General features: G+C 44.9%; 1 protein-coding gene and 1 long non-coding RNA gene across 2 annotated transcripts; one reads left to right on the top strand and one right to left on the bottom strand.

Annotated features, from left to right (window-relative positions):
- Positions 1–48,812: 48,812 nt before the first annotated feature.
- Positions 48,813–106,897, bottom strand: LOC138480961 (uncharacterized). Its single transcript, XR_011274171.1, has 2 exons — positions 106,258–106,897; positions 48,813–49,854 (listed from the first exon to the last, which is right to left on the bottom strand). It is a non-coding gene; the product is annotated as an uncharacterized lncRNA (long non-coding RNA).
- Positions 106,898–107,774: 877 nt separating this feature from the next.
- On the top strand, positions 107,775–112,138 carry ZIC3 (Zic family member 3). The gene is made up of 3 exons (XM_069612782.1): positions 107,775–108,991; positions 110,563–110,726; positions 111,206–112,138. Exons 1-3 carry the CDS (start codon positions 107,977–107,979, stop codon positions 111,404–111,406), a joined length of 1,380 nt encoding a protein of 459 aa, XP_069468883.1. The 5' UTR covers positions 107,775–107,976; the 3' UTR covers positions 111,407–112,138.
- The last annotated feature ends 32,041 nt before the right edge of the window (positions 112,139–144,179 follow it).

The raw sequence follows: 144,179 nt of genomic DNA, 5'->3' as shown, positions 1-144,179 counted from the left end.
AATGGGAGAAGAAGAGAAAGGAGAGAGCACAGAGACCATATGAAGAGTCCGTAGGTCTGGTGAGGGAATGACAAAGAGGCTGTTGGTGAGGGTCTGTCTGGAGGAAGCACTGGTATAGGTGTCAGCGATAGGAAGGCCTTGGCTGGATACCAGGATATCCTTTTTGAACTTCTTCCTAGGAGACTTAGTGAGGAGAGCAGGATAGTCGATAGAGAAGCAGTTTGAAAAGATAGGAGAAACAGAGAGCGCCATAGAGTAGGTGGGGGAAGAGGAGAGAGGAAGAGGGGTGGAGCGGAAATGTAGGGGGGCAGACACTAGGGGAGGACTCAAGGAAGGGTGCACACAAACGAGACAAAAATGGACAAGACAATAGTGGACAATTTAACAAGTAGAGATAGCTCAGATGGAAGAGCAGGCAGAAAGCAAGGCAGTCCGGTAAGCAAATCAGTTTACCAGGGCCTCAGGAACAGAGCAGTCGCTAATAAGAAAACCTAGAGGAGGGTGGAGCACAGCAGAACACAGAACAATATACAAAAGAACAAATCAGTCAACAAATGTAAACCTAGAAGAAGGATGAATGGAGCAGAACACCAACACCAAGAAATGCAATGCAAAACAGAGCAGTCAATGAGGAAAAAACACAAAAACAATATACAAATAGCAGGGCAGTCGACAAATGATAACATGGAGGGAAGAATATAACCGAACACAGAGCAGTACAATGCAAAGCATGGCAGTCAATGAGGAACAGTAGAGCGAAGAGCACAGTAGAAAAACAGGCATACACAAGGGACAGGGAAGCGACTGGGAGGATGAATGGGGTAGGAGAAGACAAGGGTAAGGACCCGCAGGGAGGGGGCAAGGAATCAGGGGATGTATGGGTGCAGCAGCTGCGACAAACCAAGGATGGAAGTGTGAGGAACAAGCGATACAGAGTTGCAAGGAACACGCGCTCAGGGAGATGCAAGGGACCACACAGTCAGGGACACAACGCTGTGAGCCAAACCATGGTGGAAGTGTGAGGGACCACGTGATCAAGTATTGCGAGGGACAACGTGGGCTAAAGGCGCAGGCACTAGTGTGGCAGTGCATAGAGAGGGCGCTAAAGCACACAGAATCATGGGATTGTGGGGGACTAAGCAAGTCGGGGCGCGCAGGAAGGCAGGGAAGGAGAGGGGGTGGAGGCGCATATGATCAAAGATTGCGATGGACCCCCCAAGTCAGGGGATGAGCAGCGCATATGGAGGCAATGCAATCGAAGGCTGCAAGGGTCCATGCAGGTTGGGAGGCGAAGAGCGATCGATGCGAGGATGGAGGTGGATGGAGGATGCGAGGATGGAGGTGGCGAGGGCACGCGCGCAACAAGCAGAGATAAAAGGGGTGCAGAAGGGAATCCAATCAATGAATGCGAGGGGCACAGGAGGGGACAGGAAGGAAGGGCGAGAGGGGTGCTCTGGAGGGGTGGGAGGTGACAGCAATTTAAGACTCACAGGGGAAGGGGAGCACCCAGCAGGGGCCAGGGGTAGAGGTGTAGGATGCATGGGAGAGGAGGAACACACTCAGAGATCAGGCACAGTCAGAAGGACTAAGAAGCACAGAGCAGGCAAGCAAACTCCCCAACTTCTTACCTGGCAGCCGCAGACAGGAGGATGAATCATCTGCACTTACGGTCTATGCCGCAGACCCCTTAGTCACCAAACACCTGCGTCATTCAACACGGCGGCCTTGTCCTGCGAGGGCTTTGAAATAGAGGGTCCGAAGCACAGATTTTATAGCTTGGTAGCGTGGACGTAACAAACAAGTTAGGTGGAAATCGGGCAGCGTCTCCTGCAAACTGGCATCGTTCAACACCGCGGCCTTGTACTGCGAGGATGCCATTAATACTTAAAAAGGAATAGGCCTGGTAGAAGGGATAATAGTACTGTTTCATTTGGGTTGATACGAAGGGTTTGAGGTGATATAAGGGCAGGAGAAGGAACAAGAGTGGTGTGGTGGACCTGTATCCAGAATATGTTGCTCCTGTTTTTGGATTGAGATGTCTTTTATTTTCAGCTTGGGGGTTTGTGCTTCCTCTTTTGTCTACTGAGAGTGTGGGGCTCAAATGGTACTTTGGAAGGTTCATGATAATGGTTTATGGAGGAAGACATGCTCAGGAGGTGTTGACAAGTGGAGGTTTTTAAACTGATTTCTTGTCTGCTGGGGCCTATGTGTAGCACTATTTAGCATCCCTAATAGGCACACGGTGGTGATCCAGTGTAGTTTTGTGTGCTAGCTACACTAAAAGGGTCCATTTGGGGAGGGCTAATCCAAAAATATGAGAACCTCTGAGAGGGAGAGTTACTCTTGCCTGCTTGAAAGCCCAGCGACCCCCCACAGATAATAATCTACGATGCTGCTGGAAAGTAGGGGGTGATTGCACAGGAGGAAAAGATGGCCTCCATAACTCAACATGAAGACACAGCTAGTGATACAGCTTTAACTAGAGAAGATCTTCTCTAGTGTTTGAATTCCTTCCAGGAAAACCTTTTGACCTCGTTTCAGGTTCTGTTTACCTCTCTCAAAGCTGACCTGAAGTAATATATGGCTGAGATAAAAGGCGAGTTAGCAACACTGGAAGCACATTCTGATTCTGCAGAACACGCGCACCAAGACATGGTGGAGGATGCACATACAGATGAAGAACTCCTAAAACAGGTTTCTAGAATAACGCACAATCTGGACATTGAGTTTGAATATCTGGAAAATAGATCACCAAGGTCAAATATTTGTTTGAAGAATCTTCCAAAGGACATTGCAGACAAGGACATGAGTGAAATGGTCCAACACCTATTTGGAGATTTTATGGGGGATTTATCTTCAGAGGCTATACAACACTGGATCTACCACAGAGGCCATAAAAGGCAGCAATTGGGGGTGAGAGATGTGTTAGTGGCAATATCATCTTATGTACAAAACAAAACTATTTTGTGAGTGGCAAGGCAATCAGGCCCGTCCATGATAAATGGGGCAGAGATTCAGCTTTATTAATGCATCGCCCAATTCACTCTCCAGAAAAGATGAGAATTGGGGCCAATTTGAAGATACTTATTCTGAAGCACATTAATTAGGAAATTTCCATTCAGTTTACTTTTTATATGGGACATTTATTTAGCACCGGATACCACCTCCAGAGAAGGCATGAACATCATGTGCATGGAAAAGGACTCTGAACCCACTTTGCCACTTCAGCAGAGACATTTGTCCCTGAGAGGAAAACCCTGGAAATGCACAAACAAGGCACAGGATTGTCAAGGTAGGCCACATAATCCCCCCTTGCAGAACCAGAAGCCTCTTGTATAGAGGTCCTCCCCTGGCAATGTGTGCTGGTGCTTTATCTGTCAAAAGGATTCAATTTAGAGTGGAGGGTCTCTTGGATGGTAATATATTTATGCTAGCATGGGGTAGGCAAGATGAACACTGTGACTTTATATAATGAGGAGGCTCTCCAGAGATTCAAAATCTAAGTTACAACCTCTTGGTTTCAGCAAGAGGGCCTTAGTGAGCCCTCAACTGTTATTGTTTCTCTTGGGTCAATACCAATGACAAGAGGTCATTGGGATCCTTGGGTGATTTGGCTGTGACCCAAGGGTTTGTTAAGTGTATAGTTTGTGGGGATGTGAAAGGGGAGGAACGTTTTGGGAGTGGGTATATAAAGGGGTAATGTGGAATTAGAGAGGGTAACCCAACAACACTTTTTTCTTTAGTTATGGGACATCAGGGAGGGGACTTATTTTATCAGGATACAATGTAAGGATATGGGGTCTATGCAGTACATGGGGTAATATTGGATCTACTTAATCTTAGGAACTACAATTCAAACTTTTTTTAATTTCAATTTTTTTGGTCTTAAAGTAGAGGCTTCAGCATTTAAATACAAACATTTTCCATAAAACATGGTGTGAAGAATGATAAGACATTGCTCATGATACTTGTTATCACCATAAAATATAGAGTTTTCTTAATAACATTTCTAATATTGCCTATCCTCAATTCCCCCCCGCCCCTTCCCATATGACCGTAGGCAAGGTCAGGATAATTTCACTTTTTCACGGCAGAGTCTTTGGTAGAACCATAACAATGAGCAGAGGCACACATTAGTACATTTTGATTTTGCAGGCATTGTCAGATGACCAACAGGATGTCTATTACGTTTGACATATTGCACACACATTCTTTTATGCAATATACTTGGCACAAAATTCTGACCATTCATTTTCAACAGAGGTACGGTCCCCATGAAGGGCAGCAGTCAAGTTCTCCATAATAAAAATGTTTCGGGAGACACTTATCTATTCTGTCTTGGTGGGGAGGGTTGCTCTTTTCCAAACCATTGTGAGACAGGCCCTTGCGGCCATCAATAGACCCTGTATCATTTTGGGTACTTTAGTGATCACCTCCTCTGATTCGATTAAACCAAATAAAATCAGCAATGGATGTTTCACTCTCTCCTCCTCATCTAACTCTTTCATCCAACTGAGTACTTCATCCCAGTAAGCTTGTACAGCCCTACATGCCCACCACATATGCCAGTAGTCTGCCTTTCTCCCACAACCCCTCCAGCAGTATGAACTCACACCCAGATACATTTTGGCCAACCTGAGTGGGTCATATTGCCCTCTGTACATTAGTTTAATGGCGTGTAGTTTGTACTGGCAGGATATAGATGCTTTCGCTGTTCTTCTACATATTTGTAACCATAGCCTTTGTGAGATAAGTCCTCCCAAATATGCTTCCCATTTACTTTTCAGCGTGACCGCCGGTGTTGTGTGAACCTCTACTAGTGCCGTGTACTTCGCACTTATTAGGCCTTTTGAGTTTGTACAAGAGTCGAGGATTTTCTCAAACGGGGGGAGGTGTCTTTGTAGTTGGTCTTTCCATACCTCCCGTGTCATGACCCCTTTCAATCTCAAGTATTGGAACACCGAGAGTGGGCCTATGCAGACTGCCTCTTCAAGTTCTGGGATGGTAGTGAAGGTGTTGTTTCTCCACAGTTGTCCTGCCCTTTCTAGCTCAGCCTCATACCAGGATTGGAAGCTCCCTGGATCCGGGATAGCGTCTCTGAGCCCTCGTACCCATAAATGTCCTATGGGGGAGGGCCAGGTCGTGATCCCTTTCATTCCCTTGTTTGGTGTCCACACTACCCATATTGTTCCAAGGATTGGATGTCTCTTAATTCTATTCTGCAATTGGGGCCTGGGGACCCAGAGCCATTCCCCTACAGTAAATGGGCAGAGGTGGTAGTTGTCTAGGCCTATCCATTGTAGGTCTGTCTGCTGTCTCAGGTGTGTAATCAGTACACGCAATTGGGCCGCCCTATAGTATAATTCTATGTCTAGGAGATCTACCCCTGCAATATCCTTTCAGAGTTGATGTAAGGATCTAGGGACCCTGAGCATTTTGTTTTGCCACAGGAAAGCTAATAGGAAATTCCTGATGGCAGTGAAGTATTCTCTGGGCATTTTAATGGGGAGCATTTGGAACAGGTAAAGTATTTTGGGCAGTATTACCATTTTAATAGCATTTAGGCGGCCGATCCACGAGATGGTAAGTCTGGACCATCTCACAATGTCTTTCTCGAGGGTAAGAGACAGTGGAGGGAAGTTGGCTTGGTATAGAGTTTCAAGTTCCCGGGTAACATTGATGCCTAAATATCGGAGTGTAGTGAGGCTAACCTTCATCCCTAGGGGAGTGAACCGCTCCACCTCAGAATCTTTGCTCTTATCGATCGGGAAGAGGATTGATTTCCCTGTGTTGATTTTGAGACCGGATAGTTCACCATGTTCTTCGATTATGCATATTGCTGCCGGAACGGAGCTCAGGGGATCAGTTAGGTGTAAGAGGATGTCATCAGCATAGAGGCCCAGTTTGTGTTCTCGTTCCCTTACCTTAATTCCTTTAATCCTATCATCAAGTCTCAGTTTCTGTGCAAGTGGTTCAAGGGACAGCACAAATAGTATTGCGGACAGTGGACAACCTTGACTTGATCCCCTTTCCAATGGAAACCATCTAGAGTAGCCACCGTTCACTGTTACATATTTTTTGGGGGATGAGTATAATGCCTTAATGGCACAACAGAGCTTTGGTCCTAACCCTATCCAGACCAATACTTTTTCCAAGAAATCCCAGGCCACCCTTTCAAAGGCCTTCTCGGCGTCCAAAGACAGGAGAGTTGGGTGAACCTCCATCCCTTGTGCTTCATGTATCAGGTGGAGTGTTTTCCTCATCGTATCAACCCCCTATATCCCCATTACAAAGCCAACTTGGTTGGAATGTATTAGTCGTGGTAGGTGTGTTTCTAGTCCGGCTGCAATCATTTGTGCATACATTTTAGCATCAATATTTAGGAGTGAGATGGGCCGGTAAGATCTGCAGTGTTTCGGGTCTCTGCCTTCATTCGGAATGACTGCGAGAAGGGCCTGTGAAAAGGAGAGGAGGGCCTGTGTTTTGGAGATGTCATTGAACAGGTTCACCAAAAAGGGGGTGAGGAGCATAGGGAACATTTTATAGAAACTGGGCATGAACCCGTCCTTCCCTGGGGCCTTCCCTATCTTTAAGCACTTGATGGCATCCATAACTTCCTCCTCCTTGACTGGTGTTTCTAAGGATTCAGCCTCTGTGCGTGTCAATGCGGAGAGCCCTGTCTCTCTGAGGTATGTATCAATACTCCGTGATGGGGGATGAGGTGGATCGCAAGTGAACAAGTCCTCATAGAAGGAAGCAAAAGCTTCTTGTATTCCCTCTAGGGAGGACTCTTTTGTGTCTAAAAGGGTATCGTGTGTGTTCTCTATTGAGTCAACCCATCTTTCTGCTCTCTGCGCTCGGAGCCGGGTCGCCAGGAGGGCATCTGCTTTATCCCCCTGTAGGGTCTGGGCTACTTTGCCTACAATTAATGTTTTCAGTTCCTCCCTGAGCTCTCTGGCTTCAGCAATCTATTTGGATCTTTCGTGTGGGGATGACTGTGCTAGTTTCTCTGGCGTGTTCAGCTTTTCCCTGATGTTTTTCTCCAGTAGGGCATGTTCCCTCTTTTTCTGAGCCCCTTCTCTAATGAGGACACCTCTCCATGTAACCTTAGCTGCCTCCTATACGGACACCTTCCCTACGTCACCCGTGTTGTTGGTAATGAAGAATTGTCTGATCTCGTTCTCTGAAGACTGTATCGGACCATTGCGATTCATTGCATCTCCACTTTGTCTTCCGGGGAGCGAGGTCATTCCAGCCTATGTCCACTAGGACCATATTATGATCTGACCATGCAATGCGATGTATGCTCGTGGCTTGTAGTATTTGTAACAGACCTTTGGAGAGGAATATATAATCAATCCGTGTAAGAGTGTCATGAGGAATGGAGTGGAAAATGAAACCCCTGTCTAATGGGTGTAGGTGGCGCCAGCTGTCAGTGAGGCCGTACAGGTTAAGAGCTGTTTTGATTTCAGCCTACTCCTGTGACTGTGGTGGGTTATGTATGTCCATTTTAGCTTGCCTATCCAGGGAGCTATTCATCCATGTGTTGAAGTCACCCCCAAGAACTGGGTGCCCTTGTGCTATGTTGAACACTTTAGCAGCAGTTTTGTGGAGGAATCTTTTTTGCCCCTGGTTAGGTGCATAGACTGTAGCAACGGTGACAATCGTGTTACAGATATTTCCCACGACCAACACGGCTCTTCCTTACGTGTCGCCCAGGATTTGAGGACTGTCATGCGGAGGTCTTTTCGAATTAAGATCCCCACCCCCACCTTTTTTGAGATTCCAGAGCTCCAAAAGTAGTGACCTTCAATACCGCTTAGAATCGCTCTCTCGTCCCCTCTTTGATAACGTGTTTCTTGAAGAAACAGAATATCGATGTCAGACCGCCTATATTCCCTGGCCACCATGGATCTTTTTGTGGGAGAGTTTAGGCCCTTCACGTTAAGTGTGCATATGCGTAACTTGTCATTTCTGAGTGTGGGCGACATCGGGAACATTGAGTGCATGAGTAGGTGTCAAATATGCTTGATTTAATGCCTCTGCTGTGTTGTGTAGCCATGTGCTCAATTTTCTGCTGTTAGGTTGGGTTATGGTCAACCTTGAGGGGGTCGATGTTTGACCTATTTGCTCTACGGTCAACTTATTCAAAGATCCATTCCCTTTTCCCCTTCCTCCCCACCCTTTCTTTCCATGAACTCTAACTCATCCCTTTGTCCTTCACTCCCCTCACCCCACCCCATATGGCGTCTGATCCGGCCGGGTTAACATCACCCAGTCGCTCTCGGACCACCAGTGGAAACTGCACAATGAGCGGTCCTGCTTTTATTACAGTCAAATTAACATTGAGCCCCCAACTTTTTGCTTGCCTCGTAAAAGACCTACATCTAGTGAGAACTTAACCCCGGCTTCAAGTATCGTGTTGGCGGTTGCCCTGCTTCGAGCCTCCGTCAACACACCCCGAAAACAACCATTATAACTGGGTGAACCTCAAGCCTCTCATGTCCCTCCCCCTCCCCTTCTAACACCTATAATTTCTCAGGTTTTCACCTGGCACTCGATGGTTGATTGTTGGGCACTGGTCTCCAGTGCCCAGCTACGATCTTACCCTAGTCTCGCCATCAGGTACTTGGTGTTTAAGCAGATTGAATGGTTTGGGGGGGGAGTCAATGCTCCATATCAGAGGAAGCGTTCATTCTCCTGAACTTTCTGGATCCCTGCATCTTCTTTCGGCGTGGTCCCTTGATGTGCCATTCCCTTTCTTCACCTCTCTGCTCACCTGAGGGTGCTCCCTCCTCCTGGGTGCTCAGTAGGTCCACCGTGCAGCTGGAAATGTCCCTCTCAGAGATAGGTTTCATTGTAGTTCCTTCCCATTTGAAGGTGAGTGAGAACGGGTAGCCCCAACGGTACCTTATGCCTTTGTCTTTGAGCATGTTGGTGATCGGTAGGCACTTTCTCCTCATTGCCAGTGTGAGGGAGGATTGATCTTGGTAAATGGAAATATTTATCTCCCCCATTGCTATCTGTGGTGTGTGTCTGGCTTTCTCTAAGACCCAAACTCTGTCTGCATATTTGTGAAATTGAGCTAGCACTGCTCTCTGGTCACCTTGTTTGCCGCAAGCTCTGTGGATGCGGTCAATTTTAGGTTTGTCCACTGAGTCATCTTTAAAGAGTAGCTTCATTATGTCATGTAGAGTTTTTTTCAGGTCCAGTTCGGTTTCACCTTCTTTTTCTGGGATACCAAAAATGTGTACATTGTTTCAGCGTTCTCTGTTTTCAAGATCATCAATCTTTAAGTGGATTTCTTCTTCCCTGTTTTCGATCTCTGCGAGTCGGTGGTCCATTTGGGTCTCCAGAGTGTTTAAGGAGGTTTGGTTATGTTCAACTTCTTCCAGCCACTCCTCCATCTTGTCCATGATGTGTGTGATTGTATCTATCTTGTTTCCGATGTCGGCTCTCATGCTCCTCATCTCGGTGAGTAGGTCAGCAACGTCCGCCTTGGTTGCGGCTGCCTCAGGTCCGGTTGATGACATGTTTATGACACTGGGCAGATGTGGGGGGTTCATGAGGTGGTGAGAACTTGTATCTTGCCAACTTGTCCATGGACAGCAGTCTACTGTGTTGCAATGGACAGGCCCCTGCTGTGTGTGATAGGCACTGATGAGCTGTGAGGGCCGTGTAGTGGGAAGAGCCTGTATGTCGCTACCTGTCCCTTAATGTCCATAAACAGCAGGATTGGGGTGTGGAGGATATCTCCTGTAGCAGTCAACTTTCTTGTTTGAGGTGATCTATTGTGATCTCCACATTATGCAGGTGTTGGAGCATACATTCACCTTTTAGCCAAGGGGTGTGCTGGATGGCTCCAGACTAATTACAGGATCGGAGGACATCAGTTTTTATCTACGTTCTCCACACTTGTTCACTGTAGGTTTCCCGAGTGAACATGGACCATATGCAATAGCATGCAATGTCCGGTATGCCGTGGAAGGATCCTGTGATTAGGTATTGGCTGGGATGAGGAGAGTATACTAGGTCAGAGGAGGGCACATGCCCTGCACCACAGAGGCCCAACCCTCAGTCACACGGTTTAGCATTAGGTTTTGAGGTTTCCTTTGCGTTTGACTCCTGAATGTCTAATAGTTTATTGACGGTGGGGTACAGTTTACCGGTAATCTGTGTTGCTAGGTAAATTGTTGAAATCTGCTATGGTCAGTTGGACGTCTCAGAGATCCCTCCTGTGGTCTCTTCCTTCATTCCTATCACATGGGCTCCCACCTCAGGATCGCTATGGGTGGTTATGTTTTGCATGACTGCAAGGATCGGGATCCCAGCGGGGCCAGTAGGCAATGCTAGTTGTGGTGGTCCTGCTGCTGGGTGTCAAGCCTGTGAGCCAGTGTTTACTGAGTCCCTTGTGTAATTAGGTCCTCAGGGGGAGGCTAATTGCCGATGGAGCCTGGGGCGCAGGGAGCAACTGAAGAGGAGGCTGTTCACAGCCAAGTGTGCTCCTAATATGCCTCCCTTGTGATGACTCTGCATTGAGTGTCCGATCACAGATTATGGTGGGCCGCGAGGGCTCCCGACCACATGTGAACGTGCTGTTCGGGAGCTGCTATTCCAGTGGTCAATAGGGGCGATTCCGTGTTGTGAAGCGGTCCGTCTGGTGGTGGCCCCTGCACTGGCGTCCTTGGGTTGTGCAAGTGTGAATGTCTGCCAGTTAGGGAGGCAGTGGCGGGGGACACTATGTCCAACTTAGTCACTTTGCTACAATAGCAGCCGTCGGGTCTTGTGGATGGGGGGCAGGGCCGCCGTCACCTGGACTCCGGTGGTTCCTCACAGGGTCCTTTAGCCTATGATTCGCAGTGGGGTTAGTTTAGACGCAGGTCCGGGTATGAGTCAGGCAACTCTAATAGTCCCATCCCATTATTTCACAGGCCGCAGCGTAGTTGCATTTCCCCTCCGATGGGTCTCGGCATTGGAGTGCGTTGATTTGGATGCCTTGCAATCACGTCCCACTGAGGGGGGCCATTGGTGTGGGACTGCAAGGTGGTGGCGCTGCTTAATGCGTGTGCTCCTAAATCCACCCGTATTAGGCCCCGGGAACCGCGCAAAAATGTGTGTTGCATTCGTGGGCCTGCTGCGTGGGTGGGTGCCAGAATTTCAGATGCGGGCATCTCTGCAGAGACAGATCTGATTTATGTCAGGTTTTTTTCCCTGGGGGGTCCTGACTCCTTCCGACATCAGAATCCAGTGGTTGCCAGGTAAGGGGGGGTCTCGTGGTGGGGGCTCAGTCCACGTTTACGGACCCTTGTGTGGAGCTCACATGAAGGAGGTTTCCATTCGTGCACCCCTTGTTGGGCAGTCCTTGATTTCTTTTTTCCAATTAAAACTTGTAATGCGAAACATTAGGTGATTGAACTCCCGTGTGAAAAGCAAAAAAGTTTATCACTTCCTCCAAAGGGAAAATGCTTATATAGTGGCTTTGCATAAAACTCCTTTCCTTAAGTCAGATAAACATAGGGTGGGGTTCAGGGGTTATTCACAACTGTTCCAGGTGACAATTATAGATAAAACCTGTGGGGTCTTAGTGGCATTTAGGGAAACACTCAATATAAAACATAAAAGGGAAGGAAGACAGAGAGGGTTGCTTTCTATTCGTGATGATCCAGATGGGATTCCTATACATAATTGATGCGAACAAGAGTCAACATGTTACATGTGATTTTAACAAATCACAAAACAACAAATACATGTTTAACAAATCAAAAATATCTATAAAAAAGAACACATTTATTCATAGTTTTTTTATTCATACGTTCCCCCAAACCCCAGAACTACTATTGCCATACTTATTTACATATATATAGTTTTAAAAAGTGTTAATTGTTTTAGGTGTTTTGGGTTCATCAAAAATTCCATTTGTTGTTTTGTTTTCAATTCGACAAAATCACTGCATACCGGGTCAGGATGGTTTTCTGAGGGTAGTTTTATTGCAACTTACAGATTTTGGGATATAGTGTTGGTGGGGGATTTTAATTTAGCATGGTCTCCAATGGAAGACAAGATTATATACACTTAAAAACACAGTTAGGTATCAACAACCAGAAACCATCTCAAGGAAGACATTCAGGGATTTTGCAACACTCTAGGGTATGGCAGAGCCCCTGCACATCAGAGTTAGATTTCCATATTGCACCACACAGCAGAGAGAGTGGAGTTGGGCAGTTGGTGTTCTGTTATGTGTAGCCTCATTATCAAAGAAAAAGGTACACTTTAAAAAAATAGTTTACCAAGATGCACAATATTGCATCACAGCAAACGGCGCATGGTATGATCCCCGAGGTTAGATGTCCATGACAAAAACTGTATTCAATCCTTAATGAAGTTGCAATTAATGAACTACTGTTTGGTCTTCCTAGTTTTTGCAAGAAAGATCTTTATCAGAATACATCCATCAAACTCACAACTATCTAGATCCCATGTCTTATGTATACTCCCCACAAAATGCTTACAATTTTGTGTACCATGTCTTTCCTCAATCCTCCAATAGTATGGAAATGGATGTAATGTAGTAGATGTAATGGAAAAACCCAGAGTGGTATCAACTTTATGATGCATGTGGCAATTACTTTGATTGCAATGCATCTTCACACCTGTTATTTATGTTTCCATCCAGTAATGCTGAATACTTCTTACACACATTACTTTGCAAGTGGTCATCATTACTCAAACTATTTATTCTTGCATCTTGTTTATTACCCAACATAATCTTATGCTTGGCAAGCAGGTCAGAATGGGCCTCTGCTTCATGACACTGTTTAGGGAAATCAACACTAATAGTTTAGTGCTAAAGATCCAGTCCTAACGCGGGTTAATACACACTGAAAATCAAAAAAGGAACTGCATCACTGTTGCAGTATGCAGCTGGAAAACATACTTGGTTGCTCTGAAATCATGGTATAAACATGTATCTTTATTCAATCAATTACCATACATAAACATATAACAAATCTATTTTAAAGCTTGACAATAATGTCATATGTATGCTAAGAACATTCATATTCACTGAGATATTTTTGACAAATAATGAATTCCCCCTATAAAGTACCATCGGTTGAATGTATGCTAAAATTATTACTCTTAATCATGGCATAGATAGAGTATATGAATGGCAATATTTGTTACTGGTTTAGATATCTAAAGCGGTGCTCTAAAAACGTGCATTACTTAACATGGCAACTGTATTCTCCACCTCACCTATTGGTATCACATCAACCAAAGTCAGTATGGAACTATTTGTAAATCTAGTTCAAGATCCAATTCTTGAGCAGTTACTGCTCCCATGTTCCTGGTATTTGCTCATTCTTTATATAGCTCCTTGCCTATTACCACTGGTGCAGGAAAACCTTTCTTCACCAATAGTAACACATTTTTAGCTGGGTCAGCCCCTCCCAAATGATAGCAAGCCCTCTTTTTGTTCTGCAGAAAACAATATTTTTTTGTTACATTCTCAATAATGGCTAATGGGTTTCAATTAAAGGACCATGAAAGATTTCAAGTGCCATTGTTACTACCAGTTCAAAAAGGCATCGATGTCGCTAAATCGGATGACATCTATTTTGTGTATGGACTCAATCGGCATCTGTGAAATTCGTTTTACCATTGAACACCTGCCCCGTGCACATAGGGTAGAGAACATATCATGCCTATGTGTATATGCGGATTTTAAGTACCTATTGTATTATTTGGTATGTATTTAATGATGATGGCCTGGCGTCATGCAGGCAAAACTGGTACATTGCTCAGACATTAAACGAGGGCATGAATATAAATTGAAATACCTAATATAAAAGAACCATGGTATTTAAACACTTATTGACACCACTGGTTCACAGGATCAGTCCAATGGCAGATGTTCTTTCCTAGAATCATAGCTGAAATGAAAAGAATGAATAATGAAATGCAAAAAGACAGAAATAAAATCAAGAGGTTGTTAGAGTCATTGTATAAGAGTCGTTGAAAGCACATGTTTTATGTGTCATAAGATAACTGAATTTGTAGATTAACATCACATATTGTGGCCATCATGGACCAGGCATGTTATTAATAGGGCCTCTTAATATGAGGCTATTTGTAAGCTTAGCAATGCTAGGTTTGAATTTTCTGGTCATGCCAATTTACTGGTTCTGGCTCCATAAAGTTATGTCATCAGCAATTAACTGTGCATTTGTTAAATGGCTGAAATTACACAAGCAAAAGAGCATAGGTGACAGGCAGGGCATATAGTGCCCCTGTTGAATGCTTAGGAGGCACCTGGCAGAGTCAGCCCTGCCTCTATCCCCAATGTGAACTACAAAGAGACTATCATGCCTTTTTACTGATGCTTATGAGATTGTTGTGATACACAAATGCAGCCACCACTTCATGCAGGCGGGGACAGATGTGCTGTAGATATCGACAAGTGCCGATAACCGTGAACATAGTAGTAGTTGAGTGAACAGTAAAACAAATTCACCTTATAGTAGAGAAGGCTGTGCAGGAAATAAAAAATAATTATATGAGCTTTACTAACCATTGTACAATACCGTTTTTAACCAATCATTTCCCTAAGAAATCATGGGAGAAAAAGCACTGGGTGACCAAATGAGTCTGAACAGAAGTCATTTTTTTATTTTCACTAATGATGCAGCCCTCCCAAGGTACAAGCGTCATACAAGCATTGGCCATGTAGGAGCGTGTCTTGCGCGCATATCTGAATGCCATGTATTGATAACATGTTCATGATTTAACTAGCTCTCCGTGGTCAACCATACCCTGCTTCAAAATTCACACCCTGTTTTAAATTCCTACTCTCTAGTTTGTGTTTATTAATTACATAGTTTCATGCTAGAAGGAATTGTAATGATACCACACCTTACACAAATAAATAAGGGAGAGCATCCAATATGCACAGCTCTGGTCTGTAATAGAACACACTAGAATGCACCATTGACAACAGGTGGAGTACACAATATGCTGCTTTTTATTACCAATAATACCTTCCAAAGGGGATTGTTCCTGCTGGGTTCAGTTGCATGTTTATTTACTTATTTATTTTCAGAATGTATTATTGTAATACCACCATCTGGGTTATATTGTTTATATGTAATAAGCACACGTTTACATTTTTGACAATAACTGATAATTCTGAAGAGAGAGAGAAACAGAAATTGTAATCACAACTAGCTTTTATTGATTATTGTGATTATTACTAACCAAGATTAATTTTAAGTAGAAGAAAGAAATGCATAAATACAAAAGATCAACATATGTCAGAAGAAACAGAAAATCCTAGAGAACAAATAAAGTCTATGAAAAGTATGTACTGGAAATAATAACATGTTTAACAAGTTAATCATTGTAGGGGAAAGCAAAGGAGGTTTGACACTGGCAGAATCAGGGTGTGAAATTCTGAAAAAGTACTTGGCTATTTTTATCTGTAGCAGGGATCAGAATTAGGATTTGTTGACCAGGAGCAAAAGCCAGCTCCTGGGTATGAGGCATCACCCTTTAAGTGGGAGCTACCTCTGGGGAACCAGGAGCTAATACAAAATGCTCAGCAAATCTAACTTGTGCATGCGATGCAAACTAGTGTATAAGTTATCCATTATGCTTTAAATGTCCTGTTGATGTGTCCTTTGTTGTCCTTTATGCACATTCCCAAACATAGACATTTCATATCAGATAGCGTTGTTTGTGTTTGTTTAGAACCAGTTGCATGGGGAGTCCAAGGCAGCTCCTGATAGCTTTTGGTTTTAAGCTAACAATGCTCTCCTTGGCAAGGAATAGGCGCTACACAGCTCATAGCTCCTGGCACTTTCAAGCCCTGCTATAGTGTGCTTTGTCTCCAGCTTTGAACAGAAAGTGTGGTACTTTACTGCACCAGAAAGACAGAGGTACTTCACCAAACCTACAAACAAGAAATATGCAGCACTACTCCTCCCTCTTTGCATATCCCAAATGGAAGGATGAGGTAACAACCAAACACACGAGTCAGGTGGAATTTTGAATTTGACGAACATGATGCGGACAGGATGATTGGCAATTTAAGCTCCTCTCTGGCAGCAGAGCCTGATGGCCTGTCAAATCAGGAATTGAACAAGAACAGAGAACAGTGGGCCAAATTGCTGGTCACCATGTTTTCACAGATCATGGCAAATAAGGAAATACCAGCCTCCTGGAGGAAGGCTAACACAGTCCCCATCATTACAAAAGGTGATAGAGTGGACCCTAGGAATTGCCGTCCAATTGCTCTGCTCGATTCCATAGGGAAGCTCTTTGTGACTGTTTTGTTGAGAGAATTTAAAGTCTGGGCATTGAAGAGTGGCATTTTGGACCCACAGCAAACGGGATTCGTGAAGGGTGTAGGCACGTCCCTTAATCTCTTTATTCTAAATCTGTTAAAAGAGAGGGTGCTAGACTCAGGAAGAACACTATACCTCGCCTTCATGGACCTAGAGCAGGCCTTTATTGGTGTCATCAGAGGATGGTTATGGGCAGAATTGAGAAGATGGGGATGTCCAATAGATCTGGTCAAAGCCATGGAAGCCCTATATACTGGTACTTGCGTGCGGATCCGGTTGTCTAATAAGGGGATACTATCGGATAAAATTAACACCTTCTGTGGACTAAAGCAAGGGTGCACGTTGGCGCCACTTTTCTTTTGTCTATATATAGCTGATCTGGCAGAGTCACAGGTAACAGTAAAGGCTTTTCCACCAAAGATAAACGAGAGGATGGTACCGTGGGTCCTCTTTGCAGACGATCTGGTCTTTCTAGATCAGACTCAGATCGGGCTGCAGAGAAGACTGAGTGCCTTTGAGTCCTTTTTTAGCCTAAATGGAAGGCCAATGTTAGAAAATCTAAAATTATGGCTATGAAAGCAGCTGGTGAAAAGAAAAGCAAGAGGTTCACCTGGAGAGTAGAGGGAATTCCCCTAGAAATTGTTGACACCATCATTTATCTTGGAGTAACAATAAACAAGAGTAGAAGCTAACTTGATCACTATCTATACTTGCAATCTAGGCTGTCTATACTGATAAACCAGGGAAAGAGCTTTCAGAGGAGGTATGGGAAGTTCACGCTTATCCCAATAATCTCATTTTATAAACAGAAAGTGGCCCAAATTCTAACCTATGGTGCCGAAGCTATACTCCATCTGTCTTTCTCGGTGTGGGACAATCTTTAGGGTTTGTTCTGGCGTAAGGTCCTGAGGCTTCCAAACAGCTTGCCAATCTGTGCAATAAGGCAAGAATTGAAACTGCAGTCACTTGAATCCATGGTTATATGGAAAACAATGGCTTTATATCAGAAATACAACAAAGACCAATTGGTCCGTCCATTTGAACTACTGGAATGCGGCCATGAGACTAGTGACAAACATCTAGACTGTTGGAAACTGAAAGTAGAAAAAATCTTGAAGGGGAGGGACATAAAGCCTACGGGCTTAATGTCAAACCCGTCAAAGGTCAAGAAGAACCTCCAGACCTGGGACTGGATGGACCAGCGAATGCTGTAGGAAAGATAAATTGGGCGCATGACGATTGAGGATGGGAAAGGTATGAATGTGCTTCCAATCTATTTGCAAAAGTTCCCCTCCCCTAAGATCTGTGATACACTACTCTGCTGTCGCTTAAACATCCTAGACAAAAGTGAGGTACAGTGGAGGAGGAAGATGCCAGGGGAATTAACTCTGTGGTGTAGATTTTGCAAATTAGCTGAAACAGTAGAATGTCCTATGCATTTGATAATGGCCTGTGAGTCACTAAGGCAAGTGAAACATTTCTTTCAGAAAGGATACATGGGTATGGGGATGTCCCTGGACCCATTGGAACAGTGGAAATGGGTGTTAATGGGTGAAAAAACTGGACTGGTAATCTCTGCAATGAAAATGTTGGAATTCGTATTAGCAGGGAAGGGAGTTTTGAAGGATAAAGGAAAAATGGTTTCCCCCCTCTAAAAAGGACAATTTTGAGTGAGATCCATGAAATTGCCAAAGTAAACTGCCAATGAATGATGAAGGGTTGATGAGGAAGGCAATTACTTAAATTGTGTTGATTTTCTTCTTCTAAATTTTGAATGTGATTGTCAAAGAGGATGATTTTTTAAATTCTTTTAAACTATTGGGCTGCAAAGACAGCTGGACAACCTATTAAAACACATCTATTCCACCGACTTGGAAATAAACAAATCAAAGGCCAAAATCATGTCACTCGAAAAGCGTAACAGGAAAGGAAAAAAACTGAAGTGGTACCTGGAAGGATGTGAAATCGAAAAAGTAACAGAGTTCAAATACCTTGGAGTCACGTAGAATAGTTCTAAAACTGAACGATCTGCGCAGTGCATTCTTTACGCAAAAATAAGAAACCTTACATCACAAGCAAAAGTGGTCAATAAAAAGTATTTTGGATTTTCGCTTCAACCAACCATCAACTTCTACAGGGTTAAAGTGCTACCAGCTATAACTTATGGAGCCGACGCTATGCCAAACATACCTAAAATCATCTGGATCACACTTGAAAGTTTTTTCTGGAGAGCGGTCCTAAATCTGCCAAAATCGACCATGATGGTCTTGATCAGACGGGAACACAACCTCTCATCCCTTCAGGCAATCATTGAGTGTAATAGCATGATGCTCTAAAGAAAGATCTTACAACCTAACTGCCCTCTGATATTTTCATTGATAAACATGGAGTTAAAGGATGGCCACTTCAAAATGCTCGCTCGGTGGGAACAAGACTGTAAAGAAAAACTATCTACCATTCATAGCTCCGCAGATGAACTGATTCAAAACCCTACCAAAGTGGAAAATAAACTGGACAAACTTGATGGATCCTCACTTTGGACACAGTAGCAAAGTATTAACTTACTATCCACCTCCCTCAGCAGGTGAGAAAATTAAACGAGACCCAGGCATTCATGAAGAAATATCCTGACAGAAGATTAAGGAACACTTTCTTACAAGCTCAGCTGAACCTTCTTCCGTCCAACAAAATCCTGGTGATTAGAGGGCTTTCAATAACGAATAAGTGCAGATTTTGTGGGAACTCAGACCAGGCTGAAACACTATCCTGCTATCCTGCTCTTCTTCTTCTTCTTCTTCTTCAAACTTCCCTAACATTTTAACGATTTTGAACCTGAATCACGTAATAATAAAAAAAAGAAACATTATTTTATATGTTAAAGGTTTTATGTTATCTTGTTAACATTTGGTTGTTCTTGATTTTTGAAACTAATAAAACATTAAAAATTAAAAATTTAAAAATAAAAATGCAGAGCAACACTTTGGATAAGTGAATAATAACACTATTACCTACAAATAGTGAGGATGCCAATTCAAGAAAGTCCAAGGACTAGAACCTGTTTCTACATATTGTATCAGAAATGCAATCAAGCAAAGAAGGAAACGTGGCTTATATTGAAGAAATATCCATTTTGAAATGACACAAGCCGAGCAAATTACCCCTTTCATTTCATTAACCGACATGTCATTTGTATTCAAATGAAGAATAACATTCTACAAGACTTAGCTTTAATTTTGCAGTGCATTTCATTCAAAACATGTGAACTATTGTTAACTATAAAAATGATGCAACTATAAATACAGAGAAATAATGTATCAAATGTTGATGATTATATATTAGACTGTTAGAGGTTATACAGGGAATACATTATTATTTAATCTAAATTTCCAAATAGCAGTTCTTATTTTGGCTTGGAAAGTGATTGTTTTGTTAGTTCTGCAGTGAGTCTGATAGAAGATGCATTTCTATTCAGCCTACAGAAAAACACATTCCTAATGAGGCAAGGCCTAAGACCTGAGGGACAAGCTGGAGAAAAACAAATGTATTTACCTTTGATCAAAGGAACACATCGAGTTCAGTACAAGCCCAGTTCTCATGGGTTCATGTTAAGTTATTCACTCTTACATATACATTGAAATGCATTGCAGTAAATAAAGAAAATGTGCTGATCCAGCTGATAAAGATCTATGTGCTCACGTGACAGACAGGCCTATTTTCCAGAACTAGGTTTTCACAGGAAAATTGGAGCACTTAAACATGTCAACTCTGAACTCTGCCTCCCCATACAGCCTACCATATGTAGTTAATTGAAAAACTCACACAAAGGGACCTGTCAGACCCTCCTATTGATCACTGGCTTCCCAAAAGGCCTCTGAGAGCTGCTCACATGATCCATAGGGTAATGCAAGTCTTGCAATGCACAGTTAAATAGGATTAGAGGGATGCGTGTCTATTGATCAAAAATAAGTGATCAAATTTAATTTTCTTTCATTTTCTTCATTGATCTTTTTACCCCAGAATGCAACGAGAGACCCTCCACAGTCCCCCACTGATCCTCAGGCCCCACCAATATTGACTGAGCCCAACTCACCATTCACATTTTGCAGGATAAATTAAATAAATAAATGTCAAGCAAAATAAATAATGACCTATTGCTATTCGAGCAACAAACCTACTACCGAGTAAAGCCAAGCACTTAAATCAGCATTATTTGGTGCATTTAAAGCATTTTTGGCTCTAACTTTACAATTCAAAGGTTGCAAAGGTTTAGAATCAAAAGAAAAGGTGTTCCAAAACTGTGCAAATCTCCACTACATAATGAGACATGACATATTAACATGTACTAATAACCATAAGACTATAAATATAAATAATTTCATCATACCTAATTTCAAAAATTCATGTTACATGTCCCTGAATTTATGAGGATCATGGAAATTTCGAAATCTGTACTCCATTGTTGTGCAATATTGCTATTCTATCACACATTCTGGAGTCATCAAAGAAGACAGGTTGTAGTCCAGTATACATGGCATCCCTAGACATGACAATCTAAGAAACAATCTACCATTTGGACAGTTCCTAAGGCTAAGGCGTAACTGTATGGAGCTAGAACAATACAAAGCCAACACATCAGTACTACAGATGAAACTACGAAACAGAGGATATCCAAGAAAAATGGTTAACAACACAAGAAAAAGGGTTCAGTATATACGGCGAGAAACCCTTCTTTCTCCAAGAACACAGAACCCGGACATAGAAGAACAGATGACCTGTGTTACTACCTTTAGTCCCGACACCACCCGTCTAAAGGCCACCATCAAAAAATTCTGGCCCTTGATACAGATTAGCCTACCTGATGAACCATTACCACGAATGGCACTGAAACGGGGTAAAAACCTTAAAGACATACTCACCCATTCCAGACTCAATAAGAAGTCAGAGCTTTGGAGTATGCGTGAAATTGTGGGACCTACCCATGCGGAGCATGCAATGTGTGTAAATTAACTAAAAGAACCACATCCTTGAAAATTGGAGAACAGGACTGGCAGATAAAACATTTCTCGAACTGCAAAACCTCAAACGTCATCTATGTAATTGAATGTCCATGCGGAATGAGATACGTGGGCCAGACGAAACGACAAGTGAACAAACGGATAGGGGAACATAGGTCACGCATCCGTTGCAGGGTCCACACAGCGCCCCTGGTCACACATTATATAGAACACCAACATGGAGTGGATGACATGAAATGGGGGGTAGTTGACACCATCCTTAACAACACCAACACCACCAACGCCCTGAATCATAAGGAAGCCTGGTGGATCTTTAAACTAAAATCCACTACTAGGGGTCTCAATGAAGCGGTGCCCATCACATTCAGCTGAGGACCCCTGCAGCACTAACCTTAGGGGTCCATCGAGCTCCACAACACCCCCTCGGTCTCGGATACTATTCAACCTGCTGCCTAGGCTCCTCTAACTTCGATTCCCTGAATACAATATCCTAATGATGTGACACCATAATTAACCATATGCAAAACATGTTGTCTTTATCTTTCATGTATCTTTCATGCATTTTTTACTGTTTTTAGAGCGACTTTGGGTGTTGACGAATGCCAATTGTACAACTGATTGTGCCATCTGAACTCAAATTCATCGACTATGTGCAACAAGGAGTGTATTCCCTCTGCTGTTAGAACACACCCTTTGGTGTTCTTGATGCTTTCCTCTCATTAGGGGAAGATACGCCCTTTTGTTCCGCACTATTTAAGTATTATTCAATGTTGGCGGCAAAACAAACTTACGTACCGTTCTTTTATTTTGTCCTGCTGTTATGTACACTGTTACTAGTATGCCAACACCACATGCATGTACATCATGACAGTAGATACCTCCACCGAGTACAATTTACTTACGCTCCTATCCATACATTCTAGTGATGCAGCCGCGTCCTTGCACATTTCCTAGGCAACAACTAAACGGCACATCAATGAGCATGCGCACTAGTACTCACATTTGTCACCCGCGCATGCGCACTAGCTCGCGGGTCCCATTTCCAACCCGCGCATGCGCCCGAACACCCAGTACACAGCTCCTCTCAGTTTAAGATACCGGCTCCAGCATTACACTGTCTGCTGACACGGCAAGCAGACGCTGAATTATTTCGCCTCCGCAAAGCTGACTCAACCGCCTCTGCATCCCTACTTCTTACCAGGTAAATTGATGGCCGCGCCACGCCCTTCACTCCAGCCCTCCCTTTTTCGTGCACTTCCCATTGCACGGCTGTTTTTGGATGACATTAGATTCTCGCCCTTCCTTCTCTTTACGCAGCGGCACGTCCCGCATTCACACTTTTGTGTTTGCACCATCTGCACCGCTGCCGCCACCAGTTTAAAAATGCAGAGCTCCCCTTCATTGTGAGCTTCTTGTTGCTGGTCCACAGCATTCCCACGAGCCCACGCATTGCTGATCTACATCCATCCAGAAGATCAGGTAATCTTGTTCAAGCACAATGCTTGCTTGCCCCCATAGGCAGCACACTCTTTCGTGTAACTACATGCACTTTCAGCATTTTTATTGATTCTGAACAATCATTTGTTCCTATGTCTTTTTCCTCTCATGTTTAGATAAATGCCCTGAGCACAGCCTTGCTCTTCAGACACTTGCTGCAAGGTTTCGTTTAGCACGACGACATTGGAAGTCGATCTCCATCATCCACTTCTAATTTATCCAGGTCAGTCACTGGTCAGCACAAGCCCACAAGTTAGAGTATGTTTGACACACTCTCTTTATTACATGCTAATGTCACGTTTTTTGCCACAACACTGCAGTGTTTTATCCACACTAATCACATCCTCACTTGATTCCTCCATATAGGGAGACCAGGTCAAGACCCTTGAAGAAGGAAACGTCACGGGACCATTTTCCATCAGGGCCAATCATGCCCGTCCCCATACACCATCTGATCAATATCTAGACGTAGACCAAAGACTTGGTTACTTCCCCAAAATATCCAGTACACCTTGGAAACAACCATCAGGATGTTTTTGTGAAGACTAAACTCTGGTTCACTATTTACAGTTTCACGTTCTATGTGTTTTTTTTTTTTACCATAATTGCTGTACAATTACTCTGCTTTTATGTACTTGTATTAGCAAATCTATGACCATGTTTTAAGAACTTGAATTGTGGCTTCAGTTTGCTCTCTATTTGTTCTATTTTCAATATGTCTGCCAATTTTTAGGCAAGTGTTGTTTCAAAATAACTATTAAACACTATGGGAAACTGAACCCATATCCTTTGTGACATCAGCTGAATAAATAAGCTAATAGTCACCTGTGATATTATTTTTGTATTCTTATCCCTACTAACCCTGAGTATACAGTTCCTTTGATACTTAGCATGCGAAATGTTATAACCTTTGCAGCAAATAAAATGTAAAGGGTAATTGATGTAAATGTATGTGGCAGGACGCCACCCCTTTGTTTCAAACAACTTACAGCTCTGAAGTCCTACCACTTTCTTTGAGCAGTCCCTCCAGTTACGTATCCCTAGACATGACTTCAGCCTTTGCCTGTGTCATTAGTAACCACCTTTGGAACAAAATGGTAAAGTGTGGTATCCCTCGACACCTTATTCTCATCATTTCTATGTTACATCTTAATACCAGCTATACAGTGAGAATGAATCTGAATGGTGTGTTAAGAGATGCAATCCCTACATTCACAGGGGTCAAACATAGCTGCAACCTTGGTTCCACTCTTTTTATCCTTTACTTAAGTGACCTCAATCATATTTGGTTACACAAAAATATATTCCCAGTCAGACTAGGTAAACTTCAAATTAACTGGATGGCATTTGCTGATGATTTAATCTTTTTTGTCCTAATGGCTTTTGGCTTGCAAAACAAATTGCAAATGCTCTCTACCTATGCACATAAGTACAACGTACATTCAAATTCCAGAAAATCCAAGATTGTGATATTTAGGGTAGGAAAAAGATTGGGTCTTTCAAATGGTCAATTGATGCTTCAACAATCAAACGCTCATTGCAGTGTCGGTATCTAGGCTACAATCTCTGTGACACCTCATCATTAACCATGTGGAGGAATTCTCTCAATCAAAAATGAAGACCTCTACTTTCACAGATGTTATGCCAGCAATAGATTACTATATTTTAAAGGTAGAACCAATCCCACTGTATGGCCTTGATATGTGTTTAGGTGATTTAATCTCATTTTTAGACATACTCCAAGGTTGCATTTGGAAGCAAACCTTGGGATTAGCCATCTCACTTCCTAATCCCATTTTGAGACATGAACTCAGGTTTAGTTCACTCCCATCAAGAAATACTGACCAATTACTCTAAAATGATCAATCCTCCTTCAGATTCACTGTATGTTGATCTTTCTGAGGTGTTCACTGATGCTTGTCCAGTCTCATTAATATTCATTTGTGAAAAAATACAATCTCTATTGAATAAATTAGATGTGGATAAACAAGACCACATCATCCATCCGGGTTTTGTTAAAAACAAACTCTATGATTTTGTTTGGGTGAGTTCTATTGATGCACTCAATAAATATAGTTTGTACAAGTCTTCAAATCTCTTATCTACTTTGCTTTCTGTGTGAAAAGGGTTATGCACTATAAATCAATTCAAACTAAATCCATTCCACACTAATGAAAGGATCAAACATTAGGGACCGAAAGATGTCACAAATTCCTTGCTCACCTTTCGTTTCGTATTTGCAGCAATCTTTGTGAAACTTTGAAACATCTTGTCATTCCATGTCATTACTTTAAACTGGCTAGATTGCTTGCTTTTGGGAAATACATCACTGATGAAACCAGTTTTTTAATGAATTCTCTTTGGCTTTGATGCATGTGAGGGGAGAACACTTCTCTGGTTCTATATCTAACGTGTCTTCAGAATGTAATCAACAATTAACTCTTGTGATTGGAGAATGCTTAGCAATATGGATAAATAATCTGGAAACACAGATGTTTACACTAGTCAAGCACTGTTGTACTGCAACCACAGATATGTCCTAAGCAGGTTTTAAGACAGTTTTTAACATTACATTTACTATAATTAGGATTGCCGGACATAGAGCGGGTAATTAATAGAATTCGGCGCACAAGTGGCGCATGCGGCTGGCGCACAGAGTTCGCGTGCGGCAGTCTGCATCAGCCGTGTGCGCCAAAACCCATTTAGGCGCACAGCGTATTCATGGATTTATAAATCCATAAGCAGCCGTGGAGCAGAGCGGCGCAGCAACCCTACCTGGCGCGAGCGGGGTACATGCATTTCGGGGGTGCACATGGAGTTCAACACGTGAAAGGCCTGGCACGAGTGGGGTATGTGTATTTCGGGGGTGCGCTGGGAGTTTTACACGTGATTTGGCATTGTGGGACCTCCTGGGTGTGCCCTTTCCCCCCATGTCTTGCAGGCAGCCCACACCACAGGGGACTACCCTACACCCCTGACCATGCCCTGTAGGCAGCCCATAACACAGGGGACTAACCTACACCCCTGACAATGCCTTGTAGGCGGCCCACACCACAGGGGACTACCCTACACTCCTGACTATGCCCTGTAGGCAGCCCACATGGCACCATGCACTTGTGAGCCCCGATACATGTCCCCCAAACACCCACCCACCATTGACGGGCACCTGCCAGCAGGCCCCGACTCATGTCCCCGACCCACCCACCATTGATGGGCACCTGCCAGCAGGCCCCAACTCATGTCCCACACCTACCCACCATTGACGGTCACCTGCCAGCAGGCCCCGACTCATGTCCAGCACCCACCCACCATTGACGGTCACCTGCCAGCAGGCCCCGATTCATGTCCGCCACCCACCCACCATTGACAGTCACCTGGCAGCAGGCCCTGACTCATGTCCCCCAAAACATTGACGGCACCTGCCAGCAGGCCCCGATAAGTGTCCCACCAAACACCATGTTCTACCAAAAGAGACCCATGGCCCTAATGCCTACACAAATCCCCCCTGCCCCCCAGTACAAGCACGCAAGCTTCCACTGCCCCCACTCCCAAATTACCCATGCCATTAGAGCCTCAAAAGAACCACCATGGCCATGCATAAATGTACAACAGAGCCACACAACACATGACTGAGGCAATGCTCATTGAGACATGCACAAAAACAATGAGAGTACACAACACCAATAATGAAGAAATATGATTTGTATTAAAATATGTAATGAAAAAACATAAAGAAATATCAAATTTGTAAATCAAGAAATGATTGAATCCAAAAAGAAAAGAAATCCAATGTAAGCCAAAAATCCACAAGAGGAAAAAAGGGAAGTGGTCCATTTCAAATGTCCAAATAAAGTACATGAAAAAAAAAAAACATTGATCAATGGGATGACAAAATAACTAAAATATGTACAAGTCTGTGAAAGTCCGAAGGATCCATGATGCCCAAACATAATGAAACCTACCAAAAGCCTATAAAAATAACTATGTACATAAAGTGGAGCAGAGTCCATGGACTCCAAAATAAAGAAAAAACAAAGGAAACCTAAGCCTAAAGAACTATGTACAAAGGCGGCAGGAAAGTCCAACGGCTCACATGTTGATGTCCCGGGCCTGGGCATCATCGAACTCCTCTTCAGCGTCCTGGAGGCAGCCTCTTCCCTGGCCCCAAGGGATGCAGCCATGGCCTCCTCCAACTCCCTGCGAGTTGCCTCGAGGCATGGACACTTACTGCTCGACTCCAGTAGGTTTACCTCTGAAGGACCTGGAGGTGGAGCACTGGGAGTGTGCGTTCCAGGACCCTCATCTGGATGTTGGTATGGCGGACCCGGCACCCCTCTGCATGCGCTGCCTCCAATAGGCGCCGGGCCTTGCTGAGGGTCCTGGACCTGAAGTCCTCCCAGCGCTTTCGGACGTGTTGCATGTCACAGGCTGCCACCCCCTCCACGTTGATGGCAGCCAAGATGTCCTTCCAGATCCTCTTCCATCCTTCATTGTCGGCGCGTGATCTTCCGAAGAGGGCATCATAATGCACCAGAACTTGCTCCACCAGGATACCAACTTCTGAGGCACTGAAGCTGGTAGCCCTCTACCTCTTTGGCTGGGGGTTGCCAGTGGTCTCCGATGGTGTTTCCCCCGACATGGCAACCCCCGAGGCAGGTGTGGGTGGGCAACTGGTTCCTGGTGCTGGGCTGTGGAGCGATGGAACTTCAATTGGGAGTCTTCTGTTCCAGCAGGGGTGGTCACAGCAACTGGACCCCTGCAGATGGCTGATGTGCAGGCACCAAATAGCAGGGTACGTAGCCAGCAGGCAGGCAGACAGCAGCAGATGGCAGGTGGGACCGGGCTCAGGGCTATGGGGGGCAGGAAAATGGCCTTCTGGGCAGGAGCTTGGTCTTCCGTGTGTTGTTGCGTGGCCAGCTTGATACGGAGTGAATTGGCACGTGATAAAATAGCAAGTCAGTGTGTAATTCAAGGAAAGGCCCATAGCGCGTAAGCGTGTCTGTGACATAACATGCGCGGGCATTTCCCTCATGACGGGTGCATAGTGAATCAGCACATGAAAACACAACACGGCCACGTGTTAATGTGTGTAATTTGAGGAAAGGGCCTAAGCACGTAAGTGAAGTGACGCGCACGGGTGTTTCTCTCAGCATGGGTTAAAAGTGAGCGGGGCCAGCAGTTCTCTGTATGTGCCTTTCGTGGAGACCGATGTGTGTGTTGCTACTTCGTGTTGTTTCGCGTGCCATCACAACTTCACAGGGGTATTGTCTACGCATGTTTGTCATTATCACGCTAGTCTGACGGTAAGTCATGCACTCTATTTTTCACATTGCGGGTGCTCCTGTGTATCACATACCCCTTTTCAAGGTCATAGTAACCTGCGTGTCCCATGCGTACATGTTTTTCGTGTCCCTGGGTGCCACCGCGTGCTGCGGGAGGTTAATTCCACACACGTGGGCTACCGGGGGTTGCGTGCACAGTTTTACTACAGTTTTGGGGTGCCTGAGCGTTGCGTGACCTGTCACTTTATCACTGGGGTCATATACAGCCTTGCAGGTGCACAAGGGTGCTGTTAACATATTGTATCCCACCCCGTCACCCCAATTGCCCAGGACAATGTTCGTGTACACCTCCCATTGGCACTACTCCATCTGTGCCGGCACTACTCCATCTGTGCCATGGTTGGGTGGCCACGAAAGGTGAGGGGCACCTCAGCTGGGTGTACTCCACATGGCAGGCATGGTCAGGGATGTGGCCGGGATGACCAGGGAGTAGGGGGACTCCAAGGTGTCCAGGGTGGCCGCAGAGGGGGAAGAGGCAGGGGTGCACCAGTTTGGCACAATGTTGTGCCACATGTTGGTGCAGTCATGCCACCACCCCCTGTGGTTATGGGAGATGCAGCTCTTGCATCTGGCACTGGCACCCATGTGCCTTGGCAGTCAATTTCATCGACTGCCACGGGCCCAAGGGTAGTGGTAGCTGCAGGTGCAGCTGTGGACACCTCCACCCAGGCTCAGGGTGGGCCAGCGCATGGTGCGTTGGCACCGGAAGAGTCCCTGGATGATTTCCAGGATTTCAGGAGGCACCGGTTAAGTGCACGCAGGGTTAGCCTGACCCAGGCACATGTCCCTGGGGCAGTATTGTCATCTGCTGCCCCGAGCAGCGGGTGTAAGCAAGTGCGTGTTCCGGCTGTGAGTCTACCATCCAGGACAGTCCCGGTCAGTGACCTAAGCACACCAGATGTTGCTGTGCAGGGTCAAGTCAGGGGCACCCAGCAGCCACCGACGCAAGTCAGGGCTTCCATCCTTGTTCCACCTGCCACTCCCTTGGTTCAATCCACCAGCGCCACTGCCCATACTGATCAGGGCGGCATTTGCCAGTCAGGGTCCAGACCACTGTCCAAGAGGAGGAAGGTTGCACCTGCAGTAGAGTCTGGGACCCCAGACACAGCTTCGGCCTCCGGCATGTCGAGGAAGAAGCCTTTCTGCGTGCAGGAACTGGACTTCCTTGTGGACTACGTGCGGGACCACAACGGTGATATGCTAGTGGGGCCGAATTGTCACACTACGGCTGCCCATCGTATGTCCCACTGGAAGCAAGTTGCGGATTGTGTGAGTGCATTCAGACATGAGGTGCGCACAGCTCAAGAGTGCAAAACGGGTTGGGTTGACCTCCGACGCAGTGCTAAGGCGAAGCCTGCCTCCAATTATGCCATGACTGGGTTGACTGGCGGTGGGTCACCAGCTCAGGAGGAAGACCTCACTTTACATGAGTCAGTCATTGCGGAGTTCATACCGGCAGGATTGGTCAAAGGAGTGGGAGAGATGCAGGACTTAGATGCCCTGTCCAGTGAGTGTTGTCGCGTGTTTGTCCAGACCATGTGTGTTTTGCTTGTGTGATGTGTTGTGCTTGACTGCCACTACATGTCATGTGTACATGGTTCTCATGTGTGAGTCATGCAATGCTTCACTGATGCGTGCCTGCTGTGCAGCATGCTGGACATGTATAGCAGACGGGGACTGTCCTCATATCCACACTTGCACCCTGCTCACATGCTAATCACCCGGCTGCCCCTCTGGTCCATGTTCCAGCTCATTGGCCCTTCTGCATGTAGCCTGGGGTGTCTTTCCTCTCAGCACTGGGACTATGTCATCGCATGACTAACGTACATGTGTGTTCTGCCTGCATGCTGGTACTCCACGTAGGCATGCTCCCTTTCCCGTCCACCCCCCGCACCCTAATTTCACCATGGCACTGGTGTGTATCATGTTGGAGTACTGCAATGGCCTGTTCAAGGCTCCTGTGTACATGCACACTTCCCACAGCCAACCTGCCCGACACATACAGTGGGGTACATCCTTTGTCCTTGATGCAGGGTGTCTCATTTGGACTGTGCAGATGACAGATGCTCCGCAGGGACATGAGTGCCCATTCATGCTCCATGTGCATTCCATGCATGCCCCTATGTGTCCTTGACCAGATAATCATTGTAATGCGTGTCAAGGATGACCTACATTTCATGGCATTTGATCATCCATTCCATGCCCACTCTGGCTCAGTCCTGCATCACGCACATGTTTAGGGTGTCACAGTCTGTGTGGGGCACATGCCTCCCCCTGTTTCAGGAACTCTGACTTCAACTGGTGTAGTGGCTTCTGCACACATGGGGGTACTACTGAGGGTTCATCATGAGTCCTGCGTACTGTCCCATTATCATCTGCTGTGTTGTCAGTTGACTCAGATGATGCAGTTGATGCTAGTCAACACTGTCTGCCAATACACAGGTCTCTGGTCACCCTTTCGCTGCCATGAAATGCCTCCCTGCATTTTCACTTAGGGAGGGGGGTTGCTTGTAGCCATGAAACCCATTGTATGCACATTGCACATGATGCCTGAACTTGCCCTTACACTGCCTTCACGTTTATTGATAGACATCATAATGTACTAGTTCATGTAGATAGTGGGTAACGTACACATGTTCTGCACTGCATCAACCCACTTCTGAGCCGTGTTACACCATTCTACATGCGTACTCACTGATGCAATGTCAAAGTGACCTGGCATGTATGGTCACATTTTCATCCCTTCTCTGTCATGAATGCCACGGGCACAGGTGCATCCTGTGACACATGTACTCAGTAATGAAACTCCCTAGTGGTTGTTTAGAAAAGTTGATTGCTCAATCTGCGGCCTATACCAACTGGCATAGGGAGCAGATTGAATGTAGCCTGCATTGTAGCTGCTTGCTTTGCTGTATTGGATGCTGTTCATGTTCACAATACAGGTGTATGGGGAAAGAGGTGTTTTTCAACGCTTTCACATGTACATATGCAAGCAGCTTCAACATTGTGTAGTGCAACATTGTGACTACTCACTTATGTGTATGTGAAAGTTTTCATTTGCACATGTGTCTTCCGCAACTTTTTTGTTGACTGACTAATATGTAGTTGATTGATGTTCATGCTGGTGAGATTTCTGCATTGCGCACGTTATGTTCAACTGGCATAATCCTGAAGGTGCACTGTTGTGCAGTATGTGTACGCCCAGGCCCACTTAGCTTATATGGTGGTGCCTGGCCGTGGAGATTTTACACAAGGAATGATGGAATAGCGCACATTCATAGCACAATTTGCTCAATCAGGCCCTGAGGAGTGTTGTGGAGGCTTCATGTCCTGCAGCTTGGACCGTTATGGGCGTTATGGTCCCTCATGCCGGGTTGCAGGCACTTGCTTTGCTTGGGACATTGACTATATCTACATGGCCCATGCCACCCGGTACGGGCCGATCTGCAGATGTATGGAGCTATTTTGGTGATGATGGTTTAGTGATGCATTTGTACATGCATATTACGTGTGTCATTGTGTGTTTGGATTCACTTGCAGCAGTGGTCAATTTGCAGTTCAGACATGCTTATGGTATGTGCCATCTCTTTGTTGCCATCTGTCGTTTCTGCCTGTGACATGTGCCTGACCGAGGTGGTGTCTAATGGAGTTCATATACTAATTTTTGTACTTGTGTAGGCTTTGCTATTCATACACATCCATTTCTGCTTTTGGGATGCCTTTGGATATCAAGTCCACTGGATGCATGCCAGGTTCTCATGTGTGTGTGACATGTCTGCTTCACGTGTTGGCTGTCAATGTGATGTCTATGTGTCTGTGGATTATGTGGTTCTGACATGTGTACTCATGTTTGTTGTTTTTCCCCTTTTCAGATGATGACGCAATGGAGCCAGAGGATCGTGTTGTCATGCCAGGCACAGGGGTGCTATCACACCAGCAACCCGGCACAAGTGGGGGTCGTGAGGTGGTAGACCACGAGAACCCACTTGTGTTAAAGACCATCATGTCTAGGGCTGGCAATGAGTCTAGCGCGGATGATCACTCTGACGACAATGTCGAGTTGGATGTGCATCCGGTCCATTCGTCAGCCATGAGTGATTCTGATGTGGACACTCCTCTGTCCGCGACAACTGCACTGAGGGGCCAGACGGTGGTGGGACCTCCACCTGTGGTGAATCGGGACGCAGGGTCACACTCCACACCAGTTGCAGATGTGCCTGGGGCATCACATCAACGAAGGAATGTAGTCCTGCAGCCGCGGGCGGTACCATCCCAACAAGGACGGCGGCTCCTTGGGCCCCGCAGGTGTCAAGCCCAGCAATGCGGTGGCCGCATGCCACCGGGGTATACTGAGTGGGAGCAAGTCATGGTTGCCAATTCCGAACAACAGGGGGCAGCAATTGATAATATCGCTGAGCATGGAGCGTATGGACCAATCCATGCCCCCCCCCCTGCTAGGCAGATGGATCTCCAGCAGCGGGCGGCACAGCCCATGGCCTGCTCGCTCAGGCTGGGCATGGCAGTCTCAGACAGGGCACGCCGGGCTGAAATGGTGTCTTTGCATCAAGCAATTGCTGCTCATGCAGAGGCATACATGGAGGCCATGAGGGTTGACTATGAATCCCTCAGATCTAATCTGGGTGTGCTCTTGATGTCACAGAGGCAGCGGTCGGAGAAGAGGATGGAGCAGCTTGAGAATACCATCTTGGATGAGCTACTTGCTTGCCGGGAGGTGTACCAGTTGTCCAACCAGACCATGCAGGAAGAACTCTGTGTTACACGTGTTACCTTGCAAGAGGAAGCAAGCGTATCACGCAAGGTTCTGCATGCTGACCTACGTGTCATCGCCGCACAGAACCAGGCTCACACGTCCCGCAGACTTGCTGCCGACAAGGGGCAAGCCGCGCATAGGCGTGGTCAGGGTACTGTGCCATGTCAACCTTTTGAGCCAGAAGGTGAGGAGGACGACAACTTATCTCCCAAACAGGTCAGGCTGTGCAGTTATTGAGCCCATGGAGTTTTTTTTTTTTAATCTCAACATAATGTGGGTGTTGAGGTGCACCCTGTACCTCCCCCCTCCTGGGTGCCTTCCTCCCCCTGGTCGTATGTGGTAATTCCTGATTTTTATAGTTAGTGTAATTAGTTAATATCGTTTTTCATAGTTTAATTAGTTAATATAGTTTAAAATTGCTTGTCTATTGTGCATTCATGTGACGGTGTGGTGCTTTGTGGCTTTTGAAAGCATCCACTGTCTGTTCCAGCTGGGCCCTTCAAGCTTGTCTCGAGTATGTGTTTGCAGCTTAGGGTCCTGACTCACATATGCCACTCCTACTTCCCCTATCCATGGGCTCGCAAGGATGGTTCGGTGTTACAACCATTTACACAAGGGCATTAGACGTTCATCATATCTGTGGCCTGTCTGCTGCTGTACTACTTTTGTTAACACCCCTAGTGGGGATTAAGTAGGTTTTCTCCATGGCATGTCTACAATCAATTTAGGTGAGTACATAATTGATATGTCCATTTATTGATGTTGATTGTGATGTATGTTCTTTTCTTGCCTGCATATGTGCTTGACGCACTTCATGCTGTAGACAGTAGCCTGAACCCTTTGGCTGTCAAAGTCACACTGATGGTGGGACGAGTTCGGATGTAGGTCTCAAACATGGCCCAATGACAACCAGCATGACGACACACACACAGGGAATTTTCCAGCCTTATTAGTAGCTTTTATACCCTTTCTGCAGGAAAATGAGCCTCCAGACAACCTTTCCCAGCAGCACGGGGCCAAGAACTACTGAAACCTGGCCACGTTTGGTGGTGCACACATGTGCATGCATGCGCAAGCGGAAGCACAGGGCTTGTGCTCAGACGTCCAACAGAAGCAGACGTGTTTCCAGGAGCTCTAAGCAAGGTGAGCAGCACAAGGGGCCACACCCCAGCCAACCTTTCACCAGACCCCTTGCACATGAATGCTAAGTAGCGCCAGTGCTGGGGAGCTTGGCCAGGCATTGGGGAAGAAGCGCACAGTACAGCTAAAACGCGTTGAGGAACAAATGCCAAGTAGCTTTACAAGTTGTCAGGGGAACACGCAGGGACCGTCGCCCATATCCTTGAGTCCCCCCTGCTCCATAGAAGCTGAGTTATTAGCGCAGTAGCGTTTCTAGCCAGAAACTAATACAGCAGAATGGGGCACCAAGCGAGGCACAGACTTGAGTGCAGTGCATATCATTTGCATGTGTAAATTGCCACGTGTACTACCTATTGAAAACCGCGGCTGGCAGAACATGACTTGTACTGAAGTCGCACCTCGCCATACGTGTTTTGCAGCTCACCCAGGAACCAATCTATCATGTGTGATTCTTGACACAGTTGTCTTCCATTTACCGCGCGGCCAAGGCGCCTGCCTTACTGCACTAACAGTGTATGAACCATCACGGGAGCAAACTAAAGTATACAAACAAACAGCAGACAAGAGTGTTTATTTATGGAGAAGTCACTTAGTTTGAGGCATAAATGGTGTTGTGTGTGTGTTGAAAACACACAAAGATTAGTAACTCACGCTGTCTTTGCAGCATTGAACTGCTCCTGTTACCAGACCTGAGAGTGCGCAGGCAGGAGGCCAGCACTCACCCCAGAGATAAGTCTCTCTTTGGCTTGCATTTGACTCATTTTGTACAATGTGCATGAAGAACATGGTCTCTCTGATTGAGTATGTGTTATTGTCAATAGTTGTATTTTGTATTTTGCCTACTTTCCCTTGCCCATCCAACTGCCCTTCCTGCCCCTCTTTCCAGTTATCCTGAATACCAATGCCTAGCCAAACAATGGATCCTTGACCCTCTTTCCCCACCAGGGTTTCGGAGGCCTGTGTATGTTTTACCTTGCAGGCGCCAGACCACAGAGGGGATGGTTGGTTCGTGCCACTCCTGCGCCTGGAGTCTGTGACACTACCCATCAGTTGTTGCATCCTCATTGTATATTGTGTACTGAAAATGGTACCCATCCTGTTGAACCATTTTTGAACTGTGCTACCTTGGTTGTTGTATCATTCTGCTTGGACATGTCCTTGGACATTTTCTGTGACTTCAAGTCATCTACTGGAGACTCTTCCAGGGTTTTTCGGTGGCTACAGGCTTTTTCCCTGGTTTGGGGGTTTGGTTCCTTGGCGTTCTCTGCGATTTGGTATTTTTACCAGTCAAGGTGGCCTCTGAGGGGGCTGGACCCTATTTACATGCAAGGTGGAACATGGAGACCAAGGGGTGGGGGGACCCTGAAGCCAGGTAGACTAGAAGGAAGAAGGCTACAGGCCCCAGACACAGTTGTTCAGAAGGTCATGGTGATGTGTGTATGAGGGAGGGTCTTTTGTTGTTGGACAGTAAGCTTGGGCTCCAGTGTTTAGACACACTCTGACATTGTCATTTTGGGGTACCATGTACATGATGTGTTCTGCTGGTCAATGGCTTTTCCTGTGTTGTGTTTACTTTTCAGATGTCAGGGGATTGTTGTGGTTTGACATGCTGGGTGTACACATGGGCAATGTTCACATGTGATGTGTACAGGACATTGAGGGTCACTTGATTTCACATGCATATATTGAGTGCATGTCCCTACTGACACACACACACTTACGCAATGCTCCACCACACGTACAACCACCCTTCCATGCCCACACGTGGACACAGATTGCCTTCTCTGGCACGCTGTGTCCCTTCAGCGCATGTCCAATTACCATTTGTGGATCGTGTACATGCGTCAATAGGTTATTTTTGTTGCTTGTCCTTTTTATGTAATGCTCAAGGTGTATCCCCAACACAATGGCTGCTCACTGTGCTGTGTGCTGAGCAGTGTGTTGCAGGAGACACACGCAGCACACGGGTTAGGATTAGCGGATTTGGCTTGGCCAATGTGCATGAGAACAGGCATTTAGTCTTTTGTTGATGCTACCACTTGTGGCAAGCATTTGTGTATGACTTGGTATGTGTGGGAGGTTGTTGGTCAGTCATTTCATCTGATTCCAAGTCAGGCGTGATTGTCTCCGGCCTCTTTCCAGTTATCACATGTCACTTCATATGTAATTGGACATGTATTGGGCTTTTGCTGTTGTATGCCATGTCATGGTGTGGCAGACAAGGGTGATGTGGGTTGGGAGGGTTTGGGTGCCATACCAGTAATTGTCATAGCCTGTTTTGCAAGGGGTGGTGTGATACACACATTGCATGTGTTCCTTTTGGTCGCACAGGATTGGTTTGTTTAAGTAGGTAGGGATGCACACAATGTAGCACTTCCGTGGCAACATTCTCAGGGTGGTAAGGTTGTGACAGGTGACTGTCTCTTTGGCATCATCGATTGTCACCTGGTATGTGCCAGGCCTGTGTGCACTCCACAGGGGTGGGGGTTTAGGTGGAAAATGTGGCCACAAGCTGGGTCCGGGCTGCCTCGCCACATGTCCTTTCCCCTCCCATGGGCAGCACCTGTGCATGTGGTTGGGGATGTGTGGGGACCACCATGTCCACTGGTACGTCCCGCCGTGTTGCAACATTGTGCAGGACACATGCTGCCACAATAATCCGGCACACTACTGGGGGTGCATTTAGTAGCTGTCCGCCAGAGCGGTCAAGGGAGCGGAAGCGTGACTAGAGCACTCCGAATGTGCACTCCACTATGCCCCTAGTTGCAATATGGGCAGCGTTGTATCTTACCTGCGGTGGTGTGGTGGGGTTCCAGATTGGCGTCATCATGTGGTTGCTCAGAGGGTAGGAACTGTCCCCTGGGGAGGTGATAATGGTTGTGATTAGTTGGGTTTGTGTATTTGTATGTGTGTGACATGCATGCATGTGCACAGGCATTTGTACTCACCTAGGAGCCATGTGTCACCATGCTTCCCAGCTTCCAGGGCCCGGCTCAGGGCAGACATTCTGTGTATGAAACTGTCATGGGTAGAGCCAGGGTAGTTTGCATAGACATAGGCGATGATTCCCTTGACATCGCATACAACCTGCATGTTGATGGAATGCCAGTGTTTACGGTTTCGATAGATGTGCTCAGTGACCCTAGGTGGAACTAGGGCCACATGGGTGCAATCTATGGCACCAAGCACTTTGGGGGAGTGTGCCACCCTGTAAATGTCCTGCACCACAGCCTGCCTTTCTGCAGGTGTTCTCAGTGTAGGCAGCATGACTGCGTGGCCTGTGAGACACCCCCGACTATGGCAGTTGTCCGCTGAAATGACCCAGTGGTAAAAAAATGCAGGACATTGAGCACCTTCTCCAAGGGGCTCAATGCTTGGGAGCACAGGGTGGGTGATGTAAGTTCATCTTCGCACTCCCTGACCAGGTCTAGGATGATATGAGGTGGAAACCCATACCTGCCATAGACCTGGTCGTCAGGCATCCCAAAAAGGCTGGTCCGGGGGAAATAAATGCGGGGCCTGGCTATTCTCCTCTCCTCCTCCTGCGGTGTCCCACGATCAGTGCTGCAACAAATGAGGCATTCATTGTAGCTGTATATACGTGTTTGTAGTTTGCGCGCACTTTTATACTGTACGCGGGGCGCTGCCGCCTGCCTTCGTGTGGCAGACATGTTGATGCCGGAGCGTGTCTTTTGCTGTGCGCGTGTTTCACGTATTCGATTCCATGAATAGGTGTTGTTCGCGTGCGTGTGGGCGTTCTGTGTATTTCTCTGCAGTACTTCCCCAGTTACGCCTTCTTTTTCACGCGTTGCTCCCGTTCCACATGTTCCTCCCCCTGTTCCGCCCACATTTTGGTGTGTGCGCTAACGTTGTGCGCTTCCGCTGTGTGCGTCGCACATGGCGTTCAGGATGTTGCGATGATGTGTGCCACGCACGGATTTGGCACACATCCTGGGGTAAACACGCGCAGGGCGTCCATGGATCGCACGCATGCACGTGCGCTTGCTTTTTCACGCTTGCGCCACCTTGCGCCACGATTTTCAGCACACATTTGTTCCATGAATCGGCCCCTGAGTCTCATATAGTCTAGTTGCTAGTCTTATTTGAATCATGTCATTTTAGGCCTCATGGTTTGAAAGTAATATTTCTTAATTTGCACAGTTGTTATTTTGCACATAGTGCTAGAGGAGATTGTGGAATATTATTTTAATATGGAATTTTTAGGATACTAAATGTCAGAATCAAGCATGTTAGTATTTTGTAACAATAACATGGTTTTAAATAATATTTGTAAAGGTTTTTGTATAAACCATATGCAAATAAATAAATAAATAAATAAATAATATTGCTATTAGGAGGTGTTTACAAAAGTATGTTTATGAATCCAAATTGATCAAATATCACTGTCACATGCAAAAATATGATGGACCTTTGAATTAAAGGTGTATACTCTGGGAGAGTTAACCTGCTAAACCAGCAACTCAGAAATTGTGATACCAACATGACATCTAATGGGAAATTAGAGGAGATTTAAGTTAAAACCTACATAAAGGAAGGACATCTCTGTCCAACTGGATGAGTGGTGAGCTGGAATAATATCTGGAGATAAGAGAGAGCATCAGCCTTATTCAAGAGAAAACATGAAGCAGTTTTTACCTGAGGCAGACCATGTTCCCAGACGTGGATAAAGCAGAGAGCATAGGGACCTGGCTGACCTGGGAGATGATCTGGAGGGTGTGAGAATCCATGGTGAGTCTGTGCCTTAAAATGATTATGTACAAGTGGGTATAATAATCCCTCATATAATAAATCATCTATAACCATCTCTCTGATGAGTCCCTATAATGGGTGGAACTGGGAGGGGAGCCATTACAATGGAACTGATTCCATATAGAATGCCTTAGCAATTGAGTGTGAAATTCACCTTGCTTTCTCACTATGTTCAAGCTCTTGTGATATCTGATATATTGTACAACAAATATCATGTTCTGCTGCACAGTGCAGCTTCTGATAAATGATAACCAATTGTATGCAAGCAGAATGTATCAGCATGCTGGAGTGACATGTTTCCAGGTTTCTGAGCATGTACAACCCAAATGTATTTCAGTGTATGGTGCACAATCCCTTGCAGCCAAAGCTAAGCAAATTGAACCATGAGCAATATCACAGGTTTAGTCAATAAATGAGGCTGTGTGTCAGTGGTCATTCTTCATAACCTTACAGAGAATGTATAAATCAACCCCTGTGAAAGCCTAGTCATTTAAAAGGAGATATTGGGATGGAAGGGAGCCTAGCTGAACAACCTCCCTCCCCATACAGAATGATGCAATTTCAAATGAACTGTTACATTTCGCTAATAACATTGTGTTAAGTGAGAGGACACACATTCGATATACTGAAATCATCCAAGGGAATTGGGGGCATAGTCATTGTCTTTTCGGAAAATCATAAGTCTAGGCTGAAACATAGTGTAGATGAAACACTGTTCTATGCTTTATACATTGATAGCCCAGCTTCCCTAACTTGAAGCTTGCAGATTGAACCCACCATAGCTTGTTTTTCATTTACCTGCGTATGCTAGAAACCAACTACACCACATTGCGCATTGGAAAACGTTGCTAATGGAAAACATCTAGTAAATGTATTTTTCTGTGTAATATTTCTCTGATACCAGTACGTGTGTGTGATATTGGAGAAAATAAAAGAACATTGATTTAGGATGTACTTGTGTAGTGAAAGCATAACCTATATTGGTTATGAAAGGAAATGTAGATTGCATTGTACTACTAAGAAACAGATGTTTAGACATATATATGTTGGATTCAAGCAAATTAATGTGTGTGTCCTAGAATTAGCAGTATTTTACAGGCAGGTTCATTTCTTCTGTAGACAAGATGTTTAGGTTTATATGATATACTGTGGGGACTTCTACAGCATAAAGATAGGGGACTACCTTTGAAATGACACTTTATTTTAATAAAACAAATATTGATTCCAAATGCGGCATGTTTTTTTCTGATAATTGTGGGGTGGATTGTATATCTGTTGGGGGTTAAATCAGAGGGTGACAATGATGCAAGAGTAAAAACAATATTAATAATTCAGACATCAACCAAAAAATCACATTTTTGCACTTTCGCCTGCACTAGAGATGTTAGTAGTACTCAATGTAAAACAGAGATGCATAATTGTGATAAATGTATGTAGTTCATTAAAAAAAATCAAAATTCAGCTTTGATTGATTATGGAAATAGTGCCTACTTACAGCAGGGAATTGCCAGGACTATGTCACCTGATACTCTGCTAGCTCTAGCAGTCTCATTCTTAGTGGCACACTGTAAGGCAATGAGTAGGATTCAAAATTGTAGTAGGTCATTATCTTTTTTTTATTGAAATTTTAGCTGAAATAAATCAACTTTTTTTTCAATTTATAAGAATACATTTTTTAACATAATTAAATACAATTGATATAAAAAAGAGATATTTACATAGACAAAGAAAAATATTTACATGGAAAAACAAGAAAATGTCATGCGCTTCCAGAGGCCAGAAACAATACAGCAAAAAACACAGCAAAACAACAATCAACGCTAAACTACCGAGAAATAACATTCAATATATATTATATTAAAAATAAGGCATTCTATGTTTGATTATACAATTCATGCTGATACTGATGATCTTCAACAAGTTATCAGGCTGCAACAATCATAAATTCATCAATTCAAAGGTTCTACTGATCAAACAAATGAAGTGCAGTAAGAAAACCCATCGATGCAATGAGTATACTCATGTTAGAATTAAGTAAAAAAGCCCATCTAAGATCTGGTGGGACATTAGCTACTGTAAGAATATGCTTCGCAAAAAACTGATTTCGCAATGTTCATAATGCTGGCCATTCACATTCAGTAATGACATGTTCTAAAGTTTCTTTTTGTGATGGGTCATTGCAAAATCTACAAAAGTTATCAGTCCTTTTAATTAGTTTGCGTTGAGCTAGAATATCGCGAGTATGCCAGAGGTTGAATCGCATTCTCAAACTGCCCATACGCACTTGGGGTGACGGAGATTTAAACAAATACAGTTCCACACTCCCCATTTTCTTGTCACCATATAACGGACTTGAAAAATGCCTATATTGTAGACACAATGTCCGTGTCTTAATCCAGTCATCGAGGAACATTTTATTTTTTGCTCTGATAGGATTTTGTATAAGTGTTTCAAGATCAACATCTGCACTACTCATAATACGATACACCTATTTAGTCCATTTCTGGACAAACAGATGAGTTGATGTGAACAAATATGTGGATAAAGTGGCTAGAATCGACCCTTCATTGGTATTTACAAGACATTTCCGATATAACGCACATAGTTGCCAATGGTATTTTGCAGTTAACAAAACAAGACCTAGCTCGTATCTCAACCATGGGCCAGGTGTTGATTGTGGAACATTTAAACTTTTTCTCAAAGATTTGGATTTTAGTTTATCCAAATCTTGTGTATCGGTGCTAGCTCTTGCCTCCAACCCATACAATAACACTGGTGTTACCTTTTGTACAATAGTGTAATGCAGGGCTGATAGAAAATCTGCAATATTTATGGAGAATGAGTTTGGTTTGAGATATTGCTGATGTCAATTTGTTTTGTAATGTCTGCATATGCTCTATAGAAGATGGATTTGCTTCAAATTGTGATCCCAGATATTTATAGCAGGGAACAATGTCCACAATTATGTCTTTGACCATCCAGCTATATTTAGTTCTATGAGTTGGTTTGGGCCTATAAGCTACTACCTCGGATTTTTTAACATTCATCGACAACTCATTCTCGTCAAAGTAAGTAGCAAGAGTAGAAATTAGCTTCTGTAACCCTGTTGGAGTTTTAGAGACCAGGACAAGGTCATCAGCATACCACAGTGCTTGAATAGGAACTGAATTCATTTTGGATGAGTCAGATGCTATATTTAGGAAGATGGCTTGTACATCATGGATATAGAAAATAAAGAGGGCTGAAGCTAGGATACATCCCTGCTTCAGCCCTCTAGATGTTCCAATAACCGCAGACAGCATGCCCATCATAGTCAGATGGATCTGAATGGACGTCGAGGAATGCAGAGCAAAAATAATGTCAATCAGATCTTGAGGACATTGAGCTTTAATGAGTTTTTCAATGAGTTTCACTCTTGACACTGAATCAAAAGCTGCATTTAGATCAACAAATGCAAAGAATAAGGGTGTTTTAGTATGTTGCGCTTGTGCTTTTAATGAATTGAGGATGAAGAGATTAACTGCTGTCCCAAGGCCATAAACAAAGCCTGTTTGGTTACGATCCCAGCGGTTGCTTGTCTGAGTCCATCGGTTAAAGTCTCTTAGGACTAAGCGATTGAAGATCTTCCCTGGGGAGTCCAAGAGAGCTATTGGTCAATAGTTCGAGGGTGTTCCACGATCTTTTTCTAAAATTGTGATAATTATAGAAGTGTGCCAAGAGGTCGGTATCTCCTTGGATCGAAGAATACGTTGAAAAATGTTGTTCAAGACGATTGCCCAGTGCTTAGGATCTTCCTTTAGCATGTAGTCGGTAATGCCATCAGGCCCGGCAGCTCGTGATGATGAAGATTTTGCTATTAGTTCCTCAATTATATTCTCAGAGCATTCCAAGGACCAAGAGGATGAAAATTTGTTTTTATACTGAAAAAGATCAAAGGACTTGTCAGCATATAGATTTGCGAAGTGTAGTATCCATTGATTTTCAGTAACTCCATTTATTTGTGATTGCAACTGATGAGTGTTTGCATTTAACAGTTGCCAAATTTGTGAGGCGTTTTTATTCAGTGTGGCTACAAGAAAAGCCTCTCCATCACGTTGAAAAAGTTTGCCTTTATGGGACCTGACCCAGTTTCTGTAGCGTGAATTCAACGCTTTACGGGCTTTGATCCTCTCATTCCATGGGAGGTGTCTGGTTGTTCTTAATGCTTTTCGGTATTCTTTCTTTGCATGTGACATCGCAGGATCAAAAGTATGAATATGTGATCTTCTGGTCGGAATATGAAAGGTTTTATATGGCGACAGTGCATCAACATATGAGTTTAAATAGTGAAATTCTTGTAACTTCAATGTTTCATTGAGCGCAGTCAAATTTTTCAAGACCACTTAAAGCGTGTTTTTGCATTATTGATGGTCAAATTTTGAGACATCCATTGACGCTCACATCGGTCATCATAATTGATCCTTGGCCAGGTTAACTTTAGCATGTGATGGTCACTCATCGCTTGTTCTATTATCTTGAAGCTTGATGCCTGCATAAAATGCGCTTCTGTTAAATATACATAATCGATGATGCTTGCTGAGACACCTCTCTGCCAGGTCATCTGTGGAGGAATATCACCGGGAAGTGAACCGTTGGCCATTCTCATGCCTGCATGCTTCATGAAAGCAGTCCATCTATTAATCTCTTGAGTTTTTTTTCCCTTTGGTGGATTTAATGGAGTCGAGATTAAGATCTCCAACTAATATGACTGTCGTTATTCCTGTGGTTGTTGCAATCAATTCAAATAGCTCAGATAGATCTTTGTAGAAGAGGCCATCAGATATGGCTGCTGGATTTCTGTAAAGATTAATTAGTGCCACAACTTGAGAGTCCATCGTGATTTTCACGAGTTGAGTATAGTTGTTCGGGCAAGCCCAAGGATGCAATTTTGGACCTGCGCTTGTTTTTACAGCAACCAACAAACCTGCCATAGGACGACCTTTTTGCGCCGTTACCGCTGGAATAACAGATATTTCATGATTGTCCCATATCGGAGTAGCATTTAACCAAGTTTCTTGAAGGGCTACTATATCTGCTTCAATAAGGTTATTGTTCTGTTCAGTTAGTAAGTGAGCATGGCCTCTTGTATTCCAACTTACTAATGTCAGGCAACTTGAGTGATTTCTTTTGTTGGCTTTTTGCTTGAATGATGGTTATGCTTGAAATTCAGAAGAGTGCCTTGTTTTGGGTTGTTCAATAGTGCAGTGAATACACTGGCATTCGGAAATAGGAGATGTTGTATGTACTTGCGATTCAGATGGAGAATCACAATTTTTCCTTTCCGGATACTGAGCGAGCAAAAACCCCATTTTGAAAAGTTCCATCCTGACTTGCCATAAAGTGTTCATCACCAGGCCGGATTTCATCCAAAGACGAACAATAGATAGATTTACATCGCAGATAAATTCTACTTGATCAATGTCAGAGAAGTTAAATCTCCCAGCTCAGGGACATCAGTGAAGATGTTTAACACGCTAGCTCTTGATAAGTCATATTGCGGGTGTGGAGCAGCACGACATTTCAATATTAAAGTGTGATAATTCGCAAATGCCTTTTTTTTTTTAGGGTCCATCTTGTGTTGTTTATTGGATGACTCGCCAGTTGTAGAGTGATTTTTGGAGGAGGAGTTTTTCGTCAGAATGCTCATCTTTTGATGTGCTAAAGGCTCATGGACAGGGATCCTATCATCAGCGAAAGTAACGTTTTGTTGGGCTTCTTTCATTCGCTCACAAGCATTCATCGTCTGGAGATGTTGCGAAAAATAAGATTCGATCATAGACTTGATGGTCTCGTTCTGTACGTAACTCATGCCAAACAAGGGCACATCCCTTAGAGACATTGGAGCAGAGGATTTCTCGAAGATGAATTGAGTTGAATCTTCTCTACAACTCAAATCATGAGAATGTTGTAATACTCCGCTGGAATGGGCTTCTTGTGAGGCTAGATTCACATCTTGGTTAAATTTCTCTTTTGCTGGAATCAATGTCCTTAGTTCATTTGAGCGTTGTAGAAGATAGGCATCTACTGCATTTTTTATTTTATCATTCTGATATTGTTTGTTTCTTATGGGTCCTACTTGGTGTAATACCGCAGGCGAGGGAACCGAGTTCTTAGTATGCACGATCCCATTACTGGTTCTTGAAGGATTTAGTTTGATGTGATGATTCTGATTCACTGAGTCAAGTGCTGTAACAAGTTGATTTAATGGAGAATGATGCGTTGGAGGTTGAGGATGACTTTCTGTTTGATTTGGTGGATCTGTCTGTCCAGCCACTGAGTTAGTGCCAACCTGTGGTTCCTTAATACTCATCGCGGGACCTGTTAAATCTACAGTAGGAGTCTGTGAGGACAGAACACTCGGTTTATTGCCTCTTCTTGTTGGTTGCATTAGTTTAGTCATAAGGTGTCTGGCTTTACCTTTATGACGAGGACGTTTCAAAAAGACATCATAGGTTACTTTATTAGTTTGTTGAGTAGTTGTGACGGTGTTATTATCAACACTTATCCATGAAGAATTTGGATCAGCTGTTTTCAAGACATCTGTTTCAATTGGGCAAATAATGTGCTCAAAAGCTGGAAGGCTTGTTGCAACTGTTGAAGGTATCGTAACAATTTCAACACTTCTTGACAAGTCATTTATGAACAGATCTTCATGTTGACATTTTTCTCTTTGATATGGATGAGCTTGAATCCCTGATGTGATTTGATCAATCTTTTCCGTTTGCAGAATGATTTTGTGTTCGAGTGTTTCGAAGAGCTTAAATAAGATTTGAATCGTAGTGTTTACCGCCACCAACGTAACTTCCAAGAGCCCCGAGTTTGGTGGTATTACTGTTTTTTCTCTTGAGGAAGTGCGATGTCGCGGCGTGGGCAATATGTATGATTCAGCCACGGAAATAGAAGAATCCATTGAACAACGTTGATGATAATCTGTGACCAAAGTTCTCAGTGACAAGCTCTTTTCTCGGCTGGTAGTTTGTTTGGGCACCTCTGTGAATACGTTTTTATCATTTTCTTCATTGTTTTCAACTTCTGATATTTCTTGTATTTGATCTAGTTTCGGCTTCAGGATTTTATTTTATTCACATTGTTTGATTGTTTGTAGCATGGTGTTATCAGACACCGGGAGTTCCTCGTGCATCTCGGGATCCACATCACACAACTTAGGGTTCCTTGATGAATCCTGTTTTAATGGCAGACGTGTGTTATCCTGAGACGTTGGTTTCACCGGCGTTTGGATTTCATCATGGTTCTTTGTTATAGGATTAGATGTATCATGTCGCTCTGAGTGGGGAAGCATGCTTGATTCATGATGATTTTTCTGGGGAGTCGAAGTAGTAACATGAAGCGGAGTATTTTTTAGAGTAGGGCAGATCTTTACTCACCGTTGGAGTTTTTGGTCGTGATTTAGCTTGTGGCGTCAATGTAATTGTTGTGGTTGAAGACACCTTTCTTAAGTTACTTTTCATTTTAGTCAAACAAACACTGATAGGAGAGTCTGTGTGTGTTATTGATTTCGGCATGTTAGATTTCAAAGTATACGGAACTAAACCCATGATGAAATTCAGTTAAAATGCTACTGCAAATCAAAAAAATACTAAAGCAGTGTTATAAATGAACACAACCTAATTAAATAATATTTAAAAACACCACAAACAATCGAAATAGCCTTATATAAGAACTACTCGAGAAGTTCCCAAACATTAAAAAATAAAAAAATAAACTTAAAGAGAAAAATAACAGAAAAGTAAAGAAGTAAAAAGAAATAATGAATAGTCTCCTAGCCGCAACACCGCAACTCCGCGGCTAAGCGGCAAAGCGGGACTTGAGGGGACTTGCTTGGGTGCGCGCGCGGTGCGCACACACAGCAGGTTTAATAGTCCCTCCCCTAGATGCAGCCAAGCCTTCTGGTATATGCAGTTCAAGGCAGGCAGGCAATCCTTTTAAAAACGTTCCAAATAACGCGTCCAAGAGTAGCAGCAGAACAGCAATCTCCCGCGGCAAAGTGGGACTTGAGGGGACTTGCTTGTGCGAGTAGGTCATTATCAACAAATAGATATGTCAAAGTAATAACATAGAAAATCTCATAGAATTATTACCATCAATCCCCAACATTGGGTCACCTCCAAAGTTCCTTCCCAGAACTAAATTCCATTTCACTGATTCTTGCAACAATTTACTTGCCGTTTTCATTCAATTGACTCAACAAGCATAAAGTCATGCCATCACTATTTAAGTGATGACTTTGTTGAAAGGCTGAAAAAATAAACACAAAAGACAGTTTTGGTTATAATACTTGAACACTTTACCTGCTCATTTCATCCTGAGCGAGCATACACATTTTTTTCAAACAAAACAAGGCATTGAGAGGCCCTCTACTGGGAACAAGAATGGGTCAAATACCCTGTTCTATGGAATTTCTTCCGCTCAGGCGGGTCTGCAACCACGTCTTTGCTCACTGCACCCTTCACAGAGGAGAAATATCTATTTGTATATCAGTCTTTGTCCAACCCATAAGGGCAGTCCAGCACCGAAATGCTAGTCAATTCTCCTCGGAACAAGACTACTATCAGCAACCTCAAACGCGTGTTTCGGCCCATTCGGGCCCCATCAGTGAGGTGAAGCTGAGCCTCTCTAATGCACAGTGGGCAAAGCGTCCACGTCTGGATTACCCTGGGTTACTTAGGGTGAAATCCCAAGTTTTACATGTGAAACAAGGGTGTGGGAGTCCCTCTACTGAAAATGGGCATGGCTCAAATACCCTGTTCTATGGAAATTCTTCATGGCTCGCCTAGGTCTAGAACTAGCAACAATACCTCTTCAATCACTTTAAGTTCAGCATGCAGGGCCTCGGATTACCCTGGAGTGACTTGCTCAGATGTTCTGTGCCTCTCTCATGGTTGCTCACCTCAGTCACATGAAGAATGTCTTTTGTGCCTCCTTATATCTCAAACCATTTTCCATGTACCACGTTCAAAGTTAGCCAGATAGACAGCCTGACAAGGATGCATTTTGTGTGCTTTGTGCAAAGATGGCAAATATCCATTTTGCCATAAATGGGCTATGCCAAGATGGGGCTAGTTTCCTTGTACCTCAAGGGAGAGTCAGTAATCTATCGGCTTGATTTCTAAGCCCACTAGTCACCCAGCAGCATGCCTGCAAACTCAACCAATTACTTCACGTAAAAAGATTACCATTCACCACTCAAACAGCTTGAGTAGCCTATGTAATATCTCGGAGGAGCATCCACAAACACCATGTCTGCTTCCTAATTTCCTGTCCCATTCCAATCTGGAGGCATCTCCAATAACACTCTGAAGGACTTGAGTATCAGTCCAAAAACCACATTTACTAGTACCACAAAGGAGCACCGACTTCCTGCCTGGGATACTAGGCCATCTGGAAGCACTTCTGCTAAGTCTCCAAATAATTTCAGAACACAGAATATCTCAGTAACTGGGTGCATCCCCGGAGTAACTATTTGTAATAGCCTGCCTTAGTAAGACCCGCTGGCAGACACTTAGATTAAATAGTGTTTATTGTGTTTCCTTACTTTTTGGCCACATACTTTTTATGTTGAAACAGCATTGATATTTTTCATCCCAAGAGAACTATTGTTCGGCCTTTTTGTCTTCCTGATTCATAACAACTTGAATGGTTATTTCATTTAGATTTTCCCATTTTCATCCTTGAACTTTGCAGTGCTAAGAGCTACGTGCTATGACAAACACAATATCCCTCTTTGCACAATTGACCATAATATGAACCCTATCATATTTTAATGTAGGAACAGCTTGTCTTGTAAATTGTTTCACCAAAGGAACATGAGCAAATTAATTTTGGATAAAGCAAAGTGGCAAAACGAATAAATCAGAAAATGAGACTGTACAAATCAGCATTAAATCTTTGTTCATTTGTTTATTTATTTATGTATTCATTTCATTACATTCTTGACTTATTTTAGTTGGTTTATTCAGCACCACGAATGTCACTGTGTGGCTGCTTCAGAACAACAGATTACATTAAAGATGCTGAGGATGATACAGAAATCATATTGTCCAAGGTCTCTGGGTTCCCCTTCAAATTTGAAACGCATTAAAGCTTAAACAATGACCTAAGATCAAATGACCAAAGTAATCTGAGGTCAGTCTTAGCAAGCACATTTAGTGGAAGTAAAATAGAAGTCAATGGAGATGAACTCTATAATCCTCTAGATGAGGCACTCAGAACAGAACAGGATAGCTTGACACTATGCATTGAACTAAGGACAGTCTTGTTTTGACAAGCCACCTACCAGCCATGAAATAGCATGTGTGAACCTCTTCCTCCATTCATACTAGTACCCAGCATACATAGATGCCCGTAACCATACAAAGATACTATAAGCAACATTTAGATCCTGTGGGGCAGTGATGCTAGGTAGTGTGGGCCTCTGAGCCGGAGGTTACTCTTGGGGCCAGGCTACCCAATGACACAGTGTCTGTCACTAATTTTGCATTGCATTCTGGGTTGACTTTGCCTGCCTTAGAGTAGTGTTTGATTTATTTCTATCCATTCTGTTTTGAAGTCACCATCCTCATCCTTCTCCTGGGTGGATAGTGTCTTTCTCCTCATCACTTTGCCTGCTGGCCTATGTCATCACTGGATGGTGGCATTTTGCTACATGCTCCATTTATGCATCTAGCAGGCATTTCCTTAGTACTGTGGTCGGGAGATGCAAGGCTTTCCTGGATATTATGACTGCCTGTTCCATGAAGGTCAGCCTCCCCTTCACCCTCTGGCTAGCATCATCAGGTCTTCAAGATTATTTTTTCAACCATATGGTCTTGATGTGGCATCCCTTGTCATCTCGCACTTGTGCTCCTGTGATACTCTGTGTGAGCTTTGCAGAAAATGTATTTCCTTGCTGTTCTTTTCACACATTGGAAGTGTTTCAGTCCCTATAAGAAAACACCAATTAGTGGGTACCACCCTTAATTAGTTTACAAGTCAACACTTACACAGTAACAACTTTTAGATATTTGGTGGACAGCAGAAAATCCCAGAAGTACACACATGCTTCAGCTTCAATAATTAGAAAACCTACAAAGCCTTCATAGGGACTGATTGCAACCAAGTACTACGAAGATACTATGTGAACCTTAAACCATGAATATATGCATTCCATAATAGACAACAAACTCCACAATGACCAACTTGTATATATAATCCTTTATACGTCCAAATAAGGTTTTCCTACCACGAGGTGGAATTTATTGTCTTCATATTAACACCACATGCATCTCTTATGGACCGTAAAAAGACTGATGTCAACATACATTGGCCCAGCCCAGCAAATGTCTTATAACATTTTTGTCGGTTTGATATGTTTTTGTAGATGCTTATTTCTATAATTAAAACAACAAAAAACACAGTTTTTGCATAAAATATCTCCTTTCATGGACAATGCAGCTGGGGATGCTTTTTTTAGAGCTAAAAACATAATTTCACCTTCGAAATAAGACATCATGATAACAACCAGCCTTCTAAATGTAGCAGACACTACCAAGTCCACTATCAGAGGGATGTCATTGCAGCAACATCCACAGACTTGGAAACTCAATCTGTGGCCTATGTATCCCAAAAAATGAAATCCAGCAGAAACAAATTATTCAGTGTTTGACAAAAATCATTGACAAAATGATTAGCATTTAAATCTGTATTTGAGGCATTAAGGCATTGCCTTCTTATGGCAAACCTATTATCACATCACATATGGATCACTGACACAGACAGCACCTAAAGTCATCCAAAGGAACTGACTGCCAGACAACTATGCGGGACATTGTTTTTGTAAACTCGGACTGTTTAATCACATATTTGTAGGGGACAAACCTTGATAACATTCATGTGCTATCTTACTTGCCTTGCGTGAAGCAAAATGAGTATATATCAAAGACAGAGAACTCAATTCCAGTTATTCCCACTAAGAAATGTCTAGTGAAAGACATGATTGGTGACTTTAATACAGAATTACTATTAGGTTACTCATCGTTAGATTAAAAAAGCGTGTTAGTACGTGGAAAATATTTCTCAATAGATAAAGCATATTACTGCCTATGAAATGCCATTATTCATTTCCATCAAAGCTCTAAAGAGTCAAACAATAAGTTGTATCATTTTGCCAAAATAGTGGGGAACTTGGAACAACAAATGTCATTGGCCCTCATTACGACCCTGGCGGAAAGCAACTGACCTGACCGCCATAGCGTAAATAGCGTTTCCGCCATGGCACGACAGAGTAAAGTGCGGCTAATTCTGACCCATCGGGCACGAGCACTACGCCTTGGCGGAAGTGCAAAGTCCGCGATGGCGGAAATGTCCCCAAAACGCCCCTCACCGCCGTCGTACGGCGACCTAGGTGCAATTCCGCCACCGTACATAGCGGTCACCGTAGAGAGCGGCAATCGGAAAATACGGTGACCGTAAATATATGGAAACGGAAGCAAAAACATGGTCCCGGAACGGGAAACAGCGCGCCGTACACCTATAAAATCAGAACATTCACACAACCATTAAAAACACTACCCTGAGAGACATCCCAACCCGTCATCCACCCTAGTGAAACCAAAACAATGGGAAAAGTAGCGAAAAAAGCATGCGACCGCAAGCGGCAGGTCCACTTCTCACGTGAGGAACTCACGGTGCTCGCAGAGACCCTCCAGGAGAATGCTGCCGTCGTCTTCTCGACGCAAATGACCAGGACGGCACTTGCGAACAAGAAGGCCATATGGGCCCTGGTGGCACAGCGGGTAAGTGCGGTGGGGACCGCACCCCGCAACCCACAGCAATGCAGAAAGCGATGGGACGACTTGCGGATACGCGTACGGAGCATACTATCCGCCAACCGTAACATTGCCACAGCTACCGGGGGAGGATCGGAATCACCCATCAAGCTGACCCCCTGGGAAGAAATCTGTGCCTCCACCATTGGAATGGAGACCATAGAGGGAGTCAGAGGGATGGAGAAAGGAGTGCAGACATCCGAAGAATCAGGTAGGTGGCCCAAATAAAACTATGCTAAAACCACAATGTCCAATCATGTGAAGTACCATGTGTCCACATAGTGCAACAGAAACACATGTCCAGGAGAACGTCCACTCACATTGGCCTGATAGCGGACATTAAAAGTCAAATTAAATAAATAAATAATTAAAATTCCTAAAAACACCCTCTACACGTGCAGCAGGCACCCCGTAACTGCAGGCTGCAATACAACTGCACCCTCAATCCACACAAAAATGAAACCACCTCCAAGGCCCTGACCCAAATCACCCTCAGGTACCACCCCAATGCATGTGATACATTGCCATTCCAATTTCCACAGACCCATTAATAACGCTCGCCCTCCTTTACTCTACCACAGGGTCCGATTCAAACGACGAGCTCCAGGACACCCCTACCAGCACACCTGCAAAGAGGGCCAAGACCAACGGCCAAAGACCCTCCACCTCAGCTGCACGCATCAAGACACGGCAGCAGCACAAATCAAGTGGCAGCACACAGGAGGGGACTTCAACAGGCACCCAGCAGCCAGCATGGCCACAACACCACCACCACCACAGGCCCCCCCAATGGATGCCACAGAAGGCACTGCTTCTGGTGGCAGCAGCACCATAGGTGACACTGCATTAATGGCAGCATGCTCCGACACAGAAAACGGTGATGTCGATGTACGATCCATCCATGACCTGTCTCAATCCCCCTGTTTGTTTCATCCCGTACAACATGAGGATACCACGCAGGGGCACTCACAAGACGACGACTGGCCATCCCCCGCAAGCCCTGTGTCAAGGCAACATGAGGTGATCAGCCCCTCTGTGACACCACCGCAAATGTCCATGGCCCAGCAGAGGCAACAGTCCCTCGACCAGGTGATCGTGCAACAGCAGCAACTGGCCACGCTCCTCAAGGACCATGCTGATGAATGTGGGGGTACCAAGGCAGCCATAGAAACATGTACAGAGACACTAAGGGCAGAAATGGAGAGAAGCACCGAGAGCCTGAGAGAACAAATGGAGAGAAGCACCGAGAGCCTGAGAGCACAAATGGAGAGAAGCACCGAGAGCCTGAGGGGGGAACTGCATGCGACGTCCAAAGACGTATGTGCTGAACTTGCCGCTGTGCGCCGTGTGCTCACTGAGCTCTCACAAACCCTTAGGGACATGCATGGACGTGAGCAGGCAGAGACATCATCCGTTGCAAGTTCCATCCAGGGCAGCCCCCAACGTAGATCTGGGAGGAACCTGCGCTCCACAGGCAGGGGTGCCCCTGATACCCGGAGAGGGGGCTTGCAATAGCGTCTGCCCACTGACAATGAGCATCCTTGGACACTGGTGTTCGGGGGGGAGGTAGGAGGGTGGAGGGGGTGTGTTGGGCTTACTTGGGTGGCGGGTCGATGGGGTGTGTAACACAATTTCACATTTGCTATAAACATTTCACAATCATCCAATGAGATGTGTGGACATTGATCTTTGTGTACGAGGCCATCATAGGCGTACAGTTCATATTGTGCATGTTCCAGACACACACAGTGCCACAACTCCCGTGTCCATGTATCAACCACCAGGCGTGAGTGCTAGAAGCATGAATCTATGATAATCTGATGAATTTCACAGCCCTCCTGTGCCTCGCGGACTCCTTCAGGTTCTGCCACATCCCCACCCACATCATGACCATATTCTGGTGCTTGCAGTTCTGCGTCAGGGGGCATGGGCACATTTCTACGTATGCACATGTTGTGTAGCATGACACATGCCATGACCATCTTAGCAACCTTCTCATGGCGGTACAGGAGTGCCCCGCCAGACCTGCTGAGGCAGCGGAAACGACCCTTCAGTAGGCCGAATGCCTGTTCTATGACTACACGGGTACGTGAGTGGGCATGGTTGTAGTCCTCCTCATGCTGGTCCTGTGGGTTCCGGAGTGGTGTAAGGAGCCATCTCTTCAGTGGATACCCGGCATCACCTGTATGTGGACAATAAAGGATGTTTGAGGAATGACATTGCTACGTAAGCACCCCCCCCCCTTCCTGGCAGGTCATTGCCGCATCACATACCCCACATTATCATGCATGAAAAGAGACTCACTGAGTAGCCAGGATCTGTTCCCTGCATGTCGCTCCATGTAGCGTGGTATTGTAGAGTTCCGTAAGACCATGGAATCATGGGTTGATCCAGGAAATCGGGCACAACAATGTGTGATAATCCGGTTTGAGTCACACACCATTTGTACATTAAGAGAATGATATTGTTTTCGGTTGCGGTACTGGGCCTCCATGGCATGTGGGACAACCAATTCCACATGGGTGCAGTCGATGGCACCAATGCAACCCGGTATGCCGGCAAGTGCATGGAATCCCACTTTTGTGTTCGTAATTTCCTGCTCCGAGCGTGGTAGAGAGATGTAGTCGTCTGCGTGCTTCAGGAGGGCATCGAGCACTTGCAATAGTGTCCGTGACAACAGTGGCTGTGAAATGCCATGCAACTGTCCGACTGTGTGCTGGTAGGTGCCTGTGGCCAGCAAGTGGAGTACAGACACCACCTTCAGTAGGGGTGGGATGGCGGTTGGGCTATCTATCATGCTGACAAGGTCAGCGTGTGTCATGTCCACAATGGCGGTTATGGTGTCCCGGTCCAAACGGTAGAGGGTGTGGATCTGCTCATCAGTGAGGTTGAACGGATGTGCTCGGAGGCGTGGGATTGCGGGCTGCCTGCGTGGTGGTAGTGGCTGTGCTGGTGGGCCTTGCTGGCCCTGCCTTGCCCTCCTCCTCCTCCTGCGTCTCCTCTGTGCGGCCGGTTGTTGTAGTAGTTGGTGTTCGTCTTCTTCTTGAAGTTGGAGTACTTGCAGTGCTATCAGGTCCCCCAGGGCCAACATCGCAAGTCCTGCCGGTAGCATTTTGGAGTGGGTGTGGTTGTGGGAGGGGGTTGGGTGTGCAATTTATGTGTTTCCAAGCTGTATAGCCTCCACCTGTGGTGATTCATTCCACCTGTGCAAGCTGCAATCCCCTTTGGGCGAGCACGTCCCGCACACAACGCTGCAAATCGACGCATGGCATCTTGCTATTAATATCATGTATTTCATCCCGATGGCAGTGAGATCTTGCTTCATATGTTAAATCTGCTATGCTCCCATTGTTTCACATACTATCTTTGCAGTCGGGAACATACTTGTGAAGGGTCCCAGGAATGTAGTACTCGATTAACGGTGGACCCTCATGCAGCGCTGTACCGCGGTTCACCGACGGGCGGGGCGTCCCATTTGTGAGTGTAGCCAGTTGCCATTTTCACACACTGCCGCACTAAATGGATGGATTTGTGATTTCAAGCGGTCACAGATGCCTTTCCGACGTGATGTTGCAAATGAGGAATTCGAAGGACAGCGCTTTCGGTTTCCAGCTAGCGGCGAGGAGACGCCCACAGGTCTGACTGCAGATAGAAAGTTCTATTGTTTAATGTCCTTGGGACAGGGGCCATGCCGAGAATACAATGATTGATATGAATAGTATGGGATGCGCAATAGCGTAGTGGAGGATAAGGCAGGACGTTCCCAAATACATGTTACTTCACAACACTAGAATTCCGGCCTGGAGCACAGTGGATTTTGCAGACTGCATTTAGCACAGATTCAATGGAAATTTCTAATGTGATGTGAGTAAATAATCAGGCATTTTTATACCGGGATGAGGGAATGATGTATGGATGCATGGACAGATGATTTAATAGAGAGTCTGCCATGTACATGGCTTTTTGGAATCTATCAACTTCCTCTGCGCTATGTGATGCAGGGCTGCCATAGTGGGACCATCGTCTATCTGCCCTTGTTGAACCCTCCCTGTCTCGACGCGCCTTCAAACACTTGTGTCTATGCACGTTACTAATCCCATCTAATGGATTCTGTTTTAACAGACGCATGCACACAAACACTCGTTTGTAATAGTGTTTTCACCTCGATTTATATGGTTATGATTCGCAAGTGATTATTGGGTGCGAATAATCCTTTTGAGTGGGCTAGCATGCATATGGCTGTGGATTTAGTGTGATCTTTGAAGTGAGTAATTCAAATGGAGTTCAGATGCCCATACTATTATTTTTCGTTTCATTTGGGTGACAGGTATCTCCTCCCCTTTTGCCGCTGCCATCTGTATGCCACTCCTGCAGATGGCTTTTACTCCCGACACCTGCTGCTTCGTGTTAATCGGTGGAGCACCATTACGATCTTATGGGACGATCGCCAATGGCCCACATGCCCTTACGCAGTACTAGTGGCTAGGAGCAACATTTCGAGCTTTCAGCTGGACTAGTGCCTACCTAATGGGATGGCCCTGCGGTTCTAGGCGCTTCCATGTTGCCTTTTTGACCGTGGATGTAGCCCCTGTGTACCATGGAGGAACAGGGCGTCACACAAGAAGAAGCTGGTCATTTATTGCGGATGCAGCCCACAATTATGAGATATGATTTGGAGTTCATGACCTAATAGCTGTATGGCCCGAGTGATTTTGTTGTGCATTAAATTTTGATCATGATATTGACCTTTTAGCGTTATTCTTTGCAAGTAATGTAGCATATTCCTATTTGGGGAGCGATGTATTGTGAGGAGATCTGCTTTGGGTTCGGCCTTCTGAGCATAGTCGCGTGGTACTGTACTGGGCGCTTTTGCCTACGAAGGCCAGTAAGGTCAGGGATAGGGGCTGCCATTATGACTGTTTTAATGATGTCATGCTCATGGGAGGGGGATTGGCTTTTGTGTAACAGATGCCGGTCAGCCAGGTGGATTGGTGGAATGATGTGATTTTCAGAATATGGCTGGTCACAGATGCCTGTGTTTGCGTGCATTTCTTTGAAGGAGACTGAGGTCATGTCCATTGGAATGGCTTCTGTATTCGTGCCATCTGTGCCCTGCTGCTCCCATTGGCCCCTCTTGAGATGTGCCTGGCTGCTCAGTCACTCTGCCAACTTGTGTGGTACATTCTTATGCTGCTAGTTGGTTTGTTTACTGGCAGGAGTACAGGGCTGGTGCAGTCTCACTCAGGATACTGCTTTGTATGTTGCCTTGCACTGGTGTCAAGCGATGGGGGGCCTGTTTTTGTTTGTCTCAGTTTTCAGTTCATGTTGCTGTACTTGGAGCTTCACATGCCTGTGCTGCATCAGTACGGCAATGGTGCCATGGCTAATATGGATGGCCACTCACAAGGCACTTGGAGCCCCTACATTCATTTGTTCGTTGGCATGCATGGGTGACTTGTACATTTCACTGGTTGCATTGTTTGACTTCATTGCACCTACGAGGAGTTGTGCAATGTGGCCAGGGAGTGGTGTACAGGCACTCAGTAAGGCCTTTTACGGTTGGTTTGCGATGCCGTACTTCTCGCCATGGCGGAATGGTACTTTCCGCCATGCTTGATGGCGTTAGGTCCATGTCCGCTAGGGTCAGAATTCCCGTACCGTTGCGCCATGGTGGTAATTACGGTTTCGCAGTGCGCGCGTGCGCGTACTTGGTACAGTTAGCGTTGGCGTTCACTACGGTGTCGCTAATGGCATCATACTTTACGGTGACGGGTCATAATCGCAACGGGCGGTATTCGATGGCGGTATTGCATTTCCGCCATCGTTTTTCGATTTCCGCCAGGGTCGTAATGAGGGCCATTGAAAATTAATCAGCTGGATTTTTGGTGATCTTGTTTGATCTCTGAGGTGACCTAAAATGTAGAAATGTGTGTGTGATAAACAATAGCAAATATTCAAAACCAGTTGATTGCTTACATGGCTAGACTGCATTTTGTTGTAGTCAGCCTAGTGATTTCTTATTGTGGCATGCCATTTTTTACTGGGCTTCTATGATAAAGCAAGCATAATAAGCGTTGTTACGTGATTAGTCTAGTGTTTTGGTGAAGCCAGTCTAGCCATTTCATACTGTAATGTCACAGTAGAAAATGGCTAGACTGGCTACTTCAAAATGCCGTTCTATCCACTTAATGGCACTTATCATGCCTTTTTTTTTATCATAGATGCATAGTAAAACATGCCATGCTACAGTAAGAAATAGCTAGACTGGCTATATCAAAATGCTAGTCTGGCCACATAATAACACTTATCATGCTTGCTTTCAATGCAAGCATGATGAGTGGTACTACGTGGCTAGACTGGCATTTTGGTGTAGCCAAAATAGCCATTTGTTACTGTGGCATGACATGTTTTACTGTCTTTCTACGATACAGTATCATTGATGGCCAGAAAACTCACCACCCAAAATAAAAATCAGCCTTCTGGGCCGGCACGAACCCAACACAATCACATGCACATAAAATTGCTCATTCAAACTTAGAGTCACAAAGCATTCACTCACTCATTCATACAGCATTCAAACAGCATTCACTCACTCATCACTCGCTGATTGAAACACATTCATGCAGCATTCAGACAGCCTGCATTTAAAAAGCATGCACCCAGCCCTCATTCACTCATACAATCGTTCATTTAAACACATTCACATTTACTTGTTAATTCATACAGCATTCCTTTCAAACAGCATTCACTTGATCATTCAAAAACAGATTCACTCTGTCATTCACACAACATTAATTTCAAACAGATTCACACAGCATTCACCCTGTCATTCACACAACATTAATTTTAAAGAGCATTCGCACAGCATTCACTCGCTCATTCACATGCGCATGCACCAAAGGACCCACACTACATATACTCTCTCATTCACACACACACACACACAACACACACACACACCCGGTCTGGTTCCTTCTCCTATCTGATGCCACCTCCTGTGACAAGGGCCTTCCGGCTCCTGCGCACAAGACCCAGGAAGTACAGAACGCTTTGTGGTTCCTGCACATGTGTGCAAGAGCTAGAGCTTCACATTGCCAGCTCCGTATTCAGTCTTAATGTGCAGGGAGGCACAGGAGTGCCCCCTCACACATTTGGATATGCAGTTTCCCAGCCTGCTCCCCCAATGGGCAATACAAGGCTGGGGCGGGAAAACGTTCCCAGCCTTGCATGGTCTATTGGAAATGACCATTGGGGAACATAAACTATGTTTCCCTTTGACAGTTTAACCTGCATCTCCTCCGTAATATATGAGGGAATTAGTGGGCTGATGCCCCTGACCCATTATTGATGAAGCATCCCTGAGGAATGTGCTCCTGTTTATCACTAGGTTTTGTGAGTATTGTGGAGTCAAGCACAACTCTAAGAGCAAATCAAGCGGTATTCAGTTATTATTCATTTTTTTGAAGGGTGCATTTCCAGAAAAACACCCTGAAACAGCATTACAAGACAAGATCGAGTATATGAGTTTGGAAAGACTTTTACAACCAAAAAACCTGCTAAGAGGAAATTCTGATAACAACCATGGAAAGGCTTTCTCGAATAAAAACATGGGTAAAGGGTATATTAAACCTGTGCATGAATGTTAATGCTAACAATGATGAACCAATCATGGCATGAATTCTAACATGAATGCATATGACACTGCCTGATTGCTAACATGGATAAAAGAGATACCACTGTATGCATTGTTTAGAAATATTGTAGCACTTAAACCTGAGTCGTTGGGTGACTATCCTATGCAAACTGTTTAAAGTGTGTTTATCATTAATAACTATAAAAGTAGGGAAAGCCTGGGCAGTCTTGGGTGCACTGTACATACACCTTTCATTTTCACGATCATATGAGCATGACAAACAGAGTTAATATGGGTATAGGTCATGCAGGAGACAATATTACGGATTCAAAACATTGTCAAAGGTATGAGGCATTTAGTGTACATTGATTTTGATGCAGGTGATTGATTAAGCCAAGAAAGGGGAGTCGAGCAATGGAACATGGCTTCTTTTGGCTACTCAACAAGAGTCCAGATGAGGGCTATCAACTTCCAATGCTTTAGGCTCACCTGCTCCTCTGTTATATGCAACCCTGAGGAGATGGTGAACGTGTAAACACACTGGGTGACACAGATGGCTCTTGTCACTGAGACACACAACCATACTGTGGCAAAATGACTACTGCTCTGCAAAGGTACAGAGGTGAGTAGTGGCTAACCCCCCTACTCAGCCCCACACTACTACTAAATCAGCAGTAATCACAATCATAAAAATAAAAAAGACACAGCCCAGAGGTTTTCATCCTTCACCTTTTGTGGTAATGTGGGCCGGGCGTAGGTTATTCTCGCTGGCGGGTGTGAAATAATCAAGTAGAAAATCAAACAGCAATACTACAAAGACTTCAAAATAAAAGAATGTCCAATCAAGGTTTGATGAATGTATACATTTTCTATAATTAAACAATAAAAAATGCAAACAAATAACTAAAGCCCACCACTGTGGATGAACACATAACATGCAGAACGTGTAGGGAATAGCACTCTAGGTACTTGAGCTGGGGTGATCAGGCAAACAATGTCAAGAAAAGGTGCCAGAAATGCCTTAAAAGTCACTATGGTCCCAGAAAGCGAACCAGAAGAGCACAGGCCCTTCTAACAGTACCTTATTCCAGTGTTTGGGGGATCATCAGCTTTGGGTCAGGCCTCTAGGAGCTTCCTGAGGTAGCAATATGGCATTTGTGTTGGTGAGGTGGTCAACTGGGTACAATACACACTGTGGTCCAAGCAGCAATGGCACATGACATGCAGAACCCTTGGACATGCAGGCAATGTCCGGCCCATTGTAGCTCACAAGCAGTTCAATACAGGTATCAGGACCCAGAATTGCTCCTTGATGTATGAGTTTTCTAGGAGGCACAATCCAGGGTCTCCAGGGACGAGGTAAATCCTTCTGTCACACTCCCAATGCCCAACTTGACTGTCACCTTCAGGATATCCTTATCCTCCAATGATCAGGAACCTGGTCCCAATACAGCCAGCAGTTGAGAGTCTAGTCCACAGCAGTTCACCCCCAATGGTCCCATGGAATGGTTAGGACACACAACACTCCTCTTCCTGGAATACACCTGTGGTCACCTCTATGGTAGAGGACTTTGGAATGGACTACACTCCCAACAGGGTTCCGGAGATGTATTCTTCTTGGTGTGCAGGAAAGAATAAAGAAAGGCATGAGAAACCCCTTCATTACAAAGGCAAAACGTCACAGGGAATTGAACAGAAGCAAGTCTGCTGTAAAGGTTCCAATCCTGTTGCTGTAATAAGTGATCCTTACCTTCTTTGCATCATACCCAGAGTGCCTTGTTCCACAGGAAATGGAGTGGTCAGGAAGGAAAGAGATCCCCACAAAACACCATCATAGTTAACCCCTTCTCTTGGGTCCAGTTCCCTCTCTGTACACTTGAACTATGCCCCTTCCCATTCCAGCCAGTAAAAATGCCCTTTGATATGCAGCACACTGGCATGAGGCTGGTCTTTGTGCAGTGCTTTAAGTAAAGAAGGTTGACTTCAGTGTGGCCACTACAAGCCCACATGCATTTTCAGCTGGCCCTGAAATTGGCAATGAGAAAGTTCAAAAATAGCTGTAACATGTGCACAAATCCTTACAATAACAATTGGGCCCACTCTAAATAAATTCTTCTTTATAAAAATAAATATTCTTGTGGAATACTAGTGGAAGTAGTCAATGTTATATGTTATGTGAAGCCTTTTGAGCTGACACATGTTTCGGCCTTCACTGTCTTTTTCAAGGCTCTAAGATTTACTTGCAAGAGTATTAGCCATATTCTTTCATCTGATCCTATTGGATCTCTACTTTCAAAATACTGCTTTCACAATAAGTTGAGAGAGCCGTGTTCGGCAACAGCGTTCTGAACACGGCTCACTCAACTTATTGTGAGAACCATGAACAATTACCAACAAGTAATTGCTCCACAACTGCATTTACAGTGCATCAACAATGGGTAGAATAATGACACTCCTTAGAAATACGAATATAGGGAAAACCATCTGTAAGATATTTAAGGATTTTTTTTTAAAGCATGGATCCAATAGGATCCAATTCAAACCTGCAACCCCTTTCTGAGTGCATAATGCACACTGACCTTCCTGCTGATATTATTCCTAACAACCTTATGTAAAATGACTTTAAATCACATGTCATCTCCTAGCAGCGTCAAACTTAAAGCCTTAGTTATTTGAGTGTCTCTTTGAAACAAAGGAGTCCAGCAGATCTCCTGGCGAGAGATCTATTATCTAAGGGGAGGCATTATCTTCCTTCAGGGGGATCAAAGGAGGGCTGCATCCTGGATATTTTTTCACTCGGAGTAATACAGACAGCAAGGCTGTCATGAATACACATTTCCCTGAGATAGCTCGTCTGGGCTTAATGGGCCGGACACTAGTGTTATATGAAATTGGTGAGACTTTAATAATTGTGTGCTTTTATCTGTCACAATTCCATAACCAGGTATAGCTTATTCTTTTAGTGTACACTGACACCAGAGAGATGAGGGCAAAAATGATTTTGTATCAGAGGTGCGAAGTTAAATTGCAGCCTAACTCTGCAGTGACTTTGGGTCTGAGCAGTTGTCAGTAATGCACATGTGACTTTTGAACCTGGCCTGTGCAACAGAAGACTGGCATAGCGGGTATAAACCAGGATTTTGGCATTGAGCTTCAGGAAAGGTGGCCCGATTAGCAGACTCCCCTTTAAGAAACAGAATTACCTGCATCATTTTTATTTTTTAATACTTTTTTTTAAAAGACTGAGCTTTCACAGCCTCGCAGATGGCAATCCATCACACCTACCAAGACATTGAATTTCTTACTATTATGGGCTGCTCGTAAATCCAAGCAGGATTAGAGGATATTTATAAACCTATATAATACATTGTTATTGCATGGAATTAATGTATACTGTCGCATGGCAATTTTACTGCGCATCAAGTGTACAGCAAACATGACAAGCGTTATTACATGGATAGACAGGCCTACTTTGGTGCAACCAGTCTGGGCATTTATTTCTTATTGTGGTATGGCATTTGTACCAGCTGGAAGCCAATAGAAGTCTGTTCTTACATGGGGATACTGGCATGTATGGGCAAAGCCAGCATGGGCATGTTTTCATATGGTACCATGGCTGGCTTTATGCACAAAGCAAATATGAGTATGTTCTTATATGTGCATACTGGAAGCCAGAATGAAAATGTGCAGGCATAGCTATTATATTGTGGGATTTGGCATCACAAAACTCTGTTGGAAAATTCTGCTCTGTGCTGTTGGTGGCTTACATCTATTGGATTTATTCATGAGTTACTCTACAAAAAGTGAAAACTGTGTGGCTTTTTACCCTTTCAATGAAGGTATGCTTTAAAATACACCATTTGAACCCATTATTTAAAACAACCTTCTCGAGCTGGCGACCCTCTCGATCCCCCCTAAGTTGTTCTGAGCTCACTTGCTATGCTTGGTCATTCCTCCATATGTATGGAAAACATTTATGTCCCTCTGATTAAACAATTCACCGGTCACCACCAATGTCTCTTCTGGTAAGGTCAAGGTATTGCAAATTATCACCTCATGCCCTTGCCCCTCCTCCTACAGGTCTTTGTAATGCACAGGGCCTTGAAGATCCTAGAACCTGCTCTTGTCTTATGAATACAAGACTGCAAGTTCAAATTTCAATCAAAGAAATGGCTTTTAGGAGCTAACTACATAGGGTCGATCCTATGTAGGAATTGCTCCTTGCACTCATGATTGAGAGCAGTAGCTGTATCCCTGATATGAAAAGAGCAGAAGAGAAAATGGCATGGAAACAGTGCCACTGTGGCTCATTCTGAACTATTTTGGTATTGTTACGAGTATGTCACTGCTTTATCCCTGAAGCCTCATTGGTGCTACGGGATGATGGTGATTTTCTTTTGGATTAATAGATTTCCATGAACCTGAAGAGTATGGTGGTTGTGCAGAGGGATTTCAGTGGCATTGTTTTCTTGACCATAGCCAGAGGAGTGTGCTTGGCGCAGGTGTATCATGGTCTCTCCAGTCAGGTCTCATTAGCAGCCTTGCAGCTGTATATTCTCAATAGTCCAATAGGATCCTGGCCCCCTGCCCAATCACCACAAGCACACCTGTTGCACTGCCCTCTGGGTCCACACTCGCCTGTCGGGTGGCTTGCCTTTACCCAACACTTACCTCTAGGGTTGTAGACCTCCCCCTTTGCCTAGAATGTATCCGTCCATGCACTTACCTGTCACCTTCTAACAGGCACCTCTTATATGATATGATAAGTCATTTATAACACCTCTGTACACAAGTGCTTCTAGGCGTAACAAGACAAGGGAGGGAAGACAGAGGGAGGACAATACAAACAATCTTACTAGGCCTTGTGACATTCAGATCATGCAAGTGGCACAGCTTAAATGTTTAAGGTGGCAGGAGAGGAGGGAGGGGAAGTACGAACAGGGCAGAAAAGCTCTGAGTGAGTGCCTCCAGGGCAGCTCGGCTCAGGGTAAGTGAAAGAAGACAGGGGACAGGAGAGGTTACAGCCCTTAAGTGCACTGTGGCCCGCAGGCAGTGCAGTGGAGACTGATCATGGAGGAGCCTGGTACCCATGTTGCTTACGGGTAGCCAGGCAACCAGATGGCACCGCAGACAGTAAGGTAAACAGAGGTGGGAGAGATAGAAAGCAGATGAGAATAGGATGGTCTTGGGCTGCTTCTGGAACTTCAGATGGCGTGGTTCAAGTTTGAGAGGAGCGGGGAGGCCATTTCAGAGGAAGGCACCTGCACAAGAGAGAGATCAACCCCCCACTCTCTGCCTAGTGAAGTATCTGACCCTCAGGGAGTTGGAGGTAGTAGAGGGAAGGGCTTGAGAAGGTAGGTATTTTTGAAGAGAGAGCTGGGTGTAGTGCAGGCCCCAGCCCCAGAAAGCCTTATGGACAATGCAGAGGGTCTTGAACTTCATCCTTGCAGATAACGGGAGCCAGTGGAGAGATTTCAGTGCTGGAGAGATATGGTCCCTGGACTTCAGACCAAGTATAAGTCTTGAAGTCCTGTTCTGGATTATTTACATGGAGCAGAGAGTGGAGGAAGGCAGATTGAGAAAGAGACTCTTGCAGTAGTCCAGTCTAGAGAGAACCAGGGCTCTGAGACAGTGAGCCTCTAGGGGAAAGTGAGAAAATGAAGAATACCTCTGGGGAGGTGCAGGTGGTAGTGGGACTTCTTGGTGAAGACCGAGATGTGAGGAGAGAAGGAGAGAGTGGAGTCAAAGATGACACCGAGGTTTTTTGCCTTATAGAAAGGCGAAGGAAGAGGGCCTAAGGAGTGCAGCCAGAGTGAAAGGGGGGAAGCGGGAGCAGGGGTCCCATCAAGAAGGATCTCACTCTTACTGACACTAAGGTAGAGAACATTGGAGGTGCACCAATCCTGACTCATGCATAGACAGTAAGGAATGAGTGAGAGAGAAGAGGGGGCTGAGGGGAGGCTGAAAGAGAGCTGGGTGTCAACCGCATAACACTGAAAGTTAGAGAACAAAGTAGAGATCATATGGTCCAAATGGGCCAAGTAGACATTAAAGAGCCAGGGAGAGCTGGTCTGAGAGGAAGTAGGTCAACCACTCCAAGTAGATTGATCAGGATGGCGCGATTGACCCTGTCAAAGGCAGAGGCAATGTGAAGGAGAATGAGGACAGAAGTAAGACTGGCACTTCCTCGCCCCCTGGGTGACCCTAATAGCACTTTCCCCCACCCGATCCTTGATTTTTCTTTGTCTTCACTGCACTAGCACGCTCTGAATGTCACAAGGCCTAGTAGCACCGTTGTTTGTTTCTTTTTATTTATTGTCAATTTTCAATGTTGATTTGCTCCCTTGGTCCCTTCCCTTTTGCCTTGTGGTGCATTGAAACACTGTCTTGCTGTATAAGTGCCTTATAAATATCCAAGGAATACATAAATAAATAAATACATATTGGATTTGTTGTGGTTTCTTAAGTGGATGGTCTAGACCACCAAGAGCTCAGCTTGATTGATATCACTGCAGGGAGTTTATGTAGGAAGGAAGGTCATTTTTCTGCCTATTTGAGTGTTTGTGGAAAAAACAAATCTGCACCACTATGTTGATTTCTGGTTCCATGATTAGTATTTTGAAATTGGTCAACAAAGTGACATTGTTGATGAAAAATACTACCAGGCTAGTGCACATCCCTGCACAATTTGATATTGCTATTTTAGGTTTTGGTATAAGTGGGACATGATTTCTGTCTTGTCTTTGTTGTGTTTCATGTGGTGGTCAGTCAAAATCTCGAAAACAAAATCTCGAATGACAAAAAGCCCGAAACAAAAATCTCGAAAAAAAAATATCGAATTTTTAATTTATTTATTTATATATGTTTTTGGGGTCAGGTAAGTAAAAAAAAGGGGTAAAATAAAAAAAAATGAGAAAGGGGGCTAGGGGGGAACCCCCCCATTTTGAAAATAAACACATTGAAAAAAAATTCAATATTTTTTTTTCGGCCTTTTGTATTCGAGATTTTTGTTTTCGAGATTTTTTGATTCGGTATTATCACTATGAACCGTTTCATGTTGTTGCAAATCAGATGTGAGATTACTGGTGTGAGACAACTTGTGAGATTGTCATCTGTATCTTTGTTAGCTGTGAGCTTGAAAATTATTTGCGTGATGTCTGCACATTTTTTTATTTATTTATAGGACATTTAAGGGACCTATATAACAAATGGTTTTTCAAGGCACCACAAGACAAAAATAACAGTCCTATACACATTGTGACATTCTGATTGAGCAAGTGACAATAAGTGGGAGGGAGGGGGGAAGAGTGCTGGTCAGTGCGAGATACGAGGTGCTAGGATGGCAAGGGAAGTGAAGGGTAAGGAGGAGAGAGTGAAAGTGAAACGGGGTTGTTGGAAGGCGTGGAGAGAAAGCCACAGGGGCTAGGCGAGTGCTAAGTGGAAGCCAGGAGGGGGGAGAGGGTGCACTTGCTTAGTGTGAGGAGGGTGGTGGGCTGGGTGGTGGGACCTGGTGTCCTGTAGACCTCCGAGGGAACCAGGCAGCCAGTCACTGCATCAGACAGGGGTATTAGCAGGGGAGTGAGAGGGGGAAGGAAGAAGAGAAAAGGAGGGTTTTGATGAGCTTCTGGTACTTAAGGAGATCCGGCACAAGCCTGGGAGACAATTCCAGAGGGAGGTTTCTGTGGGGAGAGAGATCGGCCACCACTCTCTGCTTAGGGAAACGTCTGATCTGAGCTAGAAGACTGACAGGGTCTAGCAGGGAGGTATTTAGGGATTGAGAGTTGGATGTAGCAAGGTCCCAGGTCCATGTAGCCTTGTGGGTGATGCAGGGGGTCTTGAACTTGATCCTAGCAGCAACCAAGAGCCAGTAGGGAGTTTTTAGAGACGGAGAGATGAGGTTGCTGGGCTTAAAGCCAAGAATGAGTCTCGCTGATCTATTCTTTATTAGTTGAAGGGGCAGAAGGAGGATAAAGGAAGATTGAAAAAGAGGCTGTTGCAGCAGTCCATCCTAGAGAGGACCAGAGCTCTGGAGACATTGAGTTTCTGGGGAAGGAGAGGAAAGGCACAATGCCTCTGAGCAGGTGCAGCTGGTAGTGGGCCTCCTTGGCAAGGTCAGTGATGTGAGGACAGAAGTTGGGAGAGGAGTCAAAGATGACACCAAGGTTTTTGCCTCAGAAGAGGGTGAGGGAAGGGGACCCATAGAGGGTGGCCTGACGGTACGAGGGAAAGAGGGAGCAGGGGTCCCAATGAGAATTATCTCAGTCTTACTGGCATTAAAGCAGAGATCATTGGCAGCAAACCATGCATGAATGGCAGTCAGACAGTCAGGGATGAGAGAGGAGGAAGAGGAGGCAGTAGAGTGAAGCTTGAAGCAGAGATGTGTGTGGGGATAAGAAGGACATCAGGGGTCCAGAGGGGCAAGGTAGATGTTGAAGAGCCTCGGTGAAAGGATAGAGGCTTGAGGGATGCTGCAGGTGGAGATGGAGAGTGTGATGGGGAAAAAGGGCCCAGTTGGACCTGGGAATGTTGATCGGAGAGGAATGAGGTCAGCCAGTCCAGAGCCAGGACCATGATGCCAATGGTATCACTGAAACGATTTGTCAGGCTGGCATGATTGACCATGTGGAAGGCAGAGGAAAGATCCAGAAGGATAAGAATGGATGGAGTTTTGGAATCTAGATTTGAGAGCAAGTCATCACGAGTGTACAGTAAAGCAGTTTCCATGCCTCTGCCTGCTTTGAAGTCAGACTGGTGGTTGTGGAGACAACCAACAGATTCAGTTTGTTGGATAGTTGGGAGATGACCAGCTTCTCCGGGAGCTTGCCCAGTAAGCGGGTAATGGAGATAGGGTGGTAGGTTGCCAGGCAGGAGGGGTCGGCAGAGGGATTTTTGAGGAGAGGATGCACAAGGGAGCGCTTGAGGAGTATAGGGAAGGAGCCATTGGCAAATGATTGATTACTGAAATCGGCCAAGGATGGTGCAAGGGAGGCAAGATTGTCCCTGATTTTTCTGGAGGAGCAGGGGACCACCTGTTTGGAGGAGTCTTTCATAGAGGTGACTTACCTAGGGATGTCATCTGGTGCTATGGGTGAGAAAGAGGAGTGTAAGAGGGAAGGGAGAGGTGGACCAGGGCAGGCCTGAGACCTGCAGAGGGAGTAGGGAGGGGAGTGGAGGAGAGTGAGGACAGGACGTTCTGAGTTTCGGTTAAGAAGGGGGAGCATAGTTGTAGCAGGTGAGGCCAAGCATATGTTAAAGAGGAGGGGTGATTAACTTGATCATTTCAGTATTCCACAGGTTATGTTGGTTTTTTTGGATATTTCCTTGCTACCCATGTTCTTTCTGCTCTCTCTGTACAGCATGAGGTCTTACATTGTACAAACATGTTGCCCTGTTCTGATTCCTGATGTCTTATTATTAACAACAAGTGGTCACTGTGTTGAATGCTTTGAACATGTCTAAGAGTAAGAAACAAGTCTATAGTGCCAGCCACAATGTTCTATAGGTTGTCTAAAATGTATATGAGCACTGATTATGTTGCTTTCAAAGGACTGAAACATATGTGGACTTGTTTCATAATATGAATATGTAGTCAGCTCACCATAATTTTTGCTGGGGATCTAATGGTAGCTAAGTATGCCTTTGTAGATGCCTGCGGCCAGGCAGCATGTGGCAAGTATGCTTTGTTGCTAAACATTTTGAGCATTCCACTTTGGTGATGGGCTTAAGGTGGACACATAACAAGAAGATATTCTTTCTCATTTTCTTGTGATCATCTATGTCTTCCTGGATAGTCTTTACTTTGTCTTGGTTGTGGTTAATCACATTGTTCTTGAGATGGTATAAGCCTGTGTTTTGGTTTCTGATTTCATTAATAATCCTGAACATTTCATTCTGCAGTTGTGTTGTTAGTCTGCTGCTTTCTGCAAATTGGAGTTTCCTTGCCTTAAGGATGGTCACTTACTAATGATGAATCTATCATTGTTGTGATTTTGTATTTCTGGTTTCATCGCTTCCTCCATGCCTGTTACAATTTGTTGTTGTCTTTCTTGATTTGACTTAGTTTGGGGATGCACCATGTGGCCACTTGCTTTTTGGTTAAATGAGTTGATTGTTTCAAGGGTGCCTCTGTATTTATGCAGTCTCTGTTCTCATTCCTTTGATAGTATGTGATGTAAAACATCCAGGCTTGCCTTGTTACCCTCCATTTGTTTGTTAATATCCTTCACATTGAAGGTTTTTAAAGCACTCCTAGTGAAAGGTGTTTGTCTCTTGTGTGAATAGAGTATAGAGTTTGTATGACACCCATGAAAGATACATGAGGTGCTGTCTCCACAGTACATGGATTTGTGGATCAGTAGAGGGTAGGACGTCTTTCAGAAAACCGTGTCCAGGGTATGTCTGGCTAGATGTTGTGTTCCTTTTACCATTTGTCTGTGATATTAAATTGATTACTCTAATGGGCCTCTCCTAAATCCAAGCAGGGTTAGAGTATATTTCCAAACCTGTAAAATATATTGTTATTGCATGTAATTAATTTGTGTGTATCCTGTGGCACAACATTTTTACTGTATGTCAAGGGTACAGCAAAAACAATGACCGTTATTACATGGATAGACTGGCCTACTTTGATGCAACCAGTCTGGATATGTATTTGTTATTGTGGTATGGCTTTTTCAACTGCAAAGCCAATAAAAGTATGTTCTTATGTGGGGATACTGGCATGTATTGGCACAGACAGCATGGGCATGTTTTCATATTGTACTGAAACTGTAGGCCCTTTAAGCAAGGTAGAACTGTATGGGATGGATGGGGATGCAGCTTTTACTCTTACACCAATAATAAGACTGAATCAGGAGGTTGGCAAATCTTTAGCTGTTTTATTAACAATTATCTAAAACAGGGAGTACAACGGACATCAACATATGGTTGCTCAAGTCTCTGAACAGTTTTCATGAAAAAACAATTATATAGTAAAAACATGTCATCATTGACATCATACTACATGGCAAAATAAAAAAACCTAAATTAGATTGTGGTTGGTCTATGGTGAACATCAAGGTATGATTTCTATTGGGGCTAGGATTGTGATTGGGTCTCTAAGGTCAGATGGACAGCTATGCCCACCCCTAGTGCAAGTCATCTTCAGTGTCATAAAATACAAGATGTTTCATTGGGTCTCAAATTATAGGGCCCTTTGCTATGTGGCCCTCTATGACTGTTTGGCACGCGTGTACCCTTCTGAAATATTCCACTCGCTAGCAGCAAGCAAGCTGGTACCCCAGGTGTTTGAGGTTGGACTTGACCATGCCTCCCCACCCAAATAGCCCATCATCCATCATCACGCCTGCTATCTGCCATTCGATTTGTCTTTGAACTCAGCCTTGCAAAGTATCACTGCGCCTGAGTATAGAAGGGAATGTGAGCATGGTCTTTTCTTCAAGTCTCAGTGTAGCTTGCCCAAAGTCTATTTTCATCTAGACCATGTGACAGGAGAACATGCTTGAGTTCTATCTTTCGTATTTAACACTATAAAATGAATAAAACCTGGCGCTGCTAGTGTTTTTCCATTACACCTCAACAGGAGCTTGCCTCGCTTCTCACATTCATTGTATCTTCTTGAGTAGATAACATGTTTCTTGGCTGCCCCAACCCTTGAAAGCGGGGCAGACAACCAGAATTAATAACCAGGTACTGTTTTATGTATTTCTAAATATGTTTTGTGCCTGCCTTGCTACCTTGGTCTCCCATATGTAGATTCTTCTTACACTGCAACCACGGGCCCAAGTTAATAAAAGCAATGTACTTAACCATCTCTGTTGGAGCTATAAGTTGTTTGAGATCCTACAAAAAGGGTCTTCAACCTTTGGCGCTACAGATGTTTTGGATTACAGCACCCATCACCCTAACAAGTGTAGTCCATGCTGAGGAATCATGTGAGTAATAGTCCAAAACATCTGAAGGGCTGCAAGTCGTGGACACCTGTAAAAGCATATGTAAACAAATCAATTTGATTTGTATAGGTACAAGTACCTCTAAAGAGCTTTGAGAGTCTTTTGAGAGCAAGGGTGGACTCATGAGCTCCTGCAGGTTGCAGGTCTGGTGCAGGTCCGGTGGAATGCTCACTTTCATATGTGGCCTCCATTTGTGCTTTGTAGACAGAAATAGAGGCATCACCTTATTCCCCACAAGGCTAAAGAAGATTGTATGGCACTCAAAGGAGGGTGGGACAACGTGACATTTTGGCCAAGTTGTTGGTGGTGTGAACCAGGATCTTGCATTCCTTGCACTCTCCACTTGTCCAATGCTGTGGGATAATGTGGCCTTTTGGCCAAGTTGTTGGCTCTGTGAACCAGGATCTTGCATTCCAGTCACTCTCCACTTGCCCAATGCTGTATGGCCCCGGGCAAATTAGTTAAACTTTCTATGCCTCAATTCTGTTACCTGCCAAAATAGTAAGAATATAGAAACTGCCTATCCCAGTATTCAGAACGATATGAAAAAGTGGTTAAAAAAATAAAAGCTATGGCAAGGTTATAAATCAATCACTTTAACCTCAGCAACAGAGGGAACTGTTACCATAGCACAGCCAACCATCTGTGTAAGTATTTGCAAGCATTTATTGTTCATTTGGTGAGCCTATGGAAATTCCCTCACACCCTTACAAATGCCAATATTTAACATAAAACATTGAAAAACGATTTTAAATCCATATTTTCAGATACCCCCTCCACCAATGTTTGCAGGTTATTAGTTACAGTTAAGGATAGCATGTAGGACCCATTCCCAAGTGGAAAACTGCCTTTCCTTCATTCTTCCATTTTGCAGACGTGTGTTGTAAGATCATTATAGATGCTTAATTAGTACCAAGAGGTGTATCAGAGCCAATTGGATAGTTAGGAATTTGGGCACTACCTACCTAGGTTGGCCTTCGTTACACCTGCTCTGCTTCTGCTTAGCTTTCTTCTATCTGCTTTCCTGCGCCTGTGCCCAGCTCTTCCATAATGCTGCCTTAGAAATGGAAAGCAGCCTCGGTCTTTTCTGAAGGAGTGTCTGTTCCCCTTTCAATGACCGCCATCTCAGCTGAACAGTCCAAATGTGTAGTGTGTGGAGCAGTCTCTCTTTCACCTGAGCAGACGTCCAGAGCGGATCCAGCAAGGAAACCTCGTAATAGGGCGGAATGGGTTTAATGGCACCAGCACCATTACCGGCGCCATTAAACCCATTCCGCCAGGATCATAATGGGGCCCATTGTGTTGTTATACGCCACAGGGATGAAAGTAGGAGCACAATATGTCGGTGACTAACAAGTTTCTTGGCTGCCCCAACCCTTGAAACTGGGCCAGACAAGTTTTCTTGAATCTTCCCTCATCGTCAGCTTTTTTATACTACTGCGCCACACTTTCAGCCCTTCTGTTCATGGGGTCCTAGTTTTTAAAAACATGACGTGGAACATCGAGATAATATACTTATAGGTGACACCACCTGCAATCTATTCACTACGTATAGTCAGCCTTCATGATTACTTAGTCTACTTGCGTTTCAGCATCTGTACAATTATAAAACAGCTTGCAATTTCTTCTGGGTGCGTCATTTCTGCTTCATGTGATGTCACTAGTCTTCTCTTTCATTCATCTTCACACTTCTTCTGGATCCTCCTTAAAGAGACTGTCATTTCTCTGCGGGTACATCATATAGGGCTTTCTCAATGGATACCTTGCTTTGAGGATTCTTCATGGAATAGAGACCATTATTGGCATTGTGCATGTCGCAATTTCCAGCTTTGAAAATATAGGCAAAATGGGGCAGGATTTCCTGTAGAGGCACTTGACTTCTCCTCTACACCACCCACCCCCCGGTTGATTCATCAACCACTCTCCCATCAGTTTCCACATCTATATATCCTCTTCTGAAAAAGTGCTTCTTCGGAGGCCATATCTTTATTACTCCTTTCAGAGATCCTGCTGATTTTACATGGTCATCAACACTCCAGGTCATGTCACTGGATTGTTTATTCGGGCTGCAGTAGATCCATCTTCCCACATACTTCTTGTGGTTTCTTGGCTACAGGAACTTCATTCCCTCAGGTGCCAGAACACTACTTCTATATATTTTCTGATTTCTTAATCTGTCAACTCTTTGGGTACGAACCCTGACTCGACATCGATCATGATCTTCATTCCTACTGCTTTCTTTGCTGTCTTCTTGCACTGTGTGATTATTATTCTGATCACACAGAATCCAAACATGACCATCACCAACAATGCTCCAGGGAACTTGAAGATATTTGCCATCCATTGTGGAATACATGAGAAGATCGATGCGAACCAGCTGTCATCTTCAATATCTTCTACTTCGTCTTACCTCTTGATGTGCAAGTTTGTTAGCAACGGTATGGCCTCTGTCAAGGTCCCATTCTCATCATCATGAGAAGGTATGAAGTGGCAGAAGTGGCAACATGATTCTCTGATTTTGGCACAAACACCTCCGTCCATGGCTGTAATCATGTCCAGAACATATCTATTCTGCAGGGTCATCAGTCTTATGGCTCTCAACTCTTCTTTGATAGTGCTGAATCCCTCTATGGTAGTGTTGATCATCTGTAGGAGCTAACAGCCAGTGATTTGCAGCCAATTCACATTCGCCATCATCTGAATTCCTGGCATGAAGATTGTCGCGAACACTGCTGACGTCTGACTGAATAAACTGAATAAACTGTCTTCATATGGAATAGAATCAAAGGCTTCTATCTATTTAGCTGAAAATTAGTTCTCCCTCTTTGTTTGATTGAGAAATTCAAGTGATCTCCTCTACCTTTAAATGAGCATCTGCTTTAAAAAACCCTCCAATGTTCAGGTCGCTCTTCAGAACATGAACAATCACTATAGAACACAGCCTGTCCCAGTCTTTTGGCAACTTTATGTAAGCTCTGGATCCACAGGCCCAGTAGTGGTCCATTATCACTACTGTTCCATCCTTCATTACTGGTACATAGAAAGTTGGACTGCACTGCTGTCCAACTTTTCTTGTGCCACTGTTTCTGAAACACAAGGATGCATTTGCTAGAGGTACAATTGGTAAAGGTCCTCATTTATCATCAACCCACGTCAGCAACTTTGCAATGTTCGGCCAATGATGCTTGCATTACTTTTCTGCATGCCACAAAATTGCTTCAGGTCGTCCGGTTAGGGCTGGTGCTTTACACACAATCAGGCCTTCCTCACATCCATATGGAGAAAGCACCATTCCCTTGATTTGCAGCTGACCTCTCTTCTTGCATCTTCATATTTCTTCAGGGTCATTTCATTGTCAATTGAACTTTTTGTTTAGTTCCCAAATGATTCCTGCTCCATTCATTCCAGGTTGTTCATATCTTATCACGTGATCTCGGGTGTGGGGTCTCTCTCTTGTCTTCAAATCTTACACATAATCATCTTCTTCTGGAGCTGTCATATCGGTCACCCATATCAAGGATGCTATTCAACCCTGCAACTGGCCTCTTGTATGGCAGATTGCAAGGTGCGTCAGACAGTGAGCTTTCTGGACTGCTACTTCTATAGCTATGAATATCTTAGAATTCCCCATGGCATAAGGTATGAGAGCACAAACATAACAACTCTCCTTGGATTTCCTTTCTCACACATTTTTCATGTGCTGATACCAGATGTTGTTCCCCAAATATGCTGTGCTGTCTAGATAATTATTTAATTCATAATTATCTTCCCTTGTACTTCTCCTGTACCTTCCTATCATCAGGAGGGGGTGTGCATAATGCTCATGAAGTATATCAATAAGGGTCCTTCCTACAGGCGGAATCATAGGAATACTTGTGATAGAAATGGGTGGGTTTACATGCACCACTGGTGTAGAAATAATAACAGATAGTCTTGGTCTTTCTGTAACAGATATGTCTGCATGAGTCACTGGAGTGGGAAGAATCAAAGAGACTTCTACCTTGCTTGGACCATAGATGTAGACAGTATGGATTAGCAAAATCAGAAAAAAAATAATAAATGCTGAGCACGCATATATTATGCACCAATACATTAATCTCCAACATCGACGATTCTCCACACGTCGTTGAGTTTGTTCACTTTCCAAAACTGTACCATTCGCTGAGTCCTCATTATGCATGTATACTGCTTTAAGGGTGGGAAAAAAAGTTTTAATGAGGCAACTCAGTTAAATGGTCAGGAAACTGCAGGGTCTGTTCAACTATTGCCACAAGTAGCCTCCCGATTGCAGGGCCATTTTTAGGATTGTGCAGAAAAATGTGTATATTAGTACTGCGCTCAACAAGAGCAGGATAAACTCTAAGAACAAAAACAAAAACAGCGAGAAGGTTCGTATGGACATTGACATCAGATAGGACCATTGATTTATCTGAACAGAGACTCAGTGAGGAACGAGTCTGGAAACTGCTCATGTCTCCAGTCATCAAATTTAAACTCCAGGTTTGGCATGTTTAGTATGTTAATACTTTCTAACGTCCAATTCAAAAGATTTCTGTGACTCAAGAACTTAGTTTGCACTCCTGCTATAATATCTATAAAGAGTGTCCAGGGTGTGTAACAGTACAAATTCACACTTGCATTTATTTGGTCAGCAACCTTAGCGTCCTTCTTCCTCATCATCGATCGAGTGTGCGCATGCAAGCTGATTCCACAATGCATATAATGCAAGAGGCAGGCAATACAGCCATCCCTCCTTCAATGTCAATTTCAATTTTGCAATTCTCTCTTTAAGGAGACTGTTGAGTCTCTCGTATATCCCGTTTGCTTGAGGGTGATAACCAGAGGAAAACTTGTGCTTTACACTTAATAATAGGCTAATCTGTTCAGATACTTCATCAACAAAATGGGGTCCATTATCGGATCTCAACACCTCACACAGTCCCCATCTGGGAAAGACTTTTCAGACTAAAAAACTTCTCAGTAAAAGTGGCATCAGGGTGCGTATAAGTACCGGCTTCGATCCACCTAGAAAAGGGACATACCACCACTATCATATACCTGTATCCACTACATACTTGCAGCATATCAACATAGTCAATATGTAAATGCTGAAAAGGACCATTTGGTCAAGGAATTAGTCCTCTGATCGTTCGCAGTGTATTCCCAGCAGTAAACATTTGACATACGATGCAATTTACTACATACAATTCCACATGTTCTAACAGGTTCAGCATGAACCAGTCCTCTGCAATAGCTGCTACAAGGTTTTCTCTAGTTACATGCGCAGGGTAGTGTAGCTGCTCAAGCGCTACCCTTAACAAGGCTACAGGAATCACCGGCTTTCCAGTGCTGTCCTGTCACCCCAATGCTTCAGAGGGAGATAAAGAACACCCCCTTTGTTTCCACAATTCTCGCGCTTACTGTGGTGCACCACCTTGAACCTCCATCAACTGTGTTCTTGACAAATGATAAAACCCTTCATTTACAATCATAATTTTGACTACCTTTTCCTTTACTTCTGGAGTATCAAAACTTGAATTATCTGGTGAATATGCAACTCTTTTGGCCTCTTCATCTGCAGCTTCATTCCCATGAGAGATAAAGTCAGTTTGCTTAGTATGTGCTGCACATTTAACTATTGCAATGGCTACTGGGAGTTGTAGTGCCTTAATAAGCCAGTCTAATAATGCTGCGTGTTGCACTGGAGTGCTATCCACTCTGAGATAGCCCCTCCTTTTCCAACATGCTAGCCCTGCGTACATAGTTGATGTCACATAGGCGGAGTCACTGTACACTGTTACTTTATGTCCTGCATGATTTTCAAGCATAACAATATGTACCACCAATTCTGCTACTTGCACTGAAAAGTGAGACAGTTGTCTTGCACTTGCTACAACCACAAATTCCCTGTTTGCTCCATGCCTTACCATGGCAGCACCTGAACGCCTTTTCCCATCAGTTTGATACATTTTTGAAGACCCGTCAATAAAAAGAATCTCCCCTCATGATAGCGCATTTTCCTTTACGCGCAGGATGTCATAGTAGAATTGCTCATAGTTAGAGCAATCATGCACATGCTCACCCGTACCACAAGTTTGGCTACAAACGTGGCAGGGTTCACTATTTTACACGTGACTATTTTGATTGTTGGATTCGATATAACCACCTCATATGCAGAAGCCCTCTGAGATGTCAATGTACCCTAAAGTTTCTCCAAACTGGCAAACAAAGCATGCTCAGCGAACAATGTCATAGAACACCCATCACACTACTAGTAGACATCTCTATTGCGAATGCAGCTTCTGCCAGCAGTTGTTTGCAAGGAAAGTGCCCTCTAAAATCCCACTGTAAAATGCCAGGGGGTTATACCCCAATGTAGTCATCTGTGTAAGCACTGCTGTCATTACTGTCCCATTTACATGTGAAAACAAAAATAATTCCTCATCATAGTTGGGAATTTCTAAAACTGTAACTGTACAAATTGCTTTCTACAATTCTTCAAATCCTCAGTCAATTCTATTATTCCCTTTTACACTTCTGCTTTCTTCAGAGCCTCCAAAAGGGGTCTTGTGTATGAACTATAATCAAATACTGATGCTCTAACATAGTTGCATAATCCCAAAAACTGCTGCATTTCTTTTATCGTGTGCATTTTTGCTGTTTTTATAATCGCCTCAGCTCTTTCAGGTGTGACTCTCTTGCCCTCATGTGAAATCAACGGACCTATGTACAACACCTCTTCTTGACATTATTTCAACTTCTCTTTATCCACTTTATATGCCCTGTCTGCTAGAATAGTCATTAATTGAATTGAGTCCTGTCTGCTCTCATCTTCTTTTGTACTACAAACCAAAATATCATCGATGAACTGTAGCACAATGCTTTTCAAATCAATATTGCCTAAGTCTATCTGCAGAACCCTATTAAAGATCAATGAAGACTCACAGTACCGTTGGGGCAAAATAGTGCTCTTCAGTTTGGTTTTGCGAAATGTAAAGGACCTTAGGTGTTGGGAGTCTTTATGCAACGGGATTGAGAAAAACGCATTTTTGCTTGGATACTACATAGCATAATTGCTGGATTCGGAACTAAAGGAAACTCTGCCTCTACAATCTGGTTAATCCGTCTCATGTCTTGTATGAATCTCCACAACCCTCCCTTTAATTTCTTCACAGGGTACACCGCGGTATTACACAGTGACTCAGATGTCATTAAGATACCCTGTTCCATTAGAGCTGAAATAGTCTTAAAAATATAGTCATCCGCCTCTCTAGGCATGGGATACTGTCTTGCTTGAGGAAATATTGCTCCTGGTTTCAGCTTAATCTTAACCTCCCCTACCTCCTTCAATAGGCCTTAATCATAGGGGCTTGTAGTCCACAAAGAGATTGGTACCTTTTCCAAGTCTTCATTGAAAAATGATGGACGCTGCTGCACTATCACCATTCACTGTGGGATCCCTCTTTTCTCTATTCTGATCCAATATATAATATTCATCTTGAATATTACTTCCTCATCTGATTGATCATCTCTGAACATATCCTTGTCAGTGATGTCAGTCGATCTATACCCTTCCCCAATGGCAATCACTGTTCTCCATGGCCTGCCCTCGTCATCAGTTCCTTCGAGCATGGCCATTTCCCCCTGCACTATGGCTGCATTTAACTCGTGGGGAATAGTCTGTCACCCCCCTTCGTCCATAGGTATCTGTGACCTGAACATAAATTCATCAGGTATTCTCCTAATCTTACCCACTAATCCTGGTAGCCATGTTAACAGAATGCATACCCCATTAAGAAAAACATTTGGCTCTGGTGGCATTACTCACAGAGCCATTTGCCCTGTAAACGCCAATGTAAGGTCACCCATATGCATATAATCTATCCCTGGAGTAGAACACACTATGCCTTCATCAGTAAAATAAATAATCATGTTAAGCTTTGTCATTAAATCTCGTCCTAAACTATTAACTGGTGTCTTCCTTGAATACAATAATGGAACAGACATGTCACACTCTCCTATAGAGACTAGTAATTCATCAGAAAAAGGAACTATGCTTGTAGGACCAGACAAACCTTGAGTATTCATGGCATTTCCCAACATTGGATATTTTCCCTCTCATATAAATGAACGAGTAGCCCCAGTGTCTACTAAAAAAGAAAAAGATTTGCCTCCTATCATCACGTCAACACTTGATTCCTCTTGGGGGTCTTGTGTCACTGATAGTACCAAACACATCAAGTCACCCTGTGAGCTGTCCTATTGCGGGGTACATGGATATCTCTGTACCTGTAAAAGGACTTCCTCCCACCACAGTGACACCTCCTACTCTAGGTGTCAATAACTGTCCTGTGTTGCATTCTGCTGTAACAGATTCAATGGTGCTGTGGGTGTAATGTATGTTGCATATGCGGCACTTGTGCTTGATACACTGTCTGATCTTGGACAAACCCGTCCCTAGCCTGTGAGCTATATGCTGTGATATATGATACCCAGAGGTTTCTAAGCACAGACCCGGGAATTGAACATGTCCAACATACAGGAGGAGCTCTTCTGAAAAGCCCCCCTTGGTTGAATCCTCCTTGCCCATTCTGATTATTATTATGCATATACTGAAAACCGCCTTGATTATTCTGAAAACCACCCCTTCCTCTATAGCTCATTCCTCTGTTTTGCAGCATAAACCCATTCCCTCCTGTATCAATTTGGCACTATTTTCCTGTGATGTACCCACTGCTTGCTGTATTCCCAATCCTTCTCTGCTTGTCAACAGTGCCCCTTCTATGGCATACTTTGACAATTTCTTCTAAACTAACTTGGCTTCCTCAAGTTTTCTAGCATCTCCCTTCTTGTTATTTTTCTCTTGTAACAGCCGGCAGTGATGCACTATGGTCAACTGTATTTCTGTCCATGGCTTTGTTTCCATTCCCACTAATTTCTTGGGCTGTCTCTGTACCTGTCCTGGCAATCCTTGACAGAAAATGTGGTAGAATACTGCCATTGTCTTCCCTCACCGTTCTGACATTTCCACCATTCCTGAATACTTTGAATGTAAGCAAGTGGATGTTTGTCTTCTCTCATTTTAGATGCCATAATTGCACCCATGTCTGACGTGTCAGGATACTGCACCCTAAGTGTTCTCCAGACATCTGCTCTACAATTGTTAAATGGTGCTCCATCGGTGCTCATCGTGCGCTGTGTTCTGTGAATATCCTGCTTTCGTCTAAATGTCATCAGCCCTTTCCCCAAGAATGGCTGCTAAGAGACCCTTAATGTCTTATATTTTCTAGAGTATTTCTTCCTGTAATCTTTTCTAGCTTATAAATCCATTTTCCATGCCCACCGTTTAACTGGGAAGTTTACATCTTAAGTAATCATTATCCATTTGCGGCCATAGAATATACTGCAGTCTGGCCCCTTCTTTATTCAATAAAAGGAGCTGCGTGAACCCAAATCCGCAATCAGCTCCCATTGCCTTCCTATCCATAGCGGGGACATTGGTTCCTAATCGCCATCTTCCTGGCAATTGCCTCATCCTGCTCACATATGGTGGCGACTCTCCCTTCTCGCTATGCGATCATCCTTTAGGTCGCTCTGGATATGCCATAGTATCTGGTGTCCTATCCTTAGACTGCTCTAAATCTGACCATCTTACTTCCTTGTTTGTCTGCAGACATCCCTCGAGACCACATGCACTTCTTCCCTCCACCCCACGGAAGGTTTCTCTCTCTTCGTCTGACATATCTAGCCCCCAGCTAATATGGGTTTCGTCCCCTTCACCCTTATTTAAAGTCAGCCTGTCTAAGGACAAGGCCCTGTGCTGGAGACTAAACTGGTCTCTTCCCTTGCTTTGTAATTGGAGGACCAGAGATTGTTCTCCCTTCCCTCAGCTTCCTATTTTGCTGTGTTCCCTTAAGTCTTGATTGGCCTTATCGATCATATCTCTGATGCTCCCTATGTCATAATTCTCCTCTAGGGCTACCCTAGACAGCCCTGACGTTGCTCCCTGTGACGGGAGGAACTTCTCTATATTGCCGCATGATATTACTGGACTTGGTTCCATTAACTCCTTCTGAATGCGATCAGTATCGTGCTCCCTTTGTCTCCTTTTTTGCTCCATTTCTTTGTCTATTTCTCTTCGTTTTGTCGCTTGCCATCTAAACCTTTTCTATTCATGTCTTCTATGCTCCCTTCTTTTTTCGTTCACCCTTCACTCTTCTTCTTCCCTTTGTCTCTGAATCCTTTTATCCTTAATTTCTGTGATTCTTCCTGTTCTCTCTTCTTGTTCTTTGATTGCTCTCTGTCTGTTATCACACTTCCTTTGCTCCGCTGCCCTTTCCTCTTTCTTTTGCTGTTCTTCGTGATATGTATGTTCTCATCTCTGCCTATTCCTTCTCTTGGTGCTCATCTTCTCTCAGTCTTTTCTCTCGTTCCCTGTCTTTTCTATCCTGTTCGTCTTGATCTTCCCTTTGTCTAATTTCCTCGATACTTTTCCGATCAAGCTTGAGCAATATCTGTCCACCCAGCCATTCGTTCTGTACTAGCGTGAACTCATCAGCTTTATCCTTTTCCCCTCTTTGTCTCTTAATCTCTCGTTCTATGTCTGTGGTCACATTCAATCATTTGCTTTTATCCTCCTTGTCCTGTAAGATCTTAAAGATCTCCTCCTTTGTTCTAGTCTCTTCTAGGCTATCGTCACTGCTGGAGGCAGGCGGTTCATATATTGGATTACTATATCCTGTCGCCGCTTTTAGTTCCTTTAACGGATACAATCCTACATCTTCTGTACTGCCATCATTTACTTCAGGTAAGGTAAGGGGAGCAGAAGGCTCATCACCTTCCTCCCTACACTGACTAAGCATCCAACCCTCAGGCGGCGGATCCTCCCGCTCCTCCTGGTACATCTTCCAGAGTTCTAAAATAGCTAATCTCTTCTCCAATTTCTTCCCTGTGTTCGCAGCTTGCAAGTATGTGGTCATGGGTTGCAAAACCGCTTTTGACAGCAATGCCCCTTGTGGTCATGGCATGAACATTTTGTCTGATGTGCCCTTTACCCACTCCGTACTATACTGTTTGAGCTTAGGCGCGTGTTATGGCAACACTTTACACAGGTGCATCAGTGGAGTAACATCTCCCATTGTGAAAAGTAGTCTCAATTGATTATCAATACTTACCGTTAGTTATACAGATAGGTTTCAGAAAAACAACACATGTGAGGGTGCGCCAACCTTCGCTGCTCGAAACCTCTACTTCTCAATTATCTCAATCTACCTTTTCAGTCGACGCCGACAATGACCTAAAGTAGACAATGGGCCTCATTCTGACTTGGGCGGTAAGGGATACCGGGCACCGGTAAGGAGACCGGTGCTGGTAAACCCTTACCGTCCAATTCTGAGGTCCCTTAGCGGGAGCCGCAGAGGACATGTGGTCGGACCACATGTTCTTTATGTGTCCCGCTAAGGGACCAGGGTGCTAATTACCGGCCTGCTATTAGCAGGCCGGTAATTAGCACCTTCCCCATTCCCATTGAGCCCTATGGGGGCTGAAATGGGAATGGGGAATGGTTGGTTGAATGGGAATTTACCGGGTCCCCACAGGTCGGAATGTCCCGGTAAGTCCCCATTCACCCAGACCAGACACGGACCCGGGTAAGGAGGCAGCCATGGCGCAAATAGCACCATGGCTACCTCCAAACTCGGAATGAGGCCCAATAACTTTTTATCTCTTCTTTAACCTCACAGTTTATTCTTGTCGCTCTTAGACACCTCTTTTTAATTACAAAATACACAAACAGAGATAATAGTCGACTTTTCACATATACACCATGGTATTCCTTTTCTTCTAGCCCCTAAACTACTCTGATGGGAGTTTGAGTCATTTCCTATCATAAACCTGTTTATGTGCCGCCTGGTTATCCCTGATTGGGGTTTTGAAATGACTCCTTCTAGACCTGCCTTGAGGTAGTAAAACGGGCTCTATAAAACGCTACTCGTTTAAACGTTCCTCGTTATATACTAAACACTCTTTGTTTAAACTAGACAACCCCCTGTTACTTTTCTATGTTACCCCAATCCCATCCCCTTATTTTACCAGTCCCCTCAATCTACTCATCATTCGCTCTTCGGCACAAGGTCTTCAGTATCGCCTTCCCTCCTCCAATTGACCACTGTTGCCTTCCGTCCGCTCAGCGCCTGTGGAAACCAGGAGGGATTTCATCAAAGAGGGACCTGTCCCACCTCTATCAATTTTTGTGCAAGTATTCTTTATCTGCCGCTTTCCACAGGAAACCTTGCTATCTTCCTGCTAGATAACGGAAGGTGTCTGATCATCCAAAGCACGGAAATGTATTAATCGATGTGTCTTCTAACCATCCTCCCTCTCCTACTACGTGAACCCGTAGGCCCTTTAAACAAAGTAGCACTAAATAGGATGGATGGGGATGCAGACTTTACTCGTCTAGAATATTCCACTCGCTAGAGGAACGCAAGCTGGTACTCCATGTGCTTGTGGGTGGACTTTACCATGCCTCCCCACCCAATTAGCCCATCATCCATCATCACTCCTGCTGTCTGCCAGTTGGATTGTCTTTGAACTCTTTGCAAAGTATCACTGCACCTGAGAAAAGAAGGGAGTGTGAGCATGGTCTTATGCTCAAGTCTCGGTGTAGCTTGCCCAAAGTCTATTTTCATCTAGACCATGTGACAGGAGACTGTGTTTGAGCTCTTTCTTTCATATTTAACACTATTAAATGAATAAAACCTGGCGCTTCTAGTGCTTTTCCATTACACATCAACAGGCGCTCGCCGCGCTTCTCACATTCATTTTATCTTCTTGAATAGATAATAAGTTTCTTGGCTGCCCCAACCCTTGACACTGGGCTAGACAAGTTACCCCTGCTTGAGAGGAAGACTTTAAACTATGCCCCAAAAGTATGCACCCCACTCAACTGCTCAAAAGCAAGAAGGCTTAACGATGGTGAGAAACATTGCTGACATCACAAAACAATGCAAACCAAAGAAGGTCATGTCTGCAAGGTTTCAAATGTATCACAATGTCTGTCATTGCTCTGAGCAACCCTCTAGACTATTGTTCTTCACCTGCCAAGCCTAGTCAGCATTTCCTGCTGCACGCATTCAAATACAGCTGTTTTAATTCTTTGTAGATTGTCGCCACCTAAATACCATTGTTACTTCTACCTGAGCCTCCTCTAGCCGATTAGCTACCCCGCAAGCTAACTGCCTATCAGGAGGACCAGCAGGTGTAAGCCATCCCTCCCACCGAAGGCACTCATCAAAGACTCCTATCTGAGCTTGCATCTCCATTTCCCGATCCCGCTTGCCCAGAAAGGCTGCTCCAGTACTGTGCGCTGCAGGAGCAGCACACCGAACACCATCTGCCTTCAAACCAACACGAGGTGAAGCTATCCAGCTTAATTGGACCTCATGCTGCATGTAGCACTTTTATTTGCTTCAATCCGACCAACGAGCTACATACACCTACAAAGTGGCTTTTTCTCATTTATTTGATAAACCCACGCCACGGTCACATCAAAGTTGGCATTTCCTGATGCTTGCATTCAGATACGGCTGTTTTAATTCTTTGAAGATGGCCGCCGCCTAAATACCGTTGTTACTTCTACCTGAGCCTCCTCTAGCCCATTGCTACCCATAAGCTAACTGCTTATCAGGGGGACTGGCAGGCATAAGGTGGCCATCCCATCGGAGGCACTCATCAAAGGCTCCTGTCTGAGCCTGTCAAAGCCAGGAGTAGGAGTAGCAGTGACAACGCTCTTCTACTTTGCTGCAAAATTGTGCACTTTGTGCAAGGTAAGAGGCTCTTCCTAACCCATAAGCACTCGACGGCAACAAACAGAGTTCATGTTGCAGTATGACTCTTGCCCCGACATCTGAAGAGTAAAAAGCAATCAGCCCGATGTATCCCCGGCAAGCTTGTCAGTTCAACTAATTTTAAAAACATAAACGCCAAAGCAACTCCCTCCTGACCCCAGCCGACCCCACCTCCGAGTTTAGTGCACCTCCACTAGCCGTCGCTCCGAGATCACAGTAAGGCAGCACTCTGCTCGTTATCACAGCCCACACCCACCAGTGCTTACCGGCCACTCTGATCGCCCCTGCTTACCACATTCAGGACTGTGCCTGTCCACCTATTTGGTCCAGTACTCAAGACCAGTGATTTAGCCCACCCTAATCACCACAAACTTCAGTAATCCATACTCTTACTTCTATTGCTTCATATTGTGCCATTGCTAATCACTGTTAATTGTCTCCCTGGCTCCCACCGGTGCTGCTGTCATGGTTTATTGTATGTGTCACCTGTTAAAATAACTGTATACCATAGTCCCTGCATGCCCGATTACTGCACTGTGGACCACACTGTTTCCCAGCCTCTGCTAGCCCCTGTGGTTATGTTGATCTTGTATGTGCTTCACCTAAATCAACATATGCGGCGATCCTTGAAAGCCCTATTATGCTAGTCCACGATGCCTCTCAAGCCATTACTATGTTTTTCATGTTGTTTCGATGACTGCCACTGGTGCCTTTAGACCACACTGTTACATAAGCATCACAGCCAATCTTACCCTTGCTGTGCGCTTGCCTAATCTGACACCCCACCTCATGTTGCTACCACCAGCCCTGCTAGCTCTTCCTCTGCTGCTCCTCCAGGCACAGTTGTGACCCCTAACTGGTTGATCTAGTAGGTCTGCACTTACCCAGAGCATGATACATCAGCCCACCCATTATGGTTTAGTGATTCTACCCATCCTCACAATGCCCCCCATGGCTCTGCCCACCCTGTCCAGCGCACCTCTTCTCCATGCAGGCACGTTATTCCTCATAGTCGGCATATACACCCTTGTCGGTGCCTAGTAGAAAAAGATTTCTTAACTTACGTAGTTCACAGAATGCCCAGTCTATTGCCCTGCATAGGAAGATCTTTTACCCAGCTGGGATACGGCCTTGCACGTCTCTGGTACCCATGTCACAACTCCCTTGCCTGCCCTACACCCTTCCTTCCTAAAACCTCCCCCTTCCTCTCACCTTGCACCCATTCCCACAATTCTATAGCTATCTGCAGCCCACCGAGAGGAGAAAAATATCCCAGAATCCTAGCTAGCCTTACGGGGGACAGCCCCGTCACTAGACCTACAAGCCCACCAGGGATCACTGCTCCCTGTCCTGCTTTAATATGTCACAAATGTACCCATTCAAGATCGCCAACTAACCCTCTCACTACCATCCCAAGTTTAGGAACCACCAGATTAATGAGGCTATCCTCTCGCACTCACCTACTCCATGCAAGGCTTTATGCGCCCGACACCCCCTTCCCCTCCACACTGAGGAATGCAATGAGCCATGCACACGCCAAAGCTCATCCCCAAGGTTTCACACACCCCCACCCACCCTCATGCCTCTGCTTGAATCCAATACCAGCCTCAAAGGAGCTCTCAACACTTTTCGATCACTAGGTGCCCACGCCATTGACATACACAACCTTCTATTGGACCAACAACTAGACTTTCTAGTGGTTACAAAAACATGGCTCCACCAAGCATCAGACCCCTTACTTGCTCTGGCTATTCCACCTGATTACACTATCCTTAGGGCTGACCACATTGACAAAATAGGAGGGGGAGTCGCTATCATAGCCTAAACTACACTACAGCTTAGACCCTGCCCAATAGACATGTCAGGTTACGAACTTCTCCTCCTCAAACGCACTACACACCACAAAACCACCATTAACATGCTCATTGTCTACAGCCAACCAAATAATGCGAACCACCCTGAACTAGACATTCCACTTTCATCACTCCCATCCTTAAGCCTAACACCAACTGTATTATCTTAGGTGACCTCAACCTTGGATATAATGACATATCAGGAAGCTACTGCATTTTCTTTGGCCCTCAAGGAAATGCATTTTATGGAGATTGTTAATGCCCCTACCCATTCCAAAGGCAGAATTCTAGACTGGATCCTAACACTTAATGTAGCCCTATCGCTTGAAACAATCACTGAAATCATCTGGTCACACCACCACCTAATATGTTTTGATGTAGTGTCCACATATAAAGCCAAATACCCCCAAACCCGCTTCCCTCCCCTACTCGGTGAGAAGCACCCGCAAATTGACAACAGAAAATCGCATCCCCATCCTGGCTGACACACTCAAGGCCCACCCACCAACAAAAACCAACCCAGACACCATTTCCACATCTTATCATTAATGCTTGAAAGCCACCATTGACGCAGTTGTCCTGCTCACTACTAAAATACTCCGACCTGCCAAACGAGCCAACTTCTGGTTCAATGAAGAGCTCACGACACTGCGTCACAGCAAAAGATCACTTGAACACCAACATGAACAATCTCCAACGATCGCGCTAACAACACACTTCTGGCAGCTAACAAAACCTATAAACGAGCGGTGATGGCCAACTCGCTCAATACTCACATTCATAACGCTTCTTACAATACCAAAGAACTGTTTGCCATTCTTAGAGAACTGTTAACCCCAACTCCCTCCACCACCCCCGCCTCCTCCAGCAAAGTTTGATGTAACACCATCCAGAACAAACTTTCCACAAAAATACACTCTCTTCATCAGAAAAATCTAACAAAAAGCATTCTATTGGCCTGTATAAGTATCCCCCTCACACTACCTGAAGCCAACACTGGTAACACAACCCAGCAATTCAAATCACTGTATCCATGGACCAAGTCCTCAACACCATTGCCACCCTTAAACCTTCCGACTGTAAAGGGGCTAGCTTCCCTGCCAGATTAGTTAAAAGTTGTGCCCTCACACTAGCACCTACCATTGCCAATTTTATCAATGCCTCTTTCACCACAAACAGAGCCCCTGCCAACATCAAAGAAGCCTGGGTCACACCACTTCTTAAGAAACCTTCACTGGACCCTGACATACCCACGAACTACCGACCCATCACTACGGTCCCCTCCGTATTAAAAATAATCGACAAAATAGCATACTCCCAAGTTCAAAATTATCTAGAAACTAATCACCTACTAGGAGCCAGATAATCTGGCTGACAGAAATGGCCCTATTAGATCTCAGAATTCAGATGGACTCCCTAAGAGACTCAGGCAAACTTTGCATCATCCTCTTACTGGACCTCTCCGCTGCTTTTGATCTGGTTGACCAAGACAAACTAGGTACATCGCTATCAGAAAATTTCAATTTCTCTCCTGACGCCACTGTCTGGATTAAGTCTTTCCTCTCAGAATGCACCTCAAGAGTGGCCATAGGCAATGAGACTGCTGATCCTATCCCAGTAGCCCTCGGGGTACCCCAAGGTTCCTGCCTTTCACCCACCCTCTACAACGCATATACTAAACTCATGTTTGCTGCTCTTGACACCATGGGTGGTAGGTAAACCAACTTCATAGATGACACACAAATACTGATCCCTATTACTGGTAACCATGACCTAGACACCACAAACATCAACAAGATCTATGCCATTGTTCAAAATTGGTTGGCCGTAAATAGCCTTTGTCTAAACATTGAGAAAAAACTGAGATTCTCATTGTGGTCCCCCATCCCGACTAAAAACCCTCTACCCCGATTACTCATCATCACCATTGATGGAACTCCCAGCCCAGTTCTCAAACAGGTCAAAACACTGGGAGTTTATCTAGATACCAACCTTACCATGACCAAACATATCAGTGCCCTCTCATCTGCAAAAGCCTACACGGCCAAACTCATCGCACTCAGCCACAAATTTCTCACCACACAAAACTGTGTTACCTTAGCCCGAGCCCTCATACTCTCCAAACTTGACTATTGTAAAATCCTCTTACTAGCATCTACAAGCACCAACCTAGCCAAACTGCAACTTCTACAAAACAAAACCCTACGAGCAGCAGTAGGTCTCAGAGGAAATGGCCATATCTCCCATATTGGGAGAGGAGTGCACTGGCCACCCATGCAAGCAGAATCCTTTACAACATACTGATCATCACACACAAATGTATCACTAATGAGGCACCCGCCTGCCTCAAATAAATGTGTCTCCCAAAAAATTGCATGTAGATCTCCCAGATGAGGTTTGAGTACTCAACTATTTGTGCCAAGATTCAAGAGTTCTAGGGTTGGAGGTGCCAGCTTCCCAGTCGCTGCACCCAAGATCTGGAATTCCCTTCCCATGCATATTACAAATTAGCCCTCTCACCAACGTTTTAAGAAACTCATCTAGACTTGGCTCTTTAACAAATTGTAACCATTAGCCATTTCACTTGCCACGATGAGTTTCAAAGCCTACCAATGTAGTTGTTATCTATTGTAAATAACTGTATTACAATAATTTACCTGTACTTTGACAAGTATTGCATGTGCTGTAAATATATTTCCATTCTCAAGTTTTGTATGTAGTTCATGAACCTTGTAACCAGATAAGCACACCTTGTAACCGACTACGTGATATCTCCGGGTTTGGGCGTGTAAAAAATATCATAAATAAATAAATAACAAAAGGGGAAAGACCATATGCAAATCAGGCTTGGCCCCACCCCAAAAGGGGTAGTCCAGCCCGAACTGCTTAGTTACATCCCATCTGCACAAGACCACAAGCATCCCCAGACATGTTTCAGCCTTGTTGTGCCTCATTAGCGGGGAGAAGCTTGGGTTTCTAGACCCAGAAGGCACTGGACCTACGTCTGGGCATACACATCCCATTCGGATTGACTAAGCAAAACAAAAGAGATGATGGCTGGAAGGTTTCTAATTAATCTTAACCTATGCATTGCTCTGGCCAATCCCCAAAACAACTACATCTCAAACCACCACATCCATGAAACTACACATTAAGGCATTATAGCCAAGTGGTGTGCTATCCAGGTGTTCAAGCTAAATATAGGCATTGCTCTTGTGTCTATTGCATTATGTGTTTATAACTATAATGCATTGACACAGTTACTCTGGTTAATGCTGTGCCTAATCAATATTTTACTGCTACCAATATTACTATAACTACTACTAATAATCAAAATAATAATAAAGATTTCAACTTTCCCTGCAACAAGGCACCTGAATAATGAACAACTCTCTGGCAATGACATCAGAAAGAGAGAATTTACCAGCACTAAAAAACATGAAATGCCACCTATTCTAACCCTCCAGCCATGCCTTCCTCAGATAGGAAGTACCTATAGGTGAATCGTTGTTGTAACAGGCACGTTTTCTCAATGATTCTGCTGTTCTATTAGCCTTGTCTTTAAAACTCAAAGTGATTCTGGTATTTAATGACTTCCCTCAGACTACAGGCAATGATGGACCTGAGGTAGAAAATCATACCGTTTCAAGCAGTGCAACTCAGCTGCTTCGGCAGTATGAAAGAAACGTGGCACTGGTGCGAGTGCAGTTGCCACTATGGTAAGAATTGCCCTATTGCAAGAAAACATCTTATTTCAAAGCTTTTGTGCATTTATGATTGATGATATACGGTGCTCCTCAGAGGCAATATCTGCTGAGTAATCAAGGCAGTAAGTAATGCCTGGTATTATTTACCAGATGTTGCTCTTGTCCTTGGTACAACTATTTACAAGGTCAGTCTGTGGCTCGTCGTGCGTTCCCTTGGTACCTGTGCATTGTACAGACGCAATCCAACATGAACCTATGCAGACAGAGGAACCTGCGCCAGGGTCGAAGCTGTGACAATCACGCGGCACTGCCGGTGTAGGAGGAAATATTCCACAAAGTTACCTATTGGCGTCTGTGGGCGGTATTTCTGCTCCATACTGAATGTCTCATCTGATCATATCAACTTTGTCTGCAAACACACAAAGGACTGGCCTAGAAGACATATAGGAGCTGACCCAGTCATGGCATGCGTAATCATAAAATCCTGCAGGACTGTTTCTTTTTCTCTACTGAAATAAAGTGTTAAGGAATTGATGTGAAGTGGCAAGGTCCAACAACAAATGTCTCCCTGAGTGCTTGATTAAATCTATACAAATGCAAAATGATCACTGATCCACCTCTTCTGTGTAGGATCATCAATGCCTAGCGCATCAGCTATATTCATAATATAGGAAGCACTTCAAACCACTGCTCTGCGTGCACAGCAGTGTGATCATTATAATCAGTGCTTTAAATGGGCTGCTCCTACCTGGCCCTCAGTACCTGTACTTCTTATTTTTGAGCATTTGGGTGCCTACACTTCTCAACGCCTGAAAGAGAGTACTGGTACTCAACTATGTGGTGAGGTGATAATTAAAGCTTTTCGTTTTACTTTATCACAACTGGAGGGACTCAGCTTCTACATCCTTTGCTGGGGAAAGCAGCACCATGTCCCTCCGCCTCCCTCCACCACCTGCAGTGCCCATAATGTCACCTTCAGGGCCCACCTTGCAGAACAAAAGGCGAGACAAACATGCAGTTAAGGTGCTCTCAGCACAACAAGCGTGGACAACTGTTCCGCTAAGTGTGCTTCAACTTTTACTTGATGGAGCAGGAATTGATTTGAAAAGCCTGGGAAATTACTTTGTTAAGCTGTTTCTTTGTTATTAGCAGTACCTATTCTAATATGTAAAGTTTTAAGGAATTGAAGTTGTGATGGAACATTTTCGACTGAAAACTCGCAAACAGCTCCAGTTACCTACCTAATTCCTCATTAGGCAAAGCAAGCGAGCAACAATAAAACTCCCTTCTAAAGCTTAGTTTACAGCTATGATAGTTTACAGCACTTACCCCAACCCCCTCTTCCCCTCTTCTCTCTGTGCACTTGCACTCCCTGAATACTCACTAGGCATAGTAGGTTTGCCTGTATCCTCCACGGTATATATTGTTTTTCAATCCCATGTACCCTTCCTGCTGCCATGTGGACACTTTGAAAAACAATTTACTTGTTGGATAAGCGCCCAAAAAATGCACAATAAATACATAAATACATAAATATATGCTAATATATAATACATAATATATAATAAATACATATATACGTCCTGAGAGGATAGCTCAGCGTCAACGTGCTCGCCTTGGAAACAAGGCAACATGAAGCAACACAGGTTCAATCCCCGGGTCGCACTTAGAAACCTCTGGCTATTACGCGTGTTATGAATACGCAAGTAAGAGACATATTCCTGTAACAGCGCCTCGAGGCCCCCTGGCTTTGTGAGCGCTTTAAAAATGCGAATAAAATAAATAAAGTACTAGTTTGATACACAAAAAAGCACATCTCATTTTATATGGCTATTCAAACTTTCTTAACACAATGCATAACTAGAAACTGGATGTTTGTGTCAAAGGATCTGAGATGTGTATTTTTACCAAAGTGTGTGATTCTTGGCACGTAAGTTAATCTCACTGGGCATTGCCTGCAAAAAACAGAGTCTGCCTAAAAGGGACCTGTGACCGAGCTGCCACGCCGAAACGACCGGTATCAAAAGTGCTGAACTGGAATGTCTGGCTTCTTAGCTTGGTGAGTACTTGCACATTTATTTTTTCTCATTTAAATACAGGTTATAATAACAATAGTAACATTGTACATAGTGCTGGTTGGCAAATACATCTAGCTTCCAAATGGTGTACTGTTAGGTATTATTTTACCTAATGCATTATACAGAGCTCAAAATGATGATGGGTTGAGTCACTGAGTGCTTAAATCCCTATTTGCCCATTTGGTGGTGTCACCAATTATAAGCAGAAACCGAAAGTCAAGGCCTCAGCACTGGGGTCATGTTTACCGAAAGGTGCATGGGTACATAAGATTTCACATGTAGCCATAAAATATGGTCATCCAGTCTTTATTTTGCAACAAACTCCTCTGTGTAAACTGTAAAGACAAAATTCAGAGATGTTTTATTTGTATTGCTGACCCGAAAATAAATGAATTTGGTCTGACAGTGGGTGTAAGTGGAAACACGTGCAGTGGTGGGTGTACTGCTTTTATCCACCCGAAAAGAGGAGTACGATTTCATTAAAGATAATGCAGGCGAGCATCATGGTAACAGCAACATGTTACATCACAAGCGGAACCCGCATTCCTGCCTTTGAAACGACGCCAATTCTCTATAGAGTCATTCCGTTAAATGTTCCGGAATTGTATGCGTTTCCACACACGCAGCAGTGTTTTATGCAAGGAATGAACGCGCTTGTGAACTAAAGTTTCCTTAAATTATAGATAATACAAAACTGGAGGTGAGGCAGGAAGAGGCGGATGGACCCATGACACTGGGAAATTGTCCGATTATTCTGTCTATGTAGCTGTCTGGGGGTCTGATTTACAAAGTGTTTTTCAACGGAGTGTTCCATTGAAAACGACTTTTGTAAATCAGGCCCCACCTATTTTTCTACATATCTATTGATCTATCTATATAGCTAGTTAATTGCCAATATAGTTAATTCTCTCTTGCTCTCTATCTTTGTCACTCTCTCTCAGCCTGATAGCAAAGTGTTTTTCAATTAGATTGAGCCATTGTAAAATGCTTTTGTAAGTCAAGTCCGGAACGGCTAAAGCAGCCATGAATCATAATCAGACCCGACCCTGACCAAACTCGCCATATGGCACCTATTGAACAATCTGGGGCAACAAACCCTTCAGCGTCTATATCTAACCTACCTTAAGAAGGACCCTGCAGAGTCTAAACACGTGTCGGCTGACCACCTTTTAGACTATGGGCCTCATTACCAGGTAGGTGGTAAGGGATTACCAGCACCGGAAAGGACACCGGTGCCTGTAATCCCTTACCACCCTATTCCAAGGTCCCTTAGCAAGCCCCTTCCTTAACGCCTGGTTTACCAGGTGTTATGGATGGGACCCGTTAAGGGACTTCAGAGCTAATAACGGTACCGCAAATTGCGGTACCGTTATTAGCTCCTTCTCCATTCCCGTTGAGCTCTATGGGGGCTCGAATGGGATTGGGAATGGTTCCCGGAATGGGAACTTACCGGGTCCTTCAAGGTTGCAATGACCCGGTAAGTCCCTATTTCGGGAACCCGGACCCAGAATGCGGTAAGGGGGTAGCCATGGTGTTAATAGCACCGTGGCTACCTCCTACCTCGTAATGAGGCCCAATGTGTCTACACTACGTGCAATAAAGAAATACACTTTGAAACACGGCATCCAGCGTGAAAATCTTTTATTTATAAGATTCAACAAAAAAAGCTTCTTTTTGCAAGGTAACCAGGACCTTTCCACTATTCCCTTATCAGAGGTGTTGGGTCCACCTCTTCCCATCTGTGACATTGCACAGAACCATTACAACCAACAAACTAAATACCTAGCTCAGCACAGGAGTGTTCAGTTATAGAGCTCACCCTTCCCCTCTTCATATATATATTACACGAAAGGGAGCCCAGTGTGTATATGCCTATGTCTATTTGAAAGCCATGGTGGTTGTTAAATCACTCATGGCATTAACTATGGTCAACAAGGAAACCACTCTGTAATGGCGGGCGGCATGCAGACAGAAAGCAGGAGCATTGCAAAAGTGGTCCCAGTCCCATTTTAATTGCCATTACCATTCAGAGCAAAAGAAAACGGTGGGAAACGGTTTAAAAGGGGAATTGTTTGTTAGAGGAAATCATGTGACCAAGCTACGAGCAGTAGCGAAACGCGTTATCGTCGTGAGACTTTCCTTTTGGCTGGGCGAGAGCTGGAAGTGTCCACACGGAAAATCTTTTTTAACTATTTTGTAATAAAGAAGATATTTAAATTTGGTAAGATTTGAGAAGCACGTCTGTGCGTGACTCTACAGTGGTATTCTACTCCGTGAGTGCAGCTCAGGACTGCACCGGAAAGTCGGTGCGGAGTTTTGTGGATATATATATATATATATATATATATATATATATATATATATATATATATATACCCAATGTCCAATGCTGGACGGTGCTCGAACCTCGAACACCATCAGTGTGAGCAGCACTCCCGTGATAGTTCTAGTAGAAAAGCCAAACGTCAGAAAGCTTTTAAAAATTGTTTAAACTTATTTCAAAACTCCATAGTTTCGTAAAAATACTGTGCTCCCAATACAATTCATGCCAGCAAGATAAAAATGCAGTTATATTCACTGAAAAAGCTTTGGTAAAGGGACGTTATAGTTTAATTGCACTAATAAAAACCTAGGAAATTCAATGAAAAAACTTTGTGAAAGGAACGTTATGGTTACAGATAAAACTGAAAAACCTCAGAAATGTACCAGTTATGGTAAGCTAAGCAACCATAACTGGCACCACCACTGTGCACTGCTAGGATTAACACCCAGGACATCAACAATGACATCACAAATGTCATTGATGACATCACTGATGACATCACATATTTGGGCCACTTGTTTTTGTTCACTGACATATTTAGACCAGGCGGTTTTGTTCACTGACATTCAGAATATTAAAATTCAAAAGGTGCTATATATGTCATAAAGTTGTCTTAAAGTACTTTCCTTAGGGTTTGGTCTCAGCTCATGGCACACATACATGGGGCAATAAGCAGGCCTCAAACACACAATTTATTTGTATACATGAAAATAAAATGTTATTAACATTTTCTGGTGATGCTGTTTCTTTCTTCCTTTCTTTAGTTTCCCTGTATGTGCCTCTGATTTGTATGCATTGTGTGTCTTCATATGTATTGTTTGTACTTGCACAAGTGTGTAGTAAGTCTTGAATTGTTAGCTAGTTATTACATGTTTAACATTACTCAAAACTCTGATCATATGATCATTTTACTATCCAAAATTACAAGATTATAAATATTGTACTTCTATGGTGCATGCGACAGCCATTGTGTATGTGCATGTAAATTAGGTTCCTGTATTAACAACAGCACTCTAATATAATGTTTTGTTTAGATGAGTACATTCTTTAATAGATTAAGTAGTTCATGATAGGTCTCCCGATCACCCTTGACATCTTCTTACCAACATTATAAGCACAGCCCCTTGTAGGGACGTTTCATCAACATTAATTTCATATGTGATGTCATCAGTTATCTCATCAATGACATTTGTGATGTAATCATTGATATCCTGGGTGTTAGTCTTAGCAGTGCACGGTGGTGACACGAGGTATGGTGGCTTAGCTTACCACAAATGGCGGATTTCTGAGGTTTTTCAGTCTTATTTGTAACCATAATGTCCCTTTAACAATGTTTTTCCAGTGAATTTCATAGGTTTTTATTAGTGCAACTTAACTATAATGTCCCTTTAACAAAGTTTTTTCAGTGAATTTCAGGGTTTTTACCAGTGCATGCTAATTTCCTACAACTTACTAATATCATGCTTACCCCAATATGGCAACATTTTTGTCCAGTTTACAATGCTTCACCTTAAACCTCTACCATTTCCCACCTTCAAGCATAATTTTTAAAACTTCTATACACTTTTTGCAACTTTTTTCACTCTTTTTGTGTTCGTCGATGTTCACGGACCTTCCGGACAGTGTCATGTGACCATGCCATCATGCACGGCATGATAACCCATTCACAAACGCATCTGCACCTTGCAATCGAGTCCGTGCTTCATGGCAAGTTCAGAACTGCATTTTCTACTGATCTAGGAACTTTCGAGCTCAAAATGTTCCCCTTGGACTGCTCCTACATCTATTCCTACTCATTATACATTAACAATCTAGTACAGAGCACATACGGACGAATATTAGCAAAACTGCTATTTATCTTAAAAAATGCCTCAGCTTTTTCAATCCCTCCTTCCCAAGAGCCACCACCACCAGCAGACCTACACAACAAAAAAGTGCAGTAATTCCAAAGACAATGAAAAGGACCAAGAAGATGAGGTAGAGGAAGTGCCTACCTCTAGCACCAAGAGAGAATCATGAGTGTGGCAGTACTTTAGCACAGTTGGGAATGTACCAAAGGCTAAAGCTACCAAGGTGAAATCCACTGAGTGCAACGTTGTACTCAGTCGCGGACTACCTGGACAGTTCTCCTACGTGACCACCTCCATGCGCCGCAACACCTAATCCAACCACACAATGCTCTCAGAAAGGATTATCCTTTCTTAGCAAGTAGTGTACTGTCTTCCTGCACTTCATCTTCCTCAACCAGTACTGTAACCACACAGCCTACTTCTGTGAGACACAAAATCCCACCAGCTAGCTTTCAATCAATTAAAGAGGCTGTTGATCCATATCTTTCGAAGACAAAAGTACTCTGTATATACTGCAACACACCACTCTGCAGGAGGGAACAATTTGGAAGTCTTTTGAAGCTGTAATCTAGGAGCATGAAAAACAATGCCCACTACCTTAGATGTAACACACATGCCACATCTTCCCCTGTACACCTGCCCCTCCATATTAGTGCCTGGTGCCTCTTCCCTCATTTCCCTCCCCACCTTACGTTGTAACTTCTCCTGCCAAAAAGAAAAACAACAAAAAAAGATTCCTTTAGGAACCAACTTTCATTGGGTTTTTGAAGTGAGAGAGTGTCTCTGAATAGACCCGATAAGCTGAGCAACAAGCTCCCAGGCCAACGAGTCAAACATGATTTAGTCAGGAAAAGCTCCTCTTTGTTGGCAAAGCATCTCCCAAACGTCCTTCACTTAGCAAATTACTAACCAAATTGCATGTGCATTTGGGCTGTCCCAGGGTTTTTGAAGTGAGAGAGTGTATCTGACTAGACCCGATAAGCCGGGCAGCGAGCTCCCAGGCCAACAAGTCAAACACGATTTGGTCAGGAAAAGCTCTCTGTTGGCAAATGATTTCCCAAACTTCCTTCATTTAGCAAATAACTTGTCAAATTGCACGCACATTCATGCTGTCCCAGTGTGTTTGAAGTGAGAGAGTGTCTCTGACTAGAATCGATAAGCCAAGCAGCAAGCGACCAGGCCGACGAGTCAAACACGATTTGGTCAGGAAAAGCTCCTCTCTGTTGGCAAAGCTTCTGAGATATTTAAAACTAAGAAAACACACAGCATCTGGGCTGTTTGCAATCCATGCAGTAACCGGGACTGTCCCTGTTAGCTTCAATACTAGGAAGGGGCCTGCCCCCTCAGGCCATTTTGATCTAAGTGGTCTTGTAACTTGCACTCATTTATTCAGCAACATGGCCTGAGGGTACCGGTAGCTACCTTGCTTTGAAGCTCAGCAGATTCGGTCCTGGTTACTGCATGGATGGTAAACCTGGAGAGCTATTGTGTCACTGGCCATGACCTTTGGCAGTGATTTTTCACCCCGTCACTGTAGCTGTAAACTACATGTATTTATTTTTTTTCTATAGCTGCGGGTACAGAACTACAGATAGCATTGGTTATCTGTAGTTATTTTATGTCTGAACTACAGTTATCCACGTCAATCTGTCGTTTTTATAGCTGTGAATATCGCAAAAACGGCTAGGGAAAAAATGCTTTCTTGCTGACTCTCACCAAGTGCCCCCTTCATCTGTGCCAGCTCCCCCAGTCCTCAGATGGCTTCCTCACCTCCCGTGCCCTCTCCCATTCCCCCCACAACAAAGGCTGTTTCTGTGATGCGGTTTGCTTTGAGATGTCGGCTATTTGCGGATATAGCCGAGGTTACAGAAAAGCTTGGTGTTGCAAACTCAGTCCCCAGACCCTCTCCAACTCCCAAATTTCCCTTGGGGTCATCTAGCCACCACCCCCATCTCCAGACAGATGGCATTTGCATGTTTTTTGACCTGCAAATAGCTTTTCAGCGGATGTGGGAAGTCATGACCAACTTAACTTAGTGTGCTCCCATCGATGTCCCCCATAATGCCATTTTGTATGTCATTGTGAATTCCTTCTCTTATAATATGTATGTGATCATGGGCTTTGCAACGAGAACAAGCCAAGTTAAGCTAGTCATGACATCCCAGATCCTCTGAATTTCACCTGGGGCCACTATACATGTCTTTTGGGCCCACAAGTCACGTCATTTGGCCCTGGCCAGTGTGCACACCCTTTGGCTGTGCCCACAGTGTATTTTAAAACACTATCTCAACACTAGCCACGGCCATGTCCACTCTACATATTCCCCCAATATGATTTTTTTGGGCCCACTAGGTGAACACGGATTTCGGCCTTGGCCACTATACGCTATTCACAACATTCTTAATAACGTTTTCATTTTTCGGTGAGTTGTTCCCAAACTTTCCATTTGGGTGTGGGGGGCTTGACAATCCCTTGGTTTAGAACATTCAATCCAAATCCATCCAGCTATATAAAGTGGCATAGAGGTTTTAAAACACTGAGGGCACCCCGTTCTCTGTAGAATATTTTTTTTAAAAACTGGATGGATTTACGGCAAACTAGTCAATTAAATTAAGTCAACGCTTTGTGCCAAATTTGTTTCTTATTTGGTCCAAATGAAAAACTGCACTTTTTCTCTCTGGGACAATGTATGCTGCTAGGCTGAAAACAGTGTTTTTATGTTTACTTATTAAATGCTTATGAAAATCTGAAGTTTAGTTGGGGTTTGATAAACTGTTTGGAAAATGTCAACCAAATTCATCCAGCAAGTCGAACGTTATTAGCCCGCTCAGCCTCTCTGCTGTAAAAAAACACTGAGGCCCATATAAATGTTTTAAGGAGCAGGGGGCCACCCCTTTGTGGTCCAATATTTAAAAAACATTTGGATGGATTTACCCCAAACCAGTCAAGAAATGTAAGTCAATGTTTTGTTCCCAAGTTGTTGCTTATTTGGTCCAAATCTGCCAAGCGCTTTTCATGCGACGGCTTTTCAAAAACTGTTCTTTTTCTCGATGGGAAAACAAATGGACTGAAAACTGTAAATAGTTGGTGTTTTGTTTTGTTTTCTTAATAACTTTTTCCGTTTATAATGTATTGTTCCCAAAATGTGCAGTTTGGAGGGAGTTGAGAGACAGGGTTTTTATAAAATGTTTCTTTTCGAGAAATGTCATCAAATTCATCCAGCAAGTAAAAATGTATTAGCAATACAATTTTTGGAAAAAATTGCTACTTTTTCATTTCAGAAAATCCTGCCAGCCTCTCTTCTGCAATGCACCACGGGGGATATACCTATGATTTTGGGAAAAGGAGGCACCGCTTTCTCCTTCAAATATTTAAAATATTTTTAAAACTACTGGATTTGAGTCAACGCGTCGTGCCCAAGTTGTTTCATTCTTGGTCCAATTTCGTTCATTGGTTTTTGCGAAAATGAATTGGGGCTAGGCCGAAACAATTTTTTTTCCTATCCTCATAACTTTGTTTTATTAGTAATGGATCTTTTCCAAAACATCCCGTCTTGGGTAGTTGTGAGTACAATTTTGTTTGCAAAATTTCAGTCAAATCCACCATATGAGTCCAAAGTTTTCAGCAATTCATTTGTTCGAACTCAATACTCAATAATACTCAACCATAGTGTGACGCCTGCTACACTACAATGTGTGTGTGTATACATATAAATACAGAGGTCTGTCAATCTATATGTTGATGTATCCATCTGTCTATATGGCATTCCACCTGTCTGCCTATCTCGCTCGCTGTAACAAATCTATCTATATATCTATGTATACATATATCTGTCATTCAGCCTGAATATGTTTATTTTCATCTCATCTATTTATCTATCTATCCATCCATCCATCTATCCAGAGGTCTAGTTCGTTCTGTCTATGTATAGTTGTATTTGTAGGTCTCTGCATATGTATACTTTTTTAAAAATCATTCAGAAAAATGAAAATGCAGTGCTTGCATGATCTGGGAGGGCCATGCTCTGCCTCCCCAGGTCTCTGGAGGCTCAGCGCGGGTGGATGGCGCCTGTTGCCTGGCTAGGCTCGCATGCCTCAAAGTAGTTCAGTGCTTCTGGTTGCCCCTCAGGGCGCAGTCACGCAGAAAGGGTCAATAAACTGTGCGTCCCTGCAAAGGAAGAAGGACAATAAAACCACCCTCTGGGTCACAGGTCAACTCGTCACTGATTGAGATATTCGCAACTTTCCCTTTCAGCCAGAAGAGCCGCCTCGGAAGAACTCCGATGACTGGGCGAGGAATTCCCAGCCGAAAGGCGACCTGGAAATACGGCTGCAGAACTGCACCTTCTCCACGGGTGACCGCCAGCGACACTGCACTATCAAAGTATAGCCGCTTTCTTCCAATGTGTGCTCTAAGCGGAAATTCGACTCCTGAAAAGTGTGCAAACAAGAGGCAGGACTTTGGGAATGATGTCTCTGCGCGTGCAGCCTTTCTTTTAGACACTGGAGAGGAGATGGCCTGTTTTGGAATGTCCACTCCTTGCTGTCCTTAGAAACAGAATATGAGCGTGCGGTTAAGTGTGCGGTTACTATGCTAAGAAGTAAAGTGTGTGTGTGTGATAGAGAGAAAGAGAGAGTGTTTGTGTGAGAGGGTGTGTGTGTGTGTGTGTGTGTGTGTGTGAGACAGAGAGCGACCAGTCCAACTGCACGAAGGGTTCGAATGCTCATTTTACCGCTGTGTACGCTGCGATTCCATGAAGTAAACACTATTCAGTATGTACAGTAGGATAAACGTTTCCTGATATTTGAGTTTCTGAGTAAATATTTTTTAGAACGAGGCATTTAAGAGTTCAAATCTGAGCTGTTGAGTTTGGGTAACTGGAGGACATGCATTGACATGAAAGCACGCCTGCATCGTGTAATCCAAGCATACTGCATATGAAGCACAGGCATGGGCACTCGGGCTGGGGAACTGTGGCGACCAAGATCGTCTGTTGTACAATTCGTTTCAAGCCTCTCCCAGGTCTGCTTTTTGACCTGTGCTGGAAGATGGTGTAACTTTTCAGATGTGCTCAACCACTCGCGTGAAATGTGTGTTTCTTCACAACTCGTCATTGTCTCGTGGGGTGGGGTGGAGCTTGCAACGCGCAGGCTGGCTGAGGAGCCCACCACACCGGGCATGTGCTCTGGTGACCGTGCCCCAATGCATTCGGGAATTCGCTGGTGGGTCCAGGATGTTTTAAGAATGCTTTCCTCACAAAACATTTCACATTTCTATTCAATGCGCACGTATCCGCTCGCTCTTTGTGCGGCCGACCCGCCATCTTGTTGGGCCGGATTTCCAAAGGCGTTTTCCAATGGGGACATCACATTGAACAACGCTTTGCAAATCAGGCCTCTTGTGTGTTAACATGTGCTAGTTACCGTGTGTTCTGCCAGTGTGACCAGCCAAAGCAGCCCGCTTTTAAGTACACGCAGTTCATTTGGGAGAAGTGCGTTGGGTTTCCAGTGCTCAGTGGCACTGCCACAACTCGTGATGTGGGTGTCATCATTGTACACCAGCACTGTGTGCCACTCTGCATTTGTTTCCTGTAAGCAATACCCAGCTGGACGTGTGTTTACTGTGTTTAGAGACGCTGTACCCGTACCGCAAGAGTAAGCGCCGGCATAGAGTCTGGCGCTCCGCGGGCTGCAAGAACACCCTTCTGACGCATTTTATTTAGCTTGCGCGCCTGCCCTGCAACCTGTCCCAAGGCAGGCAGCCTGACACCAGGCACACACCGTCATGGCTGCCGGGCCTCCATGACTCGACCAGCTCGTTTCGGTTTGCTCATTTTAAGCCCTAGCTCCTTAGAAGGCCGGCCTTTGGCGCGTTGTGGGAATCCCGTGTTCGGGCCGTGGCATCTGCACCAGCACAGAAGGCCTGGCACCTAGGAGTTGACGGCCACGAGCTGCGAAGTCCCTCTTTATTTGTCTGGGTCTTTCATGAGTGTGGCACTTACCAGTTCATGATGCCTGGCACTAAGATACGACAGCCACAAGCTTTGAGCGGCCCCTTTAATTGGCCGGTTCTTTCACGTGTGCTCCACTTAAGGCGCTTGTCTCCATGGAATGCCGGCCCGTGTGTGGTTCTTTTGCGCATGCAGACTACGGTCTCCTGCCACGGGACCTGTACCGGCACATGAAGTCTGCCAACAAGCTCTGACAGACACACGCTTTGTGGAGCCTATTTATTTGTCTGGTGCTTTCATCACTTCAGCGCCTCTTCCTTTTGTCACGCCGTCTGTGGAGGCTGTTTTGTGCATCCCTGCGCGTTGTGCACGCTATGGTCCTCTGCCACGGGACCTGTACCGGCGCAAGAAGGCTGGCAATAAGGTTTGACAGCCACACGCTTTGAGGGCCCTCTTAATTTTGCCGGGTCATTCATGCGTGTCCGACTTGAGCTCCTACTCTGTAAACCAGGCAGGGTGGTGGTGGTTTGGGCGATGCCACTTTTTTGTGCTGTGGCCCTTTGCACCAGGAGCGGCAGTAAAGCCCCGTTCGTTGGCAGGAGATGCCGCCTCCCACGCCCGCGTCGCCGGCTCCCAGGGCCTAGTTTACTCGTCGGGGTCCCTCCCAAGTTCAAGTGCGCATGTGATTTACTCGGCCCTGACTGACAGCGACGATGAAAACGTCGCGTTCGCTACAGCTCCGCGTTTAATTACTGCGCCGCCACAATATGCTTATGATTATCGGGGGTGTGGGGGGCGGAGTCTGCTAGGAATGTACTGTACTTTCGCACTGAGACAGCGTGAAGTCTTGCAAGCTGTGTGTTGCAGCCGAAAATGCGCACGAACAGACTGCGCTGCGCCAGGAAACATGCGACAGTTTTGCCGAACGAAACTCTGCGCTCGACGAGAAAAGCAACACCAGAGATTCCGAAATATGGACTCACAAGGAGAGAAAAAAGACTGAAAGGAGTGGAACCGGGGCATTGTGTGTTTAACTATGATAATGTGACGCTGCCGTAAAAAGACTGTTCTAAAACTACTTGTTTTATACCAGGCAGGAGGTGCAGTGTGTTGACACTCTGGAGCGCGCGTGTATCAGGCAGGCAGAGGGCCGTAATAAGAAGTTAACGCTGGTGTACCGCCTCCTTCTAGGCAACAAACGTTAACATGTTTCTGTATAAACCTCCGTGTACACCACCCAATACTGGAACTCATTTCGTGGGGGGGGGCATATCCTGCGCTTCAGGGTACCACTAGTGGTGGTACGCACGCTCACACGCACAGTTTACTGGTTAAATCCCTTGTACAAGAATGAGTACTCGGAGCGAGACAGCGAGTACACAGAACTGAACATTCAAATAAAGCGAACATGGAAACTGAAATCCAGAACAAATCTGCGTTTACACGAAATATGAAGGCTTCTGTGCCCAAAGCCTAAGTTGTGTCCGCATACACAATGCGCGCACAGGGCCCGATTCGTGGAATATTTTCACAATTCAAAGTGACTTTGCAAAGCTGAAAAGCGACTTTGCACTGCCGACACAAACCCTGATTCATGGAACCGTGAAAAGTGTGTTTTTTGCAGTGGAAAGACATTTTGTACTGCAAACATGAGCACCTGCACTGAGTTTGCACTGCGAAAACACACTTTGCACAATTTCACGAATCGGGGTCTGTGTCAGCAATGCAAAGTCCCTTTGAACCGTGCAGATATTCCATGAATCGTGCCCACAGCCATCAGCATATCAAGGAGGTGGGGGTCCGAGGAATACGGACCCCACTGTTCTAGCTTAAACACTATAAAATTGCATCGCCCGTTAATGGGATCGGATCAGACGGGCACTTGCGAAAGAAAGGCACCATTTCAAGACTCGGGGGTTGGCTTTAATGGCGTTCTCAGTCACCGGGATGGAGCCATCAATATTTTATTCGGAAGAATTCGGCCACAAAACTGCGAACCGCACAGCGCCCCCACCAAAAAGAGGAACAAAAAGTAGGACATTTGCCTGAAGAGCCCCTCGAGCTAGCTGCCATAAGCACGAGAGACGCCATAAACTCGTTAGCGTGTTGTCCGGGTAATTTATTGTGGGCCGAGCCGCCTCCAACCTGCAGCGGATCAACGCATGTAACGATTCTTAAGCTCTGCGATAAAATTCATTTCCGCCAGGGCGCACACCTCGCGTAAAGCTGCACCCCCCTGCGGCCCCAGCGAGCCCAGGCCAACACTTCACCTCCTTATCCCTACCAAAGAGCCACACGAACGTGGTGCTGGAAATAAAAGCCTTCCTCCCCCGGCCTGGGAACGGCACCGTTTGGCTGCCTCGCTGCTGCAACGTGTTGAAAGGCGCGCTATAAAGTTTCGCCGTTTGGCTACAAGGTTACTCTGTGAACTTCACTTTCATTTCAAAGAGATGTTTATTTTTACAGCCGACAACTTCACACATCTGGAGGAACTTATCCAGACCCGCCCCCTCCTTCCAGAGCACAACCAAAAAAAAAAAAAAAAAAAAGTTCCGCGGAGCCGGCAGGCTCCCATTATGTGCACAGTGTCTAGTCCGGGCGTTTTATTGGCCTTCCCAAACGCTGTTTTACACTGCAAGCAGCGCTGCAGACAATGAGGGGCCGGCCACGGCAGCGCCCTCTGCAAAGCAAAGGTCACTCGCCCCGCTTCACCCGGGGTCGGCGGCATCGGGGCCACCGCACAACACAATTCTCACTTGATGATTTAATTGAATTATGCCTTTTTGTCACAGAGACAACGGAACACGTGCTCGGGGTAATTAATTATATTATCGGCCTGTGTACCAACGTAGGCCGAGCCCAGGTACAGGCCCGCAGCAGCAACTTAGTAGGACATCAGTGTTATGGGCCAATAAACCCAGATGGGAAGAGGGGAAGTTAGGTAAACTTTGCCGCTGTCCGTGAAAGTCGACGTAAACCTCGGAGGCTTTCCACTGGAGCCCCAGCCCCCTCCCCCGCGCACCCCACCAGACGAGGAGGGTGCCTGCAGAGTCCTGCATTCGGCGGGGGCACTTCAAAGCTCGGCTTCACTCGCTGCCCGCCCGCGGGAGCAGGGCCCATCGCCAGGCAGATTCAGGGGAATTCAAAGAGGGTCAAAACATCGCCATCCTTTCTCGCTCAAAAGGCAGACACCCAACCGCAGGGTCGAGCCCTCCTCGGGTGTTTCAAACATACAGTTCCTCGGTTGTCTAAAACGTGTGCATAAGGAGCAACACACACTCTGGAAAAGATGCATAAACATTCCTCGAAAAAAAGCAGCAGACTTACCTTGCATGTGAGTTGGGGCTCGTAGGAGCGCGGCTCGTGGTTTTTCCGGGGTGCTCGTGTCAGGTTGTGTTACCGGTGAAGGGATTTTCGCAGAGGTCGATTTGGGCAAAAAGTGGGAAATAAAGAATCCGGGGTCTTTGCCGCGCGGCTGATTGGAGACCCTCTGAAAGGAGCCGAGTTATAAAGCGCGGCTTGAGAGCGGGCAGCTCCGCCATGCCTCGTCTCTGAACTTGACCAGATTTGGGGTTTCCTGCGGAGAGCAGGCGGCGACCCTGTGAAAAGTAGCTCCCAGTGGGCAGACTTTTGGGGGCTGAAGCAGGTCTCGGGGTATTACAATCACAACCACCTTTCTTCTCGCCTTTTCTTCCCACCCTTGCTCCCCAGCGTTCTTTGGAAATGTCTTTCCAGAAGGGGACAAGATTGGATTTATGGAGCGCCTCGTTCAGTGATTTAGAAGGGGGGGTCTCTCGTTTTTTTTTCGGAAATAAAACGTCAGGATTACATTTCACTTTGAGTTTCCAATTCAGCGAGGGACTAGGCGGTTTTACGATTTCATAATTAGGTTCACGCCGCCTTGGCAGTTGTGTCTTGTTTTTTTTTCACTGCATACATCGTGTGCGGCTATTTTTTTTCACAAATGCTGCGTTGTACACTGGCCCTGAAAGCAAATGAGATGGCACCTTTAATGAAAAAAATATCTGTATGCGCAAATTGCGTAATAAAACAATGAGCTGTGTTTATTTGGCTTATTTTCGTCAACAAAGCAATATCGTGACAAAAACACGTTCATGTTGCAAATAAATAAATAACGTTGCATAACGCCCAAACACGCCCCTTCACTAAATAATAATGAATCGCGTCGGAGTTGTGCGGGCCGTAATAAACGCCGGCTGTACTTTCACTGGCAGCTGGAATCCGAAATTCTCATCGCTATCGCGGGGAAAAAAAAACATTGCATTCTTTCTCGTCGTCGGTGTTGTACCCGAAAACAACTAATACTCCGCATTTCGGGGGCATTTCCACAAACCAGAAGTAAATGTCACATGGGGAATGCTGATATATTCATTCGGTTTGATTTTCGCCTCAGTCCAACAATAAGGTCTTAGAATAAATCAGATAATGAGAGAACTGCGGTTTTATTTTTAAGGATTTTAGTAGCGCATTTGCAGCGGAATATGCACTGAGCCAGTAAGACCGTTTCAAACAGCCAGCAAAAAGCCAAATGTGACTGAGGAACAGCTATGGAACGGATTTTCAGTAAACAAAAATATTTGGGACCCTTCCCGCCCGCCCCCCTTTTCAACACCCTTTAACCCTACCTGCCAGGGGGTAAGCTCGGCCACCAATCAGAGGAGGGCCTGCAGAGCGAGACGGCCATTTTGAGCGCCGGCGCCTGTCAATCAAGAGTTGTGGGGGCAAATAGGTGTCTGCGGGAGGTGTCACGTGAGGCGGCCCTTCCGCGCCTCGCTATTGGCCGGCGGCGGGCCGCCCCCGGAGCTGGTTTATGTGAGGGGAGTGAGTGATTGACTCTAGCAGAGCCTGCCTGGACCTGATCCCGTCGGAGCGGAGGCTGCACTTGCTCCCCTCTCACTAGAGTCCCTCCTATTGCCAGACCCCCGGCACCGCGGATTGTTTGTGCCTGGTCTGCGGGGGGGCACATCTCCCGCTGCTCCCGGATTCCCCGCCCGGGATTGGCACGCAACTTGCCTCAACTACTCCATGGCGATGCTGCTAGACGGGGGGGCTCAGTTTCCCGGCGGTCTTGGGGGCTTCGGGGCCCCGCGGCACCACGAGCGCTCGGCTGAGCACCCGGGCATGGGTGGACTGCACCCCTTCGGAGATGCCTCCTTCAAGCTGAGCCCGGGCCACCACGAGCTGTCCCCGGGGCAGAGCTCCGCCTTCACCCCGCAAGCCGCGGCGGGCTACGCGCTGGGGCACCACCACCACCACCACCACACGGGCCCGCAGGTGTCCGCCTCGCCCTCCGCCTACGGGGGTGGTGGCGGAGCTGCCGCCTATAACTCCCCGCGGGACTTTCTCTTCCGCAGCCGGGCCGCCGAGGGGGCCGCCCCGCAGCACCACGGGCTCTTCGCCGGCTCTCATCACCACCCCCACGGGCCGGCGGCGGGCATGGTGGAGCCCCCAGGCCACTTGTTGTTCCCGGCCGGGCTTCACGAGCAGAGCCCCGGCAGCGGCCTGGCCGCATCCTCCGCGGGGCACGGCCAGATGCACTTGGGGCTGCGAGCCGGGGACCTGTTCGGACGGGCGGACCCGTACCGAGCCGTGCCCAGCCCCAGGGCGGACCCGTACGCCGCCCAGTTCCACAACTACAACCACATGAACATGGGCATGAACATGGCCGCGCACCACCACCACCACCACGGGCCCGGCGCCTTCTTCCGGTACATGCGGCAGCCCATCAAGCAGGAGCTGTCCTGCAAGTGGATGGAGGAGCAGCAGCGGCCCAAGAAGGCGTGCGAGCGGACCTTCGGCAGCATGCACGAGCTGGTCACGCACATGACCATGGAGCACGTCGGGGGCCCCGAGCAGAACAACCACATCTGCTACTGGGAGGAGTGCCCGCGGGCCGGCAAGTCCTTCAAGGCCAAGTACAAGCTGGTCAACCACATCCGGGTGCACACGGGCGAGAAGCCCTTCCCCTGCCCGTTCCCCGGCTGCGGCAAGATCTTTGCCCGCTCCGAGAACCTCAAGATCCACAAACGGACTCACACTGGTAAGGGCCTCGAGGCTGGCGCTGGCACGCAAGCATGGCACTGGGGGTACGCTGCGTCGCTGCGGCGTGTGCTGGGGGGACCGTTACACGGGGAAGCGTGGGGTTCCTGCGGCCCTGAGCATGTATTCTTATGGGATAAAAAAAGGCACTTCAACGGTCCTACGAGGTCCGCGTGTGGTCAGAATGTATTCATCAGTTGCTTCAGGGAATCCTTCCTGGGCCTCAGAGACGGGGGGGGGGCTAGTATTTGAGGGGTGATCTCCGGATCCACGCTGTGGGCATTTCTCTCTTCGCCTCTTACTGGGTCCTGGATAACTTTTAGGAGAGAGGCCCCACAGAGCTGTTGGGAGCGCCTTAAGCTACTGGTGTCTCATAACAAATTGCGGCGCGCGGCTCTCCCAGAACGGTGGTGTATGCGTAGACTGTGTGCAGTCCTCACTTCCAATGAAAACCAAACGCTGGCATTTAGAACACGTTTTCCTCGGCCCCGTCATGGGAGAATCCGTCAGCCATGTGTGCTGTAGCCTCCATGTTTTGTATGCAGCTCTAACATTAATGAAAATGCCAGCCAACGCCGTCAGCTTGTTGTTGTGGCATGGTGTCGGCCCTGTGTGTTCAAATCTCTGTTACATGGACGTGTGGAGATCAGGCGCCTTTGTTTTTGACTGTGTCTGGGCCGACATTTGGGGTGTGTGTGGTTTCGTATTTGCAACAGTAAACCTTTGGGAACATAAGAAGAGGGGGGGGGCTATAGTGCAAACGTGGGCGCGTTTGTATAATGTATGTTCTGCGTGTCTCTGTGCATGGTGTGGGAACTGCATTTTCAAGTGGCGTGGTGGGAAAGCTGGTTTCCCGGTTAAAGTCTTTCCAGACACTATGTTATGTTAAATGTACAATATATGAATCTATGGTGATGGATAAATACGCCTAGGTTATCGGGCCCCGGGCGCATTTCCCTGTTTATAGGCGCATTTCAATCCTCCGAGTGAGTGTCGATTGCTCGCAAACGACTTAGCCCTCTGCATACATTTCGTTAAGCGAACTATACACATGGTAATTAAATCTAATTTTCGGTTACTTCCGTTCCTATTGAGACTTGACTGGCACGTCTCCTAATTAATTCAGCTATACTTTTGTCGAAGTCATTTTATTTGCAATTCTGCGTTTCTCCCATTTCTTTACAAGTGGGTGTACGAGTTTAAAACATTTTTTGCACAAGACCACATTCTGCGATCTTAAAAACTGTATTGGCAGCGTGAATAAAGTGCACACCGCCCCGCCCCCCTCCACCCCCGAGAGCGGAGGTCCGGGCGCTTGCGATTAACTCTCCATTTAGCGGAGCGGCTTCATGTTAAAGGCGCGCGTTAAAGAGCGATACAAGTGCAGAGTGGGTGTGACTAGAATTTAAGAATCGCCCCATTGTCTGGGCCTTTCCCCGTTACCTCTCCGAGGAGTTCTGTTGTAATGGAAATGGGTGGGGTGATGGGGCATCGCAGAGCGTTTGAGTGGCTGTGAATATTCTATCAGGAGTGCCCGTGGTACTCAAAAGATGTCCTTTCCTCCTTTCGCAGGTGAGAAGCCCTTTAAGTGCGAGTTCGAAGGCTGCGACCGGCGGTTCGCGAACAGCAGCGACAGAAAGAAGCACATGCACGTGCACACGTCGGACAAGCCCTACATCTGCAAGGTGTGCGACAAGTCGTACACGCACCCCAGCTCTCTTAGGAAGCACATGAAGGTAATGACCGCGCCAGGACGCCCCCTCCTCTGCCGGGCAGCCCCGAAGTTCAGTCCCTGCGCATAGCAGAGGGTGATGTGCAGTGTGCTGTTCGATAATGTCTGGTTAATGTATGCTGCCCATTGAACGCGGGTACATGAAGGCACATCACGTGATTGATTATATGTGCCGGCGGGTTGTGTCATTTATAATACTGGGTAGTGCAAGTATGGTGGGTCGCTGTGGCTATAACGCGTGGATGGCACACATGCATTGATAAATAAGGCACACTGGGAACTGTCTCTTAAATATCTCCGCGCCTACGGGGACGCGTGTGCCGTGTGTACACTTACACACACCATCCCCCGCGCAGGCTCCTTCTAGCCTCGCGCAAAGCCTCCCAAGCGCCGTGTGTGTGATTTATTTTGCCGTACGTAATCAATTAAGCTGCTTACGTGAACATGCGGGAATATAACGTGTTGTGTTTGGTTTACTTTCAGGTGCACGAATCCCAAGGGTCCGATTCGTCTCCCGCCGCAAGCTCGGGCTATGAATCTTCCACCCCTCCCGCCCTGGTGTCCGCGAACAGCGAGGAGTCCGCGAAGGCGCCCGCCAGTTCCGCGCACCAGAGCAGCGGCGCCGCCAGCCTGAGCCACAACCCGGGACTGCTTCCGCCCAATTTTAACGAGTGGTATGTCTGAGGACAAGGACATGCCTCTCACAGACTTATCTATGGACTGGACCAAATGAACTTTTAAAGGCGAGATTCGCTGGGACGGATGGATTTTTTTTTACTGAAGAAACCCCACAGGGCTACATCTCGGTAGCGTCCACTTCTACAGAGAGGTCTTTGGTGGTGAGACCCAGGCTCGGACAGTCACGGGCCCTTTTACTCAGGATTAGAAAACACGTTTTGGCATTGGCGGTATCCCCCCACCCCTTCATTATAACATTGTTGTCCCGTTTCGCAAAATAAGTTAAGAACGGCTTTTAGGTGGTGTGTTTAAATGACCGAAATTCTCTTCGCCTTAGTGGTGGTGGTCGTGGAGCTCTCCCAGTCTTAAACCGTGCCAAAGTCCTGTCATGTCTTGAACCTCTTTCAGAGCATCACACGTGTGAATGTATGCCCCCCACCCCCGTCCAATCAGCTCCAGGCGGTTGTTCGGCGTTTCTACAGGGCGGGGGGAGGGGGGTGTTGTTACTACACAGATCGTGGCCGTTTAGTATACAGTTGCCTTTTTGTAATAACTTTTTTTGTAAATACATATCCATGATGCCATATTTATCGTTTGTAATTTAATTATTGATACAAGTGCCGGGAACTGAACAATATTTATGGATAAAAATTTGTTTTCTAACAAACCTCTGTACAGCTTTTGGTTATAACTGCTTTAGCATTAAAAGTTTATTGTTTTGGACGAAAGGAACCCTAACCCATGGCTGGCCTCGTCTTCTTCTTTTGAAACCCCCTCTCCGCCGCACTTAAACACGTGGTGACACCGACAACACAGACAGGCCAAATAACACAGCTCAGATTTTGAGTGGATCCTTTACCAGACACAAGTGCACTTTTTTTTAAAGAACACTTTAAAAAAAATATATCGAAACACATTTCTATCACCGTTATCATCCGGTATATCCGTGGAGTTTATATTCCTGTCTGTAAGGCTATCATGGCAGCTGCTTAAAGGGACAGGACCATCGTTCCACATAACTCTGGGCTTTACATTTTGTGAGTGTCACTTACAGGTCCATTGACAATGGCAGCTTGGTCTCACTTTCTCCGGGGTGACATTTTGTTTTTTCTGTGGGGCTGCTGTTATCTGCATCGTCGACCTGGTGTGGTTGCATTCAAATGGCCAACACGCGCTGCGTGCCTGCCGCATATAGCGCTGCTCGGTTATAGGACGCACCCATTTTGATGATGTCACTGTGAATTATGCAGTTCGCTCGTTTTGGGAAATCGTAGGGTTATTGCGTTGTAATTGGTTATTGCCACCCGCAGGTTGTGAGCAGGAAGTTAAATAGTAAACGAAGGTAAAGGGTTTGGGTTCTTTTAGTACTTAGTGAAAATAATCCATCTATCTGTTTGCACACGTTTAGCAAGATAGTGGACACGTTTACTTCAGAGTATATGAGGATAGTACAGACGATTACTCCAGTGTGCTTGCTTCAAAGTATATGTGGGGTAGTGGGCTCGTTTACTTCAGAGTATATGAAGGATAGTGGGCACGTTTACTTCAGCGTGTTTACAGGATAGTGGGTACGTTTACTCCAGTGTATATGCTGGATAGTGGGCACGTTTACTCCAGTGTGCTCACTTCAGAGTATGTTTAGGAAAGTGGACACATTTACTCCAGAGTATGCAGGATAACGGGCACGTTTACTCCAGTGTATATGCTGGATAGTGGGCACGTTTACTTCAGTGTATATGCTGGATAGTGGCCACGTTTACTTCGTTGGGTATCCAGGATAGTGGGCACGTTTACTCCAGTGTGCTCACTTCAGAGTATGTTTAGGAAAGTGGACACATTTACTCCAGAGTATGCAGGATAACGGGCACGTTTACTCCAGTGTATATGCTGGATAGTGGGCACGTTTACTTCAGTGTATATGCTGGATAGTGGCCACGTTTACTTCGTTGGGTATCCAGGATAGTGGGCACGTTTACTCCAGTGTGCTCACTTCAGAGTATGTTTAGGAAAGTGGACACATTTACTCTAGAGTATGCAGGATAACGGGCACGTTTACTTAAGAGAATATGCAGAAACGTGGACCCGTTTGCTTCCGGATGTATGGTGAAGAGTGTTGTGTCCTTTAAAATGTGGCTGTGTTATTGTAACACACGAGTTGAATTGTATGTGGCGTTCTAGAAGTGCAAATCAATTGTGCACAAGACTCACATGGATGCTACTTCGTCCAGGAGAAAGTGCAAGATTGAGAGTAAACGCTACTGGCTTCTTTTCTTAATAGTGCCCGTTTCTGCGTGTGTGTGAACGTCACGATCACCCTGCTGGTCACTGCCGGGGGGCTTCGCCTATAGATACGCCAGCCCCCTACCTCCAGCGGCGGGATAGCACCGCTGCTGCCAGCCTCGTGTTCGCTGCGTTTCATTTCCCGTTGCGAATCGGCGACTGTACGAGGCCCTGGGGAGATGTGTCCAAGGCCCTGAAATGGCACCAGCAGCTCACTCGTGAACTTGACTCTCGGCGACTGCGAACCCCGGGGCTCCTCCAGTTACACAACCCGACCCCTTGCAATTACGCGCAATAAACTGCCACGAGGGAGGAGATCTGCTAAAGATGTGTGTCTGAAACCCACATTTGAAAACAGAACACTGATTTGCATTGGCAAAGCAGGCCTTTAGCTAGCAGTACATGTTTGGGCCACGTGTGCAACATTGGTGTACATTTGCAAAACATGCCTTCAGCAGTACATGCGTGTGGCATGTGTGCAACATTGGTTTACAATTTCAAAACATGCTTTCAGCAGTACATGCTTGTGGCGCGTGTGCAACACTGGTTTACATTTGCAAAGCAGGGATTCAGCAGTACAGGCTTGTGGCATGTGTGTTGCTCCATGACCATCATGTAATGGTTTCTTCAACACGCGCTGCTGCGGCAAGAGACACATTACTCATTTATTTTTGTGTCAGCGAGTGCAGCGGCTAACACAAAAAAAGAGTAGCGTGTTTTGAATTGTTTATATCTGTGAAGGAAGGTCATTTAAAAAAAATCTGAGCGTTGGCCATTAAAATACCCCAAAAGCTGCAGTGTCTCTTTGCCATTCAAATGGGTGTTCATTATTACCCAATTGATTTATTTTTTCTCAAATGCATACATCTATGTCTACATTGACATGCAATGTGCATATTTGCTGAAAATTCTATTAGCACTGCGTTTTGATTTTTTTTCAATAACACGCTTTTAACTATTTATTTTTCGTTTTTTATTGCACGGTCGTTCCAATGTTTGATCAGACTGTACCTCATATCTATAAACGTTGTGCATTTAGTTGGGTGTGTGTAATGTATTGCAGAAAGTAGTCGCACAAAATATGGCGATCGGGCCGTCATTTTATAATGGTAAACGCTTCCTTCATCTTGTGATCATTAGTGGCGTGTTGAATAAGTCGTTGGAAGGGTATGTTAGAAAGGACAGTTTACATACGTATATACTTTCCACCTATAACACGCTTCCTAACACTAACACACGTTGGTTGAATGCATGACAGAGCATATTAAACATGTGGCTGTTTTATTTCCGTACAGAACCTTGGCTGTAACACTATAACAGCTATCTATCATCGGCCAGATATCTGTGCACCGTTAAATCATTACATAGTTCACTTTTTTTAGTGCCGATTATAACTTCTGCTCGTTACTGACGCCTAGATAGTTTTGCTGCGTTCTTGGTGTGCCCCGGCACCCAGCAGGAATGTGTGTTATGCTTTCCCTTCACACGTTTGATGATTAATGGGCGCCTACCACTTGCGCTTTCCTAAGACTTTGTTTTATTTGGCGAAATGCAGCCAGTACCCCGTCAAGATTTATTAGCACCGACAAGGCATCAAAGTGTCCAGTCTGCTCTTTTCATTGATATTTGTGTGAAATGACACCACGCAATTTTATGCCTAACAGTCTCAGAGGAGAAGAGCCAACTTTGGTTTCAAGTCTTCGTTTTCCTTTTACTCGCCACCAACCTCTTGCCCATCACTCAAGTCACGGGGGGAGACCAGCTGCCCGCAGAAGAGCCGCATGGGCGGGGGTGCCTGACCTGACTGGTAAGTCCGTTTTCGTTTTGAACGCGATCGGACCTTTTCTGTGTGGTAAGAATGCATAGCATGTGTGTACTCCGGTACCTCCACATGCAGAAATGTTGTTCACTCGAGAGACGCCCCTTTTCTGAACTGAGCAAGCGCACAACGGTTCTACGCTGTGACCCCGAGTCCTTAAAATGGCGGCACATACTCTGAGAGGGGAGCCTGCATGGTGATAAGGAAGCTCAGTTAGACATACGGGCGATAGCCTAGTCTGTCTACTGCTTACTGCCACTTGAGATTCCTGGCATGAGCACAACCCCGTGGATGACATGTATGATTCCCCCTCCCCCATTCAAAATTTCAGATTCACATTGTATTGGACCATGCACCTGAGCAAGATATTATATTTCCCAACACCCCTCTTCATATTTAATGATTAGAAGGTGATTGAGCCATCCCATGACCGCCTGTTTAAAGTTTGAACACCGCCCCCAAAAGCGTGCAAGTCGCCCAATGCAAAGGACACCCGCCCCTACCGTGAATGCAACGCAGCCTTCCAGCACCCCCTCCCCCAGACTGTCCCATAATGGACACTCTTCAGCTCTCCAGCCCCGCAGGCGGGCCCAGAACAGACCACCCCCTAGTGGCAGCAACGCAGCTCTCCAGCCCCCTGCCAGCAGACAGGCCCACCTATTCCAACCCGCTCACCCCAGCCTGGGGCAGCTCTACTATATCTTGTGGGGCAGCGTTCATGTTGTGTCACAGCACTGGCTCAGTCCTACATACATATGCAAACAGTTGTGCTTTTATGCCAACACGGTTCCCTGGCTACTGAGTGGAAATCACGCACGTGGACAACAATCTGTGCTTCCTATTGGTTGAATTCGCCAATTAAATGTGAGGCTAGAATGTCCATACATGAATATGGAAAACAATTCAAAACAACGTTTGTCTTTTCCACTAGTTAAGCACGCAACATATGCGTGCGTGTCTATTTTAACACACACACACACACATATATATATATATATATATATATATATATATATATATATATATATATATACGCACACTAGCCTTTGGCTACCAGTTCACGTGCCCCGATTCCCGCTGGACCCCACTTGCACCCCCCTTTGTCCGTAAGGGCATTTTTCTTTACCTTTCATTGCCATATTTGTCAAAACCCCAGAGTTAAAAGTGTTTGGAAATGGATGACCACTGCCACAACAAGTGCTGCAGGAACATGGCACAATCAGGCATACACACATGCCATTTATTGTGCTGAACATTTTGCTGCTCTGTCCTTCTGACACATTGACTTTCAACAAAACATATTTCTCAGAATCAAATGCAGATATTTATTTATTTCAACGGTGATTTGAATCGCGCCAACTAACGTGTACCCTCCCAAAGATTGCAGCTAAGCCTGCTTCAGAAGAGAACACCACTCACAAGTGAATCATGGCTCCGACCATTCTTTGGAGGGGTAAATACATTTTTTTAAAGCGCGAAGGCCGAAACAAATGGCGTTTCCCTGGCCGCCCCGACCCTCCCGCCTCTGTCTCGCCGGGCGCTCTGGTTTAATCACGCTCAGCTGCGGGCCGCATCCCCATTTCTGTCGGCGGCGGCGGCTCGGGATTGAATGGGGAGCAGCGGGGGTTTCGCGGCGGCGCTCTTGTGGCCCGCAGTCCTATTTAGATTGCAAGGAGCCTCGCTGTTTCGGGGATAGATGGGAAAAAGTCGTGTGCCATTGATGGCGCCCCCTTCTCTGCCGCGGTGGCTCCTGCTCCAGCCAGGCTGATAATTGGCAACAGTGTAGGGGAGCCTGCTTTCTCGCCTCCACTCTCCGTTCCCTTTTGCACCCAGGCCCACTGGAACGCGGATCCTCAAGGGTGTGCCCACGACTGCAGGAGACGGGCGAGGGAGAGGGGTTTCATGACTGTAAGTAAATACGCCCCCAGCCCCCTCATCCCTTTCTCTATGGTCAAGTTGAGGTTTACCTTCATCTAGAGTCTTATATAATCTTTTTCTAACGTCGATGTGTTAGCATTGCTTTCATTTCTTTAGTCGAGGGACAAACACTTCCTAAAAAGAGAGTGACTGCAGATAAAATTGCGCCCACCTTGAACAAATGTACACCGTGCACAAAAGTCATCATTGCCACATGCCAAATAGCATAGCGTTTGTTCGACAGAGACTGCGTGCTTCGTCTTCTCGGCAATACTTTATCTAATTCGAGCTCAGGGGGCCGGTTTTAAACACAGGGCTCTTGCGCTGGTTTCCTCTGTGACACACAATCAACGACCTGCATACAATTTTGCAAACATCTCTGAAATGACTCGTGCTCAGCTGAGAAGGCCAAATGCGGGCGCTCTGCCTGCAATGGGCATCTCGGGTGGGACACGGCGCTCAGATTTCCATTTGAATGTGTTGAAATCCATCACCCCCACCCTCGATAATTAAAAAAATAAATATATATATATAAAATAACCCCGGGTGGGAATTTTATGATATATACATACACAGGAAAACAAACAAGCACATCTTCAACTAAGAGGCACGCATGCGCTGCTTTGAGCACAGAGGTCTTGAGGGAGCACCCTGTACACACACATTAGACAGCATTAACTATACAATAATTCCACCCTTCCACAAAACAGTGCAAACACGAATTTCCGTAACAAATGCACAATTTACAAAACTACAATATTTTATGCATGGTTATTGTTTGGCATTATTGCTGAAATGTTTTCGCATGCTTGGCACGGCAGGGGGGTGAGCAGGGCTGTTTAGTGTGTTCTTTTAGGAGTAGTGGGCACCAGGTCTGGTGGCAGGGCAGCACATAAGCGATGGGTCAGAGTGGCAAGGGAAGAAGGTACCCAAGAACAGGTGGACTGTTCATACTCTGAAGAATCCAAGCTGTAAGTCAGGCTTGCAGTTGCAACACTGCACGCTCTTGGCACAGGCAATACTGCATAACATCCTGGCCAAGTACACATTGAGACGCAATTGAGTGTGGCATGGCCTGTTTGCTGAATACGAGAGTGCTCTATTGTGATGTTCTAGTGGTTGGTTATACAATACCGAGCATGTTCAAACATTCAGGAATCATGGCCTATCTTGTATTTTGGCATACTTAGAAGCAACGTCATGCTTCTTAGATCAGGATTGTACACACTGGCCTTTAACCCTATGTTGCATGTTTACTCATGTTGTGTCGTGTCCGTACCCATACAATATTTGCTTATTTCTAACAGCACATTTTTAAGGCTTGGGGGAAATAGTGAGCATGCGCAGTGTGTCTCCCATTTTTTTTGTAATCATAACACTGCCTGTCACCTTATAGCATTCCATCACCTGGTCAGTTCAGAACCCTACGAAAAAAAAAATCTTGACGATTAACACAGACTTTCAGTTTGACCCCAGATAATTCAAGTTGGTAATGGGTCATAGGGCTGTGATGACAATCCCGAAGGTCAAACGGTGTAATGTTTAGAATCTTTGGGATCACAGGTTGGATTTGAACACTGATGCTGAGGGACTTATTCACAACGTGTTTTTCAATGGGTGCGTCCCATTGACACATTTGTGAATCGGGCCCAGAGTTTCAATATAAAAAAAAAATAGCCACCCATTGTTTAAAAGAGAATTCTGATAATCCATTGAAGTAAGACATGACCGTGCAACGCCTTTACACACGCGTGCTCTACAATGCCATGGTCGCCGTCCACAAGATTCCGAATGCGTGCACCCCAACAGACCTTACACATCTGACATTCATTAGAAAACATCTAATCTGCCTCAGCACTGCAAGAGCAGAAAGTACGGGAGATCGCTCCTTCTCTGTAGTAGGAATGCTCGTTGCCACCCCCCTCCCTCCTTCATCCGTGCCCCACTCCGACCTCACCCCATCGGTGCAATCACTGCGGGGAGTAGGAGAAGGAGATGTACTGGAGATTATTTGCGAGAGATCAGGCCATGCAGAGAGAACTGTTTCCAGTTTGCTGCTTTAAGTATAGCCCCCCCCCCTATGTACATGGAACCCTAGTTTGTCCAGAGTTTAGATTCAACCTTCTATCCCACTTCCCATGCGCAAAGAAGTAAACCTCTCCTAAAAAGCTTTGCCAGCACAACATTTTGCGGTCACCAGAGTACAGCCTGACACAATGGTGCTCTCTGCCACACAAACAAAGCTCTTGCCCAAAACACAACACTTGCCAAAAACAGCCTACGTTTAAAGGCCATACGAAATTACAGAATGATATACCAATTTCGGTTGGGTGATATTGTATGTAAATATGTGCTCTATAAAGCGCTTTGGATAAAGGCGCTATATAACACATCATTATCATTATATACGTTTCTGTTTGGTTAAACTCGCTACTAAATATTTCTCCTATATTGCTGTGGGAAACATTATATTTCATGGCACATAATGTATCTGCAAATAACGTACCCAACTGTAGCCGGCCAAAGAACGGTTCCACGCCATACACTGTATTGCATATATCCCAAATACTTAGCATACAAGTAATAGTAAGCACATTATTTTACGAGGGAAAGTGTGTTCTGAAAATGTTGTTCGGTATCAAAATATATGACCCGTCTGTCATTGATTAGCTGCCGCTTCTCGAATCTATGATCTGGAGAAGGGTGTCTCCCCAGATCTTCTCCTCCTCCTACTATATGAACTAGGTACACATCTCTGAAGGCTAGGGCATGTTGGCCATACCGTCCAGTTTTCAGGAAAATGGTGGCCTCTCCAGCCGATTCCCCGATGAGTGATCTTGGATCCACCTAGAAATCAGGGGAATTGCATTAGCAACCTTCGAAGAGAGAGGATGTTGTTACCTAGATCTCATACAGAACCCCAATACGGTAAGCACACATTATTTATCTTATGTCTTAGATTTCGAGCAGTTCATGTATATTCCTGGAACAGCATTCATCAGAGCGTTTGAAGATGCAGTAAGTTGATTGAGTGAGATTGAAATGTGGTACGGCACAACATATGCTATGCTTTTAGGCTAGTATAAATACTATGTTATTACTCATTCTTTTCCTCAATATTCACACCCAAATCTCATACTTGTGTTTCCTATTTCACTGGGCACAGTTTACCATTTGTACTGGTGTGGAGCCATCTCATTCATTACCCACTGGAACTATCCTGGTGGAGAAGATATTTTGGGCCTAATTCACAGAGGGTTTTCCAATGGGGTTTTGCCATCATAAAACACTTGTGTGATTTAGACCCTTTGAGTGGAATAGATGCATTTTGTTGCAAATGTAGGCATTATTCTTTTTAAAAATGTTGAACCTTCATGTCGCAGTTGGAGGGTACCATTTGCCTGCATTTCTACATGGCGCTAAACCTGATCGTTACACATTGAGCTTTAGGCACTTTCATGATAATGCGTGTTCACACTTAAGTAGATATTTCTATTTGATATCCCTTGGAAACATACTAAAAAGGGGCAGCTCAAGCCAGTGGAGAACAGGTGTTCACTTTATTTTGCATGCATATATGCCAGAACAAGATCTCAATTGTGCTAAAAGAATACCATTATTTTTGCATTCGAAATGTACACATTTTCAATCACTCCATAAATGCATCCTAAGTACAATATTATTGCCAACAAAAAGAAGTAAAATACATGCATTGGATGCTTCTTACAGATTTTTCAATAAGTACTTAGTAAACTCATCATTGCAGCACGAGCCATGGATATCCCCTTAGTTTTTGTGAGCAACTTATTGCTTCTTGTACATTTCTAATTTACAATACCCATAAATTGCCAGGGCTGTACCTACCTTCAATTGCTTTGAATCTGACTTAAAAAATATTCCTGAAAATAGTGAAATGTGAGTCAAATCACACTGTCAGGTAGCTTTCCATGGGCAAAATGTAACTATGCTAGTATCCTGCGGCTTCCCCTTGTTGTAAGCGCAATCGACATGTTTTTAAACTCTTACCCATATCGATGTTTTCTAATAACTGGTCTAGTTATCTAGCTACATTTACTAGAATCAGACTTTTTCTTGTTGAAGGACAGTTTAGGGTCTTCTAAATCAAGACACTCTGTACAACATTGGGTGTACGTACTGGCTGGTCGATTATTACATGAATCTATCAAAGAAAACATCTGTAATTCAACTTGCACGCAGTGGTGTCGCGTTTATGTGTTAATATCGCGGTGCAAATCACTGGTGACCATTGTCTAAGTAAACTACAATTTCGAAGGTAAACATGAAACCATGATCAGCAGAGTGTCATCATGAAATCACAGCACTAAAGTGCACTGTTGATAGAGCACAACATTTGCCACGGCAGGTCTATGGGTGGAAATCACTGTGTTATTATTTGACAGGTCATTATGCATTAATATACCCACACTGTAATATTAATGTTAGACTTCTTTCTCGCATGTTTGCTTTTGCTAAAATATGCATGGTTTTACCATTTACGCCTAAATGTGTGCTGTTCATGACATCAAGTGGAAGAACTATGTCTTCTCTCTGATACGTATGTTTGGTCACTCTCCTCAATGTTTTCACATCCGTGTTGTGTAACATATACAAGCAGTTTAATGTATTTGTATTTTTACTGTGTTCATTTTTCTTTTCAAGTTGTACAGTGCTGCACCTCCCCTTGTAGCAGGGTTGGGGGTCTAAGGCGGAGATACACTGGGGAGAGACCAGGACCATCTTGATGTTGACTTGGCCCTTTTGACCTGTTACCCGGTTGGAGGTAGCAGTCTGCTGGTGCACGGCACCCTCCAAGCATTCTTCTGAATGGTGGAAGGGACTTACCGTGGCAAAGCTCCATAGCGAGCCAACACCTACATAGGAGATGTCTCAGAGATCAGACCAGTTAAGAGCAGCAAATCGGCAATGTCGAGACCCAGGGATTTGAAGAGGGGGTGCTTATCAATGTATTATCACAACCGGGTAGCATAATACAATAATATACTTTATCATCAATATTTTAGGATGGTCTACTTGCATTACCAAATGTAATGCTATTTCCCCCTTTTTATTGTACATACTGCAGCTGTACTCATATTACATTTTATGTGGGCAATCAGCCGACTTGGATGCAAAGTAATTTGGCTTTTTATGCAGGAACATTTCACAGCTGTTTGCAGGAATATTTCATAGCTGTTTTCTCTATGAGCTCAGTTGACCTGCGTAGGTGAGTGCAGTGATGCGGGTGGGTGCATCGCTGACATTGTCCTATACATACACATATCAGTGTCTCATTGTGTGCAGTGCTATAACTTTCAGGACACAGAGCCCTCGGAACAATGCTTTGTGAATCAGGACCATATGCCGTCACTTGCAATGTGGGCAGTTCAGCCTGCACAGTAAATAGCAATATAGGCGGTCTGGCGTCCTTCATAGTACGAACGGCAGTGTAGAGGACCAGCAGCAGGGAGTGCATCTCACGAGGGGGTCCTGCAGATTTCCTTGGTGTCCCCTGAACAGCCGAGCTAATGAGAGGGCTTTAGTCCTGCCTTCAATAGACGTACCTGCGACTAAATGTGGAATGTTTGGTGTAAAGCAAAATTCAGCCCGACCACTTAGAAACCGGAAATGCATTTTGGATTAAAAAATGAAATAGCCCCACAGAAAGAAATGAGGGGGTTAGGAGGCATAGTATAAATGGGAAGGGGTAGGAAGTGGGGGTGCATGGGTGGTAGGAGGGTGAGCCGTCCATTAAAAGCAGGGAGAAGCACTGACGAGCAAACAGTTATCTATTTTATCAGCATAGATGAATTTCCTACAAATCCCCTAGAACCGTAGGGATGTCCAGGAGCAAAGGCCAGTGGGGCACTGGTGGCTTGCCGTTAGTCTGAAGAGAGGGCAGTGGGCAATGCTGCTGGAATGGAAGCCTGGTGACACGGGCAAGAGGCAGAACCATCAGGAAAAGGAACCGAAGGAGGCAGGGAAAATGAATACTGAGGTAAAACTGGACCGGGGCACTGAACACTGGTGAGATGTCACTGATCGCTGCAATATATGTGAGTGGTGCCAGTGATTAGTGGTATAGCTACTTGCAGGCAAGTAATTAGTGACATAGGTGCACTAATGCATCCACTTAATACTGGCCCCTGTCCGGGCACTTAATACTTGTACGAATTATAATCCATAATTATAATCCACTGTCGAGGCCAATAACTCGTGCAATCTATTGCCTTTGTATTGAATCGTAGGATATTTATTTTGCTGCTCTAAGCATGTGGATGGATTATTGATTATTTGCATGGATAAGCATAATACAACGTCTAATATGATACTGAAAACTGACATAATCTTCGAATGGTGGCATATTATTCTTTATTTATTGAGCATTTAATAGGTGCCAATACCACCAAACTGTGTTTCAAGGCGCCTCAACACAACGGGGCGTGGCATAGTGGATAGTTTGCTGGGAGTGCTGCTAGGAGACCGAAACAGTAATATGAGCTTCACAAGCCGACCAGATTTCTTGATAGTGAGCAAATCCCATTAGCTTTCTATTTTCTGCCAAATTCTGTGACACACTGGCCCATGTTACAGACCACTTGCATCAGCCCAAGGGCAATTAGCATGAGGGCAAAAATGTCTCTAGTGCAAAAGCATATTCTTTCACTGGATTTTTTCACCAGTTAAAATGTTGGCCCAATGAAGGCACTATGGCATATCTTGCTTTGGTGCAAAAAGAAAGTGAAAGAACGTGTTGTTTTGCACCGGAGCCATGTTTGCCCTTAAATGCTTGCCTAAGTGCAATTTGTAAGTACCACCCATAGAGTGGGACTTACTAAGTACAAATGGGACATTTACATACATCTTCATGGTAAATACTAGGGTTACTTAACAGCGGCACACACGCCCCCTTTGTTGGCTGTGAATATCGACACGCGTTTTTCTGACATGGCTTTGCTTGGTTAAGTCTTGTGGATCATTGTTTTACATTCAATCACCCAGTGCTACGTGTTGTACTGGATCCTTCAGAGGGGCACCTCACTTTCTGACATCATTTGCCTACATTGACTTGTGGCATACTAGTACTGATCACCTGCTGTAATGCTCAATTCCCGGAGCAGCGTTCCGGGCCTCCACAACGCGTTTGATGGCTACTAATTCAAAGACACCAAAAAGGCATCACACCTCCAATTCAGTGAAGGTCAAACGCATTACTTCCCAGAGAGACGTGCTGTCAGGATCTCTGGGAGAAGGCCCCCCTTTTCATAACCAATGCTTCTAGCAGAAGCATCCATTGCATTCGCAGTGGACTGCCTGCATTCTAGGGATAAACAAGCTATCGGAGGGCAATGATTACTGGCAGATGCATGCCTGGGACTCTGGGTCCTGTTCAAATCCCTGGGTTGTTTCAACAAACATTTACTGGGGCATTAGAGCATGTTTGCACCGCATTTGCACACAGCCCAGCATTGCACTGGTGCAAAGTTCCTGTAATATGAACCCCGGTCCATCTTTAGTCCACATGCATTTTGGCATGCACTTTTCGCGCTTCATATCTTTAATGTTCGATTTTTTACACTATGTATTGATGATCCCATGTGTATTTAGAGCTCGTTGTATTGTCTGCTGATCCTATGTCCTCCTTCTTGTTTGCTGGTTCGACTGGCTGCACTGTCTGTACTCTGTGTTCACCTCTGGGGTTAGATTGGCTGCTGGGCCTTGTCTCCGTAACATCCCAGAGTATTCAGACACTAGCTTGTCTTTTTTGTCTCCACTCCCAGAATGCCATCAGTGTCTGGTCCATATGCTTTTCTGCTTTACTAGGGGTCGGGAGGCTGCTTCAGGGGCAAACTGTTTCCTTGGCAAGCAAGACCGCTCCGAGCGTCACATGTTCTAATCCGGTTCCTGCGCTTAAAGTCTGGCCTCGACATGAAGTGTGATATAAAAGCTCGTTTTTAAAAAGTTTAATTGCACAGTGGGCCTAATTTACAAACATGTTTTCAATGAGACTTTCCCATGTTAAAACATTTCTGTAAATCAGGCCCAGCACGTGTATTAGATAGCTCATGACATAAGCCACAAAGCATATTTCCTGTCACACTTCCTGCACAGCCAGAACTCTCTGCTCCTTCATCAGTAGTAACTTCAGACCTTCTGAAATCTTAGCTTTATGTGCTTTCATGCTGCCCTAATCACCACCATAGTCATTTCAGAGCACCTCCGCGTGTTAGTTCAGTGGCGTGTGCCCTCGCCTGGGGTATCCAGACATTAAACTGCTGGAGGAGAGAAGAAGAGTGAAGTAAGAGCACGGGAAAGCGGCCTGTAGATGCTACAGCCAGAAGGAAGCAGGGGAGACATGTTCTTTGATATCACGGGTGCATGTCAGTCTTGTTAGGTGTCCCATAGTTGTGCAAACGTGAGAGGCAAATATGTTCTCAAGTGTTGTCATAGTTGGGTTGAATTTCCGAGGCAGATTTGGAGAATGTTAAGATAGTACGCAAAGGAATGGTGGATGCATGAGTTGCAAAAAATATCATTCTTCTTTTTAGATAGTTACCGAAGATAATATTATTATTTGGGCAGCTTTGGGGAGCAATGGGGTGCTTTAGTGATGGAAGCAGGTATAGAAGGGAGTGGGGAGATAACAACGGGGGAGCAGCAGGGTGGGGAATTTGGCAGCAAGGATATACGCGCAACCAAGGTAAGAAACAATAGGGGGGGAATCACCCAGTCTCAGGTTAGGTGGGGAGGTGAGAGTATGGGGGCCCAGGCATTAGGGCGTGTCTACCCATAGAACATATGCTTAATCTGTCTACTAGGTGGGTTTGTTGATCCGTTCCATGTATTTGTCTTACAATAACCTTTAGCTCACATGTTTGCCGATCAATGCATTCCTTTATCCGCTGATAGTTTTTCCTGTGTATCGTTTAAAGCTTGATATCTTTCATCCCGTATCCATCATAGCTTTCCTCTTTCAGATGTTTTATTGCATAGATCTTAGTGAACTTCTTTATTCCACCCCAGCATGTTGCCTCCCACTGTCTGTAAGATCTCATCTTAAGTATGATGCACGCACACATTTTACTGCATGGCAGTTCCCACCACACAAGCCTACACTCTGGTCAATATTGTAGACATTGGCCCTGATTCACAAAGCATTTTACAATGGGGTTATCCCATTGAAAAATGCTTTGAGAATCCGAACGATTGACTTTTTGACGTTATGTGGTGTTAATATTTCTTATGAAAAGTAGCGCCAGAGAACCACTTCAGTGGTGATAGTGTGCGGTACAAGTGCCCTTTAACATTAATATCAAAAGTAGGTTTAAGGCTCACTGGGCAAAAAAGTACTGAAACCACAACTCTTGATGTTGTACATATTTGTTAATGTATTCATTTGCTGAGATATCCCATCGTTTCATGTGCACATTCACTTCCGGGTGCCTTTCAGAAATTGCTGTACGCAATTAAGTGCACACGTAGGACAACTTGACTGATGTTTCTTAGTACTTCACAGATTCTTTTTCTATTTGTTTTAAGCATTGTTTTGTTGAACTTGTGTCACAGATTTATTTTGGGCTCTAATGATAATGAGTCTGTGAACATACTGTGCAAGTGTGGAAAGGGTCCGACTAGATGGACCTAAAGGTGCATATCTTCCATCATTACCCACGTGGGCACTTAGCTTTACAAGTCCTCTAAACTACAAGACCCACAAATTCAAACATATTCGTTTTGAATACTACAGTGAACATGCGCCTTTTTTACCACTGTAATTACATTTCTGATGGTTGCTGTGCAGAGGCCTCAGGCTGAAAACTGGTTAGTGTCTAGCTCGGGTCATTTTATTTTGACCAAGCAAATGTGTTCATTGATCAAATTCTGCCCACTCTCCGACACTTGGCACACTCTGTTTACTACATAACTGAATGTAGTATACAACTCATTGTGTTTATGACATGAGTTCCTATACCCAACCCCAATCGCTTTTTGGCAAGTGCACCAACCATTTAGTTTTAGACAGTTGAGTAGAAGACTGGTGGCCTTCACATGCATTTGTTTTAGATATTCCTGGCGACTCTGGTGGCAAATGATTCTCTTATTCTTTTATGAAGCCAATTCAAGTGTGACAAAATGCATGTTCATATAAGGTAGGTGTTTCTTCACGCATGCAATCTGGCAAAGAGCTCTGTCTTTTATGTCATTATTATAATTAGTCGTAATACACAATGAGCCGGATTTATAAAAGCCTTTTACAATGCCACTGAGAAATGCTTTGCAGATCCGGCCAAGTATCATTGGCCAATTGTGTTTTTCACACAGACACCCACACGCACATACACTCTTTGTACATCAAACATTTTCACCCTGATTCATGGAATTATTTGCACGTAAAACGCACATTTGCGCGCCATTCTGCCCGAAAATCCACGTAAAATGCACATTGGCGCGCCATTCGGCCCCGAAACTCCCGCTTTGGGGTATGAGGATTTTCCGGCAGAATGGCACGCAAATGTGCATTTTACTCGCAAATAATTCCATGAATCAGAGCCTGAGTAGATTGAGTCGTTTATAAATGCACCTGGATACCACCCATGGTATCTGCAACTTACATAGAAATGAAAAATGTCAGATTTCTATATATTGATTCATGCTGGACTAACAAAATGACATATCCCTCTTAAATAGCCTTGGATTGTCTGTGAAATAAAGTTGACCGTTTTACCTGACTACGTGAAACCATGTTTGTGTCTCATTTATCTCTTGTGCTCTTCATTCGACTGTTTTCCTCTAAAATGAGGAGCCTCTTGAAGGCTCCGGAAAGTGTAGGCTATTTTGCCTGTTACCCTGAATACATCCACACGTACGAAAATTGCAGTACAATCAGTCTACTAGAAATTTCACAATTCGGCAAAACCAGGGGGCCCAGAACTATTTCCCAGTCTTCTGTGGTAGTGCAGAACCCAAATACAATTGTTAAAAAATGCCATACACTTGTATGCACTTGTGACGTTGCCGTGGCTTAATATAAGCTTTGCATGCATGTGATAATAATGGCTTATAGCAGGGCACGCTTACTTTAGTCACACACGTGCATATTCCACTGCCCCTTTTAGAGGGAACCACTCAGCACTGCATATTACATTTTCAGTTGGTGCGCCAAAACACAATAATTGACAAATGCATTGCACAAATCACGCTCCGTACTTAACTGCAGAGGATACCAACGGCTTTTCTTATACAGGTGCTGATTTACAAAGATTTTTAAAATGGGATTTTCCCATTGAAAAACACGTTTCTAATTCAGGCTGCTAATGTTTTCCAGAGAATGTGCACATGAGATTTAAACTATTGTCCTGTCCTGGTCTTTAGATTTCTTCAGTACAAACAGGCGACTTATCTGTGCTCATGTGCTTTACAAGAATCCCAAATAAATAAGCACATACAAAAACTACAACCAGGTTATCGTAACTCCAGCTATTGCTGTTAAAGAACATGTGCGTTTCTGGCTGGAACCCTCGTTGGTTGAATCATGACTGTATAGGTCCGAATTGCACATGGCACACGTTGAAATTTCTCTTGGCTCTATTTCTTGCAATGGTAGCCATTTTATCAGAATCAGAAGCACGACAGGATAAGCCAATCGGAGCTGTATGGAGCCTGTGATGCCCACTGGCTTGACATGGCCTTCTGGTATTCCCGTGACTCATAATGCAAAGATGACTTCCACGAGGAGCACCCCATGCCCTAAAGGATCTGTGCCACGGAGCTATCTATCTTCAACGTTACCCTCATTTATGGTTGACAACCATCTCTTCATTTTAACTGTTGCCATTATCTCTCGAGAAATACCTCTGTGCACGTATTAGAGATACCAGCCCACCGCATAGGTTTCAGCATTCTGAAACGCTTACGGTTAGCATGCAGTCTATACTGGTACTTTGTCAACTATACACCAATAACACGCAGGCAGCGATACACCAAGGAACAATTTTTCTTTGTAGCTGGGCAGTAGACTCTCACATAAAGGCAGCTCAGCCACTGCTCTGTGACATCATACAACATTCCTTTTTAAGCTTTCAAGAGGGGCCAGATGTGCACCACGGAGGTGGGTGCAATTTTGAAATTCAGGCATCTGTTAATGTTGGTTGTAAAGTACCCACTGGGAAAAAAACTGGTATTTTTGGAGGGCCATCAACTTTAAGCGTCTACTTTGGCCCTGTCCTCTTTTGGGAGTGCTTTGCATGGTCAACCTGTCTCTCCTACTGTTGACATCTGTGCTTTAACACCTTCACATAATTCCATGGTGGCAATGGGGTCCATATAAAAAGGCTGAAAAGGTAATTTTGTTAGTTAACATGTCTGGACTATTTACTTCTGGTCATGTCACCTTTAGAGTTTGAATACATTGCATTTATAATTTTGACCACTCGAATTTTGCCAAATAACAGAGGTGGTGCAGTCGGTTCCATTTGACGTTCATGTTCACACTGGGAAGACTGAATGTGTACCTCTGGTTTCCAGAGTGTGGGGGTTCTCATAATGTGAGTATTGTGCATCTGTTTTCAGGCATGAGTTGACACTTAGCCAATAAAACATTCAGTAAATAGTTGGCTTAGCTTGTGGTGACTCAACATCAGTCAATTCCTCTCATTACTGAACCTGGCACTGGAGGTGATGCTACAGAAATAACCCTCTAGGTGTGCTTCTCAAATACCATGACTTATTTTCTTATGTTTGATGCCATTTTGGGCTTCCTGAAAATATATATTTGACGGCTATCTTTTGATAGTTTCATGGCTTTTACGAATATAAGTTTCACCAAGACTTTAACGTTGTTTTATAAGCAGGCACCTTATATTAGCATACTTATTTCCCTGGGAAACAATGCACGCCAATTTGAGTGTCTGCCAGACTCCCACACATTTCAAGGCATTTACTGTTTCAAAGTTTCTCTCCTTATTGATCAACCATGATTTCTCTTCTCCTACCCAATGTTATGTGCCGGTTCTTTAAAGCAATGTTCTAGGACGTCATCAAAGCACTGATCACATATTTGTCAAGTTGGTTTGTAGGATGCATTCCTCTTTTGTAGTTATGCATCTTTAGCATACGGATGAAGTTAACACGGATGCCTCACCTATGCTGAATTATATAGCAATCGATTTACATTAACTACACCACATTATTCGACGTTCAAATCATCGTGAATTTATTTGGGACATGCACATGCTACTTTTGAAATAAACGTAAACAATAGTTCTAGACTGATTGCTAGATATACAATACAACCCATAGGAGTCAAATCCAATGTGCTTCCCTTCTATACACCAGCCAAGAGAAGATTGGAGCACAGACTGCACGCCTTCCTCAAAAGCGTTCAATGCATATGCCTACGTTCCCATAGCCAACCGTCCTCCAAGAGATTGTGTAATACACTAGAACTTTAAAAAAAAAACAGTACATATATTCTGAAGCGGAATTCAGATGGGGGTTTCACAACAGCTTTAAAGTTGAATCTTCTTTGAACAAATAGGAAAACCTACTTTTCATTCACTCTAATGGACTTAAGTGTGGAACTTTCATTGTCAAGGTCATCTAATCTATGTGTGGCCACGGCCACTCCCAAACAATGTATTCATGTATCAGATTTGTATAGCAGTAAGCTAGCTAGACAACAGGGGCCATTTTACAAGACCGTGGGCTAAATAATGCAGGACAGTGCAGGGGGCAATGTCGTCTGCATGTTGCTGTCATCGATGAGTGTGCTGTTCCTTCTGTTCTTTCCTGGTGGTAAGGTATGTGATGGTATTTTGTTCCAGAGTGTGGGAGCACAGCAGTACCATTCTTGCTCTCAGACCATCACCTTCTTGCTCTACTTCGATTACAATCTGGCTATGTTCTGACTTCTGGTGTTGTGTTGTCCTCCTGAAATGGTGAGTTTCTTGGATAGGTATGATGTAGTCTTGGAAATCCATGATTTGGAGGTGATGCAGGCTGCGAGTGGTAAGCAATGAGGTTGCAGGAATATTGAGGTGGTCCTGAATTGATTAATCTTATGTAAAATGTAGATGGTTTTGTTTTTGAACTGGTTGTCTGTGTTGCATCTGTCTTTGGGTTCAGGTTATGCTTGAACTAGTATGGTGCCGATGTAGATCGTAACTGCCTTGAAGATGACTCTGCTTTTTTTGGAGGCTTCTGACATGGTTTCTGTCTAGTGATGTACATTTCTGTAAGGTGGCATTTAAGGTTCAAGATCTTCCTGTCATTGCATATGCTCAGTATCTTTTATTGATTGTGGACAGGCGAGTTCATTTGTATATTAAAGTATGGATTTTTAGTCTCATCACAATTAATGAAATCATTAGCTTTTGAACTCAGGCCTTCTGTAGGTATGTTTTCAAATATTGTATCCATCATTTATCCATCTGTAACGGTTGGTACTACAACACCTTTTGTTATATTAAAATGTTTTATTCTGCTGCTAAACAGAGAAAAAAACTTCAGAATACTGTTCGAATTAAACATTTCTAGAGACTTGACCAAAGCTCAAATAATAACAGAGAGAATCATCATCTAGTATTCGATATACAAACTTGTTCAAGGTGCACCAATACCTCACAGACATCACACCTCTCGTGGTCTGAGACAAAAATAAAGAGAACAGGGCAAGTTGAAACCATTAAAAAAAAAGTTGTCAAGAAAACACAACAAACTCCCTGAACATTTTTTGCATTTTCTTCCCCCCTTTCCTTCCCGGAACCATCCCTAACCACTTCTCCCCCAGGGAAACAATCACTCTTATAAAAACCATGATTTCCAAGTCCTCAAGCAGAAACAGAACCACTGTGCATCATATCGATACATTCTGAATGCTCTATTGCTTTATGCAATCATGGATATCTAAAAAATATATATTTGTTACATACACACTTGTAAACAGCATAATAAACCAGGGCCATACACGAGGGGGACATGGTCACATAGAACAATACGATTTACAAATATAAAATCTCTCCTTGGGAGGACCCCGGTGCGGCTAACAGCTTCTGACGTTCATAATAAGACAAAAATGGCAGCCATTCCATTTCCCTTCCATTATGTATGTCAGAAAAAGTCGCTGTATGGCTCTCCATGTCATGAATATTGTATGCCTTACACAGCCATTCCTTATGCGTGGAAGGGTGAGGCCGTTTCCAAAATATCGTTGTACAGGCTGTGGTGGCCAAAAATAGATTGGCCACTATATCGTTTGTTTTAGTATAAGTCTCTCCATCCTCTAACAATCCAAAGAGGAGTAGCAAGGGAGTCAAAGGCCTCTCTAACCATCTACAGCCTACAACCAAGCCAACACCTCCTTCCAGAAAGTCTGCATCGCCGGACACTACCACCAGACATGCGAGTAAGTGCCAACACTGCCACACCCTAGCCAACACAATAGGCTAGCACCTGGAAACATGTTGGGGAGCCTTTCCAGCGAGAACTGCCATTGTTGCAAAAACCTATATCCATGCTACTTATTTATTGCATGGCTACTAAAGGTGACCATAGCGTCCGACACATGTATGGCCAGGGATCTCTATCTTCTGGGAGGGGAGTGTCATGCACCCAGAGTTGTCTGGCCCCTCTGTGGGTGCTCTCCACTGGCTTACAACAAATCGGAATGCATCCTTGATATCAATCCCCTAGAACCCACATGAGTGTCAAGCACCCACTCAAAAGACCGTCGGAGAACGACCCAAGAGGTTATACCGAGAAGGATCTGTGAGAACTCCCTTTAGCTATAAATACATGCAATTTGACAATAGCCCCTCGCCCAGTATCTCATCTAAAACAATTTTAGAGATAAAGGAGCCCTCCCTCCATAATTGGCCCACTCGTATTAAGCCTCTCATAACATAACTGAAAACGGAGCGGTTCATGGATCTTGTCTCCAATCGGGGGAGCCCAAAGACAACTCAGGGGGGAGACAAATCATTATACTTTGCGGCAGTGCAGTTTCCACCATAATTCCCACAAAGTAGTGAGGACTGGGTGTTTCCTAACTCTCGGTGGCAGGCAATGTCCTGGGACCCAGAACCATTCCCCTACAATGACCGGGGCCATCAAATCATTCTCACGGGTAACCTGTTGTTTATCGATAGAACCCCAAAGATGATCCAACAAAAAACAACCTGAGCTGCCCCATAATAATTCCAAAAATCTGGGAGGGTTACCCCAAACCTTTCTTTCAGCTGTATCAATGCTGTATATGCCACTCATAGCTTTGCTGAATTCCACACAAAAATCTAAAGGGCTCACTTCACCTCCACACAAAAAACATTCCAAGGACCTTTATCGGTAAAGCTTAAAACAAAAACAATAAACGAGGGAGAAGATTCATTTTAATGGTAGTGAGACGGCCCGCCCAAAAACAAATCAACTTTGTCCATCTCCCTAAATCCATCTTAATGCAATAAAGGGAGATAATTAGCTTTATACAAATGCGTCAAGTCGCTAGTAAGAGTGACCCAAAGATAACGCAGTCCTTCTGACAAGAAGTGAAAACCACTCTGGGTTATACAGTGAAAGAGAGCTGGTGAAAAATTCACCAGAAGCAACACCTCTGATTTTTCATAATTTATTTGAAGCCAGAGCACGCTCCATAAACCTCTAACACCGCTTTCAATCCTATAAGGGAAGTCTCTGATTTTGTAACATATAGCAATGTGTCATAAACAAAAAGTGCACATTTATATTCCATGCCCGTTGTGTTAACCCACACATGTTTCAATTTCTACGAATCTTGTCTGTGAGTGCTTCTAGGGTCAAAGCAAAAAGCGGAGGGTAGAGAAGACATCCCTGCCTGGTGCCCCTCTGCAATTTATTTTATTTATTGTATATTTAAAAGGCGCACTATACAGCAAAAAGGGTTTTCAGGCACCACAAGACAAAAAAAGGGGAGTGGGGACAAGGGAGATAAACAACAATAACAGTCCTACTAGGCCCTGTGACATTCGGATCGTGAAAATACAGTAATAAGTGATGGGTGGGAGGGGGAGAGGTGGAGAGAGGATTGCACAGGGGTAAGTGACTGTCAGGGGAGGGGGCATAAAATGCAGAGGGGAGAAGGAAGAAGGGGACAGGTGTTAGGCAAGTTCTGAGGAGAGCTCAGAGGCGCAGGGGGGCAAGTGACAGGGGGCCCTGGGGGTTTGTCCACCATCTAATTGTGCGGATAGCGTATTCACCAGACTTGGGAGGGGTGCCCAACCCATCAGGCTAGTCAGGAAAAGGGGCCAGGAGGGCAGTGTTAGTATGTGGGGTGCTGGTATGGACTGGCAAGGGAGGGCCTGGTGCTCTGTAAGACTCAGAGGTGACCAGGCCGCCAGTCACAGCGGCAGGGGGGTGGGCATTAGCAAGGGAGGGGGGAGGAAACGAGGCAGAGAAGAGTCAGGTCTTAAGAAGCTTCTGGAATTTAACGAGGTCCCGCTCAAGTCTATTAGTCCCATGCTATAAACATGAATGCAGAGTGCCAGACCCTCTGCCATCTCAGTCACTATTCACTAAGGGAAATTCTTTCATATGCTTGTCATTCAGTGTCCACATGAGCAAAACAGCATTCACAGGTTTATCGCCCATTGTTGAATATGATGCTAGGGAACTGCCGCTCCCCTGAAGGGTACACATTGTCTCCTGGCCAGGATATACAATTTGCACCCTCCAAGTGTGCCTGTTAGTTCAAGACATCAAAGACCCTTCCAGTAGGACCCTGACCCCTTGCCAATGGTAGACTTTACCATTACACACCCGAGCAGGCCTAAACCAAATCAGGCCTAAACCAAATCAGCTAAAAGCAGCGAGCATGTTTTTTCTTCTTCCGAAGATGCACACTAGAGCATTCCGAAGATGCACACTAGAGCATGCCAAAACAATGGGCCTTCAACAGCCAGAATCCGCGAACATGTTTTTTCTTCTTTCGAAGATGCACACTAGAGCATGCCAAAACAATGGGCCTTCAACAGCCAGAACCCGCGAACATGTTTTTTCTTCTTTCGAAGATGCACACTAGAGCATGCCAAAACAATGGGCCTTCAACAGCCAGAACCCGCGAACATGTTATTTCTTCTTTCGAAGATGCACACTGGAGCATGCCAAAACAATGGGCCTTCAACAGCCAGAACCCGCGAACAAGTTATTTCTTCTTTCGAAGATGCACACTAGAGCATGCCAAAACAATGGGCCTTCAACAGCCAGAACCCGCGAACATGTTATTTCTTCTTTCGAAGATGCACACTAGAGCATGCCAAAACAATGGGCCTTCAACAGCCAGAACCCGCGAACATGTTTTTTCTTCTATCGAAGATGCACACTCGAGCATGCCAAAACAATGGGCCTTCAACAGCCAGAACCCGCGAACATGTTATTTCTTCTTTCGAAGATGCACACTAGAGCATGCCAAAACAATGGGCCTTCAACAGCCAGAACCCGCGAACATGTTATTTCTTCTTTCGAAGATGCACACTAGAGCATGCCAAAAGAATGGGCCTTCAACAGCCAGAACCCGCGAACATGTTTTTTCTTCTTTCGAAGATGCACACTAGAGCATGCCAAAACAATGGGCCTTCAACAGCCAGAACCCGCGAACATGTTTTTTCTTCTTTCGAAGATGCACACTAGAGCATGCCAAAACAATGGGCCTTCAACAGCCAGAACCCGCGAACATGTTATTTCTTCTTTCGAAGATGCACACTAGAGCATGCCAAAACAATGGGCCTTCAACAGCCAGAACCCGCGAGCATGTTATTTCTTCTTTCGAAGATGCACACTAGAGCATGCCAAAACAATGGGCCTTCAACAGCCAGAACCCGCGAGCATGTTTTTTCTTCTTTCGAAGATGCACACTAGAGCATGCCAAAACAATGGGCCTTCAACAGCCAGAACCCGCGAGCATGTTTTTTCTTCTTTCGAAGATGCACACTAGAGCATGCCAAAACAATGGGCCTTCAACAGCCAGAACCCGCGAGCATGTTTTTTCTTCTTTCGAAGATGCACACTAGAGCATGCCAAAACAATGGGCCTTCAACAGCCAGAACCCGCGAGCATGTTTTTTCTTCTTTCGAAGATGCACACTAGAGCATGCCAAAACAATGGGCCTTCAACAGCCAGAACCCGCGAGCATGTTTTTTCTTCCTGCAAACTTCCACCACGCCGCATGCCAAACCCATGGGGCACGAAGTCAGTGAAAAGTGATTATTTTCTTCTTGCACACAGCGTGTACTAAATTATTTATTGTAATGGGATGAAAAATGTGGTACCTGTTCTATGTTGCCAAAAAGCGGAATGGGTAGGATTTTCCAGTAGTTCATTTTTTTTGTATTTGTAATTGTGTTTTATATAGCCCAGAATTAGCTCGTGAGCAGTTCAGAAGACAATTCTTTTCAAAGAAATTATTTTATTTTTATAACAATTTTCGTTTATTTAAAACAAATATTTTTTAATCGATATTTTTTACATTCTATTAGTCAATTTATGTCTAAAAAAACTGGCCAATTTCCTGCTCGGCAAAAGAAATTCACCCATCACTGCTATCAGCGTTTGCACTGGTTCACCATGGGGTTAGACTTTGTCGGAGCCTCTGCACCCATTCGAGGCTGTATTCAGTGACACACACACACACACACGCGCGCGCGCGCACGCGCACAAAGCCTTCACATGCGTAATGGGGTACTCCATGCTTACGGTCAGCAGATGAAAAAGGCACTTCTCTTGTTGCAAGTTAATCTGTGGTAGCAAATGTAACATAGACCCTTGAGACTAGTGTCCAATGTACCTCCTTTTATGTTTGTTTATTTTATTTGTATAGCGCTCCAGACCCAGGGGTATCTGGGCGCTCAAGGATATGGTTACAGGATACAGGTTTATACATTTAGAACAATTGTGCAGAATGTATACAATTTACAAAATACAGTTATTGCAAAGGAGTTATATATTTTATATAATATGTACACAGGAATGATACAGAAGCTAGTATGGAAATGAAAACAATGTGCATATGTTCTAAATGTAAGTAACTGTACAAACGCATATTTATACAAGCATTTAAGGGCTTTCTTCCCTGTTAAAAATGAAAGAAAGGATTGAAATCCATTAAAATGTTTTTTAAATCTTTCACTCACATTTGTAACCTTCTGAAGCAAAGAGAGGGAGGTGGGATTTGTGTACATTGTAAAAGCTAGCTGGAACTGCATGCAAACAATTCTACAACTACTTGATGCAAGCACAGCATGACATGCCAAAAGGTTTTTCCCGTTTATAAACACAGCTGTCAAGTTGAGTCACTCTAAATGAGTCATTTCATTTTCATATCTTTTGTATGATTCTTTGTAACTTAGTCATGTGCTATGAAACATTTTTTGTGCCTTGAAACACATTGTGTATAGGCACATTACAACTACCCAATAAATAAATGCACGCTCATACCATTAGCTAAAGTCTGAATATGGAAAAAGCTATACTGTGATATGTGGGGTATATTTACAGGGCAACAAATAATGCAGGGAGTTTGTTCCCCCATCAAGAAAAAGCACCACACCAATATGCCTGTTGATACAATTCAATCACGCCCTATCTATAAACCATATCATTCCACGTAGATCCCTCCCCTGTTAGCAATAGGGCTAGAGGAGGGTACAAATAAAAGGGCACTGCCCCAACACTTTCTAATCCAGGTCTCTCTTGGAGAACAGGTTGGGGTGTGTGCAGCTGAGTGCAAGCGCTGACAAAATATGTGGGACGGGGGAAGAAGAGTGCTAATTGTGCATTGGACTCAACTGCAATGCATATCCACATTTGTTGACAGCACACATTGGCTTGATGTAGGTATTTTTTTAATCTGCCAGCACATTGGTTCCCTCCACCAATGCTGCGACGAAAGCATCTATCAGCATTTCTGGAGATGTAGGTCATTCTCCAACCAAGAGGTATTGTATGGCAGCATTTGCTAGTGGTCCAACCACACACACATAGTGACACCAGATGTCACTATTAGTGCTATGTTTCTTTGATGGGATCCCCGCCACCCAAGGTGGAAATGCTGGTTTTGCCATATGTGAGCGTTTGTCTCGATTGTCTATTACAGCATGCATGTACCTATTGCTGGCATTGTGGTGTGGTGGCCTACCACTGAAGCTGAAACAGAAGGCTGCTTGTAGGCTCACCCACGTGTCCATCATGCCCCGATTCACCACTAGACTGACCAAGAAGGGAAACTAGCAAGTGTTTCATATTTTTACACAGATTAGTGTCGCCCACTCATCTATCACTCACCACTCTCCTCCTGGCACACTGCCATCTACCACTCTCCTCGATATTTCCGTCCTTTATCCACTCTGTGCATTCTCTTACTTCACTTCTGTTCCTTCTCCTTTAAAGCTCTGCCCCATAATAGAAGTCCCCCATCCCTGATATAAAATACACCACCAACATATTTGCTTTCAATATGGCCAACCAACCCCATCTCCACCAAATTAAATGTGCTCCCAGACATAGTCATATGATTAGCATGTACCTAGGTATTTGCTGCTTACAAGGTTTTTGCTGTAGCCATCTAAGCATAATTATAGTAGACTGGGTATATAGAGAACCCTCATGTTCAGATTGTCCAACACATCCAGATGTCATTGACTATGACCAATTAGAAAAAAAAATAATTAAAGAGTGGAAATAGAAGTTGGCAGAGACCTCACAGTTTGTCCATCATACCCATACCACATATGAAGTAGGTTAGTTTTTGGATTAAGATGATGTAATCATGAAGTGTCACAATTTATTATGCGGTCACTCTCAACTCAGGGAGTTCCTTTCCCCCGAAGCAAGGTGCCGCACAATAAAGCACTTTTATTTTAGGTTCAATTCGGTGAGGCATCCAACACGTCTCTCACCCAACCCCGACAAATACCCTGTGTTACCAATGGACTAGGAACCCGGCCGGTGTGTAGTAAATATATATATATTTATTTATCAAAAGCACTGTTTGGTGGGTGCTGTGACGTGCCGAGCAAGATGGCTGCCTGACCGATGAGCTCTGCGGCTGCAAAAATACTGACTTAAATACCCTGCAGAACGGCGTCCCTGCTGACATCCACATACAAGTGAGGAGACGCATGAACACCCCAGCATACACAGAGCAACTTAGAGATCTGTCCAATGCTCCGCTCCCGAGTAACACCACCCACAAAACCCAGGAAGCCTGCCTAATGGCTGCAAGTCTTTGTGCCGAAATTCTCCCGAGACCGGAGCCCCGCGGGAAGCCCAGCAGCCGCATACAGGTCCTCCTTCCTCCCACTGTGGCCCGATTGCTCCCCAGTGAGTAGTGCGAATGCTGCAATAATCCCCTGGAAGGGCTGAATGGAGAGTGAGACCCTACATCGCCTACTTCTCTGAGGGACTGAGCGCTGGGCATGGCAACCCCTGCAGCTGGCGAAGGATCGCTCCAGCGCTACTACACAGACCGCCGCACCGGGTTGAAGCGGGCCTCTAGGGCAGGACCGGGCGTGTCATACTGCTCCCTGTCTGCGGACTAGCCCCCTAGCAGCATCAGACCTCGCTCCTCGCTACTAGCCTAACGCTCACGAACCCACAGACGAACCACGACTTACATACCACTAATAAGGGTGCAAAATGGCCTGCATCTCCGCCTGAGAAGTGCCCCACAGTCTCCAGGTCAAATGCACTAATATCTGGAACAGGTGGCCAGTTTATAGCCTCTCCCCACAACTCCCAGCCATGCTCACCAGCATATGAACATGGCAGGTGGCGCCAAGAACAAAGAAAAGAAGAAAGGCCCTATGGATGCATTTGCCTACTCCCCCAACCAAGACCACAACACAGAAACCGCCGAACCATCCGACAACCCTCCCTCTGACCCCTCAACACAAAACATGGCTCCATACATGGCAGCCATGGAGAAAGGATTTGCAGCCATCAACGCCAAACTAGACGACATTGGCGTCAACATCGCCTCTATCCACACAGACATCAAAAAACTTAACACCAGGGTCTCGGAGGCGGAAGATAGGGTTTATAGCCTACAAGACACGGCTACCGCCCAAAGTAAAACCACGGACAAGATCCAAAAAGAATTCAAGGCCCTTCAAAATAAATGCGAGGACTTGGAATCTAGATCTAGGCGGAACACTATACGAGTGGTTGGGGAGGCAGAACACAAGACTAACGTACCCATCGAACACTTTCTGGAAGATCTACTGCACTCGCTATTTCCAGACGCACAGTTCTCAAAGCAATTCCTGGTAGAAAGAGCACACCGGGCACCAATCCCCCCTCCCAAACCCGGAGCACCACCAAGAATTATTATAGCCAGGCTGCTCAGCTGTAGAGATCGGGATCTCATCCTCTGCCTGGCAAGAGAAGAGGGCCCCTTAACCTTTGAGTCTAACCGTATCCACATATACCCGGATTTCTCGATGGGAGTACAAACTGTGCAAAGATCCTTTGACCCTGTTAAAAGAACACTCAGAGAACGAAAAATAATATATGCAATGCTGTTCCCTGCCAAGCTACGTATCCAACATGCAGGCCAAACACAGTTCTTTGAATCACCAGAAGATGCCATCTCATATATTGAGCACCACATTCTGGAAACACCCAAGGAGTCCTGAAACATACCCAAATCGCAAAGTAACAGCACACCAAACTGCAATTCATTGAAAGCCGTGGCCCTCCAATGGGTTGGGGCCACACGGTCCCCCCCTCTACCCCAGTTGAAGTTTTCACTAGCAATGCTGCAAATGGCTCTGTGGGTTACACCACCTGGTTGGGGGTAATGTGAGGGAGGGGGGAGGCAGGGAAACTAGCCAGTTTCCAGTACAGGACAATGGCTTGTTGCCAAAAAGTTCACACAGTTAAAACCGGTTGGTACAATAACAAAAAAACCCTGGCATGGTTGCAAAAGGAAGAAGATTATCACGACATCAAGGTAATAATATTCACATTACAGATCGCTCACGGATGGCTACTCAACAAATAACCCATAGCACCAGACTCCTATCCTGGAGTGTGAGGGGGCTCCTGAACCCAATCAAGGCCAGGAAAATAGTTGCATATGCTAACAGACACAGAATCGATATCCTCCTGCTGCAAGAATCGCACACCACGGAGCAAATGGCCAAATCACTAGGCCGAGCATGGGGCCCTCAGGTGCTCACGACAAATTATTTCTCTCAGTCACGGGGAGTCCTGACATTAATTCACAGCAGACCTGGATACCAGGTGCAAAAAACCAAACCAGATACAAATGAGATAGTATGGGGTCTATTACACAGCCAGGAACTAATAATCATAAACACCCACGGCCCCAACGTCGACACACCAGTGTTCTATCAGCATATATTGACCCTAATATCCCCAACAGAAGACTCAAGAGTGCTATGGGGTGGAGACTTCAACACTTTTCTGGACCCCTCACTAGACAGGACATCCACGACACAACGTCCGAACTCCAAAGCGGCACTGACTATAAAACAGGCCATGTCCTCTGTACCGCCTGGAGAGAATTACACCCCAACACTAGAGACTACACATTTCAATCATATGTCCATGGGTAAAGCTTTAGAATTGACTATTGGCTCTGCTCCACAAACAACACCTCCGGCCTTAAGGAATGCACCATACTACGTTGAACACTCTCAGATCACTCGCCGGTGATACTAGAAATCCAGATCGGGATGCCCAATCCAGAACGCCACCAATGGAGAATGCCCCCGGACCTACTACGTGATGTCTCACTCCACGAATCACTCTGGATCGATATACAGGAATTCTTCAACCGGAATCGAGGTTCAGTGAAATTACACCACACAATCTGGGAATCCTTCAAAGTATGGTTAAGGGGACATCTGATCTCCAAGGTCCACGGGGCGTTGAAAGGCATACATACTCAGCTAGCCCTAGCTGAATACCACATTAAAGAATCAGAACAGCATATACAAGAGAACCAGAATCTGCAACGCTCACCAGGCAGCAAGAAGCTCTTGCTAAATTCATGACATTATCAGAACAAGAGGTGTGGTATACAGCCCAACCAATTAGAGCTAGGAGATACGGAGAGGGCAATAAATCCGGCATACTGTTGTCCAACCTCATCAAGACAGAACAGGGGCACAGACAAATGACCAGCATCACAGATGACCGTGGCTTGATGCATGTAGACCACCTGAAGGTGAATGAGGTGTTCCGAGACTTCTACACCAAGCTATACACGAACGCGGACCAAGTATCAGCGGAAGAACTGCGGGAGTACCTGGACTCCTTCCCACTCCCCAAGCTCACCAGAGAAGAAAGAGCCACTATCGATCTACCTCTAACCCTAGAAGATCTACAACAAGCTATCAATGACCTCAATGCGGGCAGAGCACCAGGGTCGGATGGCCTACCTACAGACCTGTACAAAACCTTTTGAGATGAACTGGCCCAGCGACTCCTAGAAGTATGGGACGAATCATTGGAAAGCGGTACACTCCCACCGACAATGAGAGAAGCCATCATCACGGTTCTGTTGGAACCACATAAACCTGCACATTCTCCTTCCTCGTACAGACCATTGTCCCTCATTAACGTTGACACAAAAATCTTTGCTAAGGCCATAACCAACAAACTAAACCCATATATGTCTAAACTAGTACACCCGGACCAATCAGGGTTTATTCGGGGGCATTCCACTGCCCTGAACCTCAGATGCTTCTTCGCCATCACATCCCAATTAGACCACCGGGCACAGACGGTGGCAGTTACATTAGACGCAGAAAAAGCGCTTGACTCCATTTCTTGGAAATTAATGTATGGAATCCTGGGTAAGATGGGGTTCGGTGCTGGATTTCAACGATTCATAAATATACTATACCATGAGTCTCATTACAGGTCGGGCGGTCCGGAATTAACAGTGGCGGTAAACCCGCTGCCACTGTTAATTCCGGACCGCCCGATCCCGAGTCCTGCAGGCGGAAGGTGATTTTCCCACCAGGTCTGACCTGGCGGGTTGAACACCTCCCGCCTGCAGGTGGACGTGGAAACACCAGCACCATCACAAGATGGTGCCGGTGTTTCCACTTCCCCATTCCCATTGAGTCCTATGGGACCCAATGGGAATGGGGATATACCGAATTCCGCCTCCGGAATTCCCAGGACACCAGGGCTGTAATGCCCTGGTAATTCAGGGAGTCACGGAGGCGGAATGGTAATACGAGTCCGGCAGTAACCAGGCCGTTTTACCGCCGTGGTTACAGCCGGACTCGTAATGAGGCCCCATGCCCCCACAGCCAGGGTACGCACCAACAAAACATTATCATCCACCTTTACACTACAGAGAGGCACCAGGCAAGTCTGCCCACTCTCTCCGTTAATATTTGCACTAACAATAGAGGGAATGGCTGCATGTCTACACCACAATCACGCCTGGAGGGTGATCCGCATAATGGGATCTCCACAATTCATCTCCCTATATGCAGATGACACAATATTATATATCAGGGACCCCGACATTCATCTTGCACCAGTTCTACGGCACATAGCCGTTTACCAAACATTCCGGATACAAAATTAACCAAGCCAGGTCAGAAATAATCTCGCTGACCGAGTCCACTATCCAGAGGGTGGGTATGAACGACTTACGTTGGTCCCCGACCACTGCCAGATACTTGGGCATTACAATGGCGCCAGACAAACAAACTTTGCTTGCCAATAACTATACCC

This window comes from Ambystoma mexicanum, chromosome 5p, assembly GCF_040938575.1.
Source record: "Ambystoma mexicanum isolate Mex_15411 chromosome 5p, UKY_AmexF1_1, whole genome shotgun sequence".
NCBI lineage: Eukaryota > Metazoa > Chordata > Amphibia > Caudata > Ambystomatidae > Ambystoma > Ambystoma mexicanum.
Note: the sequence above shows the minus strand (reverse complement) of the source record. Positions and strands in the feature narration are given on the sequence as shown.

Excerpts from the sequence above, each read along its gene's own strand:
- ZIC3 (XM_069612782.1), top strand. The coding sequence starts at position 107,977 with ATGGCGATGCTGCTAGACGGGGGGGCTCAGTTTCCCGGCGGTCTTGGG. Across the intron at positions 108,992-110,562 it reads CCACAAACGGACTCACACTG|GTGAGAAGCCCTTTAAGTGC; the intron begins GTAAGGGCCTCG and ends CTCCTTTCGCAG. Across the intron at positions 110,727-111,205 it reads CTCTTAGGAAGCACATGAAG|GTGCACGAATCCCAAGGGTC; the intron begins GTAATGACCGCG and ends GTTTACTTTCAG.